General features: G+C 33.5%; 2 protein-coding genes, 1 long non-coding RNA gene and 3 pseudogenes across 3 annotated transcripts; 5 read left to right on the top strand and 1 right to left on the bottom strand.

Annotated features, from left to right (window-relative positions):
- The first annotated feature begins 3511 nt into the window (after window positions 1–3511).
- Window positions 3512–8090, top strand: LOC142622809 (uncharacterized). Its single transcript, XM_075796354.1, has 2 exons — window positions 3512–6563; window positions 7702–8090. The coding sequence occupies exons 1-2, from the start codon at window positions 3575–3577 to the stop codon at window positions 8055–8057; spliced, it is 3345 nt and encodes a 1114-aa protein (XP_075652469.1). The 5' UTR covers window positions 3512–3574; the 3' UTR covers window positions 8058–8090.
- Window positions 8091–10812: 2722 nt separating this feature from the next.
- On the bottom strand, window positions 10813–55948 carry LOC142636109 (26S proteasome regulatory subunit 4 homolog B-like; annotated as a pseudogene).
- On the top strand, window positions 11645–13587 carry LOC142616580 (uncharacterized; annotated as a pseudogene).
- Window positions 55949–63920: 7972 nt separating the features above from the next.
- LOC142636099 (uncharacterized) lies at window positions 63921–69979 on the top strand (annotated as a pseudogene).
- Window positions 69980–72952: 2973 nt separating this feature from the next.
- LOC142610136 (uncharacterized) lies at window positions 72953–78382 on the top strand. Its single transcript, XM_075781862.1, has 2 exons — window positions 72953–76039; window positions 77806–78382. The coding sequence occupies exons 1-2, from the start codon at window positions 73051–73053 to the stop codon at window positions 78159–78161; spliced, it is 3345 nt and encodes a 1114-aa protein (XP_075637977.1). The 5' UTR covers window positions 72953–73050; the 3' UTR covers window positions 78162–78382.
- A 23511-nt stretch (window positions 78383–101893) lies between these two features.
- Window positions 101894–102645, top strand: LOC142642943 (uncharacterized). The gene is made up of 3 exons (XR_012845777.1): window positions 101894–101968; window positions 102086–102270; window positions 102540–102645. It is a non-coding gene; the product is annotated as an uncharacterized LOC142642943 (long non-coding RNA).
- Window positions 102646–110105: the final 7460 nt, after the last annotated feature.

The raw sequence follows: 110105 nt of genomic DNA, 5'->3' as shown, positions 1-110105 counted from the left end.
CACCCATCGCCTCCGTTGAATGATTGCCGAGATCTACGTAGTCGTCAGCTGTCAGCATAGACGACATCTTCTCGAGGGCATAGCTTGAATCCTCCCGGAAGAGAACGGGTGGTTTCTCCCCGGAGGCTGCTGGGCCTTTCATCAAGCCTTTGCCCTTTCCATGCTTGGCGCCCATCTTCTCTGCCTTCAAGGCCACGACGGGTTCAGTGGAGGTCTTTTGCTTCTTGGGAGGACGGTCCGTTTTCTCAACTTGAGTCTGTTTTGACGGTACAGGTGGGACCGTCCCCTTTGTTTGACCCCCCTCTTGCTTTTTCTTCGCCGCCTGTTGCTTAATGAATGCCCTCCTCCTAGCGGCGTCCATCTCTGCAAATCAAAGACGGATGAGAAAGGAAAGGTAAAAGTAAAACAAGAGAAAAATGAAAGACGGGTATAGTTTTGATGAACTTACGTTTTCGAATTCTGTTATCGTATTGACGGGCAGCGGATGAAGGTTCGGGTCCGTCAGAATGCCAGTGAAGCGTATCGAGTGTGACGAGTTGAGCCCAAGTCCTCTCTTGCAGTTTTGTTTTGTTAAAAATTTTCTCCAGAAAATTCCACTGCTCCAAATCAACCTGAGGACGGTCCCGAGCTGCAATAAAGGACGGTTAGACCTTTAAAAAAAAAAAAATTATTAACTTCAAAGACTGGACGGAAGCAAAAGGAATACACATACCCGACGGAGGCATTATGCCCCATGTTGTGTCGACGGGCATGTTAGTTACATCTCCTGGACGACACATTCATTCGTCCCCTTCCAAAAAGAAGTAACGACTCTTCCAGTCTCTGTTCGAGTCTGGAGTGTCACTGACGAGCCTCAATAAAGGACTTCTAGCTGTAAAGCTGTACATCCCCTTGGACTTGACAATCTCTGTTGGACGGTAACAATGGAAAAATTCTTCCACCGTTAACCTTCGGGAACCGTCAGACATTGCCCCATACAAAACCTCAACCCCAATGAACACTCTCCAGGCATTGGGGGAGATTTGGGTGACGGATAGACCAAGGTATTGAAGAAGTCGACGGTGAAGAGAACTTAATGGAAATCTGAGCCCCGCCTTTAAAGCTTGCTCGTAGATCCCAACACCGTCTACTCCCTTGTAGTAGCATTTCTCGAATTTTTTGGGAAGACGTAGACAGATGTTATCTGGTATTTGGTACTTGGTCCTAAGTGTGTTGAGTTGAGATTCAGTCATGGACGACCTAAAATCATTTACCGTCCAGAGAGGCAGCATGACGAACTCCCTAAGGCCATCTGGGCCAATTACTGACTGGATGGGGGGATCCACACCGTCCAAGCTACTGCTGGACGACTCTGAACTCTCCGTCTCTGGACCACCATCAAGGGAAGAAGAGGTACTTGACAGATTCCTCTCTTCACTTGAAGTGTCAGGATCTCTTGGACCTGACGGAAACTTTTCATCGTAGCCCGCCCCCTCGTGGACAAACGACCGGTTACTTGACGCACTAGACATTACCTACATTTATGACGGTATAACCTAAGACACCGATGGTTCTAAGGAAAGTGCATATACTTAAAACAATGAAATTCAAAGAAAGACGGAGAAAGGATTTGGAATACATACCGGATCTGCTGAACGACAGGAAGGCACTATAGCTGTGACGGTTGCGCTCTGCTCACAAATTTTTTGACAAGAAGAAGAAATGAAGGGAGAAATATCTGGCCTTTTATAGAACAAAGGGCACGGAATACGAAGCGACGCCTCGTTTTGGGGAAATAGCCAATCCACGAGGGCCACGTGCTCTTCGTCAGAAATACAGGCCACGTGTCATCCGTCGTGGTATACCAAGCCCGTTCCCATTTAATACATTGTCTTTAGTCATTCCATGGATCCGTCAGATTATAAGGACGGATCCAAGGACTGAAGGGGGCAACTGAAGGGGATAAAAATAGTAAATGGATGGAGATAATGATGACGGATGGACACCATAAGTGACGCGACTATGACGGTCAACTTTTGCTGATTATCCATCATAGGTGGATTGATTGTAGGATCCAGGTGGCATGTAATTTGATATGCACCAGATGAGCTTTTGCTTTATCCCCACGCAAACGTGCACACTTGGACTTCTTGCGACACACGTTTGAGAAGACTCCTATATGGAAATAAGCTTGAGAAGGAAGTTGTATCCTAAATGAAAGGTAATTCCGCTCAATATAAATACCTCAGAAACCCTAAATATGAAGGTACGTATAATATTCTTAACTCTGGCACTCTAGGGTTAAAGAAACAAGATTCTAACTTGACCTTCGGAGGGTATTCGGCCGACACCACACCGGTGCTCTCTTCTAGGTCCTTTATTTTCTTTTTGCAGGTGTTGCTTTTGTTCGAGGAGCTTGCGACTTACTGGTGATATTTTCGGCATCATCAGTTACTATAGGAAAAAAAAGTATCAACTAGTAAAAAAAAAAAATAATTAAAGAAGAAAAGAAAGGGAAAAAAAAAATGCTATGGTGCTGCCATGACTTCACAAGAGGGTTAATTAATTGCAAAAGCTTTTCTATAAGTACAAATATATTGATATATCAAGGTTTTAATTTTTGTTGTAAAGAAGATTCATTTTTTTCTTAGATCATTAATATCCAATATCTAAAAAATTTCTCATCTTACCATTTTAAAAGTTATTTTATCTATTATACCATACCATTTTACAATACACCAAACATTCTAACTTTTATTTTACTATACAATACACTAAAATAATATATCTACACAATAAAATAATATAATCTAATACTCAAATAAAAACCCAAAACCCAATCAAATATTTAAAAAAAAAAAAAATACCGTACCATCATGAAAGTAGGATGATACTGTAACTCAATGGTAGAATTTTTTAGAATTGAAAGGGCTAAGTAATGCAAGATTTATGGGGTTTAATGTCAAATTTTAGCATATTTGAAGTTTTCGCATGCTAGATACTGATGCTATTATGATTAAGAAAAATCTATCCTTAAGCATCAATAGGCAAAGCATGACTCCCATCACTTCCACATTTTCTTAAGCGTTATATCTTGATATGTCAGGAGGTTTCTCAATTGAATTCAAGAACGTCAATGTATTTACCAACAATGTTAATCTGTCCCTTTTTAACAGACGGGCAATTAATTGCAAATATGTGATTCGTTAAACAATGCCAATGCAACCACATATGAGGATATCATTCCGTTTAGCAAGCGCATCGGGATAGTGCACTGCACTGCTGCTCCCTGGTCAAATCAATGTATTTGCATCGCTGGTCAAATCATGTCATGTTCCATAGATTTCTCGTGTTTATCCCTCTGTTTTTTTCGTCCACATTGACTAGACTAGAATTTTGGTACACGCCAATTTTGGTAAAGTGGAAAAAATTTATATTATGTTCACACATAGGGTGGAATAACAATGTTGCATACCCATCATGAATATGCTACTTCTGAAATGATTTTGTATTAATAAGCTCTACCAATGAAACGGCAAGACTATCCTATTCCAAAGAGCCTTCTCTGTCTCTCTTGTGCACACACATTACGCTAATGGAAATGTCATACATTTTCCTCCTGTTGGCATTTCTGTTAATGCAGCCATGCGTACTTCAGTTGTCCCAATCTTCCAACAACTTTACAGATCAATCAGCTCTCATCGCCTTCAAATCTCAGATCACTTTTAGCCCAAACGATTCTGTCCTTGCTGGTGGGAACTGGTCCACAACAACAAACTTCTGTGAGTGGTTTGGGGTCTCTTGCAGCCGACGCAGACAAAGAGTCACTGCCTTGAACCTTTCCTACGTGGGTCTCCATGGCACCATTTCCCCTCATATTGCCAACCTCTCCTTCCTAGTCTCACTTGATCTTGAAAACAACAGCTTCAGTGGTTTTCTGCCACATGAGATTAGTCATCTACACCGCTTGAGGAAACTTCAGTTGTCAAGCAACCTATTGGAAGGTAGTATCCCTCCAACTATACATAATTGCCAGAAGCTTGAATATTTAAATCTTAATTACAACAATTTTAGTGGTGGCATACCTAAAGAATTGGGCATGTTAACCAAACTTCGAGATTTACATCTTAAAGGAAACAGTCTAAATGGTACAATTCCATTGTCCCTCAGCAATATGTCGTCATTAGAGATCTTGACTTTGGGAGTCAATAGCCTTACTGGTCCATTTCCTCTTATCATCTTTAACTTCTCTCTTCTAACAACTCTTAAACTTACATATAATCACTTCTCAGGAACCCTTCCAATGAATCTTTGCACCCAATGTCCTAATCTTCTAGGACTGTATATTTCCGAAAATGAATTCAGCGGTAAGCTCACCTCACAGTTTAATAACTGTACAGAGCTTTCTATCTTATCTCTGTCATACAATAAGTTTAATGGAAGTATTCCAAAAGGTTTTGGGAGTTCAGAAAATCTTGAAGTGCTATATCTTGGAGGTAACAACTTAACTGGAAATATACCACCTATCATAAGCAACTTGTCGATGTTACAAGTGTTTGGCATCGAAGTAAACAACGTGAAAGGTGGCATTCCAAGTGATTTATGGCGTCTCCAAAATCTGCAAAGTTTGGAATTTGGACTGAATGACCTCACTGGGACAATACCCCAAAATATTTTCAACATTACCTCTCTACAAGTACTCGGCTTGGCTGGAAATTCCTTGACTGGAAATCTTCCATTAGATACTTGGATCTCTCGCACTAATCTTCAAATTCTAGACCTTGATTTGAACAAATTTAGTGGTCATATCCCATCATATCTTTCAAATATTTCTAGCCTCTTCGAGGTAGATTTTTCTGAAAACTTTCTCTCTGGACATATACCCAGAAATCTTGGGAACTTAAAGAATCTAAAATGGCTTGGTCTAGCTAAAAATCAGCTGACAGCGGAGCCTGGACATCAAGAGCATAGTTTCCTTTTATCTTTAACTAATTGCAGATTTTTGGAGGAGCTATATTTAGCCGACAATTCCTTGAATATTACAATTCCGGATGCCATTGGAAATTTTTCACTTTCGCTTAAAGTATTTGCTGCAGGTGGAAGCCAAATAAAGGGTCAAATTCCAATGGGAATTGGTTCCTTGAAAAACTTGTACTTGCTTGATTTGTCAGGTAACAGTTTGACCGGAAACATACCGTCCACATTGGGGGGATTGGAGAGATTGCAAAGATTGTTTCTTGACAAGAACTTGATTGAAGGATCCATTCCAGAACGACTTTGTCAACTAAAGAACCTGGGAGAATTGTCGCTCTCTATTAACAGTCTCTCAGGATCCATCCCGAATTGCATTGGAAACCTCAGTCTTTTGCAAAAATTCAACATGAGTTATAACGCACTCACATCATCAATCCCTTTGAATTTGTGGAGTCTTCAAAACCTGTTATTCTTGGATTTATCATCGAATTTCCTCAGCGGAAATTTGTCTCTGAGCATGAAAAAATTGCCCACTCTTGTAGTCATGGACTTATCCTGTAACCAAATTACTGGAAATATTCCCAGTATCATTGGTACTTTTGAGAGCCTAAGTTCTCTAAACATGTCAAAGAACTCATTCCAAGGAAACATTCCACAATCTTTTGGACAATTGAGGGGAATGGATCAGCTGGATCTCTCAAATAATAATCTCTCCGGTGCTATTCCAAAATCTCTTGAGACACTTCCATATCTCAAGTATTTGAATTTGTCCTTCAATAAGCTATCAGGAGAGATTCCATCCACCGGACGTTTTGCAAACTTCACTGCAGAATCGTTTTTAGGTAATGAAGCACTTTGTGGGAATCCAATTTTTGGAGTTCCACCTTGTACAAGTCCAACTTCCCTTGGATCAAGGGTGAAACAAGGTTTACTGAAATATATTGTTCCTGCCATTGCATCAATTATAATCTTTGCAGCACTCGTCATAATGCGAAGAAGGCATCCACAATGTAACATGCAGATTCCAGGCTTGCCTATCACATTGCCTAGAGTGGATCATAGAATGATATCATATCAAGAGATATCTCGTGGAACAAACAACTTTTGTGAGAGCAACTTGCTTGGAACAGGAGGTTTTGGTTCTGTGTATAAAGGGATACTATCTGATGGGACTATCATTGCTGTCAAAGTTCTAAACCTGCAATTGGAGGGTGCTTTCAAAAGTTTTGATACTGAGTGCAAGGTGTTAAGGGCAATCCGACATAGGAATCTTGTTAAAGTCATTAGTACATGCTCCAACCTTGAGTTTAGAGCTTTGGTGCTTCAATACATGTCAAATGGTAGCCTTGAAAAGTGGTTATACTCTCATAACAACTGCTTGAATCTTGTCCAAAGAGTAGGCATCATGGTTGATGTTGCATTAGCGTTGGAATATCTCCACAATGGTCAATCAGAATCTGTGGTGCATTGTGATTTGAAGCCTTCCAATATTCTTTTGGACGAGGACAAGGTTGCACATGTTAGTGACTTTGGCATTGCAAAAAATTTAGCTCTAAACAAGGATGCAACTCAAACCAAAACTCTTGGTACACTTGGCTACATCGCACCAGGTACTTGAATTCACCTTTGTCTATATATTTAATTACCAGGCTAATTTTGTACATAGCTTTAATAGATACAATTTTAAATATTAACAATTTGTTTGGTAGTTCATAGCCCAGTTCTGTAATTGCATTAGATACATATGAACATACACTTTAAACTATTGTGTGACTGGTTCAATGAATAATTAATAAATTACTTGTTAGTCTGTCTTATGTAAGGGTCACTGGTGTAAATTTATTGTACAAAATTATTATTTTAAGAAAGTAAATATATAATTTGTATTAAGGCCATTTGTTATATGAACCATGCTCACTAATCGAATATGAATTTATTCAAGAAAATAAATTTAGTGAGTTTCAATATTGGACTTGTTAATAGAACTACTGTAATGTTCGGCTTGCCTTACGCCACATATTCATTAGAGCCAACTTTATAGCCATTGACACTAAACAATATAGTGGTCATGGTAGATCTGGTGATGTCAATATTTAAAATAAAAGTTGTGAAAAATATTGTTTTCCTATATTTATTGGAGATGAAGACGCAAATAATGGATAGGTAGGTACTCGAAGATGTGTTTATATTTTATAGAATTTTTTTAAAAAAAAAAGCTTGCAAGTATAGTTGCTATTTTTACACCACTTAAACCCAGTATTGCATTATGGCATGAAACCACCTAGAAACAAATGAGCCTTGTCACTAGTCGAGTCCACAATTCCAAGACTCTCATGTGTGATGGATCATTTGGATTCCTATCACTAAACCACCTCCCTAAGAGATGTAAATGTGTTCAGATTTATCTTGGGTAACTGAAGCAGAAAATAATATATACATACATACTCCTATAATAAAGGTAAACCCTAAGAACATAATATCAAATGTATTTTTATTTTTATTAGAATCAAGATAATAGCAAATGGACACATCTTGATCATATCAAAAATTTTTTTTTTCAATAAATCAAATCTACATATATACATCAATATATTGATAATGGATGGATACAATAAACAAGATTTAAAAATTAAATAAAAAATTTGCACGAATGTGTGAATTGTAATTTTTATAAACTTATTCTCTCTCCTGTTGGCAAGCATGTGGACCACTAACTTATCGACATCTTGAAAAATGTGAGCTTGGCAGAGTATGGCTCAGAAGGGAGAGTGTCAACCAAAGGTGACATTTATAGCTATGGAATAATATTGTTAGAGATCATCACAAGAAAGAAACCCACTGATGAAATGTTTGTTGGAGAACTAGCTATGAGGCAATGGATTGCATCATTTCCAGATAGAATGGAAGTCGTGGATGATGGTTTACTCAGGATTGAAGATGGAAGAGATGTAACTAGTATGCAAACTGTTCTTTTATCTATCTTAGAATTAGGCTTAGGATGTTCTGAAGAATCACCAAATGAAAGACCAGACATCAAGGGCGTTGTGACCAAGGTTAACAAAATCAAATTGGCACTACATGAAAACATAAGCAGGGGTGTCTAATATTAAAATCTGTGTTATTGCTCAAGTTTTTTTTTTTTTTTTTCTTTTTCTTTTTTGGAGATGTGATTATGTGACATTGGTTTGGTATGTCCTCTGATTTAGTTAAAACTATCCCAAGTTATTAGTATTTGAAGTTAATATATTTGGCTTTTAATACATGGTATAAAGTGATTTACTTAAACATTCTAAAATGTTGTATGAAAAAGGTATTTGGGATCTTATGCATAAGAAAACCTATACTCTGATTTCATGTTGGAACTCTTACGTGTTTGTTGTTTTTTAGTGTTTGCCTGATATGATTTAATTTTATTGATTTATTTTGCTTTAAAAATAAGTTTATGAAAAATTATAGTTTCTTTTGAAATTGTACATTGTCTGATATATATATATATATATAAACAGTAACTTTTAAAAAATTTATACATTTTCTTTTTAAATTAAAATAATACAGAGTAATAAAAATGCTAAACCAATCATACACACAACAAACCATGACAAAACATTTCACCTAAAAATGTGCAATATGCCATTATAGAGTGTTTATGTAACAAAACTTCCATTCCAATTAGCATTCAAAAAAAAAAAAACTTGTTGTTTGTGTGTAAACAAAAGAAAAAACAACCAAAAATTGTTTATCAATATATTTCAAATCATTCATTTATCAAAAAGGGCCTCATTTATCTTTCAAAATTAAAAATATATATGATTGATTTTTTAAAAATTCCGTAGGATTACCCTTTAAATTTACTGCATTCCGTTAACAGGCTTTATTATTATTATTATTATTATTATTATTATTATTATTATTATTATTATTATTATTATTATATAGGGATAGAAATTTAATTAGTGAGTTTAATTGAAGTAAATGAGTGAATTATAAACTTGACAACCCTCTCTCTCTCTCTCTCTCTCTCTCTCTCTCTATATATATATATATATATAAAGTTAGTTAATTCTGAAATCAACCTCCTTTTGAGTTATAAATATACCCAAACCAAAAATTTCAAGAACCAACATCATCAAAGCATCCCAATTCCCAAAGGTAAGAAATCTCTCATTAAATTTTTTAACTTTTCTAAATTTTCATAGTTTGGTATGTCCTCTTATTCCTTAAGGTACTTACAAGTTGTGTGTTACTTGGGAAACCAATATTAGTTAAAATTATCCCAAATTATTAATATTTGAAGTTAATATATTTGGATTTTAATAAATGGTATAAAGAAGATTTACTTTAACATTCTAAAATCTTGTATGAAAAAGGTATTTGGGATGTTATGCATAAGAAAACCTATACTCTTAGTATCAATAGGCAAAGAATGACTAACAAAAAATTTCACTCCATTAGTCCCATATATGATGGGTGTGGTGCTATGTATTTATAGCAACTATATGAAGAATGGCATAAATACCAACTGTATTAAGGAATGACACAAATAATAACACAAATGTTCTTAATTTGCCTGCAATAATTCGTGCAAGATTTTTTTTTTTTTGGGCTCAATAACTAAGTACAATTTGAAAGAAAGTTCAGGTTGAATTTGATCTTCTAGAATTTAGCAAAATGAAGCCCCTTAATGAATACATGGGCCAACCAGTCTTTTGTGGGATACATAGCATATACAATATACAATGCCACCATTTGTCAATCATTTTCTTAACAAAATAAAAACCAATCTTAAGGTGCTTCATCCTAGCTCGAAGCATAGAGCTTTATGATCATATATATGTCGCACCAATATCATCACAAATAAAAAAATGATAGACTTGAAAAAGAAAACATATAATATTAGGTGAACCTAAACTGTATCTCTGATATATCACACTAAATGCTAAAGAGTAATGTTCTTTGATTTCATTTTTAATTTCTTGCGTGTCTATTATTTTTTAGTGTTTTTTTGATATAATATAATTTAATTGATTTATTTTTCTTTAAAAGTAAGTTTATGAAAAATTATAGTTTCTTTTGAAATTGTACATTGTTTGATATATATATAAATATAAAAGGTTAGTTAATTCTGAAATCAAACCTCCTTTGGAGTTATAAATATACCCAAACCCAAAATTGCAAAAACCAACATCATCAAGGCATCCCAATTCCCAAAGGTAAGAAATCTTTCATTATATATTTTTAACTTTTCTAAATTTTCATAGTTTAGTTTTGGAATTTGAGGGTTTTTAATGATTTGAACGATTAAAGACAACTTAAATAATTTCATGTTTTAATATTAGAATTTTAAGAAATGCATATTTAGATTTTACTTGAAACAACGAGTTATAACTTGATCCCATTCAACCAAAGGATTTACAGAGGGGGAAAAATGCTTGAAATTGAGGGCCCTGACAAAACCCACTCACGTACTACATGTTAGGCCTCGTGTTGGTGTCGGTGTGGGCTAGGCATTGCCTCATGCTTTTTTGTAAACTTTGTTGGGCATACTGAGCCACACATGTAATTACCTATCTTACTTGTCGTATCAAAAAACTAAAATGCATCCCACTTTGGGTCATAACTTAGCCTAAAATATGCAATTCCTAAAATAAGGGTTCCTATCTCCATTAGAGAACTCATCAAATTAAAATTTCTTAGTCAACCCATGGCGGGCCTAAATTCAATACTAGTGATGTCCAAAAAAAAGGTGTTGGCATTCTACTGTTTAGCAAAATATTTCACATCAAATTAATTTGACATCAAAAGCTAAAAACAACAAAGAGGATGCACATGTATTTTCCCGCCAGTGGAACTGGCCACCTTCTACATATAGAGCCCTTCTGGCACCCCTTCTTTCTTTTTGTACATCACTCTTTCCTTGGCTGTCTTGAAGTCTGCATGTGTCACCTGAAGCAAACGTAAAAGATGTTAACAAGTAATTAAATCAGGTCAAAAAATTAAAGAGATGAGCCAATCCAAGGAAGCAGCAATAGATTAATCAACCAATATCCTTCATCAATAATAACCCATACCCACAAAAGTTGAGAACAATGCACCCATGCATACTTCGTTCAGGCTAGTACCAGAACATGGCATTATATAAGATAAAATAGAGGCTAGGGTTGCATCAAGTGGCAGCTATTAAAACTCCTAAGCATCATGAAGGCAAATTGAAGAGTTTAAATGCATGCATGTATAATGTATTTGTGAAATGGGTTATATGCACACATGCACCCCCTACCCTCCATGCACATGCTTCAACACCAAATATACATATGAAATAAAAGTGAAGTTAAGACTAAGCAAGAACAAACAAAATCTGCCAATGTATGTGTTAAGACTAAGCAAGAAATATTGTGTCACCTTCATACGGTGCTCTCTTAATGCAAGCAAGCCAGCCTCGGTACAAATTGCTTTGATATCAGCCCCAGAAAACTCATCTTTAGTCATCACAAACTCTTCTAAGTTGACATCATCTGCCAATGTCATTCTTGATGAGTGTATCTGAATTGCCCAAAACATGAACATATAAGCAATAAGATCTTTATAGTGAAAAACAAAGGAATTGTGTTATCATTCACAATGGTATTCCATTTCTAGGTACCTGGAAAATACGCCTCCTTGTTTTTATGTCTGGCAGAGAGAATTCAATCTTCCTGTCAGTTCTACCAGGAGGAAGCAAGGCAGGATCAAGACTTTCGATTCCTTGTCCGGAAATCTTCCACTTGATACTAGGATCTCTTGTCCAAATATTGAAATTCTGTTACTTGATTACAACAAAGTTAGTGGTCCTGTCCCATCATATTTTTCATATTGTTCCAAACTAATCCAAATAGATTTTGGTAAAAACTTATTCTCCGGACCAATTTCCATAAGTTTGGGAAACATAAAATATCTGAAAATGCTTGGTTTTAATGATAATCAGCTAACAGAGGATCCTGGACATCAAGAGCATAATTTCCTTTCAACTTTAACTGGTTGTAGTTGTTTGGAAATACTATCTATATCCCTCAATCCCTTGAATACTAAAATTCCGGATGCCATTGGAATATTTTCAATTTCGTTCAAAGTCATTGCTGCAAGTCATAGCCAAATAAAGGGTCATATTCCAATAGGAATTGGTTCCTTGAAAAACTTGAACTGGATTGAATTGAGGGGTAATCGTTTGTCCAGCAACATACCATCAACAATTGGGGGGTTGGAGAGCTTGCAAAGATTATATCATAAGGATAACAAGAATGAGGGATTCATTCCAGAACAACTTTGTCAATTAAAGAACTTGGGAGAATTGTTTTTATCAAATAACCAAATCTCTGGATCCATCCCAAATTGCATTGGAAACCTCAATCTTTTACAAAGATTAAACCTAAGTCATAATGGATTGACATCATCAATCCCATTGAATGTATGGAGCCTTGAAAATCTGCTTTTCTTGGATTTATCATCAAATTCCCTAGGTGGATCTTTGTCTCCAAACATGACAAAATCAGCTGCTATTGAGCATGTGGATTTATCTCGTAACCAAATTACTGGAAATGTTCCAAGTATAATTGGTACTTTTGAAAGCCTAGGTTTTCTTAATTTGTCAACGAACTCATTTCAAGGAGACATTCGACAATCTTTTGGACAATTGAAAGGATTGGATAAGTTGGACCTTTCAAACAATAATCTCTCTGGTGCAATTCCTAAGTCTCTTGAGGCACTAACATATCTCAAGTATTTGAATTTGTCATTCAATAAGCTATCAAAAGAGATTCCATTTGGTGGACCTTTTGCAAACTTTAAGGCAGAATCATTTTTAGGTAATAAAGCACTTTGTGGCAATTCAAATTTTGGAGTTCCACCTTGCATGGGACTGAGTTCTCCTTGAGTATCAAGAGTGAAATTTTTTTTGCTAAGATATATTATTCCTGCCATTGCATCAATTATAATCTTTGTAACATTGGTCTTTATGCTGAAAAGACATCCACAATGTGACATGAAAATTCTAGGTTTGCCGATCACATTGTGTGTAGTAGATCATAGAATGATATCACATCAAGAGCTTTGTCGTGGGACAAACAACTTTTGTGAAAGCAACTTGCTTGGAACCGGAGGTTTCAGTTCTGTGTACAAAGGGATACTTTTTGATGGAGCAATTGTTGCTGTCAAAGTTCTAAACCTACAAATGGAGGGTGCTTTAAGAAGTTTTGATGTTGAATGTAAGGTGTTAAGGGCAATCCGACATATGAATTTGGTTAAAGTTATTAGTACATGCTCAAACCTTGACTTTAGAGCTCTTGTACGCTGCAGTACATGTCAAATGTTAGCCTTGAAAAGTGGCTATACTTTCACAACTACTGCTTGAATCTTGTTCAAAGAGTAAACATTATGGTTGAAGTTGCATTTGCCTTGGAATATCTTCACAATGGTCAAGCAAGATCTGTGGTACATTGTGATTTAAAGCTTACTAATATTCTTTTGGACGAGGACATGGTTGCACATGTGGTTGACTTTGGAATTGCAAAGATTTTAGTCGAAAACAAGTATGCAACACAAACTAAAACCCTTGGTACACTTGGCTACATTGCACCAGGTACAAGAATTCACCTCTCTTAATTTAATTACTAGGCTTATTTCATGTATAACAATAATAGTGGCTAATTTTGGGAATAACAATATGCGTGGTAGTGTTGGTTAGAAATCACCTCTGTTAATTTAATTACTAGGAAACAATTTATCAGAATTATGGTATGTTTACTCATGTTTAGTTACTTTGATAGTAATGAAAATAAAATCAAGGCAACTGGAGGACATGGTTAAGAACATATGCGATTAATAATTTAGAAATCATGTGCTCAAGTTGCTAAGAGCCTTTTATAGCTCAATTTGTGCGCACTTTTTCATGTCACCAATGGAGACACTAGAGTTGAAATTCTTCCTCTCCCAACTATTAAATTACCAAAAATTGTGTGCTTTAGTAGAAATAATTAAATATTAGTCAATTTACTTAAGAAATACATTCATATTCGGAACCATATTAATTGTAATAATTTACATTCTTCTATTTTCAATGATGTGTAATATAACTGAAATTAACTCCTTATTCCCAAAATATTATAACACGTATTGGGTGTTACATGAATATCTAAATCTATATAAAAGCAATTAGCAAAAAAAAAAAAAAAAAAAAAAAAGCAGGAACCTTTTTTTTTTTTTTTGAGAAGAATAAAAGCAGGAACCTCAGCTATAATAGTTTAAGGTTCTGTCAGATAATGCATTATATGATTCTTTTTAGGTTAAATACAAATTGCCACCTTCAAGTTTGCCTAAAATTCAACTTAGTGTTATAACTTTAAATTCATTCAATTTAATATCCGAACTTTTAAATTTATTGAATTCAATCCTGCTATTAGTGTCCATTAGGTGATCTTGCCATTAATTCAAAAAATTAAAAATTAAAAAAAGAAAAAATTTTAAAAAATACAAATTAATTTCATTTTTTTTTCCAAATTGAAGGGAGAAAAAAAGAAAAAAAAGAAAGACAGAAGGGAATTTATTCAGCTATCAAAAAAAATTCATTCAACCACCCATCAATCCAAATCAAATCCATTCAACGAAAACTCAAATTATGGCCGAAATCCATTCAATCCAAATCAAATCCATTCAATCCAAACAATGTCTGAACCCAATCAGTCTAAACCAAAATTGATACATACACAATTTTTGGGGGAGAAAATATAAATATTTAGAAAAAATAAGATATAATTTTTCTTATGGAAATAAGATAAAATTTTGGTTACTTCTAATGAACCATATGGTATAATTGACATACAAAATTTAAAGAAGGGATAAAGTTTGGATATGTTGAGGAACTCCTGAGAACCAATTACTATCCAACTTGGATTAAAATAAATAAGGACTCAAATACCAACTAAACAAAACATTCGGACTCATCCTAACAAACCTAAGGTTAGGATGAATTCCGATAACACAACAACAATTCTGGCTAAATAACTCAACCTATCCCTTTTCTCCCAAAAATAAAAACTCTACCTAATAATCCCACTACCACACGTCTCCTTCATGAAAACCAACTGTGCTATGCACTTTTACAATAAGTCTCATAGGTAGTAAATTGTTATTGAATCTAATTTGAGTTCATATTGAAATTATATTTTTGCTCACCAATAACAACCATTATAACAATTGGTTACTTAAAATTTGTTGTAAAAATGCTGTGAAAATATTGAAACATAGCACCTCTCATCTCTGTTGGAAAATTTAGATTCCGGTTGATAGAATTAACAAGTTTTTAACCCAAGTTATTAATTAAGTTTATTATGAACAAAACTTATTAAAACAAACAAACATCAATATCATGTCAAAACTAAGTGCAGTGGAAAAATAAATAAGACAAGATATGATGACCTAGGAAAACCAATGAAACCAACCAGTTTCACAGTAAAAAAACTCGGGGGGAAACCTTCCCAAAAAGCAATTCACTATAGTAAAGAGAAGTTTCAGATCTAGTACAAAACCTTTATCCCTAGACTCTACAATCCCCGTAGATGAATTCACAACAGAAACCTTTTACTTCTTCAGAACCTCTGAACTCTTCAATATATGAACGCCACCCTTTGATGCACGAATCCCAGTACGTGACTAGCCAACTACGCGAATCTCAGTACGCGACTTCAATCACCAACTAAAGAAGAAAATGTTGGTTGCAAAGTTCTTCACTTCATCAATAATGAAAATCAAGAAGCACTTGGTTACAAAACCTTAAGGCGCAAAGACATAGTGGCTTCCTTTTTGAGAGAATAAGGCTTCGGTCACTTTTTGCATATGTTCTCCTTGTATTTTCTTATGTGACGACCTCTAAAATAAGCTTTATATATGCCTAGGGTTGTGAGAAAAGAAACCCTACACAAATACAAAAGCCTGGCCCAAAAATCAAATCTGAAAATTCTGATTTTTGTAACCTCGATAGATACCTTGATAGATAGCATTTGTCGAGCCTCATTAAACCTCGATAGATAGCTGTCCGTCGAGCAGCTGTCCAGCAGGCGTCTAGCTTTAGTAAACACCTTTTCTTCACTAGTTTCTTGGTCCAATCTTCATGGCTTTAATACTAGACTTGTAAAAACATGTTCTTTGAAGTATTAAACACATCCTAGATCTACCCAAATACAAGTAAAATGCGTTTTGTCAAAAGATTAGCCAACTACATAAAATATGTCCTTAACAATCTCTCCCTTTGGCAATCCGTGACAAAACCACAACAAACAAATGAACATATATGAGAGAAGTTATAAATCACTCAACTTATACACACTTGTTGAATACAATAAAATCTACCATAACACAAACTCTTGAAAACTTTGCAAAAAGATAGTTCATGGCATGGAAGACTTTGACAACCTGTATTTTTGAAACACTTTAAACAAAACACTTTAAACAAAACACATCAAGGCATCTTTGTGTGAAGCAGAAATAATATATTGCATACAAATAAAGAAACATGTGTATAAATAAAGAAAAGAAATAACACATGTAGAGGTAGGTGAAGAAAACATACATCATCACATATATATCACTTGATAAACACAATGTATATAAACATGGTCACAAGACCTAAGGTACAAGAAGAAGAAGCTAAAAGTAGCTCCTACAACAACAAAGAGGTAAACATTCCCCCTAACAAGATGAAACACAACTTCCCTTTACAAGGAATGTATTTCTCCCCTTAACTTGTAGAATCTTAATGAAAGAAATTACAAATTCTCTAATTTCTCCCCCTTTTTGTCACGATTGACAGAGGATACAAGAAACTAGAAAGCTTCACTCGAGAAACATAAAGATGATCAAGGATGATCAAGGGGTACAAAGAATCTATAAAAATGCATGAATGTAATGAAACAAGATGCTATGAAAGACAAGATAAGAGAAACATGCAAAACATGTGAAAAACAATGCATGCAGAGGATCTCGATAGATTGAGAGGTGTCGAGAAGCTATCGAGCATACCTCGATGGATTGAACAACTATCGAGAAGCTATCGAGGGGACATGAACTTTCTCGATCGATATACCTAGCTATCGAGAGGTGTCGAGATTGCGATAAGATGCAATATAAGAATTCGATAGATAAGCCAGGTATCGAGAGGTATCGAGAAGGTGTCGAGATGGCTGAAAAATGGTTTTTCAAGAAAGGAAAAACACAAATATGAATGCAATCAAATGTGCAACTCATCCAATGACCCAACCAACATTATAACCTCTTAAAACATCTCTCAATCAACAAAGAGTTAAGCATTTAGCTCCAAAAACACACACACACACACACACACACACACACACACTAAACAAGTCTAACCAATTTTATATTTCAAAAATAAGTTAAGACAGTTTAGTGAGCATACATTAACACATTCAAACCTTATGATGGCCAAATCACATTGTACCTACACATGTATCAAGGGTAGCAAAGAATATTATGTGTTGTGTGTGAAAACATCACAAGATTGCATAAGTGTCTCTATGTTATGACGATTTGAGATATAAGAAAATCACTTTAACTTACACACAATCATACTGTTTGATGGGGACTATCACCTTTGAGGTACATCCTATAACTCCCACATCTTCTAGAAAACACGCTTGCAATCATATTTAAAGCATTTTTGATCTTTTTGCTTTTATTTTCTTTGCATATTTTCTTTTTATTAAGCAAATCATGCATGAGTATATGAAAGAGAGAAAAGAAATACCTAGTTATGTTAAGCTTTTGACATTGCACTTTTGCTATGCCTAAGCATACAAATGTCATATCATGATTGATGAGTAATAGTGGTGAGATGGTTATTTATGCCTTTCTCTTAAGATTTTCTAGTCCTACCCGTAAAAAAGAGTGATACGAGTGTTAAGTTCAAGAGATTACTTAACCTTACTCATCATAAACAAAGAGCTACAAAACTCGCATGCTTAATTGTGCATAGAGATGCTCATCTAAGTTACAAGAGCTACAAAGTTTAAAAAAATCTATTTCAAAGGCCATTTTAAGGTTCACAAGAACCAATGTACACATGCACACACTGTTTTTGTATTTTTCAATTTTTTTCTCAATTTTTATTTTTATTTTGAAAACAAACAAAATAAAAACTAAACAACTAAACAAAAACAGATAAACAATCATGAAAGCATGAAAGAAAGATGCATATGCATGAAAGCATGATTTCAAAAGCAGATAAGAAATCAAGCAAAGAGAGTCCTACTACAGATAGAAATAATTAAAGTAAAGGACAAACAGAAAAGACAATTAAGTCTTAGGCTCCTTTCTCACCCACACAGCACGAGTCTTTGGTCGTGAAGATGAAAAGGCACGTGTCCTAATATGTCTACTAAAGGACATAGAAGAATTAAGATTCTCCTGGAATTGAGTTAAAAAGCTCAGGACTTTTAATAACTCTCCAAACAAATATGTAGGTCATTGAGAGGAAACCTGTGACTGTTTGGACATTTGCTTTTGAAGATACAACTTGAAGCAATTAGGACGAATGTGTCTGGAAACACCACAATGGTGACAAACATGAGGTCTAATAAAGGATTTAGAATTAACCAAAACAGTTTTGGATTTCATACCTTTATTACCTTTCTTGGATTGAGGCACAATGACAGTCCTTGATCCAGAAGCCATGGAAGAGGAGAGGCTGGAGGAAACAACATATCCTAAGCCAGTCTTATCAGAACTAGGCTTTTGAGCACTCAAGACTTCATCAAGCTTTGCACTAGACATCCTCTCTATTTAAGTTATAGCTTAACTAAGCTCAACCTCAAGATTCTTGACCTTCTCTTCTAATGAGGTCTCTACAATGAGAGTCTCAACTAACCTTGTAGTCTCATCCAGTTTGACTAACATATTAGCCTTTTCAGTTTTTACCTTATTAAGCTTTTTTTTACAAAGATGAGAAGTCTTTTCAGATTTTATGAATTCAGTGCATAACTTATCATAGGCTTCCTGAAGGGTCATCTTCTTGGACACTTCATCATCAGAAGAATCATCACTGTCACTAGCACTTTCCACAATCACCTTATCGGTTGAGGTAGCAAAGGCTAGAACGTGCCTACATTCATCCACATACTCATCAGAAGAGTCATTCTCAGTGTCATTCCAAGTAGCAACCAACCATTTATCATTTGACTTCTTAGTCTTTTCCCTTATAAGGTAGTTTGGACACTCTATCTTCATATGACCAAAACTCTTGCACTTGTGGCATTGGATGATGGGCTTCTTATTCTTACCCTTCCTAGAGGATTTGGATTTCCTAGGAGGTTTGCCCTTATTCTTTTTCTTGAATTGAAGAAGCTTAATAATCTCATCAGTTATGAAGGTTAGATCTTCATCATCTTCAGAGTCCTTAATCTCTTCCTCTATACCCCTAAGAGCCAAGTTTTTACTCTTTCCACTTTTTCCCATTGAGCCTAATCCCATCTCATAGGTTTAGAGGTTCCCTACAAGCTCAGTCAAAGGAATTTGATCAATGTCATTTTCTTTTTCAATGGCAGTGATCTTGACATAGAATCTTTCAGGTAAGGACCTAAGGATTTTCCTAACAATTTTGGATTCTACTATAGACTCTCCAAGGTTGAAAGCAGAATTCACAATATCTTTGAGTTTAGCATAGAACTCATCAAAAGTCTCATCCTCCTCCATCCTTATTTCTTCAAAGCTACTTTGAAGCTTCACAGTCTTTACAGCCATGGTACCTTCATAGGTGGTCTCAAGAATGGTCCATGCTTACTTGGTAACTTCTGTGGATGATATTTTCTTGAATTCCTCATTGGTTACCCCACAAAACAAAGCATTCAAGGCCCTACTGTTGACATTTGCTGCTATGATTGTTGCATCATCCTAATCCACCGACGATTCCTTTGGCTTAATCTAGCGAACTTCAACAGCTTGCCATATCTGTTCACCTAGAGCCTACAAAAACACTTTCATATGGATTTTTCAGTACGCATAATTAGTGCCATCAAATAAAGGAGGAATCAAAAGAGATTGTCCACGATCCATGAAAACGAGGGTCAAGGATCACACTCAGGAAATTAATCTAATCAGAGTGTACCCGCTCTGATACCACTTGTTAGGAAATTTAGACTCCGGTTGATAGAATTAACAAGTTTTTAACCCAAGTTATTAATTAAGTTTATTATGAATAAAACGTGTTAAAATAAACAAACATCAATATCATGTCAAAACTAAGTATAGTGGAAAAATAAATAAGACAAGATATGATGACCCAAGAAAACCAATGAAACCAACCAGTTTCACAGTAAAAAAACCTGGGGGGAAACCTTCCTGAAAAGCAATTCATTATAGTAAAGAGAAGTTTCAGATCTAGTACAAAACTTTTGTCCCTAGGCTTTACAATACCCGTAGATGAACTCACAGCAGAATTTTTCTATCACTTTAGAATCTCTGAACTTTTCAATATATGAATGCCACCCTTTGATGCATGAATCCCAATACATGATTAACCAATTGTACGGATCCCAGTACGCGACTTCAATCACCAACTAGAGAAGAAGATGTTGGTTGCAAAGTTCTTTACTTCATCAACAATGAAAATCAAGAAGCACTTGGTTACAAAACCCTAAGGCGCAAAGACGCAGTGGCTTCCTTTTTGAGAGAATAAGGCTTTGCTCACCTTTTGCATATGTTTTCCTTGTATTCTTTTATGTGACGACTTCTAAAATAAGCCTTATATATGCCTATGGTTGTGAGAAAAGAAACCCTACACAAATACAAAAGCCTGGCCCAAAAATCAGATATGAAAATTCTGATTTCCATAACCTCGATAGATACCTCGATAGATAGCATCTGTCGAGCCTCATTAAACCTCGATAGATAGCTATTTGTCGAGTAGGTGTCCAGCAGGTGTCTAGCTTCAGTAAACACCTTTTCTTCACTTGTTTCTTGGTCCAATCTTCATGGCTTTAATACTAGACTTGTATAACATGTTCTTTGAAGTATTAAACACATCCTAGATCTACCTAAATACAAGTAAAATATGTTTTGTCAAAGAATTAGTCAGCTACATAAAATATGTCTTTAACAATCTCAAATACATGTACTTATCAAAAATCCATTCAACGCAACCAAAAAAAACAAGGGGCTACCGTGGGTGATTTTACAACTATCGTGGATGGCCATGAGATCCTCTAGACCTCTACGACTTGGACTTGAGAGAGACAAAGAGAGAAATGTTTTAGGGACTTAAGGCATTCTTGTTCGAATTTAATTACTTTGACAACAATGGAAATAAAATAAAACTAAAAGAAGAAAAACATATTTAAGAACGTATGGTAGCCTTGTGTGCTTACGTTAGTGGAAATAATAGAATATTTGTCACTTCACTTATAAAATACATTCATATCTTGAATTTTATTAATTTTTAACAATTTACGTTCTTCTATTTTTAATGACATATAGCATAATCGAAATTAATTCCCAAAATACTATAACACGTAGTAAGTATTATACTTGGTTCACAGAAATAATTTTTTATTAAAAAAAATGACCTTATAACATACATGCTCATTGCGGGACAACTAGTTACTCCCAATACCAACTGTAAGGGATAATAGCAAATGGACACATCAAGTATTGAAATTTGCAAACATAGAGGGTATTGTATCAACGGTGAGGAAGGTTAGTCAAAATTGTAATTACAAGCATTTATATATATATATATATATATATATATATATATATATATATATATTATAATACTAAAAGCTGAAGCGTAGCAATTAATGTTGCTATGTTTACGTTAAGCCATGTCAGCAGCCATGTCATTACCATATTTTTTTTTTTTGAATTTCTCCTTTTATTTTAAAATAGTTTCCTAAATTTTAAAATACTAAAAAAATGAAAATAATTCTTAGTCTTATCTCCACTGTAAAGCACAATCTTTAGAGCTTTAATTCCATAATGAAGCTCAAGCCCAAGCCCAAGCTTGTGTCTCACAGTTTCAAACTCCCTTTCTGTCTCCTCACGAGGGAATTTGCAGAGTAGCAGTGTGAGGGGGTTGTATATAATAAGGTAGCCAACGTTTGAAAGGATTAAGTAAAATAACATCTCGAGTTTTAGAAACTCGAGATCTATATAAAACTCGAGTTTTAGAAACTAGCTTTGCACTTGCTGTGCACTTACTGACTTGCATTAAAAGGCCACATAGATCTCGAGTCTTAAAGACTCGATTTCTACAAATCAAAAATCGAGTCTTTAAGATTCGATTTGCTACGGAAAAAACATTTTTATACTCATAGATATTGAGTATTCGAAACTCAATATTTAATTAAAATTTGCATAGAACTCGAGTCTTATAGACTCGAGTTTTGCTGGGAAAATTTTTATAAAACAGATACATGCATCATCAAACACAAATAAAAATTTTATCAGCCCTCACTCTCTCACCCATACACTCAGCCTCACTAACTCATTGCCTCACTCACCCATAACTCTCACACCACATTGCCTCTCACTCTAACTCACCACATTGCCTCTCTCACTGCTCTTCTCTCTCAACAAATTCATATCTCAAGTAAGGGTTTTTTGATTTGATTGTCATTGTAGTTGGGCATTAGTTGTTGTTGGGTGTGGGTTAAAGAGTTTGACTATTTATTTTGTAGATAGTTAACATAACTTAGTTAATATACCAATATTGTGAATTATAGAATTTTTTTTTTGTTAGTGTTAATTTTTTGAGTATTTATTTGCATGGTTTTTGTTATCAAAATTTTATTCATCATTTCTAGGCTCTTATTTTTATCAAGATCTTACAAGTTTTTTGACTTTATTCATCATTTTTTTGGGTACGAAATGGGCAGTGAATGAATTGTAATAAATGGGTATGAAATGAGTATGTAATCATGCCCTTTGAATGGGTATGTAATGAAATGAGTGACTTACTCATGCCCTTCGAATGAATTGTAATGAAATGGGTATGTAATTTATGCCCTTTGAATGCGTAATGAAATGACTTTTTTTTTGTATTGGGTATGAAATGGGTAAGTAAATGTGATTAGATATATATATATATATATATATATATATATATATATATATATTTTGGTATTGGGTATGAAATGGGTAGTCTTAGTATGATGGAAAAATTATTTGGCTATGAAATGTGTAACGAATGTGTAATGAAATTCATGCCCTTTGAATGAATTGGAATTTGTACTTTGTGTAGTTTGACTAGATAAAATGTTTTTTAACTAACATAGTAACTTGATTCGAACAGGTTTTAATCAAAAATCACAAAAAAAGAAAAGAAAGAGATAAGCCAAATAGATGTGTCAGTTGAAAGTCAATTGAGTGTAATCAGCGATCAAAATGTTTGAAAATCGAAGCTACAGCTTTTAATCTGTTAAATGTTAGCTTTTAATCAGTTGAAAGTCAATTGAGTCTAATCAGTTTTTAATCAGCTTTTAATCACCCATGAAAGTAATGTCACTTTGAACCCAAGAAATTGTTGCAAACAACTTCAAGTGTAATTATAAGGTATCAAAATTTCCATAGAACAAAATAAGGTATCAAAACTCAAAACCCTTAAATAAGGTAACAACGGAAATTATCAAACACAAATAGTTGGGCTAAACCCAGATGGAATAATTATTTAAAAAGCTCAAATTTTTATAAGAAAAACATACCTTCAAACTTGAAAAAGTATATCTTCCGTTGGTAGGGACAAAGGGGATTTTGAAGGTATGGGTGAAGAGATCGTCTGAAGCTGATTGTGAGGAAAGAGGAGAGCGTTTGAGGGTGAGGGTGAGTTTTGTTGCACATCGAGGGGTTGAGGGTGACTGATTTGGGTGTTTGAGTGAGAGTGTTTGAACTTTGAGAGACTGAGAGGGTTTGAACTTTGAGAGACTGAGACTGAGAGTGTTTGAGAGTGTTTCAACGTTTGAAAGTGGCTGTGACATATGTTTATTGCAGCCAGATCTCGAGTTTTGAAAACTCGATTTCTATGTGGTCAAATTTGCTCCATGTGGAAAATTTTTGTCCACGTAAGGGGATCACAAACACCAAAAATCGAGTTTTAAAAAACTCAAGTTGCAAACAGACCTCGAGTTTTAAAAACTCGAGATGTTAGTTTCCATTTTACTTTTGAAACCTGACAACTAACAAAAATGCTTCATATTTAAGGCCATTTGAAAAAAAATTGTCTCCTCACCTTTTGGTTTACTGTGTTTCACGATTTCTATCTCCCCACCTTTTAAACAGCAACCCTTCATCAGTGTTAATTTTTTAGCAGTTTCAATTCCTCAACGGCAACCCTTCAGCTTTTGCTAACGCCAACCTGTAACAATAGTCTCTTCGTCTTCTCTCATTTGTCTCTTCCTCTCCTCACAATATATTAATACTGACAAAAGGTGGATGATTCAGTTCAGGTATCTGTGCTCTATTCTTGTGACTGCCCCACATAATAATTCAATGTAAGGATTAGATTATTTTGATTGAATTTTTTTTCTTTTAAAGATTTGTTATTGCCTCTTTCGTGATGTGATATAGATGATTGTTATGTTGATTTTTCTTTGTATTTGATTTTTTTAAGATGTTGAATTTTTGATTGCTGGGTTTTTTGATTAGAGCTCTACCTCTTTTGTATTATGGGTCGTATATGGTTTATTGTGATTTTGATTTCTTCGTGTAGTGCTGTTGTGTGGATACCTCAACAATTTGGTTTGGTTAACATGTGAGGGAAGTTCTTGCTATGGATATGCTAACTGGGTGTTTTAATTGGAGTTCTACCTCTTTTGTGTTGTGGGTCATATATAGGTTTATGTAGATATTGTTTAATGAGAGAGGCTGAACAGTTCATGTAGACTTATTTCCCATATGATATGAGGGGTTGCCCCAAATTAATAAAAAGTGAATCAGAGTGGTCCAAAATTTCCCATATTTGATGTTTGGGTAATGACGCTATTAAAATTCATCCCTAGTTGTGTAGATTGGTCCAAGGCAGGTCCCAGCCGTAAGTTTTCTCATATTGAATCAACCAAAAAATTATCAAAGATTGCCAAATTCCCTTTCAGTTTTTTTTCCCCTTAAATTTCCTCTGATTCTATAAGGTACTTACAAATGGTGCTACTTGGGAAACCAAAATCAGTTAAAACTATCCCAAGTTATTAGTATTTGAAGTTAATATATTTGGCTTTTAATACATGGTATAAAGATGATTTACTTAAACATTTAAAATGTTGTATGAAAAAGGTATTTGGGATCTTATGCATAAGAAAACCTATACTCTTAGGAATAGGCAAAGAATGACAAAAAATTTCACCCTGTCAGCCCCACATACGATGGTTGTGGAACTATGTATTTATAGCAACGATATGAAAAATGGCATAAATACCAACTGTATTAAGGAATGACACACGATATTACACAGATGTTCTCAATACATGCGAATATGTATACAACTCGCTTGCAATAATTCGTGCACATGCAATTTGTTTTTTTTTTTTTGCTCAATAACTAAGTACAATTTGAAATATGGCTTAGCTTGAATTTGATCATCTAGAATTTGGAAAAAAGGAAGCGCCTTGATGAAAATATGGGCTAACTAGTCTTTTGTGGGATACATAGCATTTACAATGCAACCATTAGCAATCCTTTCCTTGACAAAATAAAAACCAATCCTAAGGTGTTTCGTCCTAGCTCGAAACACAAAGCTTTATAATCACATATATATATATATATATATATGTCCCACCAATATCATCACAATAAAAAAATGATAGGCTTGAAAAGAAAACATATACGTTATATAGCATTAGGCAAACCTAAATCGTATCTCTAATATATCACCCTAAGCATGTGTTTGGAAAAAAATAAAAAGCCAGCTTATTTTACTATTCAGCTTATATTTGCTACTATTCATAGACCCACTACACTATTTGGTACTATTTATAGGTCTCACTGTACTATTTTAGTTAACTTTTACCTTTATCTACAGTACTTTCAGCAAAAAAATTTCAGTTTCAGCAAAATAAGCGAATCCCAAACAGACCCTAAATGTTAAAGAGTAATAATCTTTGATTTCATGTTGGATCTCTTGCGTGTTTGTTGTTTTTTAGTGTTTGCTGATATGATTTAATTTTATTGATTTATTTTGCTTTAAATCAATAAAAAATTTATACGGAGTATTGAAAATTTTATAAATAGTAACTATTTAAAAAATTTATACATTTTCTTTTGAAATTAAAATAATACGGAGTAATGAAAAGGCTAAACCAATCATACACACAGCAAACCATGACAAAAAATTTCACCTAAAAATGTGCAATATGCCATTATAGAGTGTTTATGTGACAAAACTTCCATTCCAATTAGCATTTGACAAAAAAAAACTTCTTGTTTGTGTGTAAACAAAAGAAAACACAACCAAAAATTGTTTATCAATATATTTCAAATCATTCATTTATCAAGAAGGAACTCATTTTCCATTCAAAATTAAAAATATCTATGATTGATTTTTTTAAAATTCCGTAGGTTTACCCTTTAAATTTACTACATCTCATTAACAAGCTTTATTTATTTATTTATTTCTATTATTATTACATAGGGATAGAAATTTAATTAGTGAGTTCAATTAAAGTAAATGAGTGAATTATAAACTTGTAGACAACCCCTCTCTCTCTCTCTCTCTCTCTCTATATATATATATATATATATATATAAAAGGTTAGTTAATTATGAAATCAACCTCCTTTGGAGTTCTAAATATACCCAAACCAAAAATTTCAAGAACCAACATCATCAAAGCATCCCAATTCCCAAAGGTAAGAAATCTTTCATTATATTTTTGTTAATTTTTCTAAATTTTTATAGTTTAGTTTTGGAATTTGAGGGTTTTTAATGATTTGAATGATTTAAGACAACTTAAATAATTTCATGTTTTATTATTAAAATTTTAAGAAATGCATATTTAGATTTTACTTGAAACGAGTTATAACTTGATCTGATTCAACCAAAGGATTTACAGAGGGGGAAAAATAAAAAATGCTTGAAATTGAGGGCCCTGACAAAACCCACTCACGTAATATATGTTAGGCGAGACTGTAGCTCTATCACTTTGCCCAAACGAAGACCCATTAATGATCCACTTGGCCTAAATAGACTAATACATACCACATTGGTTGCAAACTCGAGGTTTTAACAGTAGGATTATTTTGAATCAGCACACACTTCAAATCAGTTTTGGAGAAGAAAACACAGTCCCTTGGCACTGCTCTATACTTATAGAGGATCTAGAGCACATCCCTATATTTAGTTGTTTTGTTGTGAATCTAAGAGCCTTAGGCCTCGTGTCGGTGTGGGCTAGGCATTGTCTCATGCTTTTTTGTAAACTTTGTTGGGCACACTGAGCCTAACATGTAATTACCTATCTTGTTTGTCGTATCCAGAAACTAAAATACATCCCACTTTGGGTCATAAGTTAGCCTAAAACATGCAATTCCTAAAATAGGGTTCCTATCTCGATTGGAGAACTCATCAAATTAAAATTTCTTAGTCAACCCATGACAGTGCCTAAATTCAATACTAGTGATGTCCAAAAAACGGTGTTGGCATTCTACTGTTCAGCAAAATATTTCACATCAAATTAATTTGACATCAAAAGCTAAAACAAACAAAGAAGATGCACATGTATTTTTCGGGCCAGTGGAACTGGCCACCTTCTACATATAGAGCCCTTCTAGCACCCCTTCTTTCTTTTTGTACATCACTTTTTCCTTGGCTTTCTTGAAGTTTGCATGTGTCACCTGAAGCAAACGTAAAAGATGTTAACAAGTAATTATTAAATCTAGTCAAACAATTATAGAGATTGAAAGCTCGGATTTGTGTTAAAAACACAAGAGCTATTTAGACCCCAAGAAAAAAAAATTATGGCTTGGTTGATTTTACTCTAACTTAAACTAAGTGCGAAATAGAGTAAATACGAGCGAACAAACAAACCAACTACTTTAAGCCATATTCATTAAAGCACAGCAGTAAAATGAAAGCTAAAAGAGTAGGGAAGAGAGATGCAAACACAAGATAACACTTCGATGTGTTATCGAAGAGAAAACCGAAGAACTCAGCGAGAAACCTCTTCGCTGCCCTCTAAGCGGTAAATCAATTTACTAGACAATAAGTTGGGATACACGAATAGCAAAAGACACTCCAAGCCTAGTCTAGTCAATGCACCTAAGCCCTCCAAACTTTTACTCCAACAAGGCTTCTTGGAACCGTGTCTTGTCTAGCTTTTCGGATCTCGCAATGCGCCCAATTGCATCTGCCAAAGCTTGGCTTCTTCCAATGCTTCCTAGCAGCACAAAAAAACTCACTAAACACTCAGTATGAGTGTTGTAAGTGTTTGAGCTATCAACCTCTCAAGGATTTAGAAATGAAGAGGTAGGAGTAGAGGAAAACCACAATAGATGGTGTAAAGAATTGTGGGTATGACAATCTCACTCTCAAAGGTTGAGGCTAGGATTTTCTTTTCTGAAAAGCTCTCTACTCAATATGTAGGTAATGATGGTATATATAATGTGTATGAGGATGCAGTGGAGTAGATAAGACAAAATAGCAAAACAGAATGTTTCGCGGGTATCTCGCGGGAAGGCCTTACTCGCGAGACACTTGCCTTCCCGCGAGATACCCGCGAAAACCAGCTGTCACCATCTGTCATGGCTCTTCGCATTCCAGTCATATGCAAGGCACATGCATCACTTCGCGGGATGCTTAGACGCGAGCTACCCGCAAAAGCTCTTCTGTTTTCAAATGCTTGAGTCTTCACACTCTCTCTCTCTATCACACAACCCTTACAGGATAACAGGATATAAAAGATTGAACCAAATTACAATCAAATTTGGCATGGAATTAAAGCTAACACAAAATAGTTATAAATCACAACTTTAAAGAGATGAGCCAATCCAAGGACGCAGCATGAAGGCAAATTGAAGAGTTTAAATGCACGCATGTATAATGTATTTGTGAAATAAGATTAAAACTCCTATGCACATGGTTCAACACCAAATATCATATGAAATTAAAGTGAAGTTAAGACTAAGCAAGAACAAATGAAATCTGCCAATGTTATGTGTTAAGCAACATCACAGGGAGAACGTTCATGTATGTGTTAAGACTAAGCAAGAAATATTGTGTCGCCTTCATATGGCGCTCTCTTAATGCAAGCAAGCCAGCCTCGGTACAAATTGCTTTGATATCAGCCCCAGAAAATTCATGTTTAGTCATCACAAACTCTTCTAAGTTGACATCATCTGCCAATGTCATTCTTGACATGTGTATCTGAATTGCCAAAAACATGAACATATAAGCAATAAGATCTTTATAGTGAAAAACAAAGGAATCGTATAATCATTCACAATGGTATCCATTTCTACACATTCTGTACCAAAGTACCTGGTAAGTACGCCTCCTTGTTTTTATGTCTGGCAGAGGGAATTCAATCTTCCTGTCAATTCTACCAGGACGAACCAAGGCAGGATCAAGACTTTCAATTCTATTTGTAGCAAGAATCACTTTGACATCTCCTCTTGAATCAAAATCATCTAACTGGTTCAGCAATTCCAACATTGTCCTCTGGATTTCACGTTCACCACTTGAGTGGGCATCGCATCATACCTGGGTAACATAGTTTAATTAATCATAGATGTTACCTAAAGCACAGGTTGCAGGCAAGAAATATGACAGTGCTATATTAACTTGAGTACCTTTTTGTGCCAACTGCATCAATCTCATCAATAAAGAAAACTGATGGTGAAAGATCATCTGCAACTCGAAAGAGTTCCCTGACTAATTTAGGCCCATCACCCAAGTATTTCTGGATTAATTCACTTCCAACCACACGCAAGAAAGTAGCTGACATTGAGTTTGCCACTGCCTGAAGTAAAACATAAGCGTAATCACAGTTCCCAACCAATATCTAAAATAAATTGACATGAGAGAAACCCATGGTGACTGAATTCCATACAGGCTGTAAAGCATGCATGTAATATATGTTGAATGTGTACCATACAGGTTCCATAAGCATAAATGTAGTATACATTTCTGTTAACATATTACAAACACCAAATCTCTATACCAATTTCAAAGCAAGAGCCCAACTGACTCTATCCAACTTGCAGGTGGCAATATTCAGGATATAGGAAAGGAGTGTGCCAAACCTTCTAAAGCTCAACTTTTCTTGCAAGGGGATTCAAAAGTCAAATATACAATTTAAATTTTAACAGATCATTAATATATAAATAGTTGGGTTTTCTAAATAGACAAGAATGTGAATAAGGCATTCAAGAACAAGTAGTGGACTTCAACTCAAGTTCATGGTGCAGCCACCAACAAACTCTATAAATCTATAAGATTATGATGCAGCCTAAGAAGAAGAAAAGAAAAAAGAGGTTGCAGTATGCAAGAGGTAGCATTCAATACTAGCATCCTAATACATAAACTTATGGAAAGTTAAACTCCTGTTGTGCACTTAACAATGCATACACCTATCATACTAACTTAACAATGCATGCTCAGTTTAACCTGAACAAATTGACCAGAATGTAGCAACAACCATTATTTGGTCAGTGATAAACTAACAATCAGCGCAGAACAAAACACAAAAACAACCAAAAGCATAAAATATATAACAATTATGCACCTTGGCAAGCAAGGGTTTTCCTGTGCCAGGCTCCCCATATGGTATGACTCCTTTGGGGGGTTTAATACCAATATCTTCATACAGTTCAGGATGAGTAAGAGGAAGCTCCACTGCTTCTTTAATTTCCCGAATCTGGGCATCTAACCCACCTATGTCAGCATATGACTCCAGTGGAGCCTTCTCAACTTTCATCACGGACACCATGGGATCAACCTCATCTTGAAGAAGCCCAACCACAGAAAGGACCTGCATAGACCATAAACCATTCAAAATACGATTCAGAATTTGAACACCATACACTAATAAAATATTGGGATGACAGAATACAAATAAAATTTCAAGCTAAGACATAATTGATACAATAGTATTTAAACCTATATTACTCTTTATCATCATATTAGTGTCATTTTTTTTTTGGACCGATTATCATTTATGATCACAGTAAAACTCCAAAATTAAGTGTTTTAGGTATATTGCTTAACCTTTTTTTTACAATGATATCACCCATTAGGGTGCAGCCTAGTGGTGGGAGGCTTGGAATTAGCTATAGACCCGGACATCCTGAGTTTGAATCCCCACTAAAAGTTCCCCTAGATTACTTGATACACAATTCTAGCAGGTGAAGTATGCGGTATTTACTCCTCAAACAAAAATTTTGCATTCCTTTTCTAATGTATCTTTTGCAAGGGCACTTTCACTAAAACCATAATAACCAATCACATTTTCTTTATCCTTACATGCTTCGCCAAACACAATCCTTAGATCCCAAATATCAACTTCCAAAACACATTTGTAACATTGTATTGGTTAGTGGGACACCCAAAAATTTGCACAATTACTGTGCTGAATCACAAAAACAAACAAAACCTTAGTCTTAACATTTTTGGGTCAACTATGGATCCTTGATAGATTAATTAGGGTCCACCATATATATTCTTTTCCTCCATTCTACTCAATCTAAAATCACATTCTTTGCTATTCCCTTAATTAACATGTCCTTTTTTTTTTTTATTTTGACAATTTGATAGTAACAATGGGTGAGAGGGGATTTGAACTCTAAATGTCATGGACATACCACGAAGTATCAACCAGTTGAGCTACAAATGTGATTTTATTACTTCTATTGATGCAATTTTTGGTCTTCCTCCGCCTTTTTTCGATCCCTCAACTCACTCTTACTTACTGGTGCATTAGTCACTCTCTTCTAACCATGAGAGACTCTCCCCCTAAACATGTGCATCTTCCCCTCAATGTCAAGTCATAGTCCCAAAAACATCTCCCCCCTTTTGTCACGAATGACAAAGGGATCAAGAATCATCGTCTAGATTAGCAGGGTGGTCAATGTCAAGCTTCCTCTCCACTCTATCAAACCACGCATCCAAGTGTCTCAAGCAGTAATCAATGCGAGCCTGATCAAAATCCATCCTGGCCTCCATCCTCATAAGTATCTCATACAACAGGTGGTACTGATCAAGAGGCCCTTGTGCAAAGGGAGCAGAAGGTGCAGGAGGTATATCATCATCATCATCCTCAGCCTCATATTGGTCTATCTCATCATCAGTGTTCTCAGCCTCTTGTTTAGCATGAGCCCAATATGTCTCATTCAAACCAATACATGTGTTTGGAGCCCAATATGTACTTTGTGCAGTGCATTGTGCAAAATAAGGCCAAATAGTGGAACATGGTCCAACAAAGCCTAAACCACCATGTACATTCAAGCCAACCCTAGTCCGTCGTGCACAACAAAGTCAATGGTGAAGTGAATACAAGTGTGCAAGGCATGTGCCTAAAGATGTATCATGTGTGGGGAATTATAACATGATGAAATGAGCAAGAAGAGAACCAAAGATTTAAGTCTCATCAAGTAGTTAGTTAGTCAGTTAGGTAGAGCAATTGATTAGATGGTTAAAAGGTAGTTCAGGCTAATCTTAAGCTTACTTTATTAAAGGCCTTATAAAGAGCTTAGGTATAAATGGAACCACGTAATTGTAATTACTCATTATGTGAATGATAAGTAAATTCTCTCTACTCTCTTGGAGGCCATGGCTACCTCAAATTAGCCACCATTTCTAACCTTTGGCTTAGCCTTGTAACTCAATTAGCACCTCTTGGTATTTCTAACGAAAAGGTCTAGGGTTCAAACCCCCCTTCCCCCCAAAAAAACACAATTTCATAGTTCTTTTAAAAATCAATTCTTTTAAACTTTCTAGAGATTTAGATTAGAATTCTGTCGATTTCGCATTCTAAAAACTCTAGGGTTTGCAATTTTAAACATCAGCAATCTCCATGAAAACACAATATTAAACAAATTAAACCAAAAACTAAAACCCTAAAACACAGTAAAAAGAAGAAGAAAAAAAAACCTTATTGTGTGTAAGTATAGCGCAGCCAGGCTCGAGCTGATCCTTATCGACAAATGAAAGAATCCCAACATAGTACTCAGGCCCCACTGACGAACTCACGATGGCATGGTTCTCATTGATGAGCTCTTCGAGATTTCTAACGCTCATGGGGGACCCATGGAGATCGTCGACCTTAGATCGGTCCTCCTTGTTCTTCTCCTCCTGGGGTTTGAGTTTCTCTTGGTTGGCCACAAACTCTTCCTCCATTAGAAGATAGTCTTTGATGTGCTCCAGTTTCAAGAGACGGAACCTTCATTTGCTGAGCGGCGTTACGGCGGGGAGACGACCTGCGGCTTCTGGGCCCTTTTGCTTCCGCTGCTTGTGGCCCACGCGTGACAGAGGAGCTGCCCCTCCATCTTGTTGTTGTTGTTACTGTGGCCTTCGCTTGGTGATGGTGGTGGCGGTAGTGGTGGAATTGGGTTCGATTATGATGATTCCGCTACAGTAGCCATTGCTACACACAGATAGGGATGGTAATTTTTCCCTGCCCTGCTAAATCCGCCCCTCTCCGCTTTGCCCTACATGGGTTTTCCCCGCCCTACAAAGGTGGTGAGGCGGGGATAGGGCATGATTTTAGCCCCGCACCACTGGGCAGGGCAGGGATGGGTTTAAAATTTTTAAACCCAGCCCACCCCGCCCCACTTTACTAAGGGTTATAATTGTAAATTTTTTATATCCTAAAACCTTAATATTTAAACAAACATATTAATATTACACTACAAAAAAATGCCTATTAGCGACCAAGAATTTTTGACGGACCCAAAAAGCCCTCTCAAAAAATCTTATTTGTGATGGCAAAATAAAGCCCTCGTAAATACTTGATAAAATGTGAAATATTTGTGACCAACAAAAAAAGCTGTCGCAATTATGTGTTCTAGCCGTCACAAATACTAATATTTTGGAGGGAAATTTTCCCTCCATATTATTTGCGAGGGACAATTAAAAATCTCTCGCAAAAAGTGTATTATTTGTGACAGTTAAAAGAAAACCGTCACTAATACTAAATTATTTGTGAGGGCTAGGATCGACCTTCACAAATAATCATTAAAATGTCAAAATTTTTGGAGGGAAATGTTCCCACCAAATTATTTCCGAGGGACAGTAAAAATCCCTTGCAAAAAGTTTATTTTTTGTATGGGTTAAAAATATGCCCTTACTAATACTAAATTATTTGCGAGGGCCACGATTGACCTTCGCAAAAAATCAATAAAATATTAATTTTTTTTAGAGATAAAAGTTATTCTAAAATTCAAAGAAAAATAAAAAGAAACACATAAACATATAGCATTTTGTATTCTTTAAATGAACCTTTTGTTTATAGTCTTAAAAAAAACATTTTATATATATCCTATATAAGAAAGGTCTGCCCTTATTTTCTAAATAATTGTACCCATAAAAAAAATGATAGCGCTTTCAACTTCAAAATGGTATCCTAAAACTCAAGAATTTCAACCTTTTGTACTCTCTCTCTCTCTCAAGTGAATAAAAATTTATTCCCATTAAAATAATGCATAAAAGATAAGTTCATAAATCAAATGGTAAATTACATCCGATTGGCATGAAAATTGGCATGTATGTTAAGAACATATAGAACATGTAATCTAATGGTTGGATTTTCAAAATATGAATTCAATAATAAGTTATTGGGTGATGTAACATTTTTTAAAGTTACAACTTGTGTAACTTGAACCCAACTCTCTTTTCTTAATTCGATGTGAACTTTGAAAAATCTATCGTTAGATTACATTATCTTCATATATTTTTCATGCTTATAAAATTTCAAGGTGATCAAAAATTAATTGTCACGTCATCAATCAATTGATTAAATTCAAGTTTTTGTAATTTAAAATAATGCATAAAAGATAAGTTTATAGATCAAATGGTAAATTACATCCGATTGGCATGAAAATTAACATGCATGTTAAGAACATATAAAGCATATAATCTAATGGTTGGATTTTCAAAATATGAATTCAATAATAAGTTATTGGGTGGTGTAACAGTTTTTAGAATTACGTCAGGTGTAACTTGAACCCAAACCTATATTTCTTAATTCGTTGTAAATTTTGACAAATCTACCGTTAGAGTACATCATCTTCGTATATTTTTCATGCTTACTTTCAAGGTGATCAAAGATCAATAGTCATGTCATCATTCAATTTTCTAGATTCAAGTTTTAGTAGTTTAAAATATTGCATAAAAGATGAGTTTATAGAGCAAATGGTAAATTACATCCGATTGGCATGACAATTGGCATGCATATTAAGACCATATAGAACATGTAAGCCAATGGTTGAATTTTCAAAATATGAATTCAATAATAAGTTATTGGGTGGTGTAACATTTTTTGGAATTATAACAGGTGTAACTTAAACCTAACCCTGTATTTCTTAATTCGATGTGAATTTTGACAAATCTACCATTAAATTATATTATTTCCTATATTTTTCATGCTTACAAAATTTCAAGGAGATCAAATATCAATAGTGATGTCATCAATCAATTGTCTAGACTCAAGTTTTAATAGTTTAAAATAATGCATAAAACATGAGTTTATAGATCAAATAGTAAATTACATCCAATTGACATAAAAATTGTCACGCATGTTAAGACCATATAGAACATGTAATCCAACGGTTGGATTTTCAATATATGAATTCAGTAATAAGTTATTGGGTGGTGTAACATTTTTTAGAGTTACATCAAGTGTAACTCGAACTCAGCCCTATATTTCTTAATTCGATGTGAATTTAGAAAAATCTACCATTAGATTACATTATCTTCATATATTTTTCTTGCTTACAAAATTTCAAGGTGATCAAAGATTAATAGCCATATCATTGATCAACTGTCTAGATTCAAATTTTAGTAGTTTAAAATAATGCATAAAATTTGAGTTTATAGATCAAATGGTAAATTACATCCGATTGGCATGCATTTTAAGACTATATAGAACATATAATCCAACGGTTGATGTTTCAAAATATGAAGTCAATAATAAATTATTGACTGGTGTAATATATTTTAGAGTTATGTCAGGTGTAACTTGTACCCAACCTTATATTTCTTAATTCAATGTGAATTTTGACAAATTTACCATTAGATTATATTATCTTCATATATTTTTCATGGCTACAAAATTTCAAGGTTTTAAAAAATTAATAAGCAAGTCATCAATCAATTGTCTAAATTCAAGTTTTTGTAATTTAAAATAATGTATGAAAGATGAGTTTATTAAACAAATGGTAAATTACATCCGATTGACATGAAAATTGGCATACATGTTAAGAACATATTGAACATGCAATCCAACGATCGGATTTCCAAAATATGAATCCAATAATAAGTTACTGGATGGTGTAACATTTTTTGGAGTTACATTAGGTGTAACTTGAATTTAATCTTATATTTCTTAATTCGATATGAATTTTGACAAATATACCATTAGATTACACTATCTTCGGATATTTTCATGCTTACAAAATTTCAAGGTGATTAAAGATTAATAGCCATGTCAGCAATCAATTGCCTAGATTTAAGTTTTAGTAGTTAAAAATAATGCATAAAAGATGAGTTTATAAATCAAATGATAAATTATATTCATTTGGCATGAAACTTGGCATGCATGTTAAGACTGTATAGAACATGTAATCCAACGGTTGGATTTTCAAAATATAAATTCAATAATAAGTTATTGGGTAGTGTAACATGTTTTAAAATTACGTCAAGTGTAATTTGAACCAAACCCTATATTTCTTAACTCGATGTGAATTTTGACATATCTACCATTAGATTACATTATCTTCGTATATTTTTCATGCTTACAAAATTTCAAGGTGATCAAATATCGATAGTGATGTCATCAATCAATTGTCTAAATTCAAGTTTTAATAGTTTAAAATAATGCATAAAAGACGAGTTTATAGATCAAATGGTAAATTACATCCGATTGACATGAAAATTGACATGCATGTTAAGAACATATACAACTTGTAATCCAATGGTTGGATTTGCAAAATATGAATTCATTAATAAGTTATTGGGAGGTGTAACATTTTTTTGAGTTACATCAGGTGTAACTTGATACAAACCCTAAATTTCTTAATTCGATGTGAATTTTGACAAATCTACCGTTACATTACATTATTTTCATATATTTTTTATGCTTACAAAATTTTAAGGTGATCAAAGATTAATAGCCATGTCATCAATCAATTGTTTAAATTTAAGTTTTTGTAGTTTAAAATAAGGCATAAAAACATGACTTTATAGATTAAATGGTAAATTACATCTGATTGGTACAAAAATTAGCATGCATGTTAAGACCATAGAGAACATGTAATCCATCGGTTGGATTTTCAAAATATGAATTCAATAATAAGTTATTGGGTAGTTTAATAGTAGACCTATTATGAAACGAGTTCTCCCCAAATCAAATGCCAAGAGCTCTTAAATTTAAAATTTTTAATTTATTGTATATGATTTAGCTCATTGTGGGGATTACATATTGTTCTTAGCTCACTGTGGTGATTACATATTTTTCTTTTAACATGTGACTTAAGATAATAATTATTTTTTATTATCTATTTTTGACCAACTATTCAAATGTGTGAATTGTATCTAATTTATTTCATTTTTATTTTATTAATTAATTTATGTGTTGCATAGACATGTTCCATAAAACGTTGCTATATGCTTCCTCCCAAATTTTTCGTTGCCTCATAAAATTTCCCCCTATTCTTCATTTCCCACCTTTTTTTTCTCCCAAAACTTTTTTCTTTAATTTTGTTTTCCCTTCTTTTCATTCGGCTCCCACTTCTCAAGCTATTAAAAGTTAAAAACCCATTTTTCATTTCCCACCCAACTCCTTTTTTTTTTTTTTTTTTTTTTTTTTTTTTTTTTTTTCTCTAACCCTTTTTCATTTTCACCATGCGGAGCTCTCTCTCTCACATCTCCACAGCCCCTAGCCACCTCCCTAGCCCTAGCCGCCGCCATCGCCCTAGCTGTAGCCACTGCTGCCATAGATCTACTCTCTCTCACCTCAGCCACCACCCATTGCCACCGATCTGATCTTCTTCATTAGATCATCTCTCAAACCCACACTCACTGTAAGTTCTTCTTCTTTTCTTTCTAACGGTTTTTTTTTTTTTTTTTTAATTTTAATTTTTTTTGGTCATTTATATAGTTATTTGATTTCCACCCTTCTTTGGGCATATTAACTGAAATATCTTTGATGAATTGGATTTCGAAATTCATTAAGACCGTCCAGACTGTTGGAAAAAGAAATCTAATGTGCCTTCTCCCAAATTTCTTTGTGGTTGCAATTGTTCAAAAGGTAGGACTAAACTGTATGTACTTGACTTTCAATTTATACAGTCCCCACCAATGGATATTAAGTTCCTAGAGAGTCTTGTTGTATTTGAATACGCTTTGCTTTGAATGCTGATGCTGTGATTATCAGACCATAAAATTCAAGGCATACTTGCCAATCATGTTCTTTTCTTTGGACTGGTTAAACAAATCATGGTCGGCAGTGTGGATACCAATGTGTTAATAGTATTTACTATGATATAATTCCATTATATATTAAGAAAACCCTTATATTGTTGTCAATGATGATTTTTTTCTATTTAACTTAAATAATTATGGTTATTTTATTATGAAAATTTAAAATTTTGGTAACAACCTTTCCACTATTCTCCACTTCCAGTACTCTTTTTCCTCTCCCTTTCCTAGAATTAGATCTCATTCTCTCTCTTGTAATTGGCTAGTTGTTTTTTTCTTTGATTGTCTTAGGAAATTTTTATTTGTGTATATACACTGCATGTGTCAAGAGCTAGCTTAATTAGTGGAACTGTGGAAGATTTGCATTAGAATTTTTTTTTTATAAGTAATATGCATTAGAATCTTAAATGTCTTCTAATTGTTAATTTCTAGCTTTTACTTAGCAAACAATTTGATCTAATTTAACCTACCTATTTAATTTTATCTATAATGTCAAACTCTTGTTTGTTTACAGAATCACATGGCACAGAATAAGTTACAATCCTCATCAACAAAATCATTTTTTCCATTTAAATAGTATTTAGCATTTTCTCTTTTTGTATTGGCTGATGTTTCCCTAATACTGTTATGTTGCCTTGGTTTTTGTTCTGTTATGTTTCCCTAATACTTAATTGGCTTACTTACTGACTTATAAGTGACTCTAAAGCGTGTTGGATCACTATGTTGTGGAACATAAGTGTGTCAAGTTTAGGATTTTACATTACTTTAAACTGTGGATCTCTAGCATTGTTAGGATTTTTGGTCAGAGGATAAGGCAACAAAGTGATCGTTAGGATTTCTAGTTTGAAAACTAATCAAAGTGTTTCCAGAGTGTTTTGAGTTTAATCCTAATGTTTGTCCAGATCAAGATTTGAAAAATGTGTTGTTCAGTAATATATCTCTAATGCTACGTGTATTTGGTGATGGATTTAACTATTTTGTGTAGTCTTAGTTTCTTGGTCCATTATAATGCTCTTATAATTGTAATATTTGAAAAATAAAATTTGGAACTGACTGGATTTTTATCATTATCCAATGTGCACAACTCAGCATTTTCACCCCTGGGTAGAAGCTCTTTTGTTTTGTTTTGTGTTCTTTGTCACTCTACCCTTAATTTTCTCCTATTATATTTGTGCAATATATTAGGTGGAATGGCACTTGTATTGGGTTAAATCTATTCTAGGAAGTTTTGGTTTGCATAACCATTGTAAATTCTTTTTGCACAGGACATTGCAGAGGCCAAAGAATTCTTGAAGCAAAGAGGAGTTGATGTGGACTATGATTGAAGGCTTTCTCTTATGGTGCTTTTGAAGAACCAAGGTGATTTTAAGATAGTTTCAATTCTATATGATCACAACTCAAGGTACAAATTGGATGATAAGTTGTGTGGGAGTGTTGAATTCAATGAGGTAGAGTTTGCTTACAGCTTTCTAAAATTGGTTCCATATTTGAAACTATAAATGTAGAATATTTTGTGAATTTTGTAAGTTATTTTTTATTATGCTCCATTTCCTTTTCTTATTTAACCCATGGACAAGCCTATGTTACCATTGATCGGCACTCTACCGTTCTACTAATTTAATATATTAGTCTAATAATAGGCTTGTATAGCATCGGAGTGGGCCTCATCAAAGAACTAAGAACCCACGAGGTTGCCATTGCCGAACTCAATAATCTTTCTTCATCTAGGTAACCTTATCAACCCCTCTTTGTTTGTTACTCTTTACTATAATACCATACTACTTTTGGTTCTATGTTTCATCTTAGTAAACAACTTGGACTTGCCTTTTTCTTTTGCTAATGTCTTTTTTATTGTTTCCATAGAGGCAGAGTATGCATGCCAAGTGCTTGTAAAAATTGCCTAGAGAGTCAAAAATAAATAAATAAAGAGATTTGTGGACACTAATTAGTTAATGGCTTTAGGATGGTGCTAAACATGAATATGACAGAGCTATATCTATATGCTAACTTTTTTTTTTTGGGTTTAACACTATATTTTTGCAAATAAATTAAAAAAAATCATCTAATTGTGGTTTTGGTTGGTCTATATTAATTTAATAAAGATGTGTATAGTGACTAAGATTGAACTTTTTGTGAGAATTTGGTCAAATTTCTGAATATTAGATGAAAAGAAACTAAAAAATAAGTGGAAGTTCATTTGTCCAATACAAGCACCAATTTGAATGATCCATTCTTAGGATAAATTGCACTTAAGAGAAGTTTTTGGGGGAGGGAGGTATTGCATAATTAGTGAATAATTATTAATGAAAAACCATAGATAAAATAGTGGTTATTGCAAACAAGTGAGGCAGCTAACCTAATAGGTAAATGATTCAATGCATCTTAGATTAAAGAGTACTATCATTTTCATAAAACTTGTGCATGTACAAATGATTTATGTCTTGAAAATTCTAATTGTGCTTCTCATTTGACAGAATGGTCCTTCCTTCATTCCTACACTCTTTTGGAAAAAGATGGTGGATAAATGGATGGATGGAGAATGAGGGGTGAGTATGAATGAAATACATGTCATAAATTCTCTCTATCTCTCTTGCACTCTCTCTAACCATTATTTGTAGTTTACATTTTTCACAATTGTTATATTATATTTAATTTTGATAGTGGTTTAAGTAATCAAATTAAGTTATTATTATTGTTAAAAATATATATATATATATATATATATATATATTATTGTTGTTTATGATATATTATATGATTATCTTTGATATAGTAATATGTATACTTATTTATTAAAGCATTGATAGAAATACAAATTCACTTTAATTGTTTCATTTTAACTCATGTTTAATTTTTAATTTTTAATTTTTTTTATTTTTAAGGATGGTACTAGCAGGGATGAAGAGGACAACTCAAACAATAACATGGAGGTCGAAAGCAACTTGGAGGGTGACTTAGAGGAAAACTAACATAGATCTTTTCATAATTCTAGTTGTTTAAAACAATATTTTTATATCATAGTTTAATTTCAGGATTTCTTTGTATATTATATATTTTAAAGTTTGAACTTATAAGAATTTTTACGTTTTAATGGATCAATTTTTAGTAATCATTGTACTATTGTAACAGTATAGTTAAACAAAAATGATATAAAATAAATTATAAATAAATAAATAGTAAAATATTTAAAATATTATATAAAATATTATCACTAACATAAAAATTTGGTTATAAATAAATTTATAGTGATGACAAAGTCCCTCGCAATTTATAGAATTGCGATACCACTTAACCTCTTGCAAAAACGTTTTAACTGACAGTTTAACGTTGTCACTATTATTTCTAACTAATTCCGAGGGGTCAAAAGCCCTCACAAATAAATTTTAGCGACGACACTATTTGTCTCTAAAAAGTATGTCGTCAATTTGAAATTCGCAAATAATTAATTGTGAGGGTATGAAGATCCTCACAAATAGTTATTAACGACGACTGCTTCCCCTCGCTAAAAATAAGTCGTTGACTTTTCTCGTTGTTTGGTAATATATTTGTGAGGGAAAATTTGTTCAATAACGACGGTGGATTGCCCTCGTAAATTATCTATTTGCGAAGGTGTGGTCACAAAATCTCTTTTAGCAACAAGAGCAAATACGACGGCCTTCGAGGGCCATATGCCCTCGCTAATAACTTTTTGCGAGGGCATTTGAGCCTTGTTAGTAGACTCTTTTTTTGTAGTGTTAGCATATTTTATTTTACCAAATGTGGTCCTCTGTCTTTATTTTGTTTTGTGTTATACTATGAGATTTGTTTTTTTATGATTGTCTTGTTAAACTCTTGGATATATTATTCAATTTTTTTCTAAAAATTAATTTGATTTGATAGAATAAATTTAGTTGTAATTTCAAGTATATTTTTATCAATGAAATAGATTTCATTAAAAAATTGTACCAGGTGTAGGGCAAATTAACAAAAAATAGAGTTTTACGGGGTGGGGCAGGGCTTTACGGGGTCCCAAGGGGCAGGAATGGGGTGAGAAAGTTTTCCCCATCATGCGGGGTGGGCGGGGATGGGAAAAACAAAACCATGCGGGGTGGGGACGAAGACCCCATCCTTCGGCCCCGCCCCGCCCCATTGCCATCCCTACACATAGAGCTTGTTCAGCTTCAGAATTTTTGCACTCTTTCTCTCTCTCTCTGCCTCACACATTGAAAATCTGGGCTAAAAAGACCTAGCTCTGTTTATTAAACGGGTCAAATTAATACCCGATTCGGTTTTGTTTCTGTTTGGGAAAATAAAAATAAAAATACTTTTTTTTTTAATAATTTTGATTAATTGTCATTTTTAGTCCACTAAATTTAAAATTAGTTATTTTAATCCATTTTGTTAAAAAGTTTTCACAATTTTAATTTTTAAATAAAAAATAGAATTTTTTTTAGAGATATGAATTTATTTCTAAACACAAAGATGGTAGTTTGTTTTTTAAAATTAATGAATTCTTCTTCTAAACTAATCTCCCTAATGTGTAAAAAAAAAAAAAAAAATCTAGAGGCAAAAAGGCCAACCTTTGTGTAAATATATAGTATTTGTCCCTTTTTTACAAAAAAAATATGACTATTTTTTGTGTGCCTATTATTCAAAATTTTTTTTTCAAAATAACACTCAATTTTTTTTAAATAAAAATTTAGTTAGTATCGTTTCTAATTTAGCAAACTAACATAGTGAGGCTAAGAAACTTGAGATTATTGTAACAAATCGAGTATCACAGACTTGATTTCTATGAAAATTCACAATCTGCATTTTTTTTTCCTTTCAATATTTCTTGGCATCCAAACACACTCCGAAATTTAATCCTACAAAAATTGACCCTTTCAAATTTTGATTGAGTTTATTTAAATATAACCTTCACATATCGAAATGAAAACATATTCAAAAATTCACATTCATAATCAAACCCACAACTCCTTTAAAAAAAAAAAAAACCCAAGATCTTAGATTTATTTGAAATGAAAATACCAATTTAGGTGGTTGAAACCCAATCAAATCCATATAGACAACCCAATATCCTCAAGCCAACTATAACCCATTTTGAGTACCACATATGCAGTGGCAATGCCACTCAGAAGCCAGGGTGTTCTTAGAAACACCCTGGCTTGAATTTTTTTTTTTAATTTTTATATATAATAATTTAATTTTTTTTTATTTGTTTACCCTTAAAAAAAAATAGGAACACCCTCAAGCAATATCAGGAACACCCTCAAAATTTTTATGCCAAAACAAATTTTGAACTAAAAGGAATGCAGAGGCAGGGGTGTGTGCAAACATGAGGTGTGTACTAACGCAAAATGGGGTGTGTGCTAGACTCCTAATAGTTAGTAAAAAAAATGAATGAAGCAACTAAACACCAATAATTAATAATTTAATTAACTCTTATAATTTTTTTTAATTAACTAATACATTATAAAAGACAAACAAATTAAATTATGTTAGGCTAAATAACAATTAATAATTTAATAATTTAATAATTAATGAAACAACAATACAACAAATTATAGTTTACAAAAGACAAACAAATTTATGAAACAACTAAATAACAATAATTAATAATTTTATTAATATTTCAAATGAACTTATAGTTTATTGTACTGGTACCTTTGTTCATTAATTTCTTTTCTTTTTATTTTTTTTAATTTTTTTTCCCTTTTGAGGTTTTTTGGTGTACAGAATGTAAATTTGTTTTGGTTTTAAGAAATTTTTATTTTTTATTTATTTATTTATTAAGTACAAACTTCATGCTTGCCAAATTTTGAATTTCGGCTGGTATTTACCAAAATGTCCCGAAACACCCGAAATAAACCGAAATGACCCAAAATTTTTTCAACGTGGAATAGGAATACCCTGAACAAAATTCCTGAAGTCGCCACTGCACATATGGTGGTTGAGACCCCTAAACCCAACAAGTTTCAAGGAAGCTTAAGATTTTTTTATAGATTCTTTAACAAAAATCCAAAACTAACAAGTTACTACTCAATCATAGTCCAAGCCGAAATCGAGCATTCCATATGTGTCGGTCTCCAATGAGTCCACCATGGGAGATCTAAAAGCTTCTTGGAAGGTGGTGGGAACAGATCTAGGTTTGGGTCGATTTTAGAGTGAGAGAGAAAGAGAGAGTGATTTGGGTTTGGGTCAATTTGAGAGATCTAGCCCAGGACTTAGCGAGAGCAATTGTTGAAAGTGATTCTAAAGCTTGCACAGAGGCTATTTAGGGGCGGGATCAGAGTTGTCCATTGAGGAGTTCAAGCTAGAGCTATATAGTTTGTAATCTAGCAGAGGCTTTTGGTATATGTATTTTCAATTGGATTTGTAGGGAAAGCTAATGTGTTGGCTGGGTTTTTATTTTTTAATTTGATATAAGTTCAGGCCCCAAGCTTTTCCTGACGTTTTACTACAGGAGGTTTGCCTTGGTTCTAACATGGGCTCCTCCTAAGTTCTCTGGTTCATTAAAAGTTCTACATATTATTAAAAAAAAGAAAAAAAGAGTACTATAGTTTTTCTTTTAGATTTTTTTTAACGTAGATATGTTTAATTACCGGGAAAGTGCAGGAAAAATTAAAAGAAAGTATAAAGAATATGAAAATTTTGGTTATTTGGATTTTGTTCATTTAGATACTAATGTGACATATTTAAATGTTAAATAAAATTTTAATTATCATTTAATTTTGGACGTGAGGTTAGTCACAAATTATTATTTTTTTTAAAAAGTTTATGCTGATATGGCAGTCCAAATAGCAGTTGATGTGGTATGAAAAATACTTTTTTATTATTATGTTTGATACATCAACTTTTTCCATCTAGGAGATAATGACCGGGACTAATTTGACGTGACACTGATGAAAAACTTAAAGACCAAATTGACACAATTGAAAATTTAAGGACCAAATTGAAACATGGTGTAAAGAATAGGAATTAACTTTGTAATTTACCCAATTTTTTGTTATTTGGTGAGTTCATTTCTTTCATTATTATCCATTTTCTCTCTCTCCCTGCGTGGAGTCAATAAGTTTTGTAATAATATTCCAAACATTATGTAGACTGCCTGTATCACTACCCAATTTTAGATTACTAGCAGTGCTAAGGGTAAGCAAAGAGAGCCCAACAACTTAGGCTAACCCTTTTCCAATGAGAAAGAAATAATGAAATATGAATGGTGAATTGCCCACCTTTGCCCAAATATTCTGAGCTAGCATGGTATCCTCTCGAAGTGGCATCTGTTATTGACATTTCATTCGTACTATACGCGTTTAAATATTGCAGGTCATTCATCCATCTAAAGACCCAAAGGTGAAGAAGTTCCATGATGCCAAATACCGTATTTTCCGGGAGCTATATGAGCAGGCTATCTCATCTCTCTATAATGGCTCAAGCCTTGGCTTGGTTAATGTGATACTTGGCCATGATGTCATCTGGATGATTTGATTAACTGATTGCATTGTGACACACTGCTTTTGTTTTTTCTTTTGGAAAGAAATGGATGCACAGTTTGAAGGTTAGATTGCATGTGAAGCTTGCATATTCAAATAGAAGAAATTCAATAGAATCAATGTGTATAGCCTTGATTTTCAGCATCACATTGGAGAAAAATATCACGAAGAGAGTGGAAGATATAAGTCGAGCAATGATAAGGGAATTAAACTATCATTAAAAAAAAAAAAATGTATAGTGGCTCATGTGGCTTGAAACATGTCTTTTCATCTATGAATTAAGATTTTTTTTTTCTTCGAGGAACATCTATGAAAATGATGACCCCTGCTTAGTTCCATAAGGGCATTTTGCCAATTCAGCTTCCAGTACAAATCAGTTGGAATTCCTGAAAGGTCGTTCAAGAAATTCAATCTTTATATAAATCTTAGTTGTAATCTCATATTACCACCATTTTAGGGTAATCACATTACCTAATCTAATATGTGATCTTATCACTCTGTTGCCAACATTGTATTTCTTTTGACGTAAAACATTTGTTCTAATCCCTACTCACTCCCTATCTCACAAAATCTCACAACATTTTTCATAACAAGTTTGTTTCCAGTTTTGATGGGTCTCGAAATAATCTTTATATTATTTTATCTTAACTTATGGTGTATTAACACATCAACAAGTTGATAAAATGTTGTGATATTTTGTTGTGGTTATAGAAAAACTCAATTCCTATATCAAAATGCAATGTACAAGACCATGTAGCCCCCACCCCCCTCCCTCCCCAAAAATAAGTTACTTCCTCTCCAATAGAAGGTTTTTTATTTTTTAGTAAATTAAACCAACTCTAGCTTCGACTAAACTCAGCTAGCCTAGAGGGGTTGGACAAGTCCAAATATCTACTATGAGTGATGACCCATTATGTAATGTTACAGGTTAGACCTTTATTAGCTTCAAAGTTTTTGTGAGATTTTTTTTACAAAAAATTTAAATATTGGCCGGCTTAGGTCTTTCTTTAGTACGGGTCCTGTCTCTTTAGAAAGAGTGATGGGTTCTATTGCCGCCCACAGGGATCCATGATGAGACTTAAGATGAGAGTGAAGGATGGCGGAGTTAATAGGCAGTGCTTCAACGCTACAGTAATTATGGTGTGCAGATCACTTTCCCCAGGAATGCAGCCACCAAACGTAAGTACGCACATACATGACTAATCTAGTCATATTATTATATTCGCTATATACAATCCTATGTTATGGTCTTTTGTTAAGTTGCATGGTAATTGGTGTGTGCGCTTGTGCTCGGGGGCCTTTTTCGGTTGCTTAGCCGCGTGTGGTCCTTTGGAGGGGTGACCTTGTTAGACTCGGGTTCATTTGGGGAGTTGCATTTGGAAAACATTGGGCCACGTGGTGTAACGGCTACCGGCGTACTTCTAAGCCTACAAAACCATTAAAGCCAAAGTCTAAGAATCACGATAATGGTTGAATAAATATGTAACATGTGTTTGATCTATTAGTTTTGATTAATGGTTGTAATAGTAGTTGGAATAAAGTAATATGTATTTAAATGTGAGGTAATCATGTACTCAATGACGTATATTTAAAGTTATGAAAGTAAAATCACTTATCTTTGTATGGTTTGTAGCTCCAGTTGTACCACTTCTATGAGTTGATAATATCCCAGCAGAGTGTCTCCAGCAGTAGAAAGGCAATTTGCCATGATAACTTCAAGATTGAGAGGAAAAAATGGGTGCAACTAGAGAGAGAGAGAGTATGTCCAGCTGTGTGTAGGGGCTGGTTAAGCTTGCCCCTTTTATCATACTCTTAAATGAGTTTTCCCCTTGACAATGCCCTTTTAGTTGTTGTGAAGTTATGAATAGTGTTGTTGCCTTCCATGAGAAGGGTCTTTATATGGAGTATTTGTGCCTTCTAAACGAAGGGCTTTATGTAAGATGGATTAGTGCCTTCCATGAGAAAGACTTTGATATGAGATCTTGGTACCTTCTAGGAGAAGGGCTTTGGCATTAGAAGTTTATGCCTTCCATGAGAAAGGCTTTTAGTATAAGTGTTTGATATCTCTTGAGAAGTGTGGAGATGGTAAAAGATATAGATGTTTTTTGAGATGTAGTATTTGTAATATGTATGATATATGGAAGTATGAGAGATATGGAGGTTAAATATAGTAAAAATATAAGATTAAAACCGCTAGAGAAGTTGTAGAGATTGCTTTCCAAGAGGAAAGATTTTGTAAGAGAATAGTATAGAGATGTGTTTAGGTATTTGGAGATACGAGCAGTAAGATATGTGTATTTTTTGAATATGGAGAGTGAGAGAATGAGTTTAAGAGGGGTAATAGTGCTGTAGTGTGTTTAGTAAAGCTGCTGGGATTTGCTGCTGGGACTTTCTGTTGGAGGATGGATGAAGGCTTATGAAGGCATTTATGAGCTTAGGGCTGAAGAGTTTTGTTCATAATTTGGAAACTAAAATCTCAAAACTTCATTAAGAGTTTAAAAAGATAATTAGAAGGAGAGAGAATGGATAAGTTCATAAGAGGGTAGTTCTTTTCCCCATTGGTGTCTCTCTTTGAGGTGTTGATGAAGAGTTCTATTTAGTTAAGTTTAAGGGGGTATTTTAGCAAAGAATATCAGTCAAAATTTGTCCCAACTAGCAATGAATTTTCAGAAAATCCATCATAAGATTTGGCCAAAAATGGTATGTTTAGGTTTAAGTTGTTCTTGCTATTTTGGGTAAGAGCTGCTGTGGAAAGAGCAAGAGAAAAAGAAGATATTTTGGCAAGAAAAAGATAGTTACTTTAGTTGGTTTTGGTTTTTAGCCAAATGAGGAAAAATCCGTAATGCTAAGGCTGCTGGATCAGCTGTTACATTTGTTCTGAAAAAGCTATTCCAGCTGTCAGGAAAAGATGTGACAGCTATCAAAGCTATCCCAGCTATGTCATGATAGCTGTCACAGTTGTCATAAGATATTTGTTGCTTTGGGCAGAAGCAGATGAGATCAGCTGGGTGATTTCAGACTGCTGGAGCATTTATTTCATGGATTTGGCTAAAAAAGGTAAGATCTCTTTCAAGGGTATCTTGCTATTTTGGGAATAGTAGTTGGTTGTTGGGATTTCAGAATTAAATGACTGATGATATCACTTCCAGCCAGGTGTCAAGTGCTGAATACGCTGCTGGGGTTTTGCTGGAAATGCTTCTTTATTTGGGTGTTTGTGTTTTTGGTGCAAGGTTCCATTACAATACATTTCTAGTAAGTAATAGAATGGTTGGTTGAAAGTTAATGAAGCTTTAGAGATCTAGTTAAAGTCTCATTGTGTTGTGACTTAATCTTGATGAGCAAGAAGAGTATTCAATGCTCTGCTCTAGCAATTGGCAAAGGAACATATGGTCTGATTGTGGCAGACAGCAGCTGGGTATCAAAGATATCATGAATATTTTATATATTTGGAGATAGCCAATCAGATTAGGCCATGTGTTTGAGTTGGATTTTAGCTGAAAGTAGTAATGTAGTTTATGTAGTATAATATAATGAAATTTCTAAATTTGTATAGCAACAGTTGGGGATTGAATGAATAGTTATTTTCTTAGCATTTAGATGGCTGTGGATTTTGAATATTTGTATAAGGAAAAGAGCAATGGGGAATCTTATCATTTGAAGTGCTATGTGATAAGAGATGTTTGTCATATGTTACCCGCTATACACAGACTTGTCAGAGTTCAGGGAGTTGGAGAAGACATGCCAAGCAATATGTTTTTTTTATCAACTTTAAACCGCTGAAGCTTTACTAAACATACCTCTTGGCCCTCCAAACCATGACTCCTAAAGTTTCCCCAAAGAGACTTATGAGCTTGGATCATAAGCCGAAGATGAGATGATGTACCTCGGGTTTTGTTGTCATTTTGTGTAAATATGAGCTTTTGTTGAAGAAGTCGCTTGCCATGAGTGTAAGAGAGGTAATATGGGTCGTGAGCTTTGATTCATTGCTTAAGCCTAATCCATATGTTAATGTTGATGATGTTGTGGGGTTATGATCCCAATTGATGAAGAGGAAATGTGGACCATAAATTCACCTCTCGAAGTAAGGATCTCACGAACCACGTGAGCCCAATCCATATAGTTGAATGAGATATGAGCTTATTTTGGACTTTAAAGAGATTTACAAAAAAAATCAATAATATGTTGATGTGGCATGGGTTGCCAATAAAGTAATGCCATGTGGGTCGAAAAAAGAGTCCTCAACACTTTGCAAATAATTCTTAGGTATTCTTGGAGTACAATGAATAATACTCCTTTCTCTCATATTCCCACTCATTAAATTCATCGTGAGGTCTACCATGAATGTGAGAGGAGAGAGCACTATTTTACTATACTCCGGGAGTACCTAAGTATGAGACTTTGGTTGGTTGCTTATTTGGAGTCCAAAATTTAAAGTTTGGGACTTCACTATTTCGGTATGTGTTGTCTACTCTATCTAAACGATTGTTTAGTCGTTTTTTTTTTTTTTGGGCCCTCAATAAGATGACTTTGCAATTAAGCATCATTAGCTCTCAATCCTCAAGAGGTACGTGAACTATTTTTTTCCCCTTTTAAATTGATGATATAGTTGTTTTTAATAAACAATATGCATTAGAATTTACAAATAGTGAAAAATTATGGATGAAAAATAGAACTTCACCATGATGAGTTTGATTTGCAATTCATAAAACCAGAAAAGGGGTTTATGAGGAAACTCTTGATCTAGAAGCTAGCAAATAGGCTTGACTACATGCTCATGTACGTATCTACCCCAATATCCACCAAGACTAGGACCGTTAATCGTGCTACTTTCATTAGTCAAGCACTGAGATTTCATATGCCTATGAACAGTAAATTCTTCTCTACACCTCCCTTGCGCACGAGAAAATCCATTGTGTTTCCGTAACATGCATCATCCCCCTCACATGAGGGGTGTGGGGTCCTGTTTGCACAATGAATTAGCCATTTTTTCTCGTCATGTACTGTACAAGTCTTTTTCTTAAACGGAATTGGTTTTCTTTCCTTTTGGAAATGCTTTTAAAAACCTTTTATGAAAAAAAAGAAGTCTAAAAATAGATTTTATTATGAAGTTGAAAATGATATTCTAATAGAATCATAGGTTTGATTTCCTTCCCACGTGGGTCTATTATCCTTATAGAAAAACAGAGGTTCACCAACTATGGACTTTAATCGTGCTACTTCAATTAGTCTAGCATTGAGAAAAATAGCTGTTCCATCTTTAAAAATAAAAGCTGTTCTTCTTTGTCATCAGGTGATCTTGTCCATAATTCCTTGTCATGCACGGTACAAATCTTGTCTAGTGTGAATGTGTGAATTGAGAGCTAACTGTTTTCTCCTTTTTGTTGGCCCCATTCATTCCTTGATTTAAGGGCATGTTTGGTTGGTTAGTTCTAACCAACATTTTCATATTTTAACACATTTTTTTACCCATATGTATATCAAAAATACCCAAATAACATTACTCAAACTAACCAACCAAACAAGCTCTAAGTATCTTCAAACTTATTGATTTAGGCCCGTTAATGCAATCAATCTCACTTCTTTTCCTCCTTTTAATTAATTGTTATTTCACTTATTTTCCTCCTTTTAATTAATTGTTATTATATATATATATATATATATATATATATATATATATAGAAAAGCTGAAAAATAATCAAAACAAGACCACACAAAGGGCTATTCTATTTTAGTTCCAGAGTTCAAAGAGTATTTTGTCTCTCTAGTGCAAACTCAATATGCCAATAGAGATCATGGTTTTTAGACCCGGACCATTCAATGGACCATAAAAGGAAGAGGTTCAAGGTTTTTGAGGTCGGACTGAGGTTAAACCGAGGTTGAACCATGATGACGTTATAATTAATTTAAAATATAAATAAATATATTTAATTAGAACAAATAAAATAATTTAAATAAAAAAACCAATTAAATATAAAGACATATATTTCTTTATATATTATTGATCAAAATCCAGATAATTTTTTAAGATATTTCAACTATTATATCAATATCAAACCCAAATCTCTACTCAATAATAAGAATAATAATAATAACACCTACATTTTTTAGAATATTATAAATATAATATGAACCTAAAGATAATGAAAAAAAAAAAAGAAAAAAAAAAGAAAAGAAAAAGAGCAAGAATACATTGATAAGTTATAGTCATCTCCCACCCAATCATTATCACGTGGGGAGGGATTCATTATCACGTAAGGGGGGGGGGGGGGGGGGATAGATTGACACTTTCAACTCCCACCGTTCATTTTCCACTATCCTTTGACATTTCCAATGCTAGTCACGTGCATGGGTTCACATATCTTAAAATTAGTACAAAAGAAAGCAAAAAAAAAAAAAAAGAAGGCAAAAGAGAAGTTAGTCATCTGGAGGAGAGGACGAAACAAAGAAGAAGAAGAGAAGAGCAAGAAGAAGGGGTTCTTTCAAGCGACCTACGTCATGATGAAGGTTGCCTGTTGTGAGGGTTGAGTCCTTCATTTGTGCTTTCTTCTTCTTCTTCCTCTGCTTCTTCTTCTTTTTTTTTTTCCCCCTTTCATTTGGTTCCAAATCTGAAAAAACCCAAGGTACTACTAAAATTTTGGCCAGTATTGGCTGAAACTTTTCCAAAAAAAAGAACCGTACAAACTGTGAAGATTGGCCACAGTTCTCAGAACCGTACTGTCTGATCGCGATTCGAGCGGTTCTGTGCTTTTTTTGTATGGAATGGTTCTTATAATTAAAAGAACCACAATCATGAGAGGTTCACGGTTAACCAGGTTGGACCATACGGTCTGGTCTGGATTTAAAAACCATGATAGAGAGTCCATGCATTCACTTGCTCTTGGCTTTTCTGTTAGTGCATTCATGCGTACTTCAATTGTCCCAATTTGCCAGCAACTTTACTAATCAATCGGCTCTCATTGCCTTCAAATCCAAGATCAACAATACTGACTTGGCTGGTAATTGGTCCACAATAACAAACTTCTGTAATTGGTACAAATTGATGAGAATCAGCAACAATTTGCCACCTCAGATTTGTTGCGAAATTGTTCTGAAAATGTTGTAGATGTAAGATTATTTATTTTATTTTTTTTATATAGGTAAAACATTAATTCAATTTCCCTATCTCAAAACAAAATCTTATAACATTTTCACAACAAGCTTGTTTTGAGTTTATGGGGGGTCTAAAAATAATCATTTTTTTATTAATTTTATTTTGACTTATGATGGGTCGATACCATAGATTGTTGTGGAAATATTGTGAGATTTTATTGTAGTTGTAGAAAAATTAATTTTTGATTTCAAAATGTAAGGAAAATAATACGTTCACAACAATTTCACAACAGATTCTGACTGGTAGATTGTCACTGGCGGGAAAAAAAGTGATGTCATTGGTAAGCCCATTTTAAAACCAATAATAGCTTGCACATCAAATTTGTTGTGAAAATGTTGTAAATGTTACTCCAAAATGTAATGTACAAAATTATTTTGCCCAAAACAAAGTAATGGAAAAAACCATACTACTCTCAAATAAAAGATTTTTTATTAGCAAAACATGCTTTAGGCATTGTTGATTACTATACTTGGATGGAAGAAATTCCTTACTTTCTAGTGCAAGCTTTGATCCATGATGTATCTTGTTCAGTTTGATTTTTTAATAAAATTCCAGTCTTCCCATAAAAAATAAAAAATAAAGATTTTTTTGGTGGTAAATTGCACCAATTTTATTTGAGATTTTACAAAATGAAATAGTATCCTAAACTTTTCAATAAATGACATTTCACTCTTGAGATTTGTGTAGTACAACAAATAAGCCCATACACTCTCAAACTATAATTTATGTAACAAAATATTTCACTATTTTAACTATGGACAAAAGGACACTTATTCCTTGAGATCTTATAAACTACGAAGAATTTTTTTTTTAAATGGAATATTTTGTTAAGAAAACCATGATGTGAGAGGGCATAACTGTTGCATTTATACAAACTTTAAGGGGGTGAAAGCGTCATTTCATGAAATTCTATGGAAGGTTGGTGTAATTTTTTTTTTCCTTGTCAGACTTCATTGTAAGACTTGAGAAGTTTACTTTTGCTACTAAGAGCAACTGCATCAGTTGATGCAAATTTTTTTGTATTTTATATGTCTAAAACCAACTTTTTATTATTATTTTACACTCCCATTTTTACAAAACACCCACATCAGTTTGTCTGTTATACACATTTATTTAAATAGAATATTCATTTCTTTAACAGTGTCATCTCTCTCACAAACCTAACACAACCCGTACAACCACCATCATCAATTCAGCCTCTGGCCTCCCACTGAGCAACAAGATCGACACCAGCATCCAAAAAAAAAAAAAAAAGAAAAAAAAAACCCAAGGACCAAATCGGTGATCACCAGAAATAGCCCATCACAACCTTAATCACTATCACGGTAGCCTCAAGCTCAACCAGAAATAGCCCACCACACCCACAATCACTTCCACGGCAGAAAAAGAGAGAGGTGAGAGTGAGGTGATCTGATGAGGACCATGACCACGGAGAGAGGGATTAGGACCCAGTCTCTGATCGCCGTGTCTAGCACCAAATCTTCCACCATTGTTGGAACTGAGAGAAGCTTTTTAGATTTCAATTTCTAAAATCTCTTCTATTCCTCGTTTCTTTTAGATTGAGTTTTTGTGTCATTGCGAGGAATAAAACTAGATCGGCGATGAGGCTTGAGTTGGTGGCTTGGGTCGGCGAGAGTGAGGTGATCTGATGAAATGAGATGGAGAGGTAGAGTGTGTCTTCATTCAAGGAAGAGGAGGCAAAGGGAGAGAGAGAAGTTAGATGGAGAAAGTAGAGAGGTGAGAGAAAAAAAAATATAAAATAATAATATACACATTCTACAGTAACCGTGCATATTTGCACGGTTACTATAGCAATTATTTATTTATACACAAGTTTACACCCACTGATGTGGGTGTTTTTTTGCTCAAATTGTGTAAAAGTAGTTACTTTTTTTATTTTGCACATTTATACACAAGCCGATGGGGATGCTCTAAGGGGAATATGAGGTAAAGTAAATATATATTAGACTTTAGTTTTAAGGGTAAATCATTTTTTTTCTTCCCTAAAATATGGAGTCCGTTTGATTTTGGTTTTCTGAGTCAGTCTTTTAAATTTCAAGAAAGAAACAATTTTAATCTTTATGTCTATTTTCTGTACATTTCTTGCTAGAAATTTTTTGTCTTTAAAATAAGAGTTCAATTTGATTTTGGTCCCTTAAATATGGGATACCTCAACAATTTTTTTTCCTAGTAAAATTGGCAGCCTCAACATTCATTTAGTCATATAAATGGAAAAATAGATAAGGGTCTAATTTGTTACACTTTAAAATTTTGAGGGACAAAATTCGAACTTATTAAGATTGCAAGACCAAGATGAAATAAACCCTATATATGGGGGACAAAAAAAATGTAATATATCCTAATTTTAAAATAACCTTTATAGTTTTTCACTTTTTCAGTTTTCTACATAAACAACTTTTGCCACAGGAGCTTTAAAATTTAAATGCGGCGAAACAAATACCGAAGATTTTTGGAGGGAGAAAAAGAAAAAAGGTTGATTCCTTTTGTGGGAAAAAATAAAGCCGGAAAAAGGGTATATGAATTATGAGGAAACACTTGGTAAGGGTATATGAATTACGAGGAAACACTTGATAAACATATAATTCAGGTTGCTCCCAAGAAGCTCTTGCTTTCACAGGTAGTGAGTACCTTTCCTTCTCCAATTCACACCATCCACTTTCACATCACGCTGAGTTGTCCACATATAAGTTATAATTTCTATCATTTCTGTCAAAAAAAAAAAAAAAACTTGTGAGTTATAATTGGGATAATGTCACTTTCACGTGGTTTACAACTTATATTCAATTTATTATGCACCAATCATAACTTAACACAATAGTTGCACATTAAATTTGGTGTGAAATTTGTCTGTCGTTGGACTTATTGTTCCTTCTTGTCAATTTAATTTTCTTTAATGCGAAAAAAACTGATAGAAAAAATTTGCTACAGAGACTATGGCCTACATGCTCACGTCGGTCTAGAAAAATTGTGCTCCATGACTCTGAACTTTAAGAAAAAAAATGTTATGTTTATAATATTTTTACAACAAATCTTATGAGGCAAGTTGTTATTGGTAGTTACAATAAGCAAAAAAGTAATTTAAGTCGTGTATTCAAATTAAAACCAATATTATGGACGTATCACTTTTTGAACTTTAACGAGGATGATTTTAATAAGTCAAGCTCTGAGTTTCCATGTGCCTGCTACATATAATTCTTCACTGTCAATGTCATCACCCTCCCTTTCACAATTTCTTGGCATTTATTCATTGTAGAAGTCTCGTGTGAAAACTGATACCCCTCTATTTTCTCCGTTTCAATTGGGGCCATTTATTTCTCTAGTCATGTTGCGTGAAGGGACCTTAACAGGGGGCTATAGTGATGAAAAAGTACGGGCCATAGTAAAGGAATGCACCATATGGTTTTCGTCCCTACTTCTTTTTTCTTTTTTTTTTTTCAATTTCTAAGCATGTGCCTTGCACAGTAGTTTGTAGTAGGTAAGGGTTAACATCCTTTATAGTATTATTTAAGGGGTTTTTCCCCCTGTTTGAATTCCTTAATTTTGATGCCCAAAATACCTTCAAATTTTTCAGTTTGTAAAGCATAAATAGTAGGGTCAGACATGTATAATTATCAATTAAAAAAAACCCTAAATTTTAGATAAATTTTTTAAAAAAAACATTGTCTATAAAATAGGAACAATTCCACTAACCCACTAATTCTAACACACGTTTCTAATATTTTATTCTAAAAAAAACACAACTAATGAAATACCCTTAATTTAATACTAGCCTTTGAGCACACGCTCAGAGACTCTTCTATTTTTTTGGGAAAAAATTAATAATTTGCATCCGTTATAATTTGGAATTATTACATTTTTCAATCACAAAAAAACCTAGGGGTGTGATGAAAAATTATTTCAACTGCAAACACATAATACTTATCACACCCCTAGGTTTTTTTTGTGATTGAAAAATGTAATAATCCCAAATTATAATGGATGCAAATTATTAACTTTTTCCCAAAAAAATAGAAGAGCCTTTGAGCACGCGCATGAGCGTGTGCTCAGAGGCTAGTATTTTTTTAACAAAATATCACAAATAACTTAACATGAATTTATGAAATTAGTCAAAATTAATGCTACTAAAACTCCTAACAGCCAACCACTTTATTTGAAAACTCCTATGCGTGACCATAATGAAAGGAAAATACAAATTCAATGGAAAAATATTGTGTGATTCAAAAAGAGCCTATTCTTATGTGTGTACAATGAGCCTGTAGACGACTAATTTCTTAGTTCGAAATAAATCAAACAAGTAAAATAGTTTCACAAGTGCAAATTTGTATTGATGAATATGTGGTACAATTCTCTGTAATTACAAAAGAGTGATCCTCTGATTCGATCTCCTTGAAAGATTTGTGGATTGGAATTGTGGTAATGTGATTTTGATTCGAACACTGAATGTACTTCAATTTAGTTGAAGAATGGATCGAAGATCTTTAAAACGGAATTACAATGAATATCTGGCTATGAGCTTGTTAGAAATTCTTTGTTCTTTGTGTTCTTCATGTGTTCTTCGTGTTCTTGGCATTCTTCGTCTTTGAAGGTTTGCGGTGGAAGTTCTTCGGTGCTTTAGAGGCTTGATTCCGTAGAGCTTCGTTGATTTATGGTGTGTTGAGGTCCTTGGAGGCTTTTGAGCTTGATTTCAGTGAACTTTGAGATTTAGGAATATGATTTGGATGATTTCTCTTCAATTGTTCTTCGTATTTGAAGGTCGGTGATAGAAGTTCTTCGGGGCTTTGGAGGCTTGAATCCGTAGAGCTTCACCAATTTGTAGTTTGTTGAGGTTTCTGGAGGCTTTTGAGCTTGATTCCAGTGACCTTTGAGATCTAGACAATTAGTTTGGATGACTTTGCTTCAAATGTTGTCTGTATTTGAGGTTGAAGTTCTTGAAGTTCTTGGAGGCTTCGGGGTTTGATTCCGGCAGAGCTTCTGGATTTCTGAACTCAAGATATCTTCTTCCTTCCGTCTCCCTGTCTGTCCTTCAATGTCTTAGGAAGGCTTCTATTTATAGGAGTTTAGGGGTGGGTGAGCGACACGTGGCGGAGTCTGATTGGTGACACTTGTCACAGCCTGATTGGTCCGCTTATGTCATCGCTTACACGTGCTGGATCGCTTGTGTCACCGCTTACACGTGCAGGGCTGCTTGTGTCATTACTTACACCTGCTGATGCAGTTTCATGCCTTTATTTCAATGACACTTGGCAAATTTCTATTGGTTTCTGAATAGTGATGGCAAAACCTAGCAGCAGTACGTGGCGCTTTGTAATTGGTTGTATTTTGTGGACTTAGTAGTATGATGTGTCAGCTTGTGATAGGTCGGGAATTTTTCCCTCTCTACAGAGCCTTTTTTTTTTTTTTTGGGTTTAGTATCATAATTTTTTATTCATCCCAATTTTAGGTTTATGCATTTGTCCAATAATATTACACATTGCAAACTACTGATACAACCATAAGTGTCATCAGGCAAGCTCCAAAAAACGAACACAAAATTTGTTAATTGATTAATTTTTGAAACATTATTATAATTAGAGTTAGAATTAAAATTTGTAGGACATAAGTCAAATTGAATGGTTCTACATTATGGGTGTGGTCAATCTTCTATTTTTATTGTTTAAAGTTCTAGTTACTTTTTTTTAGTCACTTTTGAAACTTATATTTTTTTCAATGTCCTGACCACAATATATAAGGATCTCATAAAGTAAACAACGTCTGGATAAAAAAATGTTTTCTAAAAACTTCATCCATATACCATATATATATATGATAGTGTATGACAAAGAAGATTATGATTCAACATCTTTTATTAGGCCTTCCAAATGTTTTACAACAACATTTGCAGTTATCCTGTTATGTTTAAAGACTTCTCTATTTTTTGTTAATTATTTGTTTATTTTTTGCTAATAAATTTTGTAAGGTTATATGTAATGAATAAATAAGAAAAGAGGAAAATTATCTTATGAGAGATTCTCATAAAACCTCTCTCCTACAATATGTGTGGGTTTCCTATATCGTCATTACATATCTCCCACAAACCCATCTAAAATGTTTTTCCTTTTGATATGTTTGTAGTCATTTTGTCTGGAATCTTTTTTTTTAAAAAAAAACCTTCATAAAATTTATTTGTTACTAAAATTTTGATCCGCCTTATATTTTTCTTTTTCACGATCTCCCTACTAAAATGTTTGGATAATCAAATTTAATGGTTACTAAAATATACTCAGAATTATCTATATCACTCCTAGCTAACTTGCACTATCAAATGAAAAAAAAAATCAAGAATATAATGCAACATAAAAAATGAAAAGAATTCTAAAATGAAAGAAAGAAAATAATCAAACAAAATGGTATATGCCATTCAGTTAGTAAAATGTAAACAAAATGATTTCGAAAAAAAATTTGTGCCCTCTACTAAGTCCACAATCAAAAGGTAGTTCCTCAATAAGGCGAATAAATGGTAATAAAAAAAATTAAAAAAAGTCAGCTACTTACAATACATAATATTTTCTTGAAAAAAAAAGTACATCTCTCATTAATTCAAAGCCAGGGCAGTCAATTGTTCTACCATCTTGCTAATATCCTCATGTTCTTTGCACATGTACATAACATCTGCAAGAATAAAAAATGGTAAGACCAATAGGCTCACACAAAGCACAAAATGGTGTTGTAGAGTAGAGGCTAAAGATGTAAATGTTCAATCCGAAATAAATCCAAATAAATTGTGCAAGCAAAGGAATGATCGAGTGGCACAACCATCCATTAAGTTCCATTGATTTTCTTATGAAATCAAAGAATTAATGGGATTTTGGGGAATGCTCTGCATATTCAGTTCCATGGTTTGCTAACAGCACCACAGGTGGTCTTGCTTGGCTTGCAATTGAGATTAAATCCATTTAAATTTTTGTTCAAAAAAATTCTAAAATAAATTTATTACAACATAAATAAAAAAGCAACCCTACTCACCTTAGATTCTATATGACAATGGTTGCAACCTGGGGCATTAAAAATTGGATAACAATGAATGGAAGTCAAAAGAAGACACGTTGAGAGCAAAACCAAATACAATATTTTAAAGCAGCAATTGAATGTAAGAAATAGAAAACTAAAAAAAAGGATAAGTAAAAGAATAATATTTGCTTATATACTTATCCGGATAATCTTGGAAGTCAAGTAATCAAGTCTTTTGTTATTCCAGTGTAGTAATATTGTATTCGGGTGTTTTTTTTTTCCCAGAAGAAGAAGAAGATGAAAAGGAAGGAGGATATAACATGAAACTTAAATAAAATAAAATAAAAACTGGATAAGCAAAAGAAGTTAAAGAGGAGTTAAAATTTTTAAATCTGATAGTAAAGCAGTTTCTCAGGAGTAAAACATGGGAGAGTGGAATTCAAGCAATTTGTTAGGAGTAAAATGTGGGAGTGGAATTCAAACGTGTTAAGGTTTTTTTTTTTTTTGAATTTGAAAAAAAAAGGGTCGGTTGGGGTATTTTTTTTTACAAAACATAGGATTTTTTTTTTTCAAAATAGAAACATGGTAGATAATTTTTTTGATACAACGTGGCTTTTTTCATTAGGTTTTTTGTTTTCAATTTTTATCAATTTAAGATTTTAAACCATTTCTTATGATTTTGAGATAAAGATAAGTTTATTAAATTAAGGGTATTTCATTTGTTTTCAAAAAAAAAATTTAAGGGTATTTCATTAGTTTTTTTTTACTGAACATGAGGTTTTTTCTAAGAGTAAAATATTAGAAATTTTACTATTTAGTTGTGTTTGTTTTTTACTCAACGTGAAGTTTTTTTAAGAATATAATATTAGAAACGTGTGTTAGAATAAGTGGGTTAGTAGGAGTGTTCCTATTTTGTAGGTAATGTTTTTTCAAATTTATCTAAAATTTAGGACTTTTTAAATTGACAATTTTACATGTCTAACCCTACTATTTAATCTTTACAAACTGGTAAATTTGAGGAAATTTTGGGCATCAAAATTGAGGAATCCAAACAGGGATAGCTCCTTAAATAATAGTATAGATAGATATTTAAACAGCCATCAAACCATTCAAATAAAAGAAACGAAAAATAAAATCCATCAACCTTGATTTCCTATAAAATCGATCAACGTTGGTTTCCTATTTTTTTGCAACTTCAAGGAAAAAAAAAAACCATCAACGTTGGTTTCCTTTTTTTTTTTTTTGCAACTTCTAGCAAAAAAAAAAAAAAAACCATCAACGTTGGTTTAATTTTTTTTGTTTGCAACTTCAAGCCAAAAAAAGAAAAAGAGAAGATAAGATAGGTTTTCGATTTTTTTGCAACTTCAAGCAAAAAAAAGAGAAAAAAGAAACCATCAACGTTGGTTTCCCTTTTTTTTTTTTTGCAACTTCAAGAAAAAAAAAAAAACCATCAACGTTGGTTTAATTTTTTTTTGTTTGCAACTTCAAGCCAAAAAAAAAAAGGAGAGAGAAGATAAGGTAAGATAATGATATAATAAAAGAAAAGAAAAAAAAATATAAGAAAAGATAAGATAATAATATGAAAATGATAATAATAATGTTAACAAAGTGGAGTCCTTTTAGTATATAAATCACGATAAAATAATATATTTTTGCTAGAGATAAAGCAACCTTTTTTTTTACAAATTAAACCATAATCCAAGACTTTCAAAAAAATAAAAATAAAAACGTTACTTACCTGAGGGAAACAACCTTCAACCCTAAGCGATATGATGGCAAGGCATTAAGCTTGGTGGTAAAAAAAAAAAAAAAAAAAAACCTGTACAAAAAAAAAATTAGACTTAAAAAATGAACATGAGGTAAACAAACTTCATGCATATTGAAATAAAACCTGTTTTTCAGTTCGTGTAGTCATCATTAAAGACAAAAAAGTGAGACCAGGGAGAGAGAAGGATGAGATTTGATATAAGAAAAAGCTTACCTCAAATCTATGTTGTTGTTGTTGTTGTTGTTTGTATTGAAATCTGAAGCAAAGAGGTGGGTGAAAGGAGTTTGAAATACAAAATTGAGAGAATTGAATAACTGAAGAAGAAGCAATTTGAGTTTGAAAACTAACGTAAGTGTATTGGAAGTGTGCTCCTATTTTGTAGATAGTGTTTTACATGGAAGTTAAAGAATCATTTTTACTAAGTTTTGCCCCTACTTAAACATAGGCTGTAGGGGTATTTTAGACAAAAAAATCTTTTACCAAACTATCATTTAGTTTTGTCTCTACTTAAACCTAAGGGTATAGGAGTATTTTGGAACCAAAAAAAAAAAAAAAATCCACTCCAAACAGGTGCAGCCGCTTAAATAGTAGTATAAATGAACTTATCTTTATCTCTTTTTTTTTGAGAGAAACTTATCTTTATCTCTAAATCATAAGAAATGGTTTAAAATCTTCAATTGATAAAAATTAAAAACAAAAAACGTAATGGAAAAAAGGCATGTTGTATCAAAAAAAATATCTACCACATTCCTATTTTGAAAAAAAAAAAAAAAAAAACTATCCTACGTTTTATAGAAAAATACTACCCCAGCCACCTTTTTTTTTTTTTTTTTTTTTTTGAAATTCAAAGTTTAAAAATAGTACAAGTTTTAGACAACTTCACGTTTAAAAACTCAAGTAAAATATGCTAAAATTTCGGATAAAACTACCACTCTCTCACAATCACAAGTTAACAAATAACTACCCTAGCCACCCCCCCCCCCCCCCTTTTTTTTTTTTTTAATTCAAAGTTTAAAAATAGTACAAGTTTTAGATAACTTCACGTTTAAAAACTCAAGTAAAATATGCTAAAATTTTGGATAAAACTACCACTCTCCCACAATCAAAAGTTTACAAAAAAAATTTTAATTGGTCAAAATTCTTTCTTATTCCTTAACTAACCATCGATATTGCTAGCAAAAAAAAAAAAAAAAAAACAAACAATTGGATAAGATAAACTATGATGAACTATTGCTTTAAAAAAAATCCACCTACACAACTTCAAACTTCCACCCATTATCATTTAGCAGTTATAATGTTCTCCCTCCATCCCTTTCCTCCATGGTGACAACTATTTTTGTATGTAGCCTCTATAATGAACGTTGTTTTATGTTTTCAGGATAAAAGTTTGCAATCGATGGGTAGGGGACGTGAAGTCCGTGCTACAAATGATTTGCCACCATTTTGAAGTCCCTTCATGTTGACAACCCGGCTGTTAAAGTTCATTATGGAGTCTACGTTCCTAATAGAGCAACATCATCTTTAGAGGTAATTATTTCATGTTGTTTGGATCTAAATATATGTTAGAATGTATTGTGAGAGTTGGATTTGGGAAGTGCCTTCCTAAGTTTAGTAAGTCCAGAGTCATATGTTTACTTTTTTAATGCATTTTGTGTAAGAGATCAAAAAATTATTAAAATTTACTCAAAAATAGAAAAGTCTCTGAGCAGGAGTGTAAGCGCGTGCTCAGAGGCTAGTCTATTTAATTAATTTGGGTTAGGAACCGAAGATAACAGACTAATAAGTACTAACATTTTATGCCCCCTGGCCTTCAAGGCTTCTGCATCTACCACATGCCGTTAGTCCAGAGTCTTGTTCAACACATATGGTCGAACCCCTGCCACATTCTATATAAACACCACCCACCAACATGAATGGGCACCGCCATAAATTACCCTCGAGCCTTCTCTAATCCCTCTATCTCTCTTGCACACTCATCATGCTAATTGAAATGTCATCCACTCTCCTTCTGCTCTTGGCTTTTCTGTTAGTGCAGCCATGCATACCTCACTTGTCCCATTCTTCCAACAACTTTACCGATCAATCAGCTCTCATTGCCTTCAAATCTCAAATCACTATTGGCCCAAACGTTACAGTCTTCGCTGGTGGTAACTGGTCCACAACAACAAACTTCTGTGAGTGGTTTGGGGTCTCTTGCAGCCAACGCGGACAAAGAGTTACATCCTTGGACCTTTCCTACGTGGGTATCCACGGCACCATTTCCCCTCATATTGCCAACCTCTCCTTCTTAGTCTCACTTGATCTTTCTAACAACAGCTTCAATGGTTTTCTGCCACATGAGATCAGCCATCTACACCGCTTGAGGGAACTTGTCTTGTCAAACAACCTTTTGGAAGGTAGTATCCCTCCAACCATACAGTATTGCCAAAAGCTTGTAAATTTATCTCTTTCAGGAAACAATCTTATGGGTACAATTCCATCGTCCTTCAGCAATATGTCGTCATTGGAGTACTTGAGTTTGGAATCTAATAGCCTCACTGGTCCAGTTCATCTTGTCATCTTTAACTCCTCTTTTCTAACTACTTTTGCTATTTCATTTAATCACTTCTCAGGAACGCTTCCAATGGATGTTTGCACCCATTGTCCTAATCTTCAAGTACGCTCTATTTCCGATAATGAATTCAGAGGGAAGCTCTCCTCACAGTTTAATCACTGTAGAGAGCTTTTATCCTTGAGTCTGTCATACAGTAAATTTCATGGAAGTATTCCAAAAGGTATTGGGAGTTTAGAAAAGCTTGAACTACTATATCTTGGAGGTAACAACTTAACTGGAAATATTCCTCCTATCATTAGCAACTTGTCGATGTTACAACATTTTGCCATTGAAGAAAACTACATTAATGGTAGCATTCCAAGTGATTTATGGCGTCTCCAAAATCTAATTAGCTTGAATTTTGAGCAGAATTATCTCACAGGGACAATCCCCCAGATTATTTTCAACATTACGTCTCTAGATATGATCTCCTTCACCTTGAATTTCTTGTCTGGAAATCTTCCATTAGATACTGGGATCCCATGCTCTAATCTTGAATATCTTCTCCTTGCTGCCAACCAAATCAGTGGTCATATCCCATCATATCTTTCAAATTGTTCCAACCTCATCCAAGTAGATTTTACTGAAAACTTACTCTCTGGATCTAATCCCAGAAGTCTTGGAAACTTAAAGTATCTCAAAACACTTTTTCTTAGTGACAATGAGCTAACAGAAGAGCCTGTACATCAAGAGCATAATTTCCTTACATCTTTAACTAGTTGCAGATTTCTGGAGGAACTAGCTATATCCACTAATCCCTTGAATATTACCATTCCGAAAGCCATTGGAAATTTTTAAGCTTCACTTAAAAGCATTTATGCCGATGAAGGCCAAATAAATGGTCGAATTCCAATGGAAATTAGTTCTTTGAAAAATTTGGCCTTTCTTGATTTAAGCTCTAACAATTTGGTTGGAAATATACCATTGACATTTGGGGAAATGGAGGGGTTGCAAAGATTGCATCTTAGAGAAAACAATATTGGAGGAAAAATTCCAAAAGAGCTTTGTCAGATAAGGAAATTGGGAGAATTGCTTCTCTCAAATAACAAATTATCTGGACCCCTCCCAAATTGCATTGGAAACCTTACTCTTTTGCAAAGATTAAACCTAAGTCATAACAAATTGACTTCATCAATCCCATTGAATTTGTGGAGCCTTGAAAATGTGCTATTCTTGGATTTATCATCAAATTTCCTAGGTGGATCTTTGTCTCAAAACATGACAAAATTAGTTGCTGTTGAGCATGTGGATTTATCTCATAACCAAATTACTGAAAATATTCCAAGTATAATTGGTACTTTTGAAAGCTTAGGTTATCTTGATTTGTCAACGAACTCATTTCAAGGAGACATTCCACAATCTTTTGGACAATTGAAAGGATTGGATCAGTTGGACCTTTCAAACAATAATCTCTCTGGTGCAATTCCTACGTCTCTTGAGGCACTTTCATATCTCAAGTATTTAAATTTGTCATTCAATAAGCTATCAGGAGAAATTCCATTTGGTGGACCTTTTGCAAACTTCAAGGCAGAATCATTTTTAGGTAATGAAGCACTTTGTGGGAAATCAATTTTTGGAGTTCGACCTTGCACAAGTCCGAGTTCTCAAGGATCAAGGGTGAAACAATTTTTTCTTAAATATATTGTTACGGCCATTGTATCCATTATTGTATTTGCGGCACTGGTCATTATTCTGAGAAGAGATCCACAATGTAAGATGCAGATTCTAGCTTTACCTATCACTTTGCCAGTTGGTCATAGAATGATATCATATCAAGAGCTTTGTCGTGGGACAAACAACTTCTGTGAAAGCAACCTGCTTAGAATTAGAGGTTTTGGTTCTGTGTACAAAGGGATATTGTCTGATGGCACCATGGTTGTTGTCAAAGTTCTAAACCTACAATTAGAGTGTGCTTTCAAAAGTTTTGATGCTGAATGCAAGGCGTTAAGGGCAATCCGACACCAAAATCTAGTTAAAGTCATTAGTAAATGCTCCAACCCCGAGTTTAAAGCTTTGGTACTACAGTATATGTCAAATGGTAGCCTCGAAAATCGGTTATACTCTCACAACTACTGCTTGAATCTCATTCAAAGAGTAAGTATTATGGTTGATGTTGCATCAGCTTTGGATTATCTCCACAATGGTCAATTAGAATTAGCGGTGCATTGTGATTTGAAGCCTTCTAATATCCTTTTGGACAAGGACATGGTTGCACATATTGGTGACTTTGGGATTGCAAAGATTTTAGTTGAAAACAAGGTCGCAACCCAAACCAAAACCATTGGTACAATTGGCTACATTGCACTAGGTATGCATAAATTCACCTATGTTTATTTAATTATTTGGCTAATTTCATGAATGGCATTCAAATTGGCTAGTTTTAGGAATAACAATGTGCATTGCAATGCTTTCATTAGCTACGATTTGCTTGGTTCTATGGATAGCTAATTAATTAACAGTTTGTTTCTCTTATGCACTTAGTACTGAACGTTAATTATTCTACCAAATTATTTAAAAAGAAAACAGTCTCAAGGCCGTTTATTTTATGAGTCATGCTCACTTCAATGCGAATTAATTTAATAGGATTTTCAATGTTGGTATTGTTACCACTGCACACTTTTGGTGCGGTGGTCACTCCACAAGTATAAGTGCTTGTGGAGTGTGGGGAGCAAGAGCCGATGTTCAAGTTTCCAAGAGGGAGCTTTACACACATATACACTTAGATTAGACTAAAGTAGACTTTCTATTTTAGATTAAAAAAAAGGGGGAAAAATGCCCACACACCCCCCTGAACTTTAAACTGGTGGCCATTATACCTCCTGAAATTTTATTTTAGCTAATTTACTCCTTAAATTATACACGTGCTAAATCACCACATTTGCTAGCCTGCTGTTAAAATTCTAACAAAGTATGCACGTGAGACATATATGATGTTTGTATTACCCAAATAAAAAAATGGCATAAATGCACTTTTGATCCCTACATTTTGGGCCAATTCGCATATTGGTCCCAAAATTGATTTCGTTCCTATTGTCATCCCTATTTTTTAAAAATCGTTTTTATTTTAGTCTCTACCATCATCCAAGTAACGGAACCCTATTACATGGTAGACGAAGTTCCCTAGTTGCTGTCATGGTGCTGACGTGCCACTAACATGACATTAAAATATTATTAAAAAAAAATTATTTGGCATTTTTCAATGCCACATCAACATTTTAATTTTTTTTCTTTCATATTATTATTATTATTATTATTATTATTATTATTATTATTATTATTATTATTATTATTATTATTATTATTATTATTATTTATTTATTTTTTTTGGCCTTAAATCTAATATTATTATTTTTAGTTTCATTTTTTTTTCCGTAAGAACATAACAACCTGTTCTTCGTGTTCTTCTCAAATTCAAGAAATAAACCCAGCAACAAATTTAATCTCTAGCAAAACCAAATCCAAATCCAGCTACCGAATCAAATCTCCATCAAATCCAGAAAAACAAGAAATAAAACCCAGAATCAAGAGCAAACCCAGAACAAATGCAAACCCAAAATAGTGCAGGTGAACCCAGAACTATTCTTCATGTTCTACAGAAAAGAAGATGAAAACTTGCCCTGAAAATTAAAATAATCAATATTTTCTTTTCTTTTATTGATATTCTTAGCAAATAATCAAATCCATGAACCTAGAAAAATCATCAACAACCCAAAACTAGAAAAATCAAACTTCACGTTCTCATAGTCAAACCCACCGATCAGTCAACAAACCCACACCCACAAAGTCACCAAACCCACTACCACCATCGTTGATCAAAAAAGAGAGAGGAAGAGGGATTTGGGTTTAGAGAGAGAAAAGAAGTCGGAGATTGACAAAGAAAGAAGCAAAAGAACGATACAAACACAAACAAGAATATGTGTGTGTGTTTTTATCTCAAGTTTCTTTGGACAACTTCATCAAACACTTAAGCTGTACTTATCCTATTGAACCGCGTTTAAGATAAATTTCATAAATCATTTAGAGCTTAAATAGAAACTCACAAAAAGAATCAAAATTTAAGGAAAAATTGAACAAAGAAAGTATAGTTTTTGTGAAAGCATGGAACAAATCAACAATAAAATTTATTATGGCATGAAGAAAAAAATTTTGATCTAGGAGATTAAATTTTTGAAAAAATTAAAAAAAATAATTGAAAATAACAAAATATCAATTTCTCCCATGAAGAAAAAACTACAAAAAAGTCCATTTAAACCTAAAATCGAAACCCTAAAACAAAAATCGAAACCCTAAACCAAAAATAGAAACCCTAAAAACAAAAAATCAAAACAAACAATTTTAAAAACTTATTGTTAGTCGGAGATAAAGGTTGCACCCTTTGCATGTGCTCGTTTCCAGGCTTGGAATTTGAAAATCCGGGAATGGAGGAAGTCCAATTCTCTAGACTGAATTGAGAAGGTTTGATGGAAATGGAATCGGAATCGGAGGGTTTGACAGGATCGTGTTTGAGTTTTGAATTGAATAATGGAGAAAGATCGGAGAGAGGAGGGAGACGTATTTGACAAGGGAGAGCCGATTGACGGTGGAAATTGAGTGGAAGAGGATGCTGGAAGGGGAGTCGGTGAGGTCGAAGAAGAACTTCGAAATGAGAAAAGGGAAAGCGAGGGAGAAGAAGTGGTGGGTTTGGTTAGGTGAGTGAGAGAGAGCAGGAAGGAGTCAATGAAGGAGTAGGTGGAGATGATTTAGGGTTAAAAGCGATCTGATTTAGGGATGATTTAGGGATTTTTATTTATTTATACTAAACGTTAAGCCGCGTTTAATTAAACGCAGCTCCAGACATGTATGAGCTGCGTTTAATCAAATGCAGCTTCAACATGTCTGGAGCTGCATTTAAAAAACACAGCTCCACAGGTGGTTAGAGTTGCGTTTAGCCAAACGCAGCTCATCTAGACATAATGAAAAGAAAGAAAATCCCTGGAGTCGCATTTCTAAAAACGCAGCTTAAGTTTTGAATTGAATAATGGAGAAAGATCGGAGAGAGGAGGGAGATGTATTTGACAAGGGAGAGCCAATCGACGGCGGAGATTGAGTGGAAGAGGATGCTAAAAGGGGAGTTGGCGAGGTCGAAGAAGAGCTTCGAAATGAGAGGAGGGAAAGCGAGGGAGAAGAAGTGGCGGGTTTGGTCAGGTGAGTGACAGAGAGAGCAGGAAGGAGTCGAAGGAGGAGCAGGTGGAGATGATTTAGGGTTGAGAGTGATGTAGACTTGATTATAATTATAGTTTTTAGTGCTACAATCTTTTTCTTTCTCAGATTCTCAGATGCCTCGCTATAATGGTGTCTTTCTTCCTTATATCCCCCTCTTTTGCTTCATCTCCACCCTCCACGTGTAGGTCAAGTGGCTTGCTTTGATTCCTGTCTCATCAGCGCCTTCCTTAAGTCTTTAGAGGTAGCTATAAGGCTGCATATTATTATTCAGGTATCACCTTCACATTAAAGCGGTTAGAGAGTTAGCTACAAAACATTTAATGCGATACTAGCAGCTTTCCCTTAGATATTTCTTAGCTTCTCTTTGCCCTATTCCCTCTTGATGTTTATCCTTACTAGTAAAATTGTTTTAAGTGTTGCTCTTGATGGCAGGTCAACCTTTTTGACCTCTACTCTGTTAAGCCACGGAGGCATTTCTCCTCGGACTGCCTTCCTAAACCCTCATGACCACAATCCATCCGTAACTCACTAACTGATACTTCCTCATAAACGTATACCTGTCATCAGACTACTAAATGTCCTCGGAACCATTACATATTTTAAAAATGTATGATTTAAAAAAAGTATAAGCTAATTCCATGTATAATTTAAATTTCTTTTCAAAAAAATTTATAATTTGAACGACATAATTGCAATTGTTTTTTATTGTATCCGTGCATATACACAGGGCTATACACTAGTATATAATTAGAGTCAAAATTAAGAGAAAATTCAATTAAATTCTAAATTAGATTCCAATTGTTTTAAAAATCCAATAAAAAAAAGAGTAAACTCATGCGTATATAAAAAAAACTAAAATAAAAAATAAAGAGAGAGAGAGAGAGAGAGAGAGAGAGAGAGAGAGAGAGAGAGAGAGAGTAAAACTCATCTATGACTTCAAAACTATTAAACTCTTACACTATGTATAATGTGAACCCATATATGTGTGTAATTGTGATTGTTTTTATTTGTACCGTGTATATACACGAGTTATACACTAGTTTACTTTAATATCTGAAAATTTATTTATTTGGGGTCAATGAGTAAATTTTAAACTTGTTGACAACCCAAAAATATCAAGAACCAAGATCAACCAAAACATCCCAATGTCTTCGTACAGTTCAAGATGAGTAAGAGGAATCTAGGGGCAACTCCACATTAGGTACAAGGTGGTCACAGGAATACCTTAACTTGGGAAATATAATAATTATAATATATAAGTTCTAAAAAGAATTATGATTTTTTTAACCTTAAAAAAATTTGTGACCTCCCTAGAAGTTTTTTGGCCCAACATAATTACACTTTGGACAAAGTTTGACAACAAACTTGATTGTAGACTAAGGCTATAACTATACTTAATATTTTTTTATTAGATATTAATTTTGACAAATCTACTATTAAATTAAATTTTCTTCTTATATCCTCCATACTTGCAAAATTTTATTTATTTAATTTATTATAATTAATAGTTACATCGAGAAATAAAGAATTTAAAAACCTAGATATTTTGGAAATATAAAAAAAAATACCAACTAGTAGAATTAAAAGATTTTTTTTTGTTGATAATTTGATGGTTACTATAAAAAAATAGTGATTTGAACACTGAATATCTTAGAAACACATAAAAAGTATCAACTAGTAAAAATAATAATAATAATTAAAGAAGAAAAGAAAGGGGAAAAAATGCTATGGTGCTGCCATGACTTCACAAGAGGGTTAATTAATTGCAAAAGCTTTTCTAAAAGTACAGATATATCAAGCTTTTAATTTTTGTTGTAAAGAAGATTCAATTTTTTCTTAGATCATTAACATCCAGTATCTAAAACATTTCTCATTTTATAATTTCGAAAGTTACTTTATCTATTATATCATACCATTTTACAATGTACTAAACATTCCAACTTTTATTTTACCATACAACACATAAAAATAATATATCTATATAATAAAATAATATAACCCAATACCCAAATAAATACCCAAAACCCAATCAATTTTTTTTTTTAAAATACCGTACTATCATGAAAGCAGGATGATACCTTAACTCAATGGTAAAATTTTTTAGAATTGAAAGTGCTAAGTAATGCAAGATTTATGGGGTTTGAAGTCAAATTTTAGCATATTTGAAGTCTTCGCATGCTGGATCCTGATGCTACTATGATTAAGAGAAATCTATCCTTAAGTATCAATAGGCAAAGCATTACTCCCACCACTTCCACATTTTCTTAAGCGTTATATCTTGATATGTTAGGAGATTTCTGAATTGAATTCAAGAACTTCAATGTATTTACCATTAATGTTAATCTGTCCCTTTTTAAAAGACAGGCAATTAATTGCAAATATGTGATTCGTTAAACAATGCCAATGCTACCACATATGAGGATATCATTCCGTTTAGCAAGCGCATCGGGATAGTGCACTGCTGCTCCCTGGTCAAATCAATGTATTTGCATCCCAATCAGTTGATAAGCCCAGTTCATTTGGCATCTACGAATATTAAAGATTGGTTTAAATACCGTTGAAAATTAAAAATTGAAAATATTATAACAAAATAATTTTTAAATAAATAAATAGTGCCATGAGACTTATTTTTAATGATAATTTTGATAAAAAAAGAAATTTGTAGATTCGCAAATAGTGCTCAAGATCCATTAAAAACACTAAAACACACTTCCCAAAAAAAAAAAAAAAACGTGAAAAACGCAGACACAACCAATATATTACGTTATTTTGGATTAAACAAAAGCGTGAAAAACGTTAGTGATTTTGGCTTTAACAAAAGCCAAAAGCCGAAAGCCAGTTATTTTGGCTTTAACAAAAGCCAATTATTTTGGCTTTCCAGCACGTCAACTATTGTTTTTTGGACAAGGCAGCAGACAAATTTTCAACCAAATCCGTTGGTGGGACCATTATAGGGGAAATAGACAAAGACCAATTCGGTACAACCACAATAATTTAATTATCCCATGTCATGTTCCATAGATTTCTGGTGTTTATACCTCTGTTTTCTTCGTCTACATTGACGAGACTAGAAAACGACTAGAATTTTGGTAAATGCCGCTTTTGGTAAAGTGGAAAAAATTTATATTATGTTCACACATCATGAATATGATACTTCTGAAATGATTTTGTATTAATAAGCTGTACCAATGAAACAGCAAGACTATCCTATTCCAAAGAGCCTTCTCTGTCTCTCTTGTGCACACACATAACGCTAATGGAAGGGCCATACATTTTCCTCCTGTTGGCTTTTCTGTTAATGCAGCCATGCATACTTCAGTTGTCCCAATCTTCCAACAACTTTACCGATCAATCAGCTCTCATTGCCTTCAAATATCAAATCACTTTTAACCCAAACGATTCTGTCTTTGCTGGTGGTAACTGGTCCACAACAACAAACTTCTGTGAGTGGTTTGGGGTCTCTTGCAGCCGACACAGACAAAGAGTCACAGCCTTGAACCTTTCCTACGTGGGTCTCCATGGCACCATTTCCCCTCATATTGCCAACCTCTCCTTCCTAGTCTCACTTGATCTTAAAAACAACAGCTTCAATGGTTTTCTGCCACATGAGATTGGTCATCTACACCGCTTGAGGAAACTTCACTTGTCAAACAACTTATTGGAAGGTAGTATCCCTCCAACCATTCATAATTGCCAGAAGCTTGAATATTTATATCTTCGTTACAACAATTTTAGTGGTGGCATACCTAAAGAATTGGGCATGTTACCCAAACTTCGACATTTATATCTTAATAGAAACAGTCTAAGTGGTACAATTCCATTGTCCCTTAGCAATATGTCGTCATTAGAGAAACTGAATTTGGAATCTAATAGCCTTACTGGTCAATTTCCTTTTGTCATCTTTAACTTCTCTTTTCTGACGGTTCTTGCTCTTACACAAAATCACTTCTTAGGAATCCTTCCAATGAATCTTTGCACCCAATGTCCTAATCTTCAAAAACTGGATATTTCCGAAAATGAATTCAGCGGTAAGCTCACCTCACAGTTTAATAACTGTACAGAGCTTTCTATCTTATCTCTGTCATACAATAAGTTTGATGGAAGTATTCCAAAAGGTTTTGGGAATTTAGAAAAGCTTGAAATGCTATATCTTGGAGGTAACAACTTAACTGGAACTATACCTCCTATCATAAGCAACTTGTCGATGTTACAAGAGTTTGCCATCGAAATCAACAACGTGAAAGGTGGCATTCCAAGTGATTTATGGCGTCTCCAAAATCTGAAAATTTTGGGATTTCATCTGAATGATCTCACTGGGACAATACCCCAATATATTTTCAACATTACCCCTCTACAAGTGCTCAACTTGGCTGTAAATTCCTTGTCTGGAAATCTTCCATTAGATACTAGGATCTCTTGCCCTAATCTTGAAATTCTAGGACTTGCTTTGAACAAAATTAGTGGTCATATCCCATCATATCTTTTAAATATTTCCAGCCTCTTCATAATAGATATTTCTACAAACTTTCTCTCTGGACACATACCCAGAAATCTTGGGAACTTAAAAAATCTAAAATCCCTTGATCTAAGTGCAAATCAGCTGACAGTGGAGCCTGGACTTCAAGGGCATAGTTTCCTTTTATCTTTAACTAATTGCAGATTTTTGGAGGCGCTACATTTATCCAGCAATCCCTTGAATATTACAATTCCGGATGCCATTGGAAATTTTTCACTTTCACTTGAAGTCTTTGTTGCAAGTGAAAACCAAATAAAGGATCAAATTCCAATGGGAATTGGTTCCTTGAAAAACTTGTACTTACTTGATTTGTCGGGTAACAGTTTGACCGGAAACATACCGTCCACATTGGGGGGATTAGAGAGACTGCAAAGATTGTTTCTTGAAGAGAACTTGATTGAAGGATCCATTCCAGAACAACTTTGTCAATTAAAGAACCTGGGAGAATTGTTGCTCTCTATGAACAGTCTCTCAAGATCCATCTCGAATTGCATTGGAAATCTCAGTCTTTTGCAAAAATTCAACATCAGTTATAATAGACTAACATCATCAATCCCATTGAATTTGTGGAGTCTTCAAAACCTGATATTCTTGGATTTATCATCGAATTTCCTCAACGGAAGTTTGTCTCCAAGCATGACAAAATTGCCCACTATTGTAGTCATGGACTTATCCTGTAACCAAATTGCTGGAAATATTCCCAGTATCATTGGTGCTTTTGAGAGCCTAAGATATCTAAACATGTCAAAAAACTCATTCCAAGGAAACATTCCACAATCTTTTGGACAATTGAGGGGAATGGATCAGCTAGATCTCTCAAATAATAATCTCTCTGGGGCTATTCCAAAATATCTTGAGACACTTCCATATCTCAAGTATTTGAATTTGTCCTTCAATAAGCTATCGGGAGAGATTCCATCCACCGGACCTTTTACAAACTTCACCGCAGAATCATTTTTAGGTAATGAAGCACTTTGTGGGAATCCAATTTTTGGAGTTCCACCTTGTACAAGTCCAACTCCTCTTGGATCAAGGGTGAAACAAGTTTTGCTAAAATATATTGTTCCTGTCATTGCATCAATTATAATCTTTGCAGCAGTGGTCATGATGCAAAGAAGACATCCACAATGTAACATGCAGATTCCAGGCTTGCCTATCACATTGCCTAGAGTGGATCATAGAATGATATCATATCAAGAGATTTCTCGTGGAACAAACAACTTTTGTGAGAGCAACTTGCTTGGAACAGGAGGTTTTGGTTTTGTGTACAAAGGGATACTATCTGATGGGACTATCATTGCTGTTAAAGTTCTAAACCTGCAATTGGAGGGTGCTTTCAAAAGTTTTGATACTGAGTGCAAGGTGTTAAGGGCAATCCGACATAGGAATCTTGTTAAAGTCATTAGTACATGCTCCAACCTTGAGTTTAGAGCTTTGGTGCTTCAATACATGTCAAATGGTAGCCTTGAAAAGTGGTTATACTCTCATAACAACTGCTTGAATCTTGTCCAAAGAGTAGGCATCATGGTTGATGTTGCATTAGCGTTGGAATATCTCCACAATGGTCAATCAGAATCTATGGTGCATTGTGATTTGAAGCCTTCCAATATTCTTTTGGATGAGGACATGGTTGCACATGTTAGTGACTTTGGCATTGCAAAAATTTTAGCCCCAAACAAGGACGCAACGCAAACCAAAACTCTCGGTACATTTGGCTACATTGCACCAGGTACATGAATTCACCTTTGTCTATATATTAAATTACTAGACTAATTTTGTACATAGCTTTAATAGATACACTCTTAAATATTAACAATTTGTTTGGTAGTTCACAACTTATTTTTGTAATTGCATTAGATACATATGAATATACACTTTAAACTATAGTGTGACTAGCTGGGATGCACGGACGCGGCACCGGAGGTGCCGCACCCGCGTCCGACGCGGCGGGACTCGCCGACGCGCGAGGGACGCCGCTGCTCGCGCGTCGGTGCGGCGTCCGGCCGCGTCGGCCACGTGGCATCTTATTTTTCCCGCCGACTCGCGCGGACGCGGCGCGGACTCGCGCGGACGCGGCGCCGACTCGCGCCGATTCGGGCCGATTCGGCCAGAATCGGGCTGTTTCGGCCGTATCGGTCCGTATCGACCGAAACGGCCGAAACAGGCCGAGAATCAGGTTGCAACAGCCGAAATCGGCTCTAAATGAGATCCAAAAACCCTAAATCTATCCTTCCTTAATTTTATTTTGAATATTTGTTGCTTCTTTTGTGTTTTCTTTTTGGTTTTGTGTTGTGTTTTGTGTTTCTTGCTTTTTTCTTTCTTTGTTTTGTGAATCAAGGCATAGTAAATTAGTAATATGTTTTTTAAGAATATTTTAATAGTAAAAATATATAGAAAATATAAATAAAAATATTTTTAATAATTTTTTAATTGCCGAGTCCCACCGCACCCGCACCCACTTTTTTCAAAAATTGCTGAGTCCCGCACCCGTACCCGCACCCGCACCCGCACCCGTGCTTCATAGGTGACTAGTTCAATGGATAATTAATTAATTACTTGTTAGTCTCTCTTATGTAAGGGTTATTGGTGTTAATTTATTCTACAAAATTATTATTTTAAGAAAGTAAATAAATAATTTGTATTAAAGCCATTTGTTATATGAGCCATGCTTCCTAATCAAATATGAATTTGTTCAATAAAATAATTTAGTGTGAGTTTCAATATTGGACTTGTTAATAGAACTACGGTAATGTTCAGCTTGCCTTACGCCACTTTTTAATTAAAGCCAACTTTATAGCCATTGACACTAAACAATATAGTGGTCGTGGTAGATCTGGTGATGTCAATACTTAAAATAAAAGTTGTGAAAAATATTGTATTCCTATGTTTATTGGAAATGAAGACGCAAATGGATAGGTAGGTACTCCAAGATGTGATTATATTTTATAGAATTAAAAAAAAAATTGCAAGTATGGTTGCTATTTTTACACCACTTAAACCCAATATTGCATTATGGCATGAAACCACCTAGAAACAAATGAGACTTGCCACTAGTGGAACCCACAATTCCAAGGCTCTCATGTGTGATGGATCATTTGGATTCCTACCACTAAACCACCTCCCTAGGAGATGTAAATGTGTTCAAATTTATCTTGGGTTATTGAAGTAGAAAATAATTTATATACATATATACTCCTATAACAAAGGTAAACCCTAAGAACATAATATCAAATGTATTTTTATTTTTATTAGAATAAAGATAATAGCAAATGGACAAATCTTGATCGTATCATAATTATTTTTTTTCAATAAATCAAATCTACATATATACATCAATATATTGATAATGGATGGATACAATAAACAATATTTAAAAATAAAATTGAAAACTTGCATGAATATGTTAATGGTTATTTTTATAAACTTATTCTCTATCTGTTGGCAAGCATCTGGACCACTAACTTATCGACATCTTGAAAAATGTGAGCTTGGCAGAGTATGGCTCAGAAGGGAGAGTGTCAACCAAATGTGACATTTATAGCTATGGAATAATATTGTTGGAGATCATCACAAGAAAGAAACCCACTGATGAAATGTTTGTTGGAGAACTAGCTATGAGGCAATGGATTGCATCACTTCCAGATAGAATGGAAGTCGTGGATGATGGTTTACTCAGGATTGAAGATGGAAGAGATGTAACTGGGATGCAAACTGTTCTTTTATCTATCTTAGAATTAGGTTTAAGATGTTCTGAAGAATCACCAGATGAAAGACCAGACATAAAGGATGTTGTGACCAAGGTTAACAAAACCAAATTGGCACTACTTGGAAACATAAACAGGGGTGTCTAATATTAAAATCTATGTTGTTGCTTAAGTTTTCTTTTCTTTTTCTTTTTCTTTTTTTCTTTTTCTTTTTTTGAGATGTGATTATGTGACATTGGTTTGGTATGTCCTCTAATTCTGTAAGGTACCTACAAATGGTGTTACTTGGGAAAACAAAATTAGTTAAAACTATCCCAAGTTATTAGTGTTTGAAGTTAATATATTTGGCTTTTAATACATGGTATAAAGATGATTTACTTAAACATTCTAAACTGTTGTATGAAAAAAGGTATTTGGGATCTTATGCATAAGAAAACATATACTCTTAGTATCAATAGGCAAAGAATGACTATTTTTTTTTTTACTCTGTTAGTCTCACATACGATGGGTGTGGAACTATGTATTTATAGCAATATATGAAGAATGGCATAAATACCAATTGTATTAAGGAATGACACATAATTACACAAAATGTTCTCAATACATGCAAATATGTATACAATTCGCATGCAATAATTCGTGCACAATTTTTCTTTTTTCTTTTTTTTGCTCAATAACTAAGTATAATTTGAAATAACGTTTAGGTTGAATTTGATCATCTAGAATTTGGCAAAAGGAAGCACCTTAATGAAAATATGGGCTAACTAGTCTTTTGTGGGATACATAGCATATACAATGCAACCATTGGCAATCCTTTCCTTAACAAAATAAAAACCAATCTTAAGGTGCTTTGTCCTAGCTCAAAACAGAGAGCTTTATAATCATATATATGTCCCACCAATATCATCACAATCAAAAAATGATAGACTTGAAAAGAAAACATATACTTTATATAATATTAGGCAAACCTAAATTATATCTCTGATATATTACACTGAATGCTAAAGAGTAATATTCTCTAATTTCATGTTGGATCTCTTGCGTGTTTGTTGCTTTCTAGTGTTTTCCTTATATGATTTAATTTTATTGATTTATTTTGCTTTAAAAGTAAATTTATGAAAAATTATAGTTTCTTTTGAAATTGTACATTGTTTTAAAATTTTAAATAATACGAAGTATTAAAAAGGCTAAACCAATCATACACACAGCAAACCATGACAAAACATTTCACCTAAAAATGTGCAATATGCCATTATAGAGTCTTTATGTAACAAAACTTCCATTCCAATTAGCATTTGAAAAAAAAAAAAAAAAACCCTTGTTGTTTGTGTGTAAACAAAAGAAAACACAACCAAAAATTGTTTATCAATGTATTTCAAATCATTCATTTATCAAAAGGACCTCATTTATCATTCAAAATTAAAAATATCCATGATTGATTTTTTAAAAATTCCGTAGGATTACCCTTTAAATTTACTACATTTCGTTAGCAAGCTTTATTTATTTATTTATTTATTATTATTATTATTATTATTATTATAATAATAATAATAATAATAATATAGGGATAGAAATTTAATTAGTGAGTTTAGTTGAAGTAAATGAGTGAATTATAAACTTGTAGACAAAGACAACCCCCCTCCGTCCCTCTCTCTCTCTCTCTCTCTCTCTCTCTCTCTCTCTCTCTCTCTCTCTCTCTCTCTCTCTCTCTCTCTCTCTCTCTCTCTCTTTATATATATATAAAAGGTTAGTTCATTCTAAAATCAACCTCCTTTGGAGTTATAAATATTCCCAAACCAAAAATTTCAAGAACCAACATCATCAAAGCATCCCAATTCCCAAAGGTAAGAAATCTTTCATTATATTTTTTTTTAACTTTTCTAAATTTTTATAGTTTAGTTTTGAAATTTGAGGGCTTTTAATGATTTGAATGATTAAAGACAACTTAAATAATTTCATGTTTTAATATTAGAATTTTAAGAAATGCATATTTAGATTTTACTTGAAACAACGAATTATAACTTGATTCATATAACCAAAGCATTTACAAAGGGGGAAAAATAAAAAATGCTTGAAATTGAGGGCCCTGGCAAAACCCACTCACGTGCTACATGTTGGGCTTGACTGTAGCTCTATCACTTGGCCCAAGCGAAGAGCCAAAAATGATCCACTGGGCCTAAACAGACTAATACATGCCACATTGGTTCAACAAGAAACACTATGTCAAACAAAAACTCAAAGTTTTAACAGCAGCACACACTTCAAATCAGTTTTGGAGAAGATAACAGTCCCTTGGCACCTAGGAAGCACGGACGCGGCGCCGGAGGTGCCGCACCCGCGTCCGACACGGCGCGACGCGGCGACGCGCGAGGGACGCCGCTGCTCGCACGTCGGTGCCGCGTCGGGCCGCGTCGGCCACGTGTTTTCGTTTTTTTTCCAGCCGACTTGCGCCGACGTGGTTTGAATCGCGCCAACGCGGCGCCGATTCGAGCAAATTCGGGCCGATTCGGCCAGAATCGGTCTGTTTCGGCCGTATCGGGCCGTATCGGCCGGCGACCGAAACGGCCGAAACGGCCGAAACATGCCCGAAACAGGCCGAAATTCATGCTTCAACAGCCGAAATCGGCTCTAAATGAGACCCAAAAACCCTAAATCTATCATTCCTTAATTTTATTTTGAATATTTGTTGCTTCTTTTGTGTTTTCTTTTTGGTTTTGTGTTGTGTTTTGTGTTTCTTGCTTTTTTCTTTCTTTGTTTTGTGAATCAAGGCATAATAAATTAGTAATATGTTTTTTAAGAATATTTTAATAGTAAAAATATATAGAAAATATAAATAAAAATATTTTTAATAATTTTTTAATTGCCGAGTCCCGCCGCACCCGCACCCACTTTTTTCAAAAATTGCCGAGTCCCGCACCCGTACCCGCACCCGTACCCGTACCCGCACCCGCACCCGTGCTTCATAGCTTGGCACTGCTCTATACTTGTAGAGGATCTAGAGCACTGCTCTATATTTAGTTGTTTTGTTGAGAATCTAAGAGCCTTAGACCTAATGTCGGTGTGGACTAGGCATTGCCTCATGCTTTTTTGTAAACTTTATTGGGCACTCTGAGCTCAATAGGTAATTACCTATCTTGCTTGTCATATCCAAAAACTAAAATACATTCCACTTTGGGTCAAAATTTAGCCTAAAAGGCTAAAACATGCAAATCCTAAAACAAGGGTTCTTATCTCAATTAGGGAACTCATCAAATTAAAATTTCTTAGTCAACCCACGGCAGTGCCAAAATTCAATACTAGTCAGTGATATCCAAAAAAAGGTGTTGGCATTCTACAGTTCAGCCAAATATTTCATATCAAATTAATTTGACATCAAAAGCTAAAAACAACAAAGAAGATGCACATGTATTTTCCGGCCACCTTCTACATATAGAGCCCTTCTGGCACCCCTTCTTTCTTTTTGTACATCACTTTTTCCTTGGCTTTCTTGAAGTCTGCATGTGTCACCTGAAGCAAACGTAAAAGATGTTAACAAGTAATCAAATCAGGTCAAACAATTAAAGAGATGAGCCAATCCAAGGAAGCGGCAATAGATTAATCAACCAATATCCTTCATCAATAATAACCCAGACCCACAAAAGTTGAGAACAATGCACCCGTGCATACTTCGTTCAGACTAGTACCAGAACATGGCATTATATAAGATAAAATAGAGGCTAGGATTGCATCAAGTGGCAGCTATTAAACTCCAAAGCATCATGAGGCAAATTGAAGAGTGTAAATGCATGCATGTATAATGTATTTGTGAAATGGGTTATATGCACACGTGCACCCCCTACCCTCCATGCACATGCTTCAACACCAAATATACATATGAAATAAAAGTGAAGTTAAGACTAAGCAAGAACAAACGAAATCTGCCAATGTATGTGTTAAGCAACATCACAGGGAGAACGTTCATGTATGTGTTAAGACTAAGCAAGAAATATTGTGTCACCTTCATATGGCGCTCTCTTAATGCAAGCAAGCCAGCCCCGGTACAAATTGCTTTGATATCAGCCCCAGAAAATTCATCTTTAGTCATCACAAACTCTTCTAAGTTGACATCATCTGCCAATGTCATTCTTGATGTGTGTATCTGGATTGCCAAAAACATGAACATATAAGCAACTAGTCGCTAACCCGTGCAATGCACAGGCTAGTTAAATAAAAAGATAATTAATCAACCACATGGTAAAAAAAAAAAAACTAAAAGAACCAATAAGAGACTAATTGTTCATCAAGTAATCAACCTAAGTGGCATCATAGCTCATGTACAAAACTATTAATCTATTGTCAAGGGGTCAAATGACAATGTGGAAAACATTTCATAAATATCTTATTGATAACATGTATAGAGAGGGGACTTTCGTAAATCATCAATGGAATTGGAGTCAACATCTCATTGCAAATGGAATGTAGCTATATATTAAACCTAAAAGTAAAGTTTCAATCATTCTCTTTCTATAAAAAATTACGTAACTATATGTAGTTTACCTCGGTTTCAAATAGAAATTATTTGAAGAAACAACTATTTTGAATCATTATCTGAAAAATGAGCGACATAAAAAACTAAAATAAGATGAGATTCCTCAAACATATTTCAGCATCAATAACCAAGTTGAGCTCTATGTATAGCAACCAATTAGTCACTCCAATTGAAAGAACAATGTTTGAAAGAATCTGCCAAGTATCTTACTCACAATTTTCATCCACCTCCCTAGATCACTAAACTATACATCTAACTATCTTAACTTCAATATTGAATACAAAGACAGAGCCAAAATGTCTCATAAGAAAATGCATACAATAAAGAGCCTTGAAGTCAATAATATCCTCTAAATTACTTTGCATAAGAACAATCTGATTTATTCTATATTAAAAAAAATTGAATATTCTTTCCTAGTCCATTAGCAACAAAAAACTATTGAAGTAGTTATTATTAACCATAAAATAAAATAAAAAAGCTTCGAATGTGTTAAAAATATTAGCCTACATATTAATATATTGTATACCTTAGCTTTCCTAGTCCATTAGCACTTGGCTGACAAACACAATCCAAACGAAACTTGAACTATGCTTAATGTCAAAATACTATCTTTATAAGCCATGCATCCAAACCCACTATCTTTATCAAAAGGAAAAAAAAATAAAAGACAGCTTAATCTTCATGTTCTCCAAATCAAAATTCACATATAGACTGTTTCCATAAAAACATGCACATTGTAGTATCATAATAGGTCCAGCTTATCTTTTGCCAGATAACATTTAGTCCCCACCAAAACTTCCAACACCTGTTAAGCCTTAATAATGAACCTAGTAAGGGAGAAATTATTGTATAAAATGTTCATGCTGATGAACAGTGGTAACAACAGAAAACAGAAACAACAATAAAGAACTAAAGGACGCAAGGGACTATTCTAAGAGAAAACAGGATTTGGCAAGCTCTTTCACTGTGATGTTCTTGAAGCATTCACTAACATAGCAGCATCGGCAATTAAATGTGATGAGTCTGTAAACTGCAACATTTATATCATACTGCTACTTTGCACATAAATCTTTTTAACCTAAGAAACAAAGCAAAAACTATTAAAAAAAAAAAAAACTAAAACACATAGGTCTACCAGCATACCCTAACCCAAATTCCTTTATCAACACAAAATCCTCCAGTCTAAGCATGCTCACCATCAAAGAGCCCTAGACATTTGAGGGAGACTATCAAACCAATACCAAAAAACCCTTTCAATTATTTCTCCGCCTTTTCTGCTTCTTGGTGTTGTAGATGTATTCTATCATGCTCAGCTTTTTCTCATCATTCAACCTTAATTAAAGTCAATAACCCAAATAGTATTAATAATTGATGAAAGTTTTTAAATAATAATAACTTACATAAATCAAAAGTCCTAAATTACAAAAATTTTAAAATAAGAATATAGTTCCTGTAATCTAAACTCAGTGTGTACTAAATATAATGAATATTCAACAAAGCAACCATAATATACATAACCATAAAAAAAAAAAAAAAACAATACTCAGTTCTCACATGACACAACAACAATAGCCAATAATAACCAAAAAAATTCAATAATACAAAGCCAAGAATAGCCAATAAATATTATAAAATGATATTTATAATACAAAACTATTTCTAAATTTAAGCGTGATTGGAATACAAAACGTGATGGGGCTAGGAAAATAATTAGTATTAAAGTGGGTTGCGCCTAGAAACATAAATTTTAAAAAATCCATCAGCCCTATTGGAAAAAGAAACAAAAGAGAAAAACAATGGGATGCAGATTGTACATACATCGTTTAAGAGTAACCCAAACGGAGCCCTTCGCAATGCTGTGCTCAAACATGCTGGTGAGTTCATTAAGAAACGGGTCTGGCTGTAATAGAACCTGATAAAAAAAATTGGGGCATTATATCTCCAACACATAATACAGAGAATTTTTTATAATCACAATAGGATTTGAAACTTTTTTAAAAAAAAATTATAGATAAAATAGGATACATAATACTAATGAACAAAAATTATTCCAAATATAAAATAGGACTTCTTTGACCACCATCTACAGTGGCATGTAACTTGCCTTCACTAATTTGGTTGGAGGGGCGGTGACGATCTTCAGAGACAATTGTAAATGGGTATGTTCAAAGTTGAGACTTTGGTTGATTTTGGAACTTGATAAACGGAGAGGTTGAGAAAAGGAAGGCGTGGGATCTGAAAATTTAAAGCAACGCAAATCAAGATTAATAACAAAATCAAAAACCAAACCTAACATACCTTATCGTCCCCCCAACGACCAAATGATTTTGGCGAAAACCCATTAAGAGAAATAACTGTAGCCTCTCTCCAACAGAATCGTTTTAGTCTCTGAAACTTGATTTGTCCCAATGTCCCATGAGAGCCGGTCTTGTAGTGTGTTGGGCTAAGTCTGAGTTTGAAGGAGAGACATAGACTAAGAAATAGTTTTTGTATCGGGTATTGTTTAGGAGTTAAAGATTATCTGGTTTGTTTTGGGAAGAAATAGTTATTGGGTTAGAAATAGTTACGGTGTTGAGGGTTCTATTTCTTTTAATAGATTTATTTATTTTAAATAAATTTGACGTGGAAAAATGTTTAATAGTTTTATTTTTTTAAATAATGCTGACGTGGAAAAATGTGGAAGCTTCAAAAGTTCGGTTATATATATATATATATATATATATATCATCTTTACTCAAATTATCAATATCCGAGGCCTTTGAAGTAGAGGGAGCCTTGGAAGTAGACTGGGCACTAGAGATTAGATGCTTGGGAGGTGGTCTCCAGTAAACATTATCCGAACTTGTCTTCGGACAACCTCCCTTATATAAGTAAATAAAGCAGTGAATAGTACAAAATGAATAGTATTTTACTATTCATATCAGGACTTGTGAGGGGCATTAGGAGCACAATATTCGGAAGAAATCAAGTCGGCTTTTGAGACCGAAAGTAGTTTGACTAGTAGTGCCAAAAGTGGTCAACAATATGATCATGGTAGCAGCAGTAAATACTTTTACTCTTGAGTGAATATTGTAACATCAGTAGCCTTTGTGTAGGCCAGACAAATCAAGCTCCTAGGTCAAGAGTATTTTCATCATATTCTTCATCATGCCCAAACCAATCTTTTAGATAAGGTTGGGGGTAAGGGTAATAAGGGCTTTCGGCATTAGGGCTTTCGGTAACAAATACTTCTTCTTCAGAATTTCTATTCTTAGCCTCCTTCTCTTCTTCAATCTTTTTCTTGAGAAGGGCATATAAATCATCTTTACTCAAATTATCAATATCCAAGGCCTGTGAAGTAGACTAGGCACTAGAGATTAGATGCTTGGGAGGTGGTCTCCGGTAAACATTATCCGAACTTGTCTCCGGACAACCCCCTTATATAAGTAAATAAAGCAGTGAATAGTACAAAATGAATAGTATTTTACTATTCATATCAGGACTTGTGAGGGGCATTAGGAGCGCAATATCTGGAAGAAATCAAGTCGGCTTTTGAGACCGAAAGTAGTTTGGCTAGTAGTGCCAAAAGTGGTCAACAATATGATCATGGTAGCAGCAGTAAATACTTTTACTCTTGAGTGAATATTGTAACATCAGTAGCCTTTGTGCAGGCCAGACAAATCAGGCTCCTAGGTCAGGAGTATTTTCATCATATTCTTCATCATGCCCAAACCAATCTTTTAGATAAGGTTGGGGGTAAGGGTGATAAGGGCTTTCGGCATTAGGGCTTTCGGTAACAGATCCTTCTTCTTCAGAATTTTTGTTCTTAGCCTCCTTCTCTTCTTCAATCTTTTTCTTGAGAAGGGCATATAAATCATCTTTACTCAAATTATCAATATCCGAGGCCTATGAAGTAGAGGGAGCCTTGGAAGTAGATTGGGCACTAGAGATTAGATGCTTGGGAGGTGGTCTCCAGTAAACATTATCCAATATTTGTGAAACGTATCCGAACTTGTCCCACCATTTAACATACCAATGTCTAGTAAGAATATCACCTTCTTTTTCATATTGCCACTTTAGAATCCAGGGGACTCTGAAATGTTTAGCAAAGTGGAGAAGGGCAGGAAATTTGGCATTATGAGCATTTACCTTAAAACCTTGCTTCCAAAAATTGAAACAGTCAACAAGAGGTTTGGGGAAGATATCAATATCAAAACCAAATTGATTCCACCAACGGATGAACCAAAGAGGCAAATCAACATTGTTGTCAAACTCTTTATCAAAGTTAATAAACTATGAATGAGTCATTGTTTCATTTTGGTGAAGCATAAATTTGAACCAAGCGTCAATATAATCATGGTATGAATATGGAACAGAGTGCTTAGGGAGTTTTTTAGTAGAGGTAGGGGAATGTCCCCAACTGGCTTCAATAGCAATATTTTTTAGGTAAACACTGTGGTAAATAATTTTGGTTTTATCATCTAAATCAAAAATAGTTTTAATAACAGTAGCATCTTCTTGGCGTAAAATGTCAGAATAAAATTCTAACTTTTTACCACCATGTTCAGGAATCCAGTGCCATAAAGGAGGGAAATAGCTTTTTGCAATCTGAAGAGGGTTCTTGATGGTTGCTCGGTTTGGTTTAACAAAAAATAGGTTTTGGGAATATTGTTTTTTAACATATTGGGAGGCATTGGGATTCTTTGGGTAAATAGTTTGGACAAGCTGGTTAACAGGGGTTAAAGCATATGGGTTATAGGCAGAAACCAAAACAGAGGAATAATTAGGCTTAGGAATGGATCCTAAGGTGGTAAAATGGTTAGCAATGTCTCCTGGGGAGACAGGTTCTCGTTTAACAATTTGGTCTTGTGTGGCCGCAGGACCTTTATCCTTGGATCCTCTACTTGCCATTGTGGCACTGCAGGAATTCACGGGTAAGAAAATCAGGAATAGAATTTAGCGAACATTTAATATATTCAATATCAAAATCAAAAACACTTAAAATAGCTTGCCATCTAGCAAAAATATGTTTGGAAGCAATATTCTCAACATCCTTTTCATTTATGTATTTAGCACTTTTGCAATCAATTCTTAATAAAAAATTTTGGTTTAACAAATCACTTTGAAATTTTGAAATGCATAGTACTATAGATAAAATTTCTTTCTTTATAGTGCTATAGTTTAATTGTGCCGCATTCGAGACACCAGAGTAGAAGCGAACAGTTTGCTCAAAAGAATCAGGTGAAACTCTTTGTTTTAGAATGCCCTCATAACCAATGTCAGAGGCGTCACTTTCAATAATTTTGAAGGCATTAACAGTTGGGATACCGAGACAGGGCAAAGTTTTAACATGGGATTTGATCTTTTTAACAAGAAAAGTATGAATATCAGTCCAAGGAGGAGGATTACTTTGTAACCGATCAAAAAGTGGTTTACATTGTTTTCTTAGATTTCTGTAAAAATCAGCAACATAATTTAAGGAACCAAGAAATCTTTGAAGCTGAGTTTTATCAGTAATTTCATCAGGAAATTTATCAGCAAATTGAATGGCTCTAACAATAGGACGGATCTGTCCTTCGAAAATATCATAACCGAGAAATCTGACTTTGGTTTGAAACAGTTTGATTTTCTTAGCAGAGACAACAAGACCATTTCTTTTGATAGTGTCCAAAAACGAGTACAAATGTTTCCAGTGCTCACTAATGGATTTGGAGAAGATCAAAACATCATCAATGTAGACAATAGTGAAATGGCTGAAAGAATTGAAGATATCAATCATAATGTTTTGGAATTCACTAAGAGCATTTTTGAGACCAAAGGGCATAACATTCCACTCATAGTGACCAAAAGGTGTGATGTATATATATATATATATAGTGAAAAACAAAGGAATTGTATTATCATTCACAATGGTATTCCATTTCTACACATTCTGTATCAAAGTACCTGGAAAATACGCCTCCTTGTTTTTATGTCTGGCAGAGGGAATTCAATCTTCCTGTCAAAACCATCTAACTGGTTCAGCAATTCCAACATTGTCCTCTGGATTTGACGTTCACCACCTAAATGTGCATCATATATCCAACTTGCAGGTGGCAATATTCAGGATATAGGAAAGGAGTGTGCCAAACCTTCTAAAGCTCAACTTTTCTTGCAAGGGGATTCAAAAGTCAAATATACAATTTAAATTTTAACAGATCATTAATATATAAATAATGGGGTGTTCTAAATAGACAAGAATGTGAGGAAGGCATTCATGAACAAGCAGTGGAATTTCTGCATTCATGAACTTTTTTTTTTATAATTTGGATTAATTGTCATTTTAGTCCACTAAATTTGAAATTAATTATTTTAATCCATTTTGTTAAAAAGTTTCACAATTTTAATTTTTTAAATAAAAAATAGAGTTTTTTTTAGAGATATTAATTTATTTCTAAACACAAAGATGGTAGTTTCTTTTTTTAAAATTAATGAATTCTTCTCCTAAACTAATCTCCCTAATGAGTAAAAAATAAAAACAAACAAATCAAGAGGCGGAAAGGCCAACCTTTGTATAAATATAGTATTTGTCCATTTTTACTAGGGCTATAAATGAACCAAACTGATCATGAACAACTCGGGTTCAACTCAATAAAAAGCTTGTTTATGTTTGTTTGTTTGTAAATAAGCCAAGCTTAAGCCTTAATTTTAAGCTCATTTAATAAACAAGCCGAGCCCAAGCAAAAAAAATTTGTTCACGAACAAGCTCGTGAGCTATTATGCTTGATACACAACAATTCAAGCATAGACTCATTTATAAGTTTATATATGTTAGTTAAATATACCCAGTACACATATCTTAATAATGACATGGCCAACATGAGACCACTACTTATATTACCTTAATTTTTTTCTTCCTTTTAAACTGATCAAGAATCACTTTAGACTATAGTTACATTTAAAAATAAATAAATAAATAATTAAGTAGGCCACATATGATCCTTCCCTATGAATCATCTGAAGTAAAGTTATAAAACATGTTAGTATTTTCTCATTTGTAATAATTACAAACGTGTATTTTTCTAGTCCTTCACCATCTAACGTGAATGTAAAAATTATATTTTGAACAATTGCTGAATCTGTAGATAAGGAATGATGATTGAATGAGTTTAATAATGTAAATTATTAATTTGAATAATGGCTAATTATAAGTAATACTAGATGTATGATAAAATGAGTATACCTTTTAAAAAAAAAAATTAGAGATTTAAGCATTTAATAATATAATTTTTTTAAAATCTTAAGCTCAAAAACTTGACTTGAAAAAATTATTAGGTACTCCCGGAGTACCATAAATGCGTACTCCTCCTCTCTCATATGAATGGTGGGTCCCACCATGAATTTAATTAGTGGGAATCACCATTCATGTGAGAGGAGGGAGTACGTATTTATGGTATTCCGGGAGTACACAATAATTTTCTTTTGACTTGAGCTCGAGTTTGAGCTTGATATTAAGCCTAAGTTTGACTTAACTAATTAATCAAGTCAAGCTCAAGTTTTTTGGTTTTCCCACGAGCTCAAGCTCAAACACTATTTTTAGGCTTGTCACAAGCTTAAGCCAAGCTCAAATTTTTTATTTTCTTTGACAAGCCAAGCTTGAACATGCACTATTCGACAAACTCGGCTCGTTTACAGCCTTACTTTTTACCACCCAAAAAAAAAAAAAAAAAAAAAAAAGACTATTTTTTGTGTGCCTATTATTCAGTTTTTTTTTTTCCCCCAAAATAACACTCAATTAAAAAAAAAAGTTAGTATTGTTTCTAAACTATTTAGCAAACTAATACAGTGAGGCTAAGAAACTCAAGAGTATTGTAGCAAATTGAGTATCACAAACTTGATTTCTATGAAAATTCACAACCTACGTTTTTTTTTTCTTTCAATATTTCTTGGCATCCAAACACACTCCGAAATCAAATCCTACAAAAATTGACCCTTTCAAATTTCGATTGAGTTGATTTAAATATAACCTTCACATATTGAAATGAAAACATTTTTTTTTTTTTTATAGAGAATTTCAACCTATGGCGTCCACTCCTAATAATGCTCTTATCATTAGACCAAGACACCAATTGGTTTTTGATGCAGGCAGGAATTGAACCTTAGATCTCTTATTCAACCATCAAAGGCTTTACCAGTTGAGCTAATTGGAACCTACAAATGAAAACATATTCAAACATTCACATTCATAATCAAACTCACCACTCTTAAAAAAAAAAACCAAAGATCTTAGATTGATTTAAAATGAAAACACCAATTTAGGTGGTTGAAACCCAATCAAATCCATATAGTCAATGCAATCTCCTCAAGCCAACTACAACCCATTTTGAGTACCACATATGGTGGTTGAAACCCCTAAACCCAGCAAGTTTCAAGGAAGCTTAAGATTCTTTATAAAAAAAAAAATCCAAAACTAACAAGTTACAACTCAATCATAGTCCAAGCCAAAATCGAGCATTCCATATGTGTCGGTCTCCAACGAGTCCACCATGGGAGATCTAAAAGCTTCTTGGAAGGTGGTGGGAACAGATTTGGGTTTGGGTCGATTTTAGAGTGAGAGAGAAAGAGAGAGCGATTTGGGTTTGGGTCAATTTGAGAGATCTAGCCCAGAACTTAGCAAGAGTAATTTGTTGAAAGTGATTCTAAAGCTTGCACAAAGGCTATTCAGGGGTTGGGTCAGAGTTGTCCATTGAGGAGTTCAAGCTAGAGCCATATAGTTTGTTATCTAGCAGAGGCTTTCGGTGTATGTATTTTCAATTGGGTTTGTAGGGAAGCTAATGTGTTGGTTGGATGATCTTTGAAGAATAGGTTTTTCTTTTTTTCTTTGATTTAAGTTCAAGCCCTAAGCTTTTGCTGATGTTTTCTTACAGGAGGTTCGCCTTGGTTCTAACAAGGGCTCCTCCTAAGTTCTCTAGTTCATTAAAAGTTCTACGTATTATCAAGAAAAAAAAAATATCGTAGTTTTTCTTTTAGATTTTTTTTTTTTTTAACTTAGCTATGTTTGATGGTGAAAATAGCCAAATACCACATTTTGGCAAAATTTGTAGCAAACTAGCACTGTTTCGGAAATATTTAGCAATGTATCACTTTTTTAGAACTCGAGTTTCACAAAATTGAGTTCTAAATAGTAATGGAGTTCACTAAACTCAAGTTCCTAAGGAGTCGCTAGCATGGCACAGCTGACTTGGAATTTGTGCAATTAAAAAAAAAATAATGTGGTACTCGAGCTTGCTAAACTCAAGTTCCATGCAACACAATACTCGAGCGTATCAAGCTCGAGTTCTTTGTAAATAAAATGCCCTTTATTTTTCTTCTATAGTACTCGAGCTTACCAAGCTCGAGTTCCTTGTAATATGGAACTCAAGTTTGGTAAGTTCAAGTTCCTTATACTTTTTTTTTGGATAATCAATAAATAGACATAAACATAAAAATAAGTAGTTTTTTATGTTTTTATTTATTTAAATAGAAGCATTGTAAACTATAGAGATTTTAATTTCAAAATATGAATTTTTTGGCCCCTCATACCCCTTGTTCATTCATTTTTAACACACTCATCAATTTCTTACTTCTCGAAAGCGTTATGATCAAATTGGTTAAAATATTGGGGGTTACAATGAGAAATTAGGACAACATGTAAAAGAAAAATCTCACTCCATTTTAAGCCATGGGCACACTGAAAGAAGTTTAAGCTACATATTGTTACTTTATCAATCTTATTCTGAATTACCGTATGGTCAAATGATTGATAAGTATTGCAGAAAGAGTGGACCCTTTGGTATAAAGAAGAACTTACATTTTACCACATCTAGATATGTAAGTTCTTGACTTGCAGTGTTTCTAAGAGAAATGTGAAACATTTTTTATGTATATCTAAATGTTTGGTTGATGATGTGAAAGTTGTTTTGGCAACTTTTTTTCTTGGCAAGTTGTAGCACACCATGTTTTGATATTGTTCACTGTTTTCTAATAAAAAGCCTCCTGAAATTGTGTTCTCTAAATTTAAAAGTCAAATCTGTATTCTTTGTCATGTTTAAATTTCACAATAATTGAATCTGTTTTTCTGCATTGATAAAATCTGTCTCTACATTAATAAAATTTTCTCTCTACACATCATGTTTATTGTATATTCAAATTTGTTTACTGCATTCATAAAATCTGTTTTTTGCATAAATTAAATCTATTCATTGTTTTCTCATAAAAATTGTTCATTGTTTTCTGCATAAACTATTCTAGGATTTTGCATAAAATTATTTTCTATTCAGCATTATTTAAAAAATTGTTCACTGTTTTCTCATAAAACACCTCGTGAAATTGTGTTTTATAAATTTAAAAGCCAAATCTAAATGTTTTTTCATATTTAAATTTCACAATAATGGAATTTATTTTTCTGCATTGATAAAATCTATTTCTACATTAATAAAATTTGCTCTCTGCACATTATTTTTACTGTATATTCAAATATCCTATTGCATTCATAAAATCTTTTTTTTTTTGCATTAATTAAAATTATTCACTGTTTTCTCATAAAAATTGTTCACTGTTTTTTGCATAAACTGTTTTTAGCATTGGCGTGGTTATTGTACTTAGATGGTTTTTGTGTTTTTTTTTTTTAAATATGTAACCATATGAATAATGGACAAACTCCATAAAAGAAAAATGAATGATTCATATAAATCACCTAATGGTAAATGCCTCGAATAAATCCTAATAGCAATTTTTTTCTTGGTGAGTTGTACCACACCATGTTATTGAGTAACATATTATCTCCAACAAGATCCGAGATGATATGTTACTTTATCAATCATGTTCTGAATTACCGTATGGTCAAATGATTGATAAGTATTGCAGAAAAAGTGGATCACTCGGACATGAAGAAGAACTTATGTTTTACCACGTCTAGATAAGTAAGTTCTTGACGTTTAAAAAAAATGCAAAAACCATTTAAGTGCAATAACTGCACCAATGCCTATTTTTACCCAAGGTTTTGCTACTTCTAGTTTTTTAACTTAAATGAATCAATCCGAAGGAAACTTAGGCATTTATTACTTGGACTATATTTGCGATTTATTTACATATTCGAACAAATCCAAATCTGGAAGGTGTAAATTCTGCAATTGTAGCCTCCCTGGGATTTCTTATAATTTGGATATGCTATTTGGGAGTCAATCTATTAGGAATAGGGCTACATAGTTATGGTACATTTACACTAACATCTAATTGAAGACAGGATCTGATAAATACAAACAAACATGGGACAGCATATATATTATATAAGAAAACGTCGTGTAAACCATTGAGAACCTTTTGAATCAAAGTCATGAATATTTTTGGAACCAGGACCATCATTTAACCCATTTTGTCGAGATAAACAAGACATATTCTATCATAACTCGTTCCCGCCAAGAAAAAAAGTGTAGCATTATTTTAAAAAAAAAAGCATTATTCTGCATAAAATTATTTTTTGTTTAGCGTTATTTAAAAAATTGTTCACTAGATGTTTTATGAGAAAACAGTGAAAAATTTATGCAGAAAGAACAGTGAACAATTTTAAATAATGCTGAACAAAAAATAATTTTGAACAGAATGCTAGAAACATCTAATGTAGAAAACAATGAACAATTCTTATGAGAAAATAGTAAACAATTTTAATTAATGCAGAAAACAAATTTTATGAATGCAATAAGCAGATTTGAATATACACTAAATTTGATGTGCAGAGAGCAAATTTTATTAATGTATAAACAGATTTTGTCAATGTAGAAAAACATATTCGATTATTGTGAAATTTAAACATGAAAAAGTATTCAGATTTGGCTTTTAAATCTAGAAAACACAATTTTCACTAGGTGTTTTATGAGAAAACAGTTAAAAATTTATCCAGTGAATAGAGAATAATTTATGCAAAAAAATATTGAATAATTTTTTAAATAATGCTAAACAGAAAATAATTTTATGCAGAATGCTAGAAACAGTTTATGTAGAAAATAGTGAATAATTTTTATGAGAAAACAGTGAACAGTTTTAATTAATGCAAAAAATAGATTTTATGAATACAGTCAACAGATTTGAATATATAGTAATCATGATGTGCAGAGAGCAAATTTAATTAATATAGAAACAAATTTTATCAATGCAGAAAAATAGATTCGATTATTGTGAAATTTAAACATGAAAAAGCATTCAGATTTGGCTTTTAAATTTAGAAAACACAATTTCACGAGGTGTTTTATGAGAAAACAGTGAACAATATCTAAACATGGTGTGCTACAACTCGCCAAGAAAAAAAGTTGTCAAAGCAACTTTCACATCATCAGGCAAACATTTAGATGTACAAAAAAAATGGAGTGAGATTTTTCTTTTACATGTTGTTCTAATTTCTCATTGTAACCCCAAATATTTTAACCAATTTGACCATAATGCTTCCGAGAAATTAGAAATTGATGAGTGTGTTAAAAATGAATGAACAAGGGGTATGAGTGGCCTAAAAATTAATATTTTGAAATTAAAATTTCTATAATTTACAATGCTTCTATTTAAATAAATAAAAACCTATGTTTGAGTGTTCAAATGAAAAAAAAATTACTTATTTTTATGTTTATGTTTATTTTTCGATTATCAAAAAAAAAAAGTATGAGGAACTTGGGTTCCATATTATAAGGAACTCAAGCTTGGGAAGCTCGAGTTCCATAGAAGAAAAGCTAGAGTTTTGTATTTACAAAGAACTCGAGCTTGGTAACCTCGAGTATTGTGTTGCAAAGAAGTTGAGTTTACCAAGCTCAAGTTTGATGTGGCATTTTTTCAATAAAAAAATCTACGTCAGCACAAGGTTTTTTTTTATTATTTATTTTATGAAACTCGAGTGTTTAAAACTCGATTTACACAGCAAACTCGAGTTTCATGAACTTGAGTTTCAAAAAAGTGGTATATTGCTACTTATTTTGTAAATAGTGGTATGTGGCTAATAATTTCTGCAGAAAGTGGTAAATGGCCAATTTGGCCCATCAAAGTTGCGTCAATGAATTAATGGTTGCAGGGTTCTTAGTTGGTGTTCTTTGAATTGTGGTTAGCCTATGATAGGAAACTTGATGGGATTTGGAATATGAATGATTAATTTTTGGGTTTGTGGTTTAGTTGTTGCTTTAGTTAAATTTATATCCCACAAAATTTTCCTAATAAAATTAAATGCAAATTGGATTTTGGGTTTTGGGTTTTTATGTGGATATACAACCTACACAAAAGATCAACCTCAGGCAGCCTGTTGCGGTAAAAACAAAACCTATGTTGTTGGGGGCATAACCACATAAATAAATTGTTGTATTTGTTATGTTTGTTTCCATATATAGTGTTGCAGTTTTGTTTTTCTTTTTCTTTTCTTTTCTTTTTTTTTTCTTTTTTGAGAAAGAAGCTGAATAATATTATTAAAAAAGATCAGTTAAATCAACCTGAAATACAGAAAAAAGTTGTGGTGGAACATCCTCATCCACACTAAAAGTTTGGAATATTAATAGTGTGTCTACCCAAACTATGAGCAACAAAGTTCTGTTTTGCTATATTGGTAGTTCTAGCAATAATAAGTCGTGCAATGTGATATTGGCATCACTAATTTTTACTTTTTTTGGTACCCTTGCAACCTCTTGAAACATACAAATATATATGTGCATTATTTAATCACACATCCCTACATTGTGCAATGCCTAAATGTTTTTGAAGTTTTCTACTTTTATTTGTTATTGGCCAGAATTTGTGACTTTTTAAAAATAAATGGCAAATATCGTAGGCAAGATCACCATTGAGCAATTGTAGGCAATGAGAGTTTTAGTAGGGATGGCATTAACAAAACAAGATCCTTGGTTCCTTTGTAAGTGTTTGTTTCCTATTAATTTGTTTCTTCTCTTTGATTTGTATATTTTTGGGATATGCTTTTGGTGTTATTGAAATTGTTTTGGATATTAGGAATTGAAATTGTCTTGGATCTTGATAAAAGCTTATAGGAGTATGGATTGTTAAATTAGCTTCACCATCCCATTTCAGTTTTCAATTTACTCTTCTACCATATTTTTGGAAATCTATGCATATAGGACATAAATAAGAAAACTATAAAGTCAGTACTATTATTCAAATGATTATTCAAAATGAAAATGGCATTGACCTTTTTCAAAAGCCAAGAATTTTGTAGGTTTAATCAATATTGTTAGAGATAGTCGTGGTTCTCCTATATAGCCCATAGTCAATTAATTCCTTGCCAAGACCCATTGTGGATGGCTACTACGACTCTGTTGAGAGCATCACATTTGCTAGCATTAATTCACTTGCGGGAACCATGCTTTAAGGAGATTTTAGATGTGTTAGAACATATTCATGCTTTTGTGTATTATGCAGAAAATGTTTCTAAACAATATAATAAGTTAGACAATGCTTTGGCTAATCATGCCAAGGAGTTAAGGAACCTATACACTTGGAATATTTTCAATAAAATTCTATCGCTTTTGATTAATAATAATAAAAAAGGGGTAAACTACATATTTGGTTCCTATCTTTTACATCATATTTCAATTTAGTCCCTAACCTTTTAATTATGTCAATTTGGTCCCTAACCTTTCAGTATCATGTCAATTTAGTCTCTACCATTATCTCTTAGATGGAAAAGTCTGATATGTCAAACGGCCTAAATAATATTAAAAAAATTTGTCACATCATTTGCCACCAGTCAAATCATTAAAAAAAAAAAAAACTCAAATCAAATCTTTGCTTATTTTGTTTGATAGAAGTTATAGAACCACACACACACACACACACACACACAAAAATAAACCTCAATAAGTAAGGGCTAAAAGAATCTGAGGTTACCTTAAGAGTTTTCACAGAAGGGTCAAATTGGAGAACTAGATATGGTGAATGAAATTGGGGCTCTCCATCCCCTTCTACCCAAAAATTTGCACAATTAAAAGGGAACCTTAAGGATGAATGAAAAGGAAAGCTAAAATATAAATTTTTTGTTAATAAATGGTTGACAAAAAAAAAATGGCAATTTATGTCTTCCAACCGTGGAGATTTGTTTTTGCCACAAACAAATTGCGACAAAGACCAAACTTAGATTACCAAAAAATTATGATCATCTCCTTTTAGCGTCTCACCTTTCTCTATAGAGCACCAAAATGTGAAGAACTAAGAAACGTGAAGAACTCGTGACTTAGGGTTTTTTTTTTTTTTTTTTTTTTTTTTTTTTTTTTTTTTTATTGAGGAAAGGAATTTTTTGTTGTTGATAGACGTGAGTTAGGGATTTTGATCCCAAAATTTACTCTTGTTGTTGTTGTTGTTTTTTTTTTTTTTTTCTAATTTAAAATTATGTTGACAAGTTAATCCAGGTGGCAATTGATGTGGCAAATTTTTATTTATTTATTTAAGCTATTTGACATGTCAGACTTTTCCATCTAAGAGATAACGACAGTGACTAAATTGACACGACATTGAAAAGTTAGGGACCAAATTGACAAAATTGAAATGTTATAGACTAAATGGAAATATGGTGTAAAGGATAGAGACCAAATACGTAGTTTACCCTAAAAAAACTATTTAGTTTAATTAAGTTTTTGTCATTTCTAAAAAATTAAGTTTTTGTCATTTTCTTCTTTCTAAACCCTAGAACCTGCACCTTTTATGGTTTCTAGACCTTTCCCTTCCCTTTAAAAGACCCAGTTCTTGATTTAACTCTCTTTTTGTAATCTTTGTCATTCCAACCATAACATTATGAACTACAATGTCTCAAGTCTAGCTTTGTTTAGTATGAATATGTGACTGTGACTATTTTTATTATTATTATTATTGTTTATTTCTCTATAGTTTTGATTATAAATACATTTCCTCTATAGTTTTGCAGGGTTGCTCTGTCACTATATTCTCCCCCAAGGTTTTTTCCCTTTTAACTCACACCCTTTTAATTTTCATTATTAAATACCCATCTTTTTACATATCATCTGCATCTTTATTTATTTAGGGTTGTTTTTTAGTTTGGAAGACCACACAGATTTTGACTTTTTTTTTTTTTTTTTTCCTTTTGGATTGTTTTTTTGTTTGGAAGACTACACAAATTTTGACAACACTACCAAGCCACAAAGCCTTTGTGAATTGCACTCAGGCATGCCTTTAGTTTTGGTTTGGCATAAACTTGAAACAAATGCCATAAATATCTAGATTTTTGGCTTTTGTATTCTTAATGTTTGAATAAAACCATATAGTACAATTTAAATATGTTTCACATAAGCTTTTGAGGTCTCAGGTCATGTTGTATTTATATATGGAAAAAGATAGTACCATTTTCCACCTTAGCACAATTCATATTGGTATTTTATTTATAACTTGGATATATTGAAGTTTTTTTTTTTGTGTGAATAATCTATTTTTTTATTTATTTCTGAATTTCATGATGAAAACCAATGTAATACTTATTTTCATGAAGATTATAGAAATGTTGAACTTTTTTAATAATTCAATAGTTAGGGGTGGGGTTATTATGAAATTTATTGACATTATGAGTGTTTGGTTTTACATCGTAAATCTTTGATGAATTGGTATAATTTGGTGTTATACTTTATACAAATTTGGCAAAAAATTAAGTAGCTAGAAAAAGTTGAAAAAAGAGAAGAGCCTAAGAAAGGGAGGAAATACATTCTTGAAAAGCATTGGATAAAGCTTGAAGATGCAATCACAATTGTATATTTATTCTATTTGCTAGTTCTTTTGTAATATATTTTTTTTAGAATACTAAATATTTTAACACACACACACTGGGAGAGGGGAGAGGGGAGAACTTCTTAAAGAAATTTATAGTGGTGTATATCCAAAATGACCTAACTTTTGAATATACAACACAGACTTTAAATTTCTTTAACTCACACTCATTTTCCAATATGGGATTAACCCACTGTTTTTTCTTTTGAGAATACTAAATATTTTAACACACACACACGGGGAGAGAGGAGAATGTGTTAAAGAAACTTACAGTGGTACATATCCAAAAGGATATAGATCTTGAATATACAACACATGTTTTAAACCTCTTTAACTAACACTCATTTTCCAATGTGAGATTAGCCCACTGTTTTTTCTTTAGAGAATACTAAATATTTTAACACACACATGAGAGGAGAGGGGAGAAGGTCTTAAAAAAACTTACAGTGGTGTATATCCAAAAGGCTAACTCTTAAATATACGTGATACTTATTAAACCAAATGTAAGAGCACATTATGATTATTGTAATATATTACTTCATAATATTTGCATTTATCTAATTTTTAATATTACTTCATAATATTACATGTTTCATCTTATATTAGAACCAATTTAGCTTTCAATAATTGAAATTTGAGAAATGTTTAAACTTGAACATGTTAACATTTGATTTAAAACAATCACGTGCATCGCACGGGTTAGCGACTAGTATATTTGAAATTCAAATAGTTTAGTTGTACAGAAAAACAAATTAGAAAAATATAACGCACGATAATATAATTTATCAAAATATGGACCGCCTAAAAAATGAATAATATCAATCAAATAAATCCAAATAATAAAATGATGATATATTTTTTGAAATAAATAAATGAAAAATAATTTTAGAAATTGTTTAAGTTTTTGGGAGAACAAATTATTTTCCACAAAATTTAGAGAACAAATTATATATTATACCATAACTAAAATATAATTATCTATTTCCACGTAACGTGGGTCTACGACTAGTTCATGTAAAAACTGTGGTCATCGAATGTCAGATGCACCACCATGGGTCAATGACCTATGCAACTTAAAAGTTTAGAGAAGTTTATTTGTGAAAGAAATAAATTAGTTGAAATAAGTGGTTTTTTTTTTTTTTTTTTTTTGAGAAAGAGGTTGGAATAAAGGTTAAGAGTTCTATTTATCATATGACCAAAATTTATGTACTAAAATAAAAGTTAGAAGTGAAAGTAAAATTATCCAAAAGTTTAGGTATGTCAAAGCGTTTTGCCCAAAGTTTATTTTTTATCAAAACATCAATTATTTTTTAGTTTAAGATTAAACTCCAAATCTCTTTACTCAATTATTAGAAATTTTACTAGTTGAATTAACTGGATCTTATGTTTTACCCAAAGTTAAGTCTTCACTCTTTAGAGTTTTTTTTTTTTTTTTTTTTTTTTTTAGAGTTTGTCTTGAATTTTATTTTTTTTTAAAAAAAAATTAAAAAATTAATCTGGGGTGGACCAAGCCCTTCCTACCTCTCTGGAGTGGGGCTTGCCGCTCTTGATGGGAGCACAAGGCGGAGTTAATTGGCCGCGTCACCGCCTTACCAAAGGTACTAACATCGGCTAATCTAATCATATTATGCAATTCGTAATATACAATCCTGTGTTATGGTCTTTTATTAAATTGCATGGTAGTTGGTGTGTGCGCTTTAGCATCGTGCTGCTGGATTTCTATTAGCAACTGCTCTGCTTCGTGTTTAGGGTTTTAAAGTTGATTTGCAACCACCTATTACATTTCCTTAAGTGGGCTGAAATTTGATGTCATAGAATTATTTGAAGTATCATTTAGAAAATTTTTCTTCTGTGTTTCCACTTTGCTCGGTTTTATATTATCCCTTCAATAGGTCATTGTTGTGCCACTCGACAACTAAACTTTACATGATGTAGGGCAGGGGATAACAAACCTTTCAAATTATACAACAACAGCCAAGCCTGCCTTAGTCCTAAAACTTTTTGGAATTTGCTACGGATCTCAACGCATTAATCAGGGTTGATTATATGTATTCTTTTCCGACATTCTATCCTATCCAAAATCATATTTTTTGTTACCTCCTTAATTGACGTATATATCATGTTCTATTGCATTAGTTGTTCTTGTAGCAGTCTCAAAATTTTCTTTTACCCTCTAGCTGGACCATAACAGTAGAAAAAAAACTTTGATTTGATTTGACTTAAGCCTCGAAATCTTCATTGGGTTTCGTATGGGTCTCTTGGTTATTGGAGGCATGGAGACGATGATGATAGGGTGACAATGGCAAAGCAGTTTGTATTTTACATGCTGTTCTCGCATTGATTGGACATCATGTGCATTTGACTGACCATCTTTTATGTTATTTTGTAATATGGAGCAGAGTATGCATTCTCTTGTTGTGTGCCTCCTGAAAGAGATGTCACTTAAGCAGTTTGTCATTGTTCTTTTTGCAAAATAAGCTTATCAACAGATCTGAATTTTCATTCCCAAGTCATGTCCATAATCATTGTGCTTAATTCGGTTTCTTTATTGTTTTTATGTCTCTCTATTAAACATTTTCTGATACAGACTAATATTTCAGCTTCTATAGGAGAAAGAAAATTTGCAAGTATCTTGGTCAATGGTGTTTTGTTGGATGGAATTGAGTGATTGGCTGTCATACAGGTACTTCAAATCTACCAGTCATGAGTAAATCTTCTTTAAGTTCGGGCGTCTTTCTTAAGTACAAGTCAATTTGGAATTTAACTTGATGATAGTCAGGATTTGTTTCGATTCTTCTAGGGCAAAAGGAGATGATAATTTTAGTCTGTGCACCACGGTGTTCAAATGGACATATCTTGGTCATCGATATATGCAGAAAGTCAAAGAAAAAGATTCCTGAGATATGGAAGCTTGTGGATGGGATGATGACTTCTGGGAGTAGATTGGATTAGGTGATCTTTTGGATGGGCATCATGCTAAGAGAGGTATGCTTGTTGGCTACTTATTGATTTATATTTTGCTTATTTTCTTTGGTGATGGGAGTTCAGGACAGCTTACATGGAGCGTATTTGAAATATAATGATTTTCTTGAATGGGTCTTCTTTCTTGATTTTTAAAAACTTACACGTAAATTTTGAGTGTAGTAATTAATAGCAATAATCTTTTATTGCCTGGTCATTATAAAAGATTTTATTTTTAAATTTTAAATTTCAATTTTAATTATTTATTCTACCCTTTGCATTTTCTGCTGCAGTTTGTGACTTGGTAATGAATAATGTCAACAAGACTGTGTAGCTTTTCCTGACCATCTTTTGGGTTCTGGTCTTACTCCAGCTGCCGTGAAGGCAAGAAATTTTGTACTGAAGATTTCACATTGATTTACAGTGGCATGACTTGAGGCCCATTAGCAAAAAAACATATATATTTAGTTGCAAGAAAATATGAGTCACACTATTTTCCTGGCCTTTGGTGGGTGATTTAACTTGGTACTAGTATTGACACCTATTTGTAGCTAATTTCTTATGTATATAAGTGATTTAAATTTCCAGGAACTGGGTCTTGTAGCAGGAATTCATTTTGAAACTTCACTGATTGATGCTCATGCTGGTGGCGTGGGGGTAATGGAAAGTGTACCACATTTGGATTCTGAAGCTAAAGGTTATTATGGCTTATCAAAAAAATTTCTTATTAGTCTGTGGAACAATGATATTTTCAGAGTGTGATATGGAAACTATATGCCACCATATGGTGTTAGTCTGTGGAACTTCTACCTGCCATATGGCCATATCAAGGAGCAAGTTATTCATTCCAGGGGTCAGGGGACCGTTCTGGCCTGGTACACTTCTGGAACTTATGTTCAGCATTTATCTCATGGAATTTGGATCATAATGTGTTGTTTAAAATTTGACAGGCTGAAGAATCATTGTTGAGGCGACTAATCTTTTACATGTATTTTGCATTACTTAAAAAGTAATTAAGTAATAAAAACATTATTAGAAAAATAAGCAGAGAGTATCAACCTTGGGCATACAAAGTAGCCTTGAAACAGTTACATTCTAAATTCAAGAAACAATATAGTTCAAGCGAGAATGAGTCAAATGAAGATGGAGTGGTATGTGCAGTTTTATTTCAAGATTTTCTAAAATTGCCAATGTGAGATTGGGATCTAACAGGCAATCTAAGCCCATCCCTCTCCAGATCATTATCACCATTCACCAGAGCCTAGGATTTCGGGGCTAACTTGTCGAAAGTCGGTCATTCTTTATTTGTTATGCTGCTGCAGTCCATTTCCTGTTACACATTCCAAAACTACATCGACTGGCATAAGTGCACACTTTATCAACTAATCTCTCATTAAGTCATTGACAGCAGCACTGCATTAGTCAATTTAAGAATTTTGTTTTTTCTCTTTTGGAAGTTCCTTCCATCGCATCATTGTTAGACTTATGAGAGAAGTAGAACCCACAGAAGCATCAACATGATTTGAAACTCCCTTGGCCTGGTGGAGGCTGGGCTGCCTGTCCTGAAGAAAGTTGAAAGATCTGAAAGGTTAGAGCCTGAAGTGAATGACTTAATCTGCTTCTGGTCCTCCCTCTTACTTGAAATATGGCAAGGGCTTGAGAAGGAAATTGCCAATGAATTATAGCTCAAATAACACCTCCTTCCCTTGTAAGTGCAAGGGTTGATGACCCACCAAGTGTGTGTAACTCAACCTATAGGAAAAAAAAAAAGGGGAGGGGGGGGGGGGGGGAGGGGGAGGAGGCTTAGAAAGAGATTATTAAGGAAATAAACTTTTTGTTGCTTTAATTTTTATCTTCCAAATGGACCCTGATGTAGCTATTCAATTAATTGGGCCAACATTACACTATGGTGCTCCTAGAAAAAAAGTTGAACTTTGGAAATTGGTGATCAAAAAGAGGATATAAAGTTGGCATGGCACATGCTAGTGAGCTCTACCTCCAATGATAGTTCCTTCTCTTGTTATAACAAGTTGGAGGAGGAGTTTGTGGGTTCAAGACCCATTTGGTGCACGGGTAATCGACCAATAAAAAGCAAAAAAAGTTGGCAAAACTATCTTGAATGATTTCTGAATAAAAAGCTTGACTTGCATAGGAATGTTGATTGGATGATTCATAGTTGTTGGAAAATTCAATTGATAGGATTGCATGGGCATTTCAATGTTTAGTTTCAGTTGAATGGTAAACAAGATCAACGTGCAGAGAATAGTAGTGTGGAGCAATAAGAATAGTGTGTTGAGAAAAAAGTTCAGGAAGAGAAAAGAAACAGTGCCACAAGCAAGAGAGAGAAGAAGAGATTGGAGAAACTATAGGCAAATGTGTTTTTAAAATACTCAAATGTAAAACTCTCCTAAATGTAGACAAGACAAAATAGGAAATCAAACCAAAATCTATATTTACCTAATAAAGCTATTAACTTAAAGACCAAGAAAGCACACTTAGTGTTATAATTACATGTGGTCCTATACGCATATACACACACACCAAAATAATAATAATGATAATAATTCAAAATCTGAATAAATTAAAAGACTACAATTCCTTCTCCACCACACTAGTGACAACAACCAGCAAGCCTTGGTCCCAAAGTTAAATGACCTACTGATACAGAATTATCTGTTTATTAAACAAATGAAGAAATCCATGAGAAAGGTCTGGATGCATTATTTTAGCTTCTCTTAAGCATTAATCTATACATATGAAGTGTTGGCCTACTTATTCATGATTGCTGTAGGTTGCCTTAAAATTGTTCCATGAGGGAACAAGTCTGTGCTTTCGGGTGCTGCCATTCTCGGATCTCAGTGCAGTTTCTGCAAGGAAGTTTTAAAGTCTGAATGAGGTCATGAATGAGGTCATGAGGGCCATGAATGTAGCTGGTCAGGTATACAAAATGGTTCTTTTTCTATCATTTTTATTCTCTAATTCAATCCTATTTCTTTAAATTCAAGATGAGGTGAGAAAGGTGTTAAAACTCGGCAAGGGACTTTAATGTAGTTCTGGAGTAAAACCTTCCTCATGGTATGCTATTCCATATAGATGGAATCTTCATTGTGTTTGGTCTTGATTTGGAAGCAGGACCTCAAAAGGTTTTGATATGTCAAACTTGCATAAATAGCATGGTATCATCTCAGATATTATAATGCTTTGTTTAGCGAGACCGCATATGAGGCTTAGGCTTATATTTTCTCTGAGATTGACCTTGGTGTAAATCACTTCCTTTTTTCTTTTGTGAGTTTTGGGGATATTCCCATTCTTTTTTATTTATTTATTGGTGTGTGTGTGTTGGGGGGTGGGGGTAATTACGTAAACCTCGCTTGAGATTTCAAGAAAAGATTTAATATATCTCTGAAACATTTTATGAAATGGCATTTCCCTTTTGAGGTTTGAATAAATACAACAATGATGTCTATATTTTCTCAAACTCTAACTTAACTAAGGGAACATTTCATTTTAACTATTATTCCTATTCAAATAGTGCACACTTATGTCATAGATCCTACCAGTGAAGACAGTATTGTTGATTTTTAGGGTAAATTACACCAATCTTATAAATTTAATAAAGGAAAATTTTGTCAGTATAACTATTTTCCGTACATTTCTTGCTTGCATCTTTGGTCCCTATAATAAGAGGCCAGTTCAATTTTAGCCCCCTCAAAATAAGGGGTACTTTAGCATTCAATAGTTACATAAATGGAAAAAGAAATAAGAGATTAAATTGTTACACTTGAAAATTTAGAGGGACAAAAATCGAACTTTTAAAAGTGCAGTGATCAAAGTTGAATAAACTCCATATTTGAGGGACAGTAATGTACTTATGTTAGTTTTAAAATACCCTTTATAAGCAGTGGTGGAACTCGGAAGGGACCAAGGGCACTAGGATTATTTTTTATTTTTTTATTTCTTATAGAAAAAAATAGCTCTACATATTAATAGGTAACATTTGAGAATTTTTGTTTCAAAAAATTCTTGGCCCCCTAAAAAATTACAAATCAGCCCCGAAAATTGAAATTTGTCCTTATAAACTCAAACATTGAAGTGGTCACTTAAATTATATTTGTTTATACACTATAACTATAACTATGTATTTGGTTTGAGAATTTGGCTTGCTTCTCCATCAAGTGTTTCCTCATAATATATTTGTACTGAGATGAATTAATTTAATTAATTCTCTATTTTTTTAAGAGTCATGTTAACGAGTGCTTTTAGGATAATAGTTAACAATTTATTTTAAGAAAGTTTTGACATTACTTTGATGGGAAATGAAAAAAGTTGTCAAAATATTAAGAGCTGTTTTTTTTTTTTCTTCTTTTTTTATAAAATCTTTCTTTAAATGGATCGTTAATTATTGTTCTAAGAGTCTCCCTTAGTATTTTCGTTTTTTTTTTTTTAAAATCTATCAATTGCTTTTTTAAGGTCCCGTTTGGTACATACATTTAAACACTAAAAATTATTGTTTGAAAATATTTGTGAAAATACGAATGAGTGAAAATATATGTAAAAATATGTGTAATATTGTTTAAAAACTGAAAATAATTCTTTGAAAACAAAAACCAAACACCCTAAGTTTACTTTTCTCTACACTTCCCAAACTCTCTTAATTCTCTTTTCAGTGTCTTATTCGTTGCTTTTGACTCAATCATTCATCAATCTTGAAAACGCACAATGGTCAGGGTCCGTTTAAATACAACTGAAAATTGAAAATATTATAACAAAATAATTTTTAAATGTATAAATAATATCACGGGTCTCATTTTAAATATTAAAAAAAATTGAAAAGTGCTAGTACTGTTTATAAACAGTGTCACTGTTCTCTTGTTGCTGGTTGAAATCTGTGCAGGAAGAAAAAAAAAAAAAAAAAAAAGGGGCTGAAAACGCTGCGCGTTCAGCTATCCAAAGTTCCAAACCAAGCCTTAATAGACAAGACTGTAACTTCCCAGGTCTTGTGGAAATTCTAAGCAAAGACTTAAAAGACTTGGTTGAAAGAAAGATATCTGCCATCATTGGAGAAAACAAAATACGACTATTCTTACCAAAAGATTCAATGAACCTTGAAAATATGTGGTTTAGACTTAGTGTTAACGTTTCACGTGGTCATTGTTTGGGACTCTCAAACTTTGAAAAGCTGAAATCTTGTAAGTTTGGACCGTATAATAATTGCTTGATGCTGATTACTGTCTACCATCACCTCCCTTGCACAATATATTGGCCATTTTTTCCTTGTACCGTACAAGTCATTTCTAGTCACTGCTGTTGCTATTGCTAGCCCACTGTTTTGGCATTTACTCCTAGTCATGTTGTTGTTGCGTGGAAGTATACCATTAAAAAAAAAAAAATTGTGAAAAAATTGTCTCCTAACTTTTATATTTATATATATATATATATATATATATATATATATATTCATTGTTTTTTTTTTATAATAAAAATGGTTTAATGTGACTATAGTCGAGCATCCGAAGTGATATTTTTTTTTTTAAAGCTGAAAACAATTACTTAGCCATTTATTCCTTGTCGTTTATGTTACAAGTATTTTGTTTAAATGGAATTGATTTTTTTAAGGAAATGCTTTCAAAAACTTTTTATTAGAGAAAAAATAATGGTAGTATGATTTTTTAAAAAAAATAATTAATTAATAAATACCTTTTTTAGGAAATGCTTTAAAGTAGGTTTTTTTTTTTTTTTTTGAAAGGCTTTAAAGTAGGAAGTAGAAAATGATATTAATAGTAGGTTTGATTACCTCGTTGCTACTTCAATGGGTCTAGCACTGAGAAAAAGTGAAAAACAGCAATTCTTTTTTGTCTCTTTCACAAAATCTTGGCCATTTATTTCTTGTCATGTACTGTACAAGTCTTGTCTAGTGTGAATTGATAGCTCCCCGATTTCTCCATTTTCTTGGCCTCATTCATTCCCTGTTTTCTCCATTTCCTCGTTCATTCCTTGAAAAGTAGGGAAGGCAATTTAGATCCGGCCCGCGGACACTCGGTCCGGTTTGACCTTAATGGGCCGAATTTTATCCGGTCTGATAAAGAATAGGGTCGGGTATGAATTTTTAAAAAAAAAAACTCCCGAAGCGGGTTCGGGTCGGGTCCAAGTTTTATAAAAAAATCCGAAACCCGCCCCGGATAAAAACCCGGTTATGGAGGATAAGACATTTTGTAGGAATTTCTTAGTCTTTTTCATTTGTTGGTTGAAGGATAAGACAATTTGTAATTTCTTAGACTTGTAGGATTTATTTTGTAGTTTTTTAAGTGATTTGTTGATTTAAAATCTTAGTTGTGATTTATTAAGGTATAATTAACAAGTGATTTATTGATTTATGATTAACTTATAATTTGGTTTGATTTGGCTGCCTATAATGTGGCCTAAATGCCAAATTTTGGCATTTGGGCCATGTTAAATGGCTTGAATGGGCTTGAATCTAGGAAAAAAATTTAATGGGCTTAAAAAAAAAAAAATTTTGTTGGGCTAGATTTGGGCCCAAGAAGATAAACGGGGCCCGTGGGGCGGGTATGGGCCCCGGGAAAAAAAACCCGATTAATAATCTGGCCGGGTCCGAGTTTCGGGTCTTGGCCCGCGGGTCGGGCCCGGGTATGCAAAAACCCGATCCGAACCCGACCCGTTGCCATTCCTATTGAAAAGAAGTGGAAAATTGGGACGCTCACGTCTATAGACTTGCAAATTCATAATTGTCTCTTGTAATTTAATTTACCGACTAAGGCTGGGTTTGTTTTAGTTTCAAAGGATTTTTTAAAATGTTTTTACATCCACGTGTGTGTTTGGCAGGTACTGAAAATTAGGTTAAACGGAATTAGTATTCTGCGTTGATTGTAAAATAAAGCATTTCGGGCGTAAAACCATTTTAGATCTTATTTTACCTTCAAACGAATTCCACCCTAGGAAAATAGAAGAGAGAGAGAGAGAAACAGCACGAAGAGATCGCACCAAGCACCAGCGAGTCGCACCCCAGCATTGGCCCCAACCCAAAATCGCATCAGTCTCGTTGCACCCCAGCACTGGCAAGATCGCGCCTTCGCCTTTGCCGATATGATTCGAGCCTTCACCTCTACCGCGCCATCGCGCTTCGCCATCACACCTTCGCCTTCGCCATCGTCGATCTCGCCTTCGTCATCACTGATCGCAATCTCGCCTTCGCCATCGCCGATCGCGCCTTCGCCTTCGCCATCGCCGATCTCGCCTTCGCCTCTGCCGCGTGATCTCGCCTCAACGTCGAACCCAGTCACCTCTCTCTCTCTCTCTCTGTTCTTCTTTGACCGGATTTGATGATTTTTTTTTTTTTTTTGGTTTTGTTTCTTTTGTGTTTATATATTGAGAAATTGTGTTTATGCATTGAGAAATGATATTATATATTTGTTTGAAAGCTGAGAATATGCGAGAAAATGTGAGCAACAAATAGAAAATGTGTTTTCTATAGTATTTTCAAGAGCATAACCAAACACTAAAAAATATTTTTCAAAGTATTTTTTTAAATGCCGCCAAATACTAGAAATTATTTTCCTTTCTTGAAAATATTTTAACCTAAAATTATTTTACACCAGGAAAATATTTTACACTTAAACAAACATAGCCTAAAAAAAAAAAGGAAAATATAAAACAGAAAATCTTCAAAGTGAGATTGCCCTGTTATTTCGCAAGGAAAAACTTAACAATAAATCCAAAGACAACTTATTTCGTAATTAGAATAAAAAAGGGTGAAAATTTTTGTATCTTCAAATTTAGAAGATGTTCGATACCAATGTTTAGACAACGGTTTTTAGTATTTAAATTTTGAAACACGTATTTTT

The sequence above is a fragment of the Castanea sativa genome, chromosome 1 (genome assembly GCF_040712315.1).
Source record: "Castanea sativa cultivar Marrone di Chiusa Pesio chromosome 1, ASM4071231v1".
Classification (NCBI taxonomy): Eukaryota; Viridiplantae; Streptophyta; class Magnoliopsida; order Fagales; family Fagaceae; genus Castanea; species Castanea sativa.
Note: the sequence above shows the minus strand (reverse complement) of the source record. Positions and strands in the feature narration are given on the sequence as shown.

What these genes read in the sequence shown, in the direction of transcription:
- LOC142610136 (XM_075781862.1), top strand. Translation starts at nt 73,051, where the DNA reads ATGGAAGGGCCATACATTTTCCTCCTGTTGGCTTTTCTGTTAATGCAG. An exon ending in ATTTGGCTACATTGCACCAG is followed by an intron (nt 76,040 to 77,805) that starts GTACATGAATTC and finishes TGAGCTTGGCAG; the next exon opens with AGTATGGCTCAGAAGGGAGA.
- LOC142622809 (XM_075796354.1), top strand. Translation starts at nt 3,575, where the DNA reads ATGGAAATGTCATACATTTTCCTCCTGTTGGCATTTCTGTTAATGCAG. An exon ending in ACTTGGCTACATCGCACCAG is followed by an intron (nt 6,564 to 7,701) that starts GTACTTGAATTC and finishes TGAGCTTGGCAG; the next exon opens with AGTATGGCTCAGAAGGGAGA.